The sequence below is a fragment of the Melospiza melodia genome, chromosome 9 (assembly GCF_035770615.1).
Source record: "Melospiza melodia melodia isolate bMelMel2 chromosome 9, bMelMel2.pri, whole genome shotgun sequence".
In the NCBI taxonomy this organism is placed as follows: Eukaryota; Metazoa; Chordata; class Aves; order Passeriformes; family Passerellidae; genus Melospiza; species Melospiza melodia.
Window position 1 is genome coordinate 32,648,910 of NC_086202.1, and position 117,090 is coordinate 32,765,999.

The 117,090-nt window shown below is 50.6% G+C and overlaps 3 protein-coding genes and 2 long non-coding RNA genes across 7 annotated transcripts; 3 read left to right on the forward strand and 2 right to left on the reverse strand.

Moving 5' to 3' along the window:
• The first annotated feature begins 5,844 nt into the window (after nt 1-5,844).
• LOC134422192 (uncharacterized) lies at nt 5,845-9,162 on the forward strand. 2 transcript variants are annotated; one of them, XR_010028745.1, is made up of 4 exons: nt 5,845-5,925; nt 6,754-6,871; nt 7,956-8,356; nt 9,090-9,162. It is a non-coding gene; the product is annotated as an uncharacterized LOC134422192 (long non-coding RNA). The 2 variants fall into 2 exon arrangements; XR_010028744.1 differs by lacking the exon at nt 5,845-5,925 and having other exon boundaries at nt 6,599-6,871; nt 8,231-8,356.
• A 1,257-nt stretch (nt 9,163-10,419) lies between these two features.
• LOC134422276 (C-type lectin domain family 2 member B-like) lies at nt 10,420-12,434 on the reverse strand. Its single transcript, XM_063164266.1, has 5 exons — nt 12,329-12,434; nt 11,210-11,311; nt 10,926-11,107; nt 10,625-10,725; nt 10,420-10,534 (listed from the first exon to the last, which is right to left on the reverse strand). The coding sequence occupies exons 1-5, from the start codon at nt 12,432-12,434 to the stop codon at nt 10,420-10,422; spliced, it is 606 nt and encodes a 201-aa protein (XP_063020336.1).
• A 2,969-nt stretch (nt 12,435-15,403) lies between these two features.
• Nucleotides 15,404-35,944, forward strand: LOC134422190 (protein ecdysoneless homolog). 2 transcript variants are annotated; one of them, XM_063164129.1, is made up of 5 exons: nt 15,404-16,190; nt 17,274-17,402; nt 17,549-17,674; nt 18,408-18,493; nt 35,813-35,944. In XM_063164129.1, exons 2-5 carry the CDS (start codon nt 17,394-17,396, stop codon nt 35,850-35,852), a joined length of 261 nt encoding a protein of 86 aa, XP_063020199.1. In that variant the 5' UTR covers nt 15,404-16,190; nt 17,274-17,393; the 3' UTR covers nt 35,853-35,944. The 2 variants fall into 2 exon arrangements, 1 of the variants encoding a protein (XP_063020199.1); XR_010028741.1 differs by lacking the exons at nt 17,274-17,402; nt 35,813-35,944 and having other exon boundaries at nt 18,408-18,543.
• LOC134422183 (uncharacterized) lies at nt 29,116-30,457 on the forward strand. Its single transcript, XR_010028737.1, has 2 exons — nt 29,116-29,199; nt 29,731-30,457. It is a non-coding gene; the product is annotated as an uncharacterized LOC134422183 (long non-coding RNA).
• Nucleotides 35,945-35,971: 27 nt separating the features above from the next.
• Nucleotides 35,972-85,146, reverse strand: LOC134422277 (killer cell lectin-like receptor subfamily F member 1). Its single transcript, XM_063164267.1, has 4 exons — nt 84,809-85,146; nt 36,460-36,860; nt 36,177-36,277; nt 35,972-36,086 (listed from the first exon to the last, which is right to left on the reverse strand). Exons 1-4 carry the CDS (start codon nt 85,128-85,130, stop codon nt 35,972-35,974), a joined length of 939 nt encoding a protein of 312 aa, XP_063020337.1. The 5' UTR covers nt 85,131-85,146.
• Nucleotides 85,147-117,090: the final 31,944 nt, after the last annotated feature.

Below are 117,090 nucleotides of genomic sequence, written 5' to 3' on the forward strand. Positions count from 1 at the left end.
AGAATTCACTGTTCTCCTGCTCACAGCCAGCATCTCTCTGGCCAGAACAAACAGCACCTTGCTGCGGAGACATCAGGAGTGCTGCTGGAAGATCCTTTGGGACCTCAGCCTCGGGAACAGCTTTGCAGCCACGCTGATGGCACCCTGAAAGGGACACGATGCGAGGTCGCTGCTGGTGCCGGTTCTGCGGGACACCGCGGTTCAGGCACGGACTCCTCTCGCCCGAGCAGCGGCCCCCAGCCCGGTGCCGCACGGGCAGGAAGGGTCCCAGCTACGGAGCAGCCCCCTCCGTCCTAGCGAGAGCAGCCAGGATGAGCCATCGCTGCCGGCTCCATCCCGGCCATCCGAGCAAGGAGTAGAGCGCGGGCAGCCGCTCCCTCGGCTGCGATCCCAGCGCAGGGGGCACACGGGGGAAGCCGGCACCAGGAACTCGCCAGAACCCCCCGGCCCTCACCGCGGCCCCCTCCGCCCGCAGCGAGCCCCGAGCTGGGGCAGCACCGACCGCGGTCCCACCTGGGCTGGAGCCGCCACCTCGCTGGGCCCCGTTGCCGCCGTCGCTCCGGTCCCGGCCCGGTCGCACCCACCGGCCCGGCACGGCCCGAGTCAGGTTCCGCTGTGGATGTCGGAGCGGGTTTTGCCCGTTTTGCCCAACCAGCGTTGAAAGCAGCGAGGGTCCTGCCTTCACCCGCGGAGCGCTGATGGGCGTGCCGAACCGAGCCCCGGCCGGTGGCGATGGCCGGGCCGTGCAGCGCAGGGGGAGAGCGGAGGGGCGCGGCCCGCGGCGGGGGAGAGCGCCAGGAGCCGCTTCCCCGGGGGCTGAGGTTCTTCTGCAGGTCCTCCGGCGTGGGTGCCTTTTTCCTTAGCGTGGGGTTTTCGCACAGGATTCCCAGCGACCGTCCCCTCCCACCGCGCCTTTGCAGCTCAGGCAGATAAAAGTGTATTCCAGTTCTCGACGATATCCACCTGTTTTGGATTTGCCCGGGAGGTATTTAGAAAAGCGATGCCAAAGTTTTAGCTACTGAAAGCTGTACAGCTTCTGAGACAGTAAAGAAGAAATTAAATCCCAAAGGAGAGAGACAGAGAAATGCCTTAATGTTAAAGCTAAAATCCTCTGATAAAACTATGGAAAAAAGACTTTGTACTCTATAACGCTTTAAAGTATAGAGAGAGATAGAATTCTACTGAAGACCAAACAAAAGACTGCACAGTAAAGCAAACAAATAGCAAAGTCACTGTAATCCCATAAAAAACTGAAACAGAGAGAAGAGTAATAAAATTATGTGCAGCCAAGAAAATAAAATCTCTCTTCAGAGTGGGCATAACGGGAGGCCGAGCGGCCCCAAGCCGCCCTCGCTCCGCGTCCCCCGCGCCGGGCGTGACCCCGCTCCCCCTAATGCCGTTGCCCACAGCCTCCTCCCCGCCGCCCCTGCCCCGGACGGTCGCACTCCAGGCCTCTCCGGCCGCTGCCCTCGCTCCTGAGAGCAACATTACCGGCCCGGCTCGTGGCGGCCTCGCCCCTGGACAGGAAGCTGCCGGCTGCTGCTGGCCCGGGACAGCTGCGGCTCGGAGTCCGCCTGCCGAGGGGCGAGAAGCAGCAGCCCCGGGCTGCTCACCATTGTCCCCCGCATGATTCCCTGCCCCAGCGCCTCGCAGCCCGGGCACACCGAGCGCCAGCACGGCCGCTGCGGCTCCCGGCACATGGAACTCGCCAGAACCCCGAGCCCCGAGCTGGGGCAAAACCGACCGCGGGTCCCACCTGGGCTGAAGTCGCTTCAAAGTTCTGTTATCGCCTAACCGCGGGTCTGGGCGTAACCGCCGCGGCGCCTCCGGTCTATTGGGTGCAGCTCATGCCCGCCTTACTTCTATCGGACAGTGTGGGCGGGATTTCGGCCGATCTGACCAATCAGCGGCGGGAGCGCAGCCAATCGCGGCTCGGAGGCGGGGCCGTTTTGCTCCCCCGCCCCGCCCCGGCCGCTCTCCCCGGGGTTCCCGCCGCCTTCTCGGGATCGGTTCCTTCACCGTTCCGCCGCCCTCCGTCGTTGCCGGCCCGGATTGCGGGACGTGAACCCGAGTCCCTTGGGCCCGGCTGAGCGCAGTGCAAACCCCCTGCGGTGGCGGCAGGCGCGGGGCTGCCCCGCCTCAGCCCGAGCCCCGGGCGGGTCCCAGCTCGGCTCTCCCCGCTCGGCTTTGCCCTCGCTGCCGCCGGCGCTTTCCCCGCTCCCGGGGCTCGGCTTTGCCCGGCGGCTCCGCTTGGCCCCGGCCGAACTCACTCCCCCCGTGGCTCCCCAGCCCTGCGGCGGGGCGAACCCCCGGCATTTGCCGAAGGGCTCTGACTGCCCCTGGTACTGAAGCCTCACGGAACGTGTGCTAGAATGCCGTAAACGTGTGCTGAAATGCTTATTTGAAGTTAATCTTGTTTTTTTCGTGAACTCTGCTTTCTCCGAGAATTGTTACTGGAGATATTCAAAGCTGTAAATGCAGTGCCTCATAATTATTATCATGTGCTGCATAACACAATCTAATTTCTTTAGCAGAAATGCTGATAACATTTACCACATGGTATTACACTAAATACAATCGAGAGAAGCTCCTGATCTCTTGGACACTTTGCCAAAATCTACTTTGTTGTTTCTTTCGGCAAAATTGTGCTTTAAAAGCTTTAAGTAAATTGCTGATTTCTTAAAATCTGCAGCTACCATGAGGTTTTTTCCATGTTGAATTACATAGGGTCAAAGTATTTGTCACATTTCTCTAATCCCTCCAGTAAATCCATCAGGCCATTATTTCAGCCACGCTTGGTTCACAATTTCAGTGCCTTTTGCTATTAATAGCATCAGACTAAGTAACATTTTGTAGAACCCCGAACGTTTAAGGATATTGATTGTTAGTTCAGTTGTGTTTTATTTGAATATGATTTTAGTGTTGTTAAGATTAAGCAAAGTCAGATCGGAGTAATGTTACCTTTATTGCTCTATTGAGGTAATTTTTTTAAGAGTTATTTATGTCGAGGTGGATTTCTGTCAGGTTTGAGTGTTGCTGAGTTTGGATGAGGTCACGTTTCATTCTCCTTCACTTTAAGCCATTGCATGTTCTATTCAAGTTTTGTTAAGATCAATTTTTTTTCAGTATTAAAGATGTTACCTTTAAGTTCTCTTAAGTGTACCTCTATTGATGTGACATTGAATTACTCTGCAATTGATTTTAAGTCCCAAGTTAATTTTGCTTAAATACGTTTGTTTGCATTGCAAGATGTGGTTCTTTCCTTCTAGAGATAAGACAGATCCCACTGAAACAGCTGTGATGAAACACTGATAAACACCTGCTTTTGGATAGAAGAAGATACAGTTTGTGGGGCCCTTGATCCTCTCACAGATTACACAGGTGTCAGTGCTGCACTGCCTGACAGGATCATTGATTGTGATCTCTTCTGGTTTATCTCCCACAGATAACACAGGAGAGTGGGTGGTTGTTCTACATTATGGCTGTTATCCACTGTAAGCTGTTCAGTGTTTCATTGTATGGATACAGGAATGCTGGAAGAATATTGTCTCCAATTCCTGAGACAATCACTGCTGATAGATTGGTTCCATCATGTGAATTCACTCATTTTTATAACAGGCATTATTCATAAGACACCATTGCCTTATTTATAACTGGCTTTTCATGAACTTTGACATATCTCTGTGTGACTATCCACAAGACATGGTGTCACTTTGGGATCTCTCTTTTTTGTTCTGCAGCTGCAGGTGCATCTCTTTGAACAGGTGTTACAGGGCTTGCAAGAGTTGCAGGGTGAAGAGAGACAAGGATGTTGAATCCATGTTCAGAAGGCTTGATTTATTATTTTATGAGATATATTACATTATTTCTACACTAAAAGGAATAGAGAGATAAGTTCTCTGAAGCTAGCTAAGCTAAGAATAGAAAAGGAATGAATAACAAAGTTCAGTGTGCAGGCAGAAAGCAAGAACAGCTCTGCCTGAGTGATCAGTAAATCCAAACATCCACAGGAGACCAATCACGAATCCACCTGTTACATTCCACAGCAGCAAATAACCATTGTTTACATTTGTTGCTGAGGCCACAGCTTCTCAGAAGGGAGAAAAATCCTAAAGAAAGGATTTTTCACAAAAGATGTCTATGAGAAACAGGCTGTCTGCAGCCATTCCTGGCATTGCCTGCTCAGCCTTTAGTCCTGAAGCCCTAAAGCAGATAGCCTTCCAGAAGTAATGGGTTAAAACATGGAATGTGAGGCATGTAAAGCAGGGCCTAGCACTAGAACACACGGAGAAAGCACAGCACTAGGAAAACAGATAAGAGGTAGAGCATCATGACAGGGGAAGAGATAAGTATAGGAGAAACTAATGGGCTAAGCAGGTGTAGAGCCAGCAGTGTCGAAACGACCCTAAGGGTTTTGCCAAGCCACGGGATCTAAGCCAAGTACACCGGGAATTGACCAGATTAGGAAAGGAGTTCAAAAGTTTAAAGAGGAAGACTCATCGGAAAGACCCCGTCTATGATGAAGGCAACAGGAACGACCACCTGAAAATCCCCCAAAAGAGATGTCTCCACCTACGCTCCGCCCACGCTCCGCCTATACCACGCCCCATATGAATATGCATGATTATGTATCTGATCTGATGTAATCCTATACCCAAAAATGTATATAAGGCTTGCTTTTGCTATGTGAACTCAGAAATCCATTTTGTGATTTCTCCGACGCGTCGCTAATAAAAATACCTCCTGCTTAATTGACTTAAGCTGAGTCTGATTAGGCAGTCACTCTGCCTGTTTGGGGCAAAATTCGGCATCAGTCCCTTCTCTTGTTCCAGCAGGGTTGCTGTGCCTTCACCCAGGGCTGTCTCATGGTTTTCCTGTGTTTTCAGAGTTCCAGGATGAGATCTCTGGGCTCTGTCAAAAGCCTCATCTGAGCTGAGGGTCCTGTGGTCTTTCCCGACCCTTTTGTGACACATCCTCATGGGACAGGGCTGTGACCTGCTGAGGGCAAGGCTGCTCCTGCTCTGTGGGAATCAGACACAGCCCCAGGTGTTCTCACAAGAGCACTCCAGCAGTTTGCTGTGCTTGGGGCATCTCACAGCTGCTATTATTGAGAGATTTGTTTTTAAGGTGTGTGAGGGAGACCCTCCCAATGAGGGTCTGGGCTCTGGCCAGGCCCTGGCTCTACCTGGTAGGAAAAATTGCCAACAAAACCAAATGTTTACTGACTCAAAACTCTATTCAAGTATCTTGGCCTTGGCAATTTGACCATATACCAACAGGACAGCTGGATCAAAATCAGCTAAACTTAAACCTAAGATGCTGCGAATTGAGGTACACCTCCCTAAAAGCAGAGATGACGCCATTATCCCTGTAGATTAATTACATTGAATGAAATTAAATAGAACAAGAGTAAACGAGCCGAGTAAGTCAGAACTGACCCAACGCTTGGGTCAGGGGATAAGAGCCAGTTACAGGGATTTAATCCCGTTCTGTCCCGCCGCTGTCCGTCCGGGACCGGTGCTCAGGAATGCCGGGAACCATCTCCCGTCGGGGACAGGGGTGACCGGGCCGTCCCGGGGCCCTGCTCGGTGCTGGGGGCAGCGCGGGCGGCAGGCCCGGGAGCGGGGCCGGGGGGATCGCGACCGGGACCGCGCTGGGGCTCGGGGCCGCGCCGGGCACCGGGGCAGCGGCGGCCACTCAGGGCTGCACCGGTTTCCGCGCGTATCGCGATATCACCCTCAGCGCCGCCGCCCCGCCGCCGCCATGGCGCCGCTCCTCCCCGGGGGCGGAGCGCTTTGGGGCCCGGCGCGATGGAGGCGCTGCTGCGGCGCTGCGCTGAGCTGGCCCTGGTGCGCTTGGCCCCGCTCCTGGCCGCCTGCGTGTGGCAGCGGCAGCCGTTCCGCCTGCGCTACGTGCCGGGCCGCGGTGAGCCGGGAGCGGGGCGGAGGCGCGGCGGGAAGAGCGCCCGGAGCGGGGAGACTGGGAGGGGGATCCGGCGGCAAGGAAGCGGGAGCGTGTGAGGGAGATCCGGGAGCGTGTGAGGGGAAAGCGGGGGTGTGTGAGGGGGATCTGGAGATCTGGAGGTCGTAGTCGAGGAGCATCTGAAGGGGAACCCGTGAGCATGTGAGGGGGACCCGGTGGCCGGGAACCAAGGGCATGTGAGGAAGAACCGGAATCGTTTGAAGGAACCGGCGGCCGGGAGGGAACCGGGAGCTTGTGAGGGCGAATCGGGAGAGTATGAGGGACACCTGGCGGCCGGAACTGGGATCTTTTGAGGGTAATCCGGCGTCCGGGAACCGGCAGTGTGCGAGGGGGAGCTGGGCGGTATGAGGAAGACCCGTGGCCGGGAGCCCGGAGCCTGTGAGGGGGACCCGGCGGGCTGGAACCGGGAACGAGTGAGGGAGAACCGAGGCCATGTGAGTGGCACACGGCGCCCATAATCGGGATCTTTGGAGGAGAGACCGGCGGCCGGGAACCGAGGGCGTGTGAGGGGGGCCCGGCGGGCTCGAAGCGGGAGCGTGTGAGGGGGACCCGGCGGCTTCCCCGACTCTCGGTGTCACAGCACGGGTTAACCCAGTGAGGCATCTGGTGTCGCCTCCCTGCTGCAGCCGGGCCGTCCCCGAGCACAGGACACAAGATTCTGTCAGCAGGGTCTGGGATATCCGCGGTGAGGGAGACTCCGCAGCCCGTGTGGACAATCTGTTGCTGGGCACGGCGTTGCTGAGTCTCCTCTCCTCTCTGTGCCCCGTGCAGGCGAGATCCCGGCGCACTTGGGCGGCCCCGCGGTGTTCGGGGATAACGTGGAGGATGAGTGGTTCATTGTGTAGCTGCTGCGGGAGATGAGCAGGGAGTTGCCGGGGCTGGCAGCCAGGTAAGGCGGGTGCTGCTGAGCTGCTTTAGTGGGAGGGCTGCCAAGGGGCAGTGCCTGTGCTCTGAAGGTCCTGTCTTACCACTGCCCATCCTTGGAGGTGTTTCCCCATCCCAGACACGTTGGAAGTGTCCAAGGGCAGGTTGGATGGGGCTTGGAGCAGCCTGGGGTAGTGGAAGGTGTGCCTGGCTGTGGCAAGGGTGTTGGAACCAGGTGTTGATCCATAAGGTCCCATCTAACCTAAGCCTTTCTATGGGTTTATGAATATTAAAAAACCCCAGCAGACATGGATTCAGAAGTGTCCCTGAGGGTAGGGAATGCTCAGGGCTGGAGTGTTGCTGGCTCTGTAAGGACACACGCTTTGTCTAGTACACGTGAAATAATGAGCAGACACCTTCACCCGAATATGGATGGCTGCTAATGGCAATTAATTAAAATGGAAATAATTTATTTGGTCATTAGCAAAAAATTGTTTAATTATTTTCCCCTACTCCAAGATTCTTAAAAGGGCTGAAACACAACGCTAAAATGGATTGCAAGTGTGTACTTGGAGCGTCAGCCTCATACTTCGTTATTGTTTGAGGGAAAAGAGTGAGGGAGTTGAGAACGTTGCATTCAGGGCTTGTCTTAGGATCAGGAACCAGCAGAGGTCGCATGTGACACCTGAAATGCTGCTTTTTAATGCCTGGGATGTTCTGAGGCACTTAGGATATCTTGATTCTCCTGAAGCACTTCTGTAGTTGAAGAGAAACGTGGTGTTATTGTTGTTAAGGAAACAAGATATATTTGATGAAACTTGTTGCAGTTCAGATGGGGATTTCTCAAACTATCAAGGATTTTTCCTAATGTATTTAGAATGACCAAAGTTTATATTTGCTTAGGGATTTCAATTTGGAACAAGCGTTGTATAGCCTGAAAAGCAATTTATCAGAAAAATCTTTCTAAGATGTATTTTGAATGCAGTCTCAGGCAGTGCCTGTAATATGGGTGCCTCCAAACCCACTCTGGTGAGCTGGAGGGAGTTTGCTGGCTGTCCCCAGCGCAGTCCCGCTGCAGGGAGTGTTTGTTTCTGCTCTGGCTGTTGCAGGTGACTTTCACTCGGTGTTTGTATGCACAGCTGGTGCAGCAGCAGTTTGTTCCAGACAGACGCAGTGGATACACCCTGCCCGCCCCAGCTCATCCTCAGTACAGAGCCTGCGAGCTGGGCATGAAGCTGGGAATGATTCCTGGGGCATTCTGGCCTTGGCTCATGCATGTGCAGGGAATGGGTCCTTGTCTGGAGGTTGCCTGCTTGTCCAGAGAAATGTGAGCAAAGTCTGTCACACCTTGAGAACCTCTTGTTGTTGCATCTTTTGTCTGCAGGCTCATGGCTTTGAAATGTTGTGCTCCAAGAGCAGTAAAGTGGCTCCTGATGCCAAGAGAAACGTGTTAAGGGGTCCCCTGTGGGAGAGATTCCTCAGGAGCTTGAAGGAGAAGGATTATTTCAAGGTCTGTGAGTATTTCAGTGTCTGTGGCTTTTAAACATTCCAGGGAAAATACATTTTAACCCTTGAACTTGCGTGAGGAGTTGCAGTGGGACCAGAGCTTGAATCCTTATCTGGTGTGAAATGAATTAATGTGTTTAAATGTGCAGTTTGTTCCCCTTTGAAAGGAATTTATTTTGGAAATTAAAAAGGAAAAAGCAAGATGTGGGGATTGATTCATTCATCTAAAGCAAGGGAAGAAATACACTTGAGTAAAGAAAACCCCCATATGTGATTGTGTGAGGTGTAACTGATTTCACTGGTTTACATTTCATTTCCACCCCTCTAGAATTTAATATTCTTCAAGATCCATACATAACACCATAGACCCATCTGGGCCCATGCAAGTGTAATTTTCATGTGTGTGGTTTTTGTGGGTTCTAGGGGTTCTGGTGAGGTTCTGTGGGTTTTTATTTTAGAAGATGCCTTTGACTACTTCTTTGAAGTTAATAAATTGGACATAAATTGACTACCTACTTGAAGGTTATAATATTGGACAACTTTTATTGAGATTCTTAGGTTAATATCCTTTAATATGCTTCAAATACAGGAGTGCCCCTTGGCTGTATTGAGTTCCAAATGTACATGGCCAAGAGGTTTTAGTTGTTCTGGTTCTCTCAGCATTTCTGTGTGACCAACAGTCACCCTTAGGAAGCCTGGAATTGTTTGGGTTCATGGCTGTGACTTGCATTCAATAGGGAGAAATGGAAGGATCAGCCAAGTACCTGGAGCTGTTGCACATGGCAGAAGATCACTTCCAGGAATCTGTTGCAGTGCCAGAAAGGTGAGAGCTGCTTGAAATTCATGAGTGTCATATACCCTACAAATCCTGTAAGTGACCTTTGAAATCCTTGTCACAAACACCTGAACCCTTTTCTCCACTGCACATTTAACATGGGAGCTGTGGCCAGGACATACAAGTACTAATTCCTCTGGAATGCTCCACTGGGAGAAGTTCTGGCTTGAGTAACTCTTTTATCTTGGTTTTGTGAAATGTTGAGCTCTTCCAAGTGGATTCCAAGTGGTGACTGCGATGCAATTTTTGCTTGGTTGACTGTAGAAAGTGTAGAAAAGTTTCATTGAAAAGCAGTGCCAGTGAATAATGAATACAGGGTAATCTGTCTTCTTTGCTCAAGGGGCTGGCTGTGGATTTCTCTGGAAGATAAAATCCAAAAACTAAATCACTACAGAAATATCTGAGGCTTTGCCATTCCATAATATCTTGACTGTTACTTTTTGAGTTTCCAGTCTGTGGTGTTTGGGATCTGGTAATCTTAATATTTACCAAGGCAAATGAAATGTAAAGGAAAAGAGCTACCACCAATGGGTTTGGAGCCATCAGCTGGGAACTGCAGGGACTGCCTGTGTCCTGTTTTGGCCAATGCTCTGGGTAGTGCTCTGGTACTTGCCCCAGATTCATTTCCCTTTTTGATGGAGCTTGTTTATCCCCAATTCCCTCTCCTCCCTCCTCCCCACACAGCGGCACAGAGGCATGGGGGTTACAGTCACGTCATGTCACTGCTTCTCCCTCGGAGAGGCAAATCCTTGTCCTGCTCCACCCTGGGATTCCTCCCACAGAAGGACAGTCAGATCCTTCCCAGCAGACAGACAGACAGACAGACAACAGACTATTCTCCACAGTCAGGCGCCTGATGCTGAAAGTTGGATTCCTGCTTAGCACGTGTCAGCAGTTCTTCCTCCTCTTCCAAAAACAGTCCAAAACTGTCCCATTCTGGCCAGTTGGTGATGATTTCCAAGACCCCAGGCCGATTTGGATTCCCCACTGGAGCTTGTTGTATCGTGAGGGCACTGCACTCACTGCAGGCAGCATCGGTGGCAGGATGGATTGCAGAGACTTTTCCTTTGCAGCCCCAGCCCAGCGCTGGCACTGGGGATGAAGAGGCACTGAGGTGACCCTGAGAGCAAGTGCAAGGCACAGGGCGCAGCTGAGGAAGGACAGCGCTGTGCTGGGCTCAGAGGTGAAGCTGGCACTGCCCAGCGTGGAGAAGGTCCTTTGTGCAGCCCCTGTTACAGGGGAGCTTGGGCCTTGCTGCAGACATACGGCCGCTCATTGGAGCAGAACTCACTCCTGAATTTATCGTCAGCCAGGTACACACACTCGGAAGTGCCAAGGACAGGAACCCTGCAGGGAGGAGCAGAGGCAGCGCTGGCTGCCAGGGGAAGCCCTTGTGCCCCTGTGCCCCCAGGCCCTGCCCGGCTCCCCGGCACTCACCGGGAGCTGTAGCTGCTGCCGTCCCCCCAGTGCAGGCGCTCGCCCCGTCTGCGCAGCCCGAGCCAGAAATCGCCGTTCCCGCGGAGGCGGAAGAGCAAATCCTGCCCGGGAGAGAGGAGTGGGAGCTGCCCCGGCCCCTCGGGGGGACACGTGCCCGGGGCTGCCCCCGCACGCCGGGGCTCCTTCCCTGCAAGGCCCCGGCCCAGGGCTGCAGCCCCGGCCCTGCGAGCACCGAGCCCGGCCCAGGAGCGCCCCCAGGCTGCCCTCAGCCACCCCACAGCGCCCGCAGCCCCTCACTCACCATGGCCTCCTCATCCTGGGCAATGGCCAGGGAGGCATTGAGCTCGGAGCACCGTTCCTGACCCTGCTCCCACGTGCTGTAATCCCTTGAGAAGTAGTAGCAGACCCCATTGTAGCCCACCCAGCCACGGGGACAGCCCAGAACCAACAGCGGTGTCGCAGGTGTGACTGGAACCTGTGGTGCTGCAGGGGGAAGAGGAGAAGCTCTGAGGATTCCCCTGTGCAGGGAGCAGGGAGCCCGCTCTGCCCCGAGGGGCTGGGCCCAGGCTGCTGCCCCTCCCTTACCTGCCAGCACAGCCAAGGCCGCCCCCAAAGCCAGCGCCAGGAGCACCAGGAGCAGCAGAATCAGCACCGCCGTGCCCACGGGATGGCACCTGAACCGTTCACCTGGAGCAGGGAAGAGCTGCTGGCTGCCAGAAGCAGAGCCAGCCCCGCAATCTGCTCAGCCCACGGCCAGGGAGCAGAGCAGGGAGCCCTGAGGCAGTGTGGGCCTCCCTCAGCTGGCAGCCAGAGAGCCAAGAGCCTGGCCACAGGCAGGGACACAGCTGTGGGCACAGGCAGGGACACAGCTGTGGGCACAGGCAGGGACACAGCTGTGGGCACAGGCTGCAGCAGGAGAACTGCACAGCCTTCGGGACAGCTGGGGCTCTTGCTTCCAGCCACGGATGGGGCCCAGCAGAGCACGAGGCCTCTACCAGACATCGGGAAAGAGCCACACACCTGCCAGCCCTGGCCTTGGGAGGGGACACGAGCCCCTGCCTAGAGGGCACCGGGGTGGCCCTGTACTCACTCAGGAGTCTTCTGAGGTTCCTTCTGCGTTCATTGCCCGGTGCTGCTGTGCCTTGGGGAGCCAGGGGCTCCCTCACACTCCCATCCCTGGTGCAGAATCCATTCTCCACATCTGCACTCACTGCACGCTCACAAGTGGCATCCCCCTGCTTATGCCAAGAGGCTTCTTGGGCCCCAGGCAAGTGTGGAAGCGCGGCTGCTGGTCCCTCCTGGGGCTGCTGGGGCTCATTCGCAACTCTAGTCATGGAGTAGAACTCTCTCTTCTCCGGCTCACAGGCGCCATCTCTCTGCCCGGAACAAGCAGCACCTTGCTGCGGAGGCATCAGGAGTGCTGCTGGCAGATCCTTTGGGAGCTCCGCCTCAGAAACAGCTTTGCAGCCGCGCTGATGGCACCCTGAAAGGGACACGAAGAGAGGTCGCTGCTGGTGCCGGCCGTGCTGGGGCTCAGGAGGGCGGTGGCAGCTGTGGCTGCGCTGTCGCCGCTGCCCAGAGGTGCGGCAGCAGGTGCGGAGACAAGCGCAGCCTCCGGGAGCTCTGCGGCGGCCGCAGCCGCGGCCCCTGTGGCTCTGCAGCCGCTGCAGCCCAGCTCCGTGCCGGGCCGGGCGCTGAGAGCGCCTGCGAGCTGCCGGCTGCTGCTGGCCCGGGGCAGCTGCGGCTCGGAGTCCGCCTGCCGAGGGGCAAGAAGCAGCAGCCCCGGGCTGCTCACCGTTGTGCCCGGCATGATTCCCTGCCCCGGCGCCTCGGAGCCCGGGCACACCGAGCGCCGGCACGGTCGCCGCGGCTCCCTGCCTGGGCACACGGAGCGGCTCCCGACACAGAGGTGTTATAATTATATATTATATTGTTCTTTTTTTGCAAATATCAATAATATATTGTTAAAATAACCTTGCTTTTATTTCTGGTCTTAACAAAAGCTTAAACATTTTAGTAGTGGTAGCTGATATAATTATGAGTCAAATGTGTGTTTGGTCGGGATAAAATCCCGTGAACATGCAATGCGGACTCTGGTATCTTACCAGCATCTGACGTCTGAAGTAAGCCAAGGCACAAAATGAAAGTGAAATAGACCAAAACCATATTCAAGAAATATCAAAGTCTTATAAAAGCAGACCCCAAGGAGAGGCTATATAAAATAGTTCCTGGATTATGCAGAGAACTTTATCAGAAAATATGAATATGTGTAAGATCTATGAATATGCAACAGGTTGATGTACCGGCAAAAGGTATTTAAAGGGGTATCTCCAAAGCCAAAAGTGTGCTCTTAGCTGAGTGCCAAGAACTCGGCCTTTTTCAACCCTTTATTTCTGTCTCCTAGAGTCTTTTCATTAAACCTTCTAAGTTTTAGCAGGAAAGTGAATCTCGTTTTTCAGAGAGGGCAGCGCTGAGAAGCCTCGGCCCCGGAGCAGGCTGCATGCGCCGCTTTGTGCCCGCACCCGGCGCCTGCAGCGCTTTGGGCTCTGAGGCACTGGGTTCAAGTTCATGCCGTGCCAGCCCCGAGCCGGGCACGGACACCTCCCGCCCGAGCAGCGGCCCCGAGCCCGGCGCCGCACGGCCGGGAACGGTGCCGGGCACGGAGCAGCCGCCTCCGTCCTAGCGAGAGCAGCCGCGATGAGCCATCGCTGCCGCGGCACCGGCTCCATGCCGGCCATCCGGGCAAGGAGGAGAGCGCGGGCAGCCGCTCCCTCGGCTGCGATCCCAGCGCAGGGGGCACACGGGGGAAGCCGGCACCAGGAGCTCAGCAGAACCCCCCGGCCCTCACCGCGGCCCCCTCCGCCCGCAGCGAGCCCCGAGCTGGGGCAGCACCGACCGCGGGTCCCACCTGGGCTGGAGCCGCCTCCGAGCTCCGCCGCTGCCTCGCCGCCCCCCGGGTGCCGCCGCCGCCTCGGAATGTCCCGAACAGCCACTTCCCGTATAGGACGTCCTGAACGCTCCCTGTCCCGTCACAGCGCATTTATAGTCTGTTCTTTCGGCGGTGTGTGAGTTCCGGCTTTGGCCAATCAGCGCACGGAAAGCAGCCATTTTGGCCAATCAGCGCAGGGCCTGGGTCGCGGACTGTGGGAGTCTTGTGGGAGTACAAGCCGAGCGAGAAGGTTTCGACAGCGAGCCCGAGAACCGAAACAATTTGTCTCTCGTCGGGCAACTGAACACAGGATGGTGTTAGCATGCTGGGTAGCCTGTCGGGATCCCGGGCCTGTTGCCAGAGCGCACGAGTCACAGCTTGTGAAATACAAAGCTGTATTTCGTGTCAGGTACAAACAGGCGACGTGAGTATTTGTGAGTGAGAAATGTGGGCCCCGACAATGGGAGACCTGTGAATTCTAATAATAACTGAGGAAAATAAAGCATGGAAAAAGGCCTTTGAACCTCTCTTTTGTTTCCAATTGACCCTGCTTGATTTAGGAGCATTGGATTTAAAGTGTTAAGGATGTTGCTTTTTGCTTGCATTTAATTCATTAAGAGCTCTGCAATAATAACCTTTAGAATTATAATTTTAGAATATTACTTGTATCCTCTAAACTATAGTTTTGGAATATATATAAAGGAAAATATGCTTATCTCACGCCTTATTGAAGCAGAGAAAAACAGCTTGAGAAAGTAAGATGAACATCACCTCAAGGATTTATGGTTTCGACCAAAGGGAAGCTGGACATCACTGTTATGAGATTTAGAGTCTCTGCAATTAAAAGGTGGATCCACATCTGGAGAGCTGGACTCCACCAGATGGGATTCGTCTTTCTTCTTTTGGAAACCGGACCGTCACCATCTGGGGATACTCCTTTGAGATACATCCTGAGAAATTATAATCACAATAGTGTACAGAATTGTGATGTAATAATTTGAAATAAAAACTGCTGATGAGAAAAAACCTGGAAATAGAAACTGCTGAAAAAAAACCTGATAAGTACCCCTACAAGTACCTGTAACCATCAATTATCGGTGTGCAGTTGGAGGGAAAACTTTTCCCACTGTACCCAGCGGTGTACCCCTACTTTACCATATTAAATAATAAATTGATTGCTGCTTGAATATTGGTCTAGTCAAGCTTCTTATTCATAACATCAGGAATACCCGGAATGCCGGGAACCATCTCCCGGCGGGGTCAGGGGTGACCGGGCCGTCCCGGGGCCCTGCTCGGTGCTGGGGGCAGCGCGGGCGGCAGGCCCGGGAGCGGGGCCGGGGGATCGCGACCGGGACCGCGCTGGGGCTCGGGGCCGCGCCGGGCACCGGGGCAGCGGCGGCCACTCACGGCTGCACCGGTTTCCGCGCGTATCGCGATATCACCCTCAGCGCCGCCGCCATCGCGCCGCTCCTCCCCGGGGGCGGAGCGCTTTGGGCCCCGGCGCGATGGAGGCGCTGCGGTGGCCGGCGCTGCCCGAGGTCGCGGTGCGCTCCCGCCTGTTCGCGGCGGCGGCGGCGGGCCCGGGCGGCGAGGCGCTGCTGCGGCGCTGCGCTGAGCTGGCCCTGGTGCGCTTGGCCCCGCTCCTGGCCGCCTGCGTGTGGCAGCGGCAGCCGTTCCGCCTGCGGTACGTGCCGGGCCGCGGTGAGCCGGGAGCGGGCCGGGAGGCGCGGCGGGAGGAGCGCCCGGAGTGGGGGGAATGGGAGGGGGATCCGGCGGCAAGGAAGCGGGAGCGTGTGAGGGAGATCCGGGAGCGTGTGAGGGGAAAGCGGGGGTGTGTGAGGGGTATCTGGAGGTCGTAATCGAGGAGCATCTGAAGGGGAACCCGGGAGCGTGTGAGGGGGACCCGGCGGCCGGGAACCGAGGGCATGTGAGGGAGAATCGCAATCGTTTGAAGGAACCGGCGGCCGGGAACCGGGAGCTTGTGAGGGAGAATCGGGAGAGTGTGAGGGACACCTGGCGGCCGGAACCGGAATCTTTTGAGGGTAATCCGGCGTCCGGGAACGGGCAGTGTGTGAGGGGGAGCTGTGCGGTGTGAGGAAGACCCGGTGGCCGGGAACCCGGAGCCTGTGAGGGGGACCCGGCGGGCTGGAACCGGGAACGAGTGAGGGAGAACCGAGGCCATATGATGGGCTCACGGCGCCGAGAATCGGGATCTTTGGAGGAGAGACCGGCGGCCGGGAACCGAGGGCGTGTGAGGGGGACCCGGCGGGCTCGAAGCGGGAGCGTGTGAGGGGGACCCGGCGGCTTCCCCGACTCTCGGTGTCACAGCACGGGTTAACCCAGTGAGGCATCTGGTGCCGCCTCCCTGCTGCAGCCGGGCCGTCCCCGAGCACAGGACACAAGATTCTGTCAGCAGGGTCTGGGATATCCGCAGTGAGGGAGACTCCGCAGCCCGTGTGGACAATCTGTTTCTGGGCACGGCGTTGCTGAGCCGCCTCTCCTCTCTGTGCCCCGTGCAGGCGAGATCCCGGCGCACTTGGGCGGCCCCGCGGTGTTCGGGGATAACGTGGAGGATGAGTGGTTCATTGTGTAGCTGCTGCGGGAGATCAGCCGGGAGTTGCCGGGGCTGGCAGCCAGGTAAGGCGGGTGCTGCTGAGCTGCTTTAGTGGGAGGGCTGCCAAGGGGCAGTGCCTGTGCTCTGAAGGTCCTGTCTTACCATGGCCCATCCTTGGAGGTGTTTCCCCATCCCAGACACGTTGGAAGTGTCCAAGGGCAGGTTGGATGGGGCTTGGAGCAGCCTGGGGTAGTGGAAGGTGTGCCTGGCTGTGGCAAGGGTGTTGGAACCAGGTGTTGATCCATAAGGTCCCATCTAACCTAAGCCTTTCTATGGGTTTATGAATATTAAAAAACCCCAGCAGACATGGATTCAGAAGTGTCCCTGAGGGTAGGGAATGCTCAGGGCTGGAGTGTTGCTGGCTCTGTAAGGACACAGGCTTTGTCTAGTACACGTGAAATAATGAGCAGACACCTTCACCCGAATATGGATGGCTGCTAATGGCAATTAATTAAAATGGAAATAATTTATTTGGTCATTAGCAAAAAATTGTTTAATTATTTTCCCCTACTCCAAGATTCTTAAAAGGGCTGAAACACAACGCTAAAATGGATTGCAAGTGTGTACTTGGAGCGTCAGCCTCATACTTCGTTATTGTTTGAGGGAAAAGAGTGAGGGAGTTGAGACGTTGCATTCAGGGCTTGTCTTAGGATCAGGAACCAGCAGAGGTCGCATGTGACACCTGAAATGCTGCTTTTTAATGCCTGGGATGTTCTGAGGCACTTAGGATATCTTGATTCTCCTGAAGCACTTCTCTAGTTGAAGAGAAACGTGGTGTTATTGTTGTTAAGGAAACAAGATATATTTGATGAAACTTGTTGCAGTTCAGATGGGGATTTCTCAAACTATCAAGGATTTTTCCTAATGTATTTAGAATGACCAAAGTTTATATTTGCTTAGGGATTTCAATTTGGAACAAGCGTTGTATAGCCTGAAAAGCAATTTATCAGAAAAATCTTTCTAAGATGTATTTTGAATGTGGTCTCAGGCACTGCCTGTAACATGGGTGCCTTCAAAGGCACTCTGGTGAGCTGGAGGGAGTTTGCTGGCTGTCCCCAGCGCAGTCCCGCTGCAGGGAGTGTTTGTTTCTGCTCTGGCTGTTGCAGGTGACTTTCACTCGGTGTTTGTATGCACAGCTGGTGCAGCAGCAGTTTGTTCCAGACAGACGCAGTGGATACACCCTGCCCGCCCCAGCTCATCCTCAGTACAGAGCCTACGAGCTGGGCATGAAGCTGGTAATGATTCCTGGGGCATTCTGGCCTTGGCTCATGCATGTGCAGGGAATGGGTCCTTGTCTGGAGGTTGCCTGCTTGTCCAGAGAAATGTGAGCAAAGTCTGTCCCACCTTGAGAACCTCTTGTTGTTGCATCTTTTGTCTGCAGGCTCATGGCTTTGAAATGTTGTGCTCCAAGAGCAGTAAAGTGGCTCCTGATGCCAAGAGAATTCTGTTAAGGGGTCCTCTGTGGGAGAGATTCCTCAGGAGCTTGAAGGAGAAGGATTATTTCAAGGTCTGTGAGTATTTCAGTGTCTGTGGCTTTTAAACACTGCAGGGAAAATACATTTTAACCCTTGAACTTGCGTGAGGAGTTGCAGTGGGGCCAGAGCTTGAATCCTTATCTGGTGTGAAATGAATTAATGTGTTTAAATGTGCAGTTTGTTCCCCTTTGAAAGGAATTTATTTTGGAAATTAAAAAGGAAAAAGCAAGATGTGGGGATTGATTCATTCATCTAAAGCAAGGGGAGAAATACACTTGAGTAAAGAAAACCCCCACATGTGATTGTGTGAGGTGTAACTGATTTCACTGGTTTACATTTCATTTCCACCCCTCTAGAATTTAATATTCTTCAAGATCCATACATAACACCATAGACCCATCTGGGCCCATGCAAGTGTAATTTTCATGTGTGTGGTTTTTGTGGGTTCTAGGGGTTCTGGTGAGGTTCTGTGGGGTTTTATTTTAAAAGATCCCTTTGACTACTTCTTTGAAGTTAATAAATTGGACATAAATTGACTACCTACTTGAAGGTTATAATATTGGACAACTTTTATTGAGATTCTTAGGTTAATATCCTTTAATATACTTCAAATACAGGAGTGCCCCTTGGCTGTATTGAGTTCCAAGTGTACATGGCCAAGAGGTTTTAGCTGTTCTGGTTCTCTCAGCATTTCTGTGTGACCAACAGTCACCCTTAGGAAGCCTGGAATTGTTTGGGTTCATGGCTGTGACTTGCATTCAATAGGGAGAAATGGAAGGATCAGCCAAGTACCTGGAGCTGTTGCACATGGCAGAAGATCACTTCCAGCAATCTGTTGCAGTGCCAGAAAGGTGAGAGCTGCTTGAAATTCATGAGTGTCATATACCCTACAAATCCTGTAAGTGACCTTTGAAATGCTTGTCACAAACACCTGAACCCTTTTCTCCACTGCACATTGAACATGGGAGCTGTGGCCAGGACATACAAGTACTAATTCCTCTGGAATGCTCCACTGGGAGAAGTTCTGGCTTGAGTAACTCTTTTATCTTGGTTTTGTGAAATGTTGAGCTCTTCCAAGTGGATTCCAAGTGGTGACTGCGATGCAATTTTTGCTTGGTTGACTGTAGAAAGTGTAGAAAAGTTTCATTGAAAAGCAGTGCCAGTGAATAATGAATACAGGGTAATCTGTCTCCTTTGCTCAAGGAGCTGGCTGTGGATTTCTCTGGAAGATCAAATCCAAAAACTAAATCACTACAGAAATATCAGAGGCTTTGCCAGCCCATAATATCTTGACTGTTACTTTTTGAGTTTCCAGTCTGTGGTGTTTGGGATCTGGTAATCTTAATATTTACCAAGGCAAATGAAATGTAAAGGAAAAGAGCCATGACCAATGGGTTTGGAGCCATCAGCTGGGAACTGCAGGGACTGCCTGTGTCCTGTTTTGGCCAATGCTCTGGGTAGTGCTCTGGTACTTCCCCCAGATTCATTTCCCTTTTTGATGGAGCTTGTTTATCCCCAATTCCCTCTCCTCCCTCCTCCCCACACAGCGGCACAGAGGCATGGGGGTTACAGTCACGTCATGTCACTGCTTCTCCCTCGGAGAGGCAAATCCTTGTCCTGCTCCACGCTGGGATTCCTCCCACAGAAGGACAGTCAGATCCTTCCCAGCAGACAGACAGACAGACAGACAGACAACAGACTATTCTCCACAGTCAGGCGCCTGATGCTGAAAGTTGGATTCCTGCTTAGCATGTGTCAGCAGTTCTTCCTCCTCTTCCAAAACCAGTCCAAAACTGTCCCATTCTGGCCAGTTGGTGATGATTTCCAAGACCCCAGGCCGATTTGGATTCCCCACTGGAGCTTGTTGTATCGTGAGGGCAATGCCCTCACTGCAGGCAGCATCGGTGGCAGGATGCATTGCAGAGACTTTTCCTTTGCAGCCCCAGCCCAGCGCTGGCACTGGGGATGAAGAGGCACTGAGGTGACCCTGAGAGCAAGTGCAAGGCACAGGGCGCAGCTGAGGAAGGACAGCGCTGTGCTGGGCTCAGAGGTGAAGCTGGCACAGCCCAGTGTGGAGAAGGTCCTTTGTGCAGCCCCTGTTACAGGGGAGCTTGGGCCTTGCTGCAGACATACGGCCGCTCATGGGAGCAGTTCTCACTCTGCAATCTCCTGTCAGCCAGGTACACGCACGGGGAACTGCCGAGGACAGGAACCCTGCAGGGAGGAGCAGAGGCAGCGCTGGCTGCCAGGGGAAGCCCTTGTGCCCCTGTGCCCCCAGGCCCTGCCCGGCTCCCCGGCACTCACCGGGAGCTGTAGCTGCTGCCGTCCCCCCAGTGCAGGCGCTCGCCCCGTCTGCGCAGCCCGAGCCAGTAACCGAAATTCCCACAGAGGCGGGAGAGCAAATCCTGCCCAGGAGAGAGGAGTGGGAGCTGCCCCAGCCCCTCGGGGGGACACGTGCCCGGGGCTGCCCCCGCACGCCGGGGCTCCTTCCCTGCAAGGCCCCGGCCCAGGGCTGCAGCCCCGGCCCTGCGAGCACCGAGCCCGGCCCAGGAGCGCCCCCAGGCTGCCCTCAGCCACCCCACAGCGCCCGCAGCCCCTCACTCACCATGGCCTCCTCATCCTGGGCAATGGCCAGGGAGGCATTGAGCTCGGAGCACCGTTCCTGACCCTGCTCCCACGTGCTGTAATCCTTTGAGAAGTAGTAGCAGACCCCCTTGTAGCCAACCCAGCCATGGGGACAGCCCAGAAGAGACAGCGGAGTGGCAGGGGTGACTGGAACCTGTGGTGCTGCAGGGGGAAGAGGAGAAGCTCTGAGGATTCCCCTGTGCAGGGAGCAGGGAGCCCGCTCTGCCCCGAGGGGCTGGGCCCAGGCTGCTGCCCCTCCCTTACCTGCCAGCACAGCCAAGGCCGCCCCCAAAGCCAGCGCCAGGAGCACCAGGAGCAGCACAATCAGCACCGCCGTGCCCACGGGATGGCACCTGAACCGTTCACCTGGAGCAGGAAAGAGCTGCTGGCTGCCAGAAGCAGAGCCGGCCCTGCAATCTGCTCAGCCCCTGGCCAGGGAGCAGAGCAGGGAGCCCTGAGGCAGTGTGGGCCTCCCTCAGGTGGCAGCCAGAGAGCCAAGAGCCTGGCCACAGGCAGGGACACAGCTGTGGGCACAGGCAGGGACACAGCTGTGGGCACAGGCTGCAGCAGGGGAACTGCACAGCCTTGGGGGCAGCTGGGGCTCTTGCATCCAGCCACAGATGGGGCCCAGCAGAGCACGAGGCCTCTTCCAGACATCAGGAAACAGCCACACACCTGCCAGCCCTGGCCTTGGGAGGGGACACTGTCCCCAGCCTTTAGGCCACAGGGGTGGCTCTGCACTCACCCAGGAATCTTCTGAGGTTCCTTTTGCATTCATCGTTGGTTGCTGCTGCTGTGCCCTGGGGAGCCAGGGGCTCCCTCACACTCCCATCTCTGGTGCAGAATCCATTCTCCACATCTGCACTCAAGGCACGCTCACAAGTGGCATCCCCCTGCTGATGCCAAGAGGCTTCTTGGGCCCCAGGCAAGTGTGGAACCGCAGCTGCTGGTCCCTCCTGGGGATGCAGGAGCTTCATCATGAGTGCTGGCAGATCCTTTGGGAGCTCGGCCTCGGGAACAGCTTTCCAGTCGCGCTGATGGCACCCTGAAAGGGACACGGTGAGAGGTCGCTGCTGGTGACGGCCGTGCGGGGCTCAGGAGGGCGGTGGCAGCTGTGGCTGCGCTGTCGCCGCTGCCCAGAGGTGCGGCAGCAGGTGCGGAGACAAGCGCAGCCTCCGGGAGCTCTGCGGTGGCCGCAGCCGCGGCCCCTGTGGCTCTGCAGCCGCTGCAGCCCAGCTCCGTGCCGGGCCGGGCGCTGAGAGCGCCTGCGAGCTGCCGGCTGCTGCTGGCCCGGGGCAGCTGCGGCTCGGAGTCCGCCTGCCGAGGGGCGAGAAGCAGCAGCCCCGGGCTGCTCACCATTGTGCCCCGCATGATTCCCTGCCCCGGCGCCTCGGAGCCCGGGCACACCGAGCGCCGGCACGGCCGCTCTGGGTCTCTGCCTGTGAACGGGGGAAGCCGGCACAAGGAAGTCACCAGAAACCCCCGGCCCTCACCGCGGCCCCCTCCGCCCGCAGCGAGCCCCGAGCTGGGGCAGCCCTGACCGCGGGTCCCTCCTGGGCTGGAGCCGCCTCCGGGCTCCGCCGCTGCCTCTGCTCCCCGGGCACTCGAGATGGTGCCACTGGGTGCCGAGGGAGGTGTTTGAACACCGTTTAGCCGATTTCACAGATCAGCATGCGGAAAAGCAGCGAGGGACGGTGACGACCGCCCGAACGGGAACAGGGAGCGAGAGGGTAGAACGGCAGAGCAGGGCCGGGCAGGATGAGTCACGGAAATTACCCGACAGTTCTTTTATTTCCTGAGACTCCGCGGGCACTGCGGCTGGTGCCGCTCTGCGATCAGGCGCCGGGGGCACTCGGGCTGGTGCCTCAGCACAGAGCCGATGTGGGAGCTGCTTTTGGCCGTTTTGACCGATGTGCGTGCAGGAAAGCAGCGAGGGGCAGCGACGAGTGGGGGAGAGGAGCAGCGAGCTGGGGGGGAAGAGCAGAGCAGGGTGTCTCATGGAAATCACCGCAGTGATTTGTTTTCTTTCACCAAAGTGACTCCTGGCGCCACATTGGGAGTCAGAGTCAGGGGCATATTCAGAATCAGGAGCCACACGAGGGGAGCAGTCAGGTCACTCCTGTCCTGCAAACACCTTGCTAAGGAAAAGGGCCCCATGCTGTTGCCGCTGGTCGAGAACGGGAGCGCCAGGAAATCCGCTTCTGGGGCTCTCAAAAGTGAATTACGGCAGGAATTTTTGCAGTGAGCCTGGCCAGGTGTCCGGTGCCAGCCTCGAGCCGGGCTCCGGGTGTCGCCACCGCTGTGGAGTGACCCGAACGCGGCGCCGGCCGCCCTTCCCCGGACTCCGCGGGCACTCGGGCTGGTGTCGCTGTGAGCTCATACTCCGTGGGCACTCGGGCTGGTGCAAAAACCTTGCTAAGGAAAAGGGCCCCACTCTGTTGCAGCCGGTCGAGAACAGAGCCCCTTCTGGCGCTCTCAAGAGTGAATTACGGCAGGCATTTTCGGAGTGAGCCTGGCCAGGTGCCCGGTACCAGCAATTCCCGCGATTTCCTTGTGCCGGCTTCCCCCATGTGTCCCCCGCCCCTCTCCGCGGCCTCCCCCACAGCGAGCCCCGAGCTGGGGCAGCACCGACCGCGGGTCCCACCTGGTCTGGAGCCGCCCCCGAGCTCCGCCGCCGCCTCGCCGGGCTCCGGGTGCCGCCACCGCTGGGGAATGAAACCGGCGCTCCTCCGCCGCCCTTCCCACTCCGGCCAGACTCTGCGGGCACTCGGGCTGGTGCCGCCCTGCGCTCACACCCCGCGGGCACTCGGGCTGGTGCAAAAACCTTGCTAAGGAAAAGGGCCCCACTCTGTTGAAGCTGGTCGAGAACCGTAGCTCCTTGGAAGCCCCTTCTGGGGTTCTTAACAGTGAATTACGGCAGGCATTTTCGGAGTGAGCCTGGCCAGGTGTCCGGTGCCAGCCCCGAGCCGGGCTCCGGGTGTCGGCACCGCTGTGGAATGACCCGAACGCGGCGCCGGCCGCCCTTCCCATCCGGGCCGGACCCCGCGGGCACTCGGGCTGGTGCCGCTCTGCGCTCACACTCCGCGGGCACTCGGGCTGGTGCAAAAACCTTGCTAAGGAAGAGGGCCCCACTCTGTTGAGGCTGGTCTAGAACCGTAGCCCCTTGGAAGCCCCTTCTGGGGTTCTTAACAGTGAATTGCGGCAGGCATTTTCAGAGTGAGCCTGGCCAGGTGCCCGGTACCAGCAATTCCCACGAGTTCCTTGTGCCGGCTTCCCCCATGTCCCCCCCCATCCCTCTCCGCGGCCCCCCCTCCGCGAGCCCCGAGCTGGGACAGCACCGACCGCGGGTCCCACCTGGTGTGGAGCCGCCTCCGAGCTCCGCCGCCGCCGCCGCGAGCCGGGCTCCGGGTGCCGCCACCGCTGTGGAATGAAACGAGCGCTCCGCCCGCCGCTCCTCCCATCCCGGCCAGACTCCGCGGGCACTCGGGCTAGTGCCGCTCTACGCTCACACCCCGCGGGCACTCGGGCTGGTGCCGCTCTGCGCTCACACTCGCAGGCACTCGGGCTGGTGCCGCTCTGCGCTCACACTCTGCGGGCACTCGGGCTGGTGCCGCTCTGCGCTCACACTCCGCGGACACTCGGGCTGGTGCCGCTCCGCGCTCACACCCCGCGGGCACTCGGGCTGGTGCCGCTCTGCGCTCACACTCCGCGGGCACTCGGGCTGGTGCCGCCGCAGCTCGGGGCTCTCGCCGTGGGAGGGTTTTGGCTCCTCAGACCGCAGCAGCGATGCCGAGCAGTAGGGGAGCAGCGAGCGGGGCGGCCAAGCGAGTAGCGCGCCGCGGGGACACCGACGTTCCTGTCCCGAAAAAGGCGTGCTAAGAAAAAGGGCCCCACTCTGATGGATCTGGGGAAGAAGAGCAGCCTCGGGGAAGCCGCTTCTGGGGCTCTCAACAGTGAATTCTCGCAGGGATTCTTGGGCTGGGCCAGGTCAGGTGCCCAGGGCCAGCTCTGAGCCTCTGCTCCTGCCCCTGGGCAGGCAACAGAACACAGCAGGAAAGGCTCGGGGCTCTCAAGAACGGCAGCCAGAGATTTCTCACCCATTATAAGTGTAACAAGCCTGGAATTGGGACATTAATTTTACTTGAATTTATTATCAAATAAATTGGAGGAAGGGAATGAGAAATGCATCAAATCCTATAAATGCACCTTCTCCCTGTTAAGAATAAGAAGCTTGAGTAGGCCAATATTCAAGCAGCAATCAATTTATTATTTAATATGGTAAAGTATGAGCAATACAGCACTGGGTACAGTGGGGGAAGTTTTGCCTCCAACTGCACACCAATAATTGAGGGTTACAGGTATTTTTAGGGGTACTCATCAGCTTTCTCAGCAGTTCCTATTTCCAATTTTTTTACTCATCAGCAATTTTTATTCGAAATTATTACATCATAATACTATACACTATTGTGATCTCAGTTTCTCAGGATGTATCTCAAAAGGAGTATGCCCAGATGGTGACAGTCCAGTTTCCGAAAGAAGAAAGACAAATCCCATCTGGAGGGGTCCAGCTCCCCAGATGTGTGTCCACCTTTTAATTGCAGAGACCATAAATCCCATAACAGTGATGTCCAGCTTCCCTTTGGTCGAAACCCTAAATCCTTGGGGTGATGTTCATCTTCCTTTCTCAAGGAAGTTTTTCTCTGCTTCAATAAGGCGTGAGATAAGCATATTTCCTTTATATATATTCCAAAGCTATAGTTTCAAGGATACAAGTAATATTCTAAAATTATACTTCAAAAGGTTATTATTGCAGAACTCTTTATGGATTAAATACAGGCAAAAAGCAACATCTTTAACACTTTAATTCCAATGCTCCTATATCAACCAGGGTTAATTTGCAAACAACAGATAGGTTCAAAGACCTTTTTCCATGCTTTATTCTCCTCAGTTATTATTAGAATTCACAGCTCTCCCATTGTCGGGGTCCACACATTTCGCATTCACAACTACACACATTGCCTGTTTGTACGTGACACGAAACACAACTTTGTATTTCACAAAACCCAGATGTTTTCTGCCTCAAAACTATATTCAAGTCTCTTGGACTTGACAACTTGACCCTATACCAATAGGACAGCTGGATCAAAATCAGTTAAACTTAAACCTAAGATGCTGTGAATTGAGGTAGAGCTCCCTAAAAGCAGAGATGACGCCATTATCCCTGTAGATTAATTACATTGAATTAAATTATATACAACAAGAGTAAACGAGCCGAATACGTCAGAACTGACCCAACTCTTGGGTCAGGGGATAAGAGCCGGTTACAGGCTCTTATTTAATCGCGTTCGGTCCCACCGGTGTCGGGCCGGGACCGGTGCTCAGGAATGCCGGGAATGCCGGGAACCATCTCCCGTCGGGGACAGGGGGTGACCGGGCCGTCCCGGGGCCCTGCTCGGTGCTGGGGCAGCGCGGGCGGCAGGCCCGGGAGCGGGGCCGGGGGATCGCGACCGGGACCGCGCTGGGGCTCGGGGCCGCGCCGGGCACCGGGGCAGCGGCGGCCACTCACGGCTGCACCGGTTTCCGCGCGTATCGCGATATCACCCTCAGCGCCGCCGCCATCGCGCCGCTCCTCCCCGGGGGCGGAGCGCTTTGGGCCCTGGCGCGATGGAGGCGCTGCGGCGGCCGGCGCTGCCCGAGGACGCGGTGCGCTCCCGCCTGTTGGCGGCGGCGGCGGCGGGCCCGGGCGGCGAGGCGCTGCTGCGGCGCTGCGCTGAGCTGGCCCTGGTGCGCTTGGCCCCGCTCCTGGCCGCCTGCGTGTGGCAGCGGCAGCCGTTCCGCCTGCGCTACGTGCCGGGCCGCGGTGAGCCGGGAGCGGGCCGGGAGCCGGGAGCCGGGAACCGTGAGAGAGTGAGGGGGATCCGGCGGCGGGGAACCGGGAGCGTGTGAGGGAGATCCGGGAGCGTGTGAGGGGAAAGCGGGGGTGTGTGAGAAGGACCTGGAGGCCGTAATCGAGGAGCATCTGAAGGGGAACCCGGGAGCGTGTGAGGGGGACCCGGCGGCCGGGAACCGAGGGTATGTGAGGGAGAACCGGAATCGTTTGAAGGAACCGGCGGCCGGGAACCGGGAGCTTGTGAGGGGGAATCGGGAGAGTGTGAGGGACACCTGGCGGCCGGAACTGGGATCTTTTGAGGGTAATCCGGCCTCCGGGAACCGGCAGTGTGTGAGGGGGAGCTGTGCGGTGTGAGGAAGACCCGGTGGCCGGGAACCCGGAGCCTGTGAGGGGGACCTGGCGGGCTGAAACCGGGAACGAGTGAGGGAGAACCGAGGCCATGTGAGTGGCACACGGCGCCGAGAATCGGGATCTTTGGAGGAGAGACCGGCGGCCGGGAACTGACGGCGTGTGAGGGGGACCCGGCGGGCTCGAACCCGGAGCGTGTGAGGGGGGACCCGGCGGCTTCCCCGACTCTCGGTGTCACAGCACGGGTTAACCCAATGTGGCATCTGGTGCCGCCTCCCTGCTGCAGCCGGGCCGTCCCCGAGCACAGGACACAAGATTCTGTCAGCAGGGTCTGGGATATCCGCAGTGAGGGAGACTCCGCAGCCCGTGTGGACAATCTGTTCCCGGGCACGGCGTTGCTGAGCCGCCTCTCGTCTCTGTGCCCCGTGCAGGCGAGATCCCGGCGCACTTGGGCGGCCCCGCGGAGTTCGGGGATAACGTGGAGGATGAGTGGTTCATTGTGTAGCTGCTGCGGGAGATCAGCAGGGGTTGCCGGGGCTGGCAGCCAGGTAAGGCGGGTGCTGCTGAGCTGCTTTAGTGGGAGGGCTGCCAAGGGGCAGTGCCTGTGCTCTGAAGGTCCTGTCTTACCATTGCCCATCCTTGGAGGTGTTTCCCTATCCCAGACACGGTGGAAGTGTCCAAGGGCAGGTTGGATGGGGCTTGGAGCAGCCTGGGCTAGTGGAAGGTGTGCCTGCCTGTGGCAAGGGTGTTGGAGATGGGTGTTGACCTTTAAGGTCCCTTCTAACCTTAGACTTTCTCTGAGTTTATGAATACTTAAAAAACCCCAGCAGACATGGATTGAGAAGTGTCCCTCAAGGTAGGGAATGCTCAGGGCTGGAGTGTTGCTGTCTCTGTAAGGACACAGGCTTTGTCTAGTACACGTGAAATAATGAGCAGACACCTTCACCTGGATATGGATGGCTGCTAATGGCAATGAATTAAAATGGAAATAATTTATTTGGTCATTAGCAAAAAATTCTTGAATTATTTTTCCCCTACTCCAAGATTCTTACAAGACCAAAATGGATTGCAAGTGTGTACTTGGAGTGTCAGGCTCATACTTTGTTTTTGTTTCAGGGAACAGAAAGAGTGAGGGAGTTGAGAACATTCAGGGCTTTTCTTGTCATCAGGAACCAGGAGAGGTTGCATGTGACACCTGAAATGCTGCTTTTTAATGCCTGGGATGTTCTGAAGCATTTAGGATATCTTGCTTCCCCTGAAGCACTTCTCTAGTTGAAGAGAAACGTGGTGTTATTGTTGTTAAGGAAACAAGATATATTTGATGAAACGTGTGGCAGTTCAAATAGGGATTTTCCAGAATATTAAGGATTTTTCCTAATGTATTTAGAATGACTAAAGTTTATATTTGCTTGGAGATTTCAATTTGGAACAAACTTTGTAAGGCCTTAAAAGCAATTTATGAGAAAAATCTATCTAGGATATGTTTTGCATGCAGGCTCAGACACTGCCTGTAATATGGGTGCCTCCAAACCCACTCTGGTGACCTGGAGGGAGTTTGCTGGCTGTCCCCAGCCCAGTCCCGCTGCAGGGAGTGTTTGTTTCTGCTCTGGCTGTTGCAGGTGACTGTCACTCGGTGTTTGTATGCACAGCTGGTGCAGCAGCAGTTTGTTCCAGACAGACGCAGTGGATACACCCTGCCCGCCCCAGCTCATCCTCAGTACAGAGCCTGCGAGCTGGGCATGAAGCTGGTAATGATTCCTGGGGCATTCTGGCCTTGGCTCATGCATGTGCAGGGAATGGGTCCTTGTCTGGAGGTTGCCTGCTTGTCCAGAGAAATGTGAGCAAAGTCTGTCACACCTTGAGAACCTCTTGTTGTTGCATCTTTTATCTGCAGGCTCATGGCTTTGAAATGTTGTGCTCCAAGAGCAGTAAAGTGGCTCCTGATGCCAAGGGAAACGTGTTAAGGGGTCCTCTGTGGGAGAGATTCCTCAGGAGCTTGAAGGAGAAGGATTATTTCAAGGTCTGTGAGTATTTCAGTGTCTGTGGCTTTTAAACATTCCAGGGAAAATACATTTTAACCCTTGAACTTGTGTGAGGAGTTGCAGTGGGGCCAGAGCTTGAATATTTACCTCTCTGTGAAATGAATTAATGTGTTTAAAGGGGACATGTGCAGTTTGTTCCCCTTTGGAAGGAATTTATTTTGGAAATTAAAAAGAATAAAGCAAGATGTGGGAATTGATTCACTCATCTAAAGCAAGGGGAGAAATACACTTGAGTGAAGAAAACCCCCATATGTGATTGTGTGAGGTGTAACTGATTTCACTGGTTTACATTTCATTTCCACCCCTCTAGAATTCAATATTCTTCAAGATCCATACATAACACCATAGACCTATCTGGGCCCATGCAAGTGTAATTTTCATGTGTGTGGTTTTTGTGGTTTCTGGGGGTTTTGGTGAGGTTCTGTGAGTTTTTTTTTAAAAGATGCTTTTGACTACTTCTTTGAAGTTAATAAATTGGACATAAATTGAGTAGTTATTTGAAGGTTATAAAATTGGACAAGTTTATTGAGATTCTTAGGTTAATATCGTTTAATATACTTCCAATACAGGACTGGCCCTTTGCTGTATTGAGTTCCAAGTGCAGATGGCAAAGACCAACGCTGGGAAAAGTTTCAGCAGCCACAAGAGAGGGGTGAGTGTGCCTTGAGCTCTGATTTGCAGCAGTAATTTCCAAGCAGGAAATGTGCTGCAAGTGGCCATTCTGAGAAATGGGATTGGAACCTTCCCACATGCAAGCAAAGTGTGCTGGACCTGCACCATCATACATTTTTTATAAACTGAAACTTACCTAAGCTTGGAATTTGCCCATCTTTTCAGAGGCTTAGTTTTAGTTTGCCCATCTTTTCCCTGTTTTTAGTAGTAGGGCAAGCAGCTGCAGCTTCACTTGTGAGTTCCTGTAGTAGTTTTCTCCCATAGGAAGCTGAGCCAGGACTCAGCAACACTTTGTGTCCTTCTCTTGCAACCTAATCTGGGTAATGGACAGTGGTGATTTTCAGCTGGCATGAGCATTTGGTGTCTGAATTCCTGTCTGTCAGGACTCAGGAATGTACTGGACTTTGTTGGCCGCACAATTGTTGTTTCTTTTCTCCAGTGATTTACCCTTTTTTTCCCCTTAAATCTGCTCCTGCAATTTGATAAAGCTTTCTCTTTGTACTGTCTGCAGGCAAGTTCTGTTGGAGCAGCCCCATGTGAGAGTGCTGGCCCTGACTGTGGAGCTGAGGCTGCTGAGCTGGCAGCCCTGGATGTGGACATGAACCTGGTGGCAAACCTGCTCGAGTCCTACAGTGCCCAGGCTGGCCTGGCAGGACCCACCTCGAGCATTTTACAGAGCCTGGGGGTGAATTTACCTGAGAGCTCAGAGCTCACTGGCAGCTGAGCAAGGCAGGGAGAGCCTTGGCACCAGACATGGCTGCTGGGGAGATGGAGCACAGACACACGAGCAGGATGGGGGAGAAGAGGCCAAAGGTTTGAGTTTGGAGCATTCTGTTCATTATGTGTCACTTCAGCAGAGTGAATTCACCTGCAAAAGCTTCTGTTTGCACACTGTCTTGGGTGGAAATGAGATTTTCCCTGTGCTGACACAATTTCAGAAAACTGAAAAATTATGTCAAATGAATGACCGAAATCTCTGCCCATTTTCTTTTATTACAACACCTCTCTCCCATTTTTCCTTTCAGTGATCCAATTTGCCACATTTCTAAAATGTCCTTTTACCCATTGCTGAGTGGGTTCAATATCTGGGGAGCAGTTCTTGTTCTGAAAATGCTGCTGCCTTCAGGGGCAGGTGGGGAAATACCACATTGCAGGAAGAGTAATTGGATCAATTGTGCAAATATTGGCCAGAAGTATTTTTTAATTTTATGTCAATAAAAACAAAAATTACAACTTGACTACTGGATTTTTTTTTTTCAGGTATAACTTCCTCAGTGCAGTATCAGTTCTTGGAATGAAAGTATTTTTGTAATTGTTCATTTTCTGAACGAATTCCATTACTGCTGAATGTTGATATACAGCTACTGCTGGCATGATGGGAGCCCAGGCTGAGCAGTTTGGGGTTTTTTCAGTGCAAATGTGGCTGGAAGGCATGCAGCACGTTGCTTGCATCTGGAATGAAAAATCTATTTTAAATATGACTACTTTAGTTTCAACAAGTTAAATTTGCAATAAAATAGATAGAAATTTTTGATACACAAACACCAACAGTGCAGTCCTGCTGGATCTAAATCAGCTTCTTAATTTCTCTTTATTTCATTTTCATTCAGCAATGAATGAGTTGTCCTGCACTGATGTTGTGGAATTCACTTTGTCAGCAGTTCAGGGAGAGCACTGGCAGGTTGGACAGGGATTAGAGATGGACAGCAAGAGCTGGGAAGTGTGAAGAAGGTTCTGCTAAATTTCAAGGAATTTGAACTGCTGAGAGGTGAGAGACTCAGACAAATCTGTGGTGGCAAAATGGGGTTAACAGAGGCTTTTTTAATTGAGACAAGGCTAATGAGGAGTTAGTGGTGGAAAGCAGAGGTACTTGAACCTTGGGAAGGGTTGGTGTTTGACCAGGAAAGGTAATTTACTCTGAAAATACATAAAATTCTCTACTGATGAGTAGCTAGATCAAGTTTAGATACTTTAAAACATAATTGAGTTGAAGAACATGATCGCATTGAACTGCTGTGTGGCCTGTGCTATAGAAAAGGTCCAAATAGATGGAGGAGCTCCCTTAGTGCATGAGGAGAACTCCTAAGCTGGGTTCAGAACAAAGCTGCTCTTTTGCAAACACTCCAGCTGCTGTTGCTGCTTGGATAATCTGACTTTTCCATCAGTGGGGCTGGGATTTCTCTGGGGCTCTGCTCATGCCAACTCTTTCCATTTGTTCAGCAGCTTCCCAGGGGAACCCTGCAAGGCTCTGGGAGTGCTCCCAGGAGAGTTTGCCATGGCAGAAGAAGCATTTCCATGCTGCCTCTTCCTCTGCTTTGAGGTAACACACCAGGCATCTCCACTTTTAATTCTGACAGTGTTTTTAGTGAAGGAAGCCTGATGGAATTATTTAGGGCAGACAAGTGGTGTGTGGTTCCCTTTCAATGGATTTCTGTCCAAGTGTATTCTGGAGTTGTTTAACTGGTTAATTTTCCCTTATTGTCTGTGTTTCACCTGGGGGAATCCCCATTCACCTGCAATGCTGAGGGTATCAATGGAAAGAAACCCTGCCTTGGCCATTATTTCAGGGGTATCAATGGATGGGGAATCCCCATTTTCCTTCTGAAATAGAACAGGGAACACCCTTTGTGATGGGATTTTATAGGTTTGAAATGAGATAAAACCTTCCATTTTCATCATCTTTAAATTGACAAGGAATCTCTGTTGTGCCTTATTTTTAGGGTTGAAATTGGTAGAAAGCCCCACTGATTCCATTGAGGGATTTATATCAAAGGGTCACAAAGCCTGGAAAAAACGAGGCACAAAAGGGCAGCAAAAAAAAGGTGGAAAAAAAGTTGGTAGAAAAGGGGTGCAAAAGAAAGTCTCAAAAACAGGTGGCAAAAAAAAAAGAGCAGAAGAAAAAAATAGAGGGGAAAAAAGGGGCAAAAATTGGGAAAAAAAGGCAGCCAAAAACGGGTGGAAAGGGCAGGAAAAACCAGGAAAAAAAGCAGCAAAAATGGGGAGAAAAGAGTAGCACAAATAGGGGGAAGAAGGGAAAAATAGAAATGGCATAATGTTGAAAAAGTGGTGTTTTGGAAGCAGGAAAGCTCTGGAAAGGTGAGGAGAAAAGGGTGCAAAGCATGAGAGGAAAAAGGATGGGAAATACGAGGGGAAAAGAGCAGGAGCCCCAGAGACACCCCCAGAGCTCAGACCCCCTCCCCAATGCCACAGACACCCCCAGGTACCCCCAAGAGAGCCCCTGCAAACCCCACAGACCCCTGGGCCTGGATTCCTGCAGGAACACTGGGGAACAACTGGGCTCCTTGCAGCAGGATGGAAACAACGGCCAGGGCTGGGAATGTGTGCCCACTGTGCTGCCAGGCTGGCAATCAGCTGGGTGGGGCCGTGCCATGGCAAAGGCTCCTGAACAACTGCCAGGTTTGTGGGCTGCAGCTGGAGCTGAGAAGCAAAGGGATTAGTCCAGGCAGGAGAACATCCCATCGTGGGGCACTGCTGCAAAGTGGGCATGTTTGGAACAGAGCCTCTCCTTCAGCAGGCCAACGCTGCCAGATGGAAATTGCCAAGGGCACGAGGCTGGCAAGTGAAGAGCAGAGCTGCTGTGAAGGGAAAGCTCAGTTCATTCAGAGAGATCACACAGGTCACTTGAGCACTGTTACAGGTAGGAAGCAGAAAATGAGAGATTTCCAGGAAAACCTTTGTAGTTTGGTGGGGAAAAGGAGTCGTGATACCCAATGGCTGCAGGGATGGTGATCTAAATTAGTTCTGAGCCGGCTTCCTTTATTTTTTAATTGGTGAGGGTTATTAACCTTACCTGCAGTTGTAAGGCCAAATAGTTTTGGAATCTATTCTAGTTTAATCTAGCTGTCCTCCAGGCTGCATACTCACAGCAGCCATATTGAACTGTCATATGATGTGTGAATTTGCTTGTGTCCCGATCCCAAATGTCATCCTTCCTGGGTTTTCAGCTTCTTTTTAACATGCTAGTAAATCTTCTGTGACCCTCTGCAGTATTTCCATGGGGAAACCCACTGAAGAGCACAAGCTAAAGGATGCTACCTCCAGCTGAGCACAGGGAGCAGTGGGAAAGGATGTTCTATCAGCATTTTCTGTCCCTGTGCTGATACTGTTCTCCCTGGGAGGGAGCTGGGAAATCCCTATTTCTGCTGCTGTACTCTTCCTGATATTTGTCACAGCTGATGCCAACCCCAGTTTTCCCCCTGTAACGATGATTCTGGACATCTCTGAGTGTACCTGCTGGCCTTGGAAATGCCACTGATGGTTATTGAGGAGAAGGCAAGTCCCAGCATTTCTGTGTGGGAACAGAAATGTGTGGCCGTCCCTCAGTGCAGCTCTTTTAGTGACAGCAGTGAGTGGCCATTCCTGGTGCAGTTCTGTTATCATTTTTTCTTATGCCATTCTATTTTATTCCCTTCACACTTCCCACCCTTTTATGTGCTTTACTTTTTACTTTTTAACCAGCACTGCCCCAATGGTCCCTGGGTGCAGCTCCTTTAGAGAACAGGGCCCGTCCCAACAGGCGGCTGCTGCAGCCAGGGCAGGGGCAGGGCAAGGCACATCACAGCACTGGTGGTGCTCAGAGAGTGTTGGCTTTTGCAGTGCAGGCAGATCAAATGAATCCCAATTGTCACAGATGTCCACCACCTTCTACTTGGCCCCTCTTTTCCTGCAGGGATTTGACAGCTCTTTTGTTTCCTCCCAGAGAGCTGCAAAGCAAAATGCCCACCTGCCCCATGGCCATCTCCACCACCTTGTCTTTCTCTCCCCGTTACTTGGCACCACTTTCTCCCTCCTCCTCCTGTCCCTGCCAGCTCCAGCAAAGCCATTTCCCCCACTGGCACCAGCTGCCTCCTGTCCCTCACTCCCATTTTGCCCACTCTGAACTCCTGGAGCCGCCTGCCCACGGAGCCGCAGCCGCCGTGGGGCCGGGCAATGGTGCAGGGAATGCTGGCAGGGATTCTGGGGCTGGGCTGGGCCAGGCCAGGTGCCCGGGGCCAGCTCTGAGCCTCTGCTCCTGCCCCTGGGCAGGCAACAGAACACAGCAGGAAAGGCTCGGGGCTCTCAAGAAAGGCAGCCAGAGATCTCTCAGCCAACATGGGCATAAGAAGCTTGGAGTGGGGCCATTAATTTCCATTGAATGTATTATGAAAGAAATCCCAGCAAGGGAGTGAGTAGGCTGTCAAATCCTAAAAATGCACCTTCTCCACACTGTTCTCTCCTTCCTGGGCTTCACTTTATCCACAATTCCCTCCCTCCCTCCTTCCTGCACAGTGACACAGGGGGGCAGGGGCTACAGACACATCATGTCACTGCTTCCCCCTCAGGGAGACAAATCTGCTGTACTTTGTTATCATCTTATGACAGGGATTCCACACTGTTGTCTCCGTATGGCAGATGTTTCACACTTTCTTGGTGTTTTCTCCTGGGCAGCTCCTCAGAGCACTTACTCTTCATTGTTGACAAAGCAGCCAACTGACTCCAGTTCCCTTCTCAACCTGCCAGCCCACTCTTTTATAGCACTCTTCTTCTCATTGGTTACAGCTGTGGCCTGTTAAAATCAGGCCTGTTCCTAATCTTTGCTAATTGGCCCAGCTGCAACTCCTTAGGGGCAAGATTACTTTCTACACCATCTTTATTTTCTTATGTTCTATCCCCCTACACTGCTCCAGCCTGGGATTCCTCCCACAGGAGGACAGTCAGATCCTTTGTGACAGTGTCCTGGTTCAGGGCAAATTTGGGCTGCACTAGGAAAGCAGATTATTTGGCCCCTCCCTGCAACCATTCTGGGAGAAATTACCTCCTTGGAGAAAAGCGGAAAAAAACTATTTATTAAACAATAAAACCCCTTGCTGCTCCAAAAGAGATGACAAACTGAGAAAGTCCTCCTCCAGGCTGCAGTTCAGCTCACTGAGTCTCCCATCAGTCCCTCTGGTGCTGGAAATGTTGTGCCCCAGGCCCAGCCCGGCAGGCCGCAGGTGTGAGCTGCTGCTGCCCTTCTGGGTGTTCAGTCCAGAGCAGGTTCAAACAGGTCCGAAAAAAGAGAAAAAGGCAAAAACCAGAGTCCAGGGAACTTCCTTGCCTCAGCTGGCTAAACTAACTAAAAGCCAAGGAGAGCTCAATCCCGTTGTCTGTCCATCTGCAGAAAACACAGTCCAGGAGCAGGAATGTGGAGGAGTGAGAGCAGTATCTGAAAACAAAATGTGCGCTTCTTCTCTCCCGTCTTCACTCTCTGGAAAACGTCTTAAACACGCAAAACTTATTATTCAGCATAAACAGAACAAGATGATTGGGGCTAAAAGCATCATATAGTCAACCTGGACAGACAGACAGACAATTCCCCACAGTCAGGTGCCTGATGCCAATAGTGGGATTCCTGTTCCGTACGTGTCAGCAATTCTTCCTCCTCTTCCGAAGACAGTCCAAAAGTGTCCCATTCTGGCCACTAGTTTACGATGAATTCCAAGACCAAAGGGGGATTTGAATTTCCCACTGGAGCTCGTTGTGTCATGAGGGCAATGCCCTCAATGCAGGCAGCATTGGTGGCAGGATGGATTGCAGAGACTTTTCCTTTGCAGCCCCAGCCCAGCGCTGGCACCGGGGATGAAGAGGCACTGAGGTGACCCTGAGAGGAAGTGCAAGGCACAGGGCGCAGCTGAGGAAGGACAGCGCTGTGCTGGGCTCAGAGGTGAAGCTGGCACTGCCCAGCGTGGAGAAGGTCCTTTGTGCAGGCCCTGTTACAGGGGAGCTTGGGCCTTGCTGCAGACATACGGCCGCTCGTTGGAGCAGTTCCCACTCCGCAATCTCCTGTCGGCCAGGTACACGCACTCGGAATCGCTGAGGACAGGAACCCTGCAGGGAGGAGCAGAGGCAGCGCTGGCTGCCAGGGGAAGCCCTTGTGCCCCTGTGCCCCCAGGCCCTGCCCGGCTCCCCGGCACTCACCGGGAGCTGTAGCTGCTGCCGTCCCCCCAGTGCAGGCGCTCGCCCCGTCTGCGCAGCCCGAGCCAGAAATTGCCCTTCCCGCGGAGGCGGAAGAGCAAATCCTGCCCAGGAGAGAGGAGTGGGAGCTGCCCCGGCCCCTCGGGGGGACACGTGCCCGGGGCTGCCCCCGCACGCTGGGGCTCCTTCCCTGCAAGGCCCCGGCCCAGGGCTGCAGCCCCGGCCCTGCGAGCACCGAGCCCGGCCCAGGAGCGCCCCCAGGCTGCCCTCAGCCACCCCACAGCGCCCGCAGCCCCTCACTCACCATGGCCTCCTCATCCTGGGCAATGGCCAGGGTGGCATTGAGCTCGGAGCACCGTTCCTGACCCTGCTCCCACGTGCTGTAATCCCGTGAGAAGTAGTAGCAGACACCCTTGTACCCAACCCAGCGATAGGGACAGCCCAGAACCGACAGCTGAGTCGCAGGTGTGACTGGAACCTGTGGTGCTGCAGGGGGAAGAGGAGAAGATCTGAGGATTCCCCTGTGCAGGGAGCAGGGAGCCCACTCTGCCCCGAGGGGCTGGGCCCAGGCTGCTGCCCCTCCCTTACCTGCCAGCACAGCCAAAGCTGCCCCCAAAGCCAGCACCAGCACCAGGAGCAGCAGAATCAGCACCGCCGTGCCCACGGGATGGCACCTGAACCGTTCACCTGGAGCAGGAAAGAGCTGCTGGCTGCCAGAAGCAGAGCCGGCCCTGCAATCTGCTCAGCCCACGGCCAGGGAGCAGAGCAGGGAGCCCTGAGGCAGTGTGGGCCTCCCTCAGCTGGCAGCCAGAGAGCCAAGAGCCTGGCCACAGGCAGGGACACAGCTGTGGGCACAGGCAGGGACACAGCTGTGGGCACAGGCTGCAGCAGGGGAACTGCACAGCCTTGGGGGCAGCTGGGGCTCTTGCTTCCAGCCACGGATGGGGCCCAGCAGAGCACGAGGCCTCTTCCAGACATTGGGAAACAGCCACACACCTGCCAGCCCTGGCCTCGGGAGGGGACACGGGCCCCTGCCTAGAGAGCCCAGGCGTGGCCCTGTACTCACCCAGGAATCTTCTGAGGTTCCCTCTCTGTTCATTGCCTGTTGCTGCTGTGCCCTGGGGAGGCAGGGGCTCCCTCACACTCCCATCCCTGGTGCAGAATCCATTCTCCACATCTGCACTCACTGCACACTCACAAGTGGCATCCCCCTGCTTATGCCAAGAGGCTTCTTGGGCACCAGGCAAGTGTGGAAGCGCGGCTGCTGGTCCCTCCTGAAGATGCTGGGGCTCATTCACAGCTCTAGTCATGGAGTAGAATTCACTCTTCTTCTGCTCACAGCCGGTGTCTCTCTGCCCGGTACAAACACCACCTTGCTCTCGAGATATCAGGAGTGCTGCTGGAAGATCCTTTGGGAGCTCGGCCTCGGGAACAGCTTTGCCGCCGCGCTGATGGCACCCTGAAAGGGACACGGTGAGAGGTCGCTGCTGGTGCCGACCGTGCGGGGGCTCAGGAGGGCGGTGGCAGCTGTGGCTGCGCTGTCGCCGCTGCCCAGAGGTGCGGCAGCAGGTGCGGAGACAAGCGCAGCCTCCGGGAGCTGTGCGGTGGCCGCAGCCGCGGCCCCTGTGGCTCTGCAGCCGCTGCAGCCCAGCTCCGTGCCGGGCCGGGCGCTGAGAGCGCCTGCGAGCTGCCGGCTGCTGCTGGCCCGGGGCAGCTGCGGCTCGGAGTCCGCCTGCCGAGGGGCGAGAAGCAGCAGCCCCGGGCTGCTCACCATTGTGCCCCGCATGATTCCCTGCCCCGGCGCCTCGGAGCCCGGGCACACCGAGCGCCGGCACGGCCGCCGCGGCTCCTGCCTGGGCACACGGAGCGGCTCCCGGCACAGAGCGCAGCGCCGAGAAGCCTCGGCCCCGGAGCAGGCAGGATGCGCCGCTTTGTGCCCGCACCCGGCGCCTGCAGCGCTTTGGGCTCTGAGGCACTGGGTTCAAGTTCATGCCGTGCCAGCCCCGAGCCGGGCACGGACACCTCCCGCCCGAGCAGCGGCCCCCAGCCCGGTGCCGCACGGGCGGGAACGGTGCCGGGCACGGAGCAGCCGCCTCCGTCCTAGAGAGAGCAGCCGCGATGAGCCATCGCTGCCGCGGCACCGGCTCCATGCAGGCCATCCGGGCAAGGAGGAGAGCGCGGGCAGCCGCTCCCTCGGCTGCGATCCCAGCGCAGGGGGCACACGGGGGAAGCCGGCACCAGGAACTCGCCAGAACCGCCCGGCCCTCACCGCGGCCCCTCCGCCCGCAGCGAGCCCCGAGTTGGGGCAGCACCGACCGCGGTCCCACCTGGGCTGGAGCTGCCTCCGGGTGCCGCCGCCACCGCTCCAGGCACCGCAGCCCCTCAAAATGAAACGAGCGTTCTGCTGGCGCAGCAAGGAAAGCCGCTCTGGGTGAGCCGCGCAGTGAAGCAGCGCACGGAAACCCCCGCACGGAAAGCAGCCAATCGCGGCACGGAGCTGGAGCCGATGTAAGCGGTCCCGGCCTGTCGGCGTGGAGCCGTGCTGCCGGAAAGCTACAGGCCGGTGGCAGTTCTGTAGTTTTTTTCGAAATCTGAGACTGGGCGAGGGTGTTCGCAAAACTGAACTTCTGTCGTTTTGGTTTGTCGACTGCAGACTGCACAGCGGATGTGGTTACCATGCAGGATAGGCTGGGAGGGAGCCTTGTCGAGCTCCCTGGCGTTTTGCCCGAGCCCATGAGTCACAGGGGGTCTGTGAGGCTGCCAGGGTACAGACTTTCTTAGAATTGTTGCAGTGGAGATGGGCTGGGGGAAGATGTGCTTGTTGGAGGCCTCCTGGGGCCTGGTGATTATGACATTGTAGCGTTCTTGATATTTGGTGATATCAGGAGGAGCATCAATAAAGTTTTTACATTAAAGTTCCTGAGGGCAGCCTTTGGCCTATTCAGGAGGCTTATTCTGAGAGTTCCTTGGGAAGCAGCCCCTAAAATCAAAGGACTCCAGGTAAGGTGGGCTTCAAAGCAGAAATGCCGAGGGCACAGGAACAGACTGTCCCTGTGTGCCCAAAGAGGAGTCGACAAGGCAAACGTCCAGCCTGGATGTTCAGCAATGTTTTCAAGGAACTTAGGAATTAACAGAGGACGTATCAGCTTTGGAAGGAGGGCCAGGTTTCTCAGGAAGTGTTTAAGGGGATTGCCAGGGTATGTAGGGAAAAAATGACGGAGGCCAAAGCTCAGTTTGAACTTAATGTGGCAACTTCTGTAAAGGATAATAAAAAAATGTTTTTACATATATATTAGTGGTAAAAGGAAGGGTAAGACCAGCTTTTGTTCTCTTTTGGATGCGGGAGGGAACTGCAGATGAGGAGAAGGCAGAGGTGCTCAATGCCTTCTTTGCCTCAGCCTTCAGTGGGAACACAGCTTGTCCTCAGGACAAGTGTCCTCCTGGGCTGGTGGATGGTGCCAGGGAGCAGAATGGGCCCCCTGTTATCCAGGAGGAGGCAGTCAGAGAACTGCTGAGCTGCTTGGATGTTCATAAATCTGTGGGCCCAGATTGGATCCACCCCAGGGGGATGAGGGAGCTGGCAGATGAGCTTGGGAAGCTGCTCTCCATCATTTACCACCAGCCCTGGCTCACTGGGGAGGTTCCAGATGGCTGGAAGCTGGCCAGTGTGACACCCATCCACAACAAGGGTGGGAAGGAGGATCCTGGCAATTCCAGGCCAGTCAGCCTGGCCTCAGTGCCCAGTAAGGTCACGGAGCAGTTCATATTGATTCCAGCAGGCAGCACTTCTAGGATGGCCAGGGTGTCAGAGCAGCCAGCAGGGGTTTAGGAGGGCTGGGGCATGTGTGACCACCCTGGTCTCCTTCCAAGAGCAGGTGACCCTGCTGGTGGGTGCAGGAAAGGCTGTGGATGTGTCTGTCTGGGCTCCAGCAAGGCCTTTGGCAGTGTCTGCCACAGCTCCCTCCTGGAAAAGCTGCAGCCCAAGGCTGGGACAGGAGCACTCTGTGCTGGGCTCAGCCCTGGCTGGATGGGCCAGAGAGTGGTGCTGAGGGTGCTGCATCCAGCTGGGGCCAGGCACCAGGGGTGTCCCTCAGGGCTCTGTGCTGGGGCCAGCTCTGTTCAGTGTTTGCACTGACCCCGTGGATGAGGGCATTGAGGCTTTCATTAGTGAATCTGCAGAGGCCTCTGAGCTGGGAGCTGTGTCCATCTGTGGGAAGGTAGGAGGGCTCTGCAGAGAGACCTGGAACTGTTGGATGGATGGGCAGAGTCCAGGGAGATGAAGTTTAATAAATCCAAGTGCTGAGTGCTGCATTTTGGCCACAATAACTCCTGCCATGCTCTGGGCTGGGGACGGTGTGGCTGGGCAGTGCCCAGGCACAAAGGGACCTGGGGGTGCTGGTGACAGCTGGCTGAACAGGAGCCAGCAGTGTGTCCTGGTGGCCAGGAAGGCCAAGGGCTCCTGGCCTGGATCAGGGATGGTGTGGCCAGCAGGAGCAGGGAGGTCACTGTGCCCCTGTGCCTGGCCCTGGTGAGGCCACACCTGCAGTGCTGTGTCCAGCTCTGGCCCCTCAGCTTGGGAAGGACGTTGGGACGCTGGAGCGCGTCCAGAGGAGGCAACGAGGCTGGAGAGGGGCTGGGAACACAAACCCTGTGAGGAACCCCTGCGGGAGCTGGGGGTGCTCAGCCTGGAGAAAAGGAGACTCAGGGGTGCCCTCATCACTCTGTACAGCTCCTGAAAGGTGCCTGTGCTCAGCTGGGGTTGGGCTCTTTCTCCAGGCAGCACTGACAGAACCAGAGGGCAGTCTCAAGCTGCACCATGGGAAATATAGGTCGGATATTAGGAAGAAGTTTTTTTATTTTACATAAAGAGTGATAAAGAACTGAAACGGCCTGCCTGGGGAGGTGATGGAGTCACCATCCCTGGATGTGTTTAAAAACAGACTGGATGTCATGCGGGGTGCCAGGGTTTAGCTGAGGTGTTGGGGCTGGGTTGGACTCGATGATCTTGGCGGTCTCTTGCAACCCAGCCCAGAGATTCTGTGATTGTGTGAGCGCGGGCAGCCGCTCCCTGGGCGATCCCAGCGCAGGGGGCACACGGGGGAAGCCGGCACCAGGAACTCGGCAGAACCCCCCGGCCCTCACCGCGGCCCCCTCCGCCCGCAGCGAGCCCCGAGCTGGGGCAGCACCGACCGCGGGTCCCACCTGGGCTGCAGCCGCCTCCGAGCTCCGGGTGCCGCCGCAGTTTTGAGGCGATGTGATCAATGAAATGCGGGAACGCAGTCAGTCCTGGGGCGGCCGTTTTGCACCCCGACCCCGCCCCGGCACTCCCCGCTGCCTTCTCGGGATCGGTTCCTTCACCGTTCCGGAGCCTCCCGTCGCTGCCGGCCCGGATTGCGGGATGCGAACCCGAGTCCCTTGGGCCCGGCTGAGCGCAGTGCAAACCCCCTGCGGTGGCGGCAGGCGCGGGGCTGCCCCGCCTCACCCCGAGCCCCGGGCGGGTCCCAGCTCGGCTCTCCCCGCTCGGCTTTGCCCTCGCTGCCGCCGGCGCTTTCCCCGCTCCCGGGGCTCGGCTTTGCCCGGCGGCTCCGCTTGGCCCCGGCCGAACTCACTCCCCCCGTGGCTCCCCAGCCCTGCGGCGGGGCGAACCGCCGGCATTTGCCGAAGGGCTCTGACTGCCCCTGGGCACTGAAGCCTCACGGAACGTGTCCTAGAATGCCGTAAACGTGTGCTGAAATGCTTATTTGAAGTTAATCTTGTGTTTTTCGTGAGCTCTGATTTCTCTGAGAATTGTTACTGGAGAGATTCAAAGCGGTACATGCAGTGCCTCATTATTATCACGTGCAGCAAACCACAATCTAATTTCTTCAGCAGAAATGCTGATAACATTTACCACATGGTATTACACTAAATACAATCTCGAGAAGCTCCCGATCTCTTGGACACTGCCAAATTCTACTTTGTTGTTTCTTTCGGTATAATTGCGCTTTAAGAGGTTTTAGGAAATTTCTGATTCCTTAAAATTTGCGGCCACCATGAGTTTTTCTCAATGTCATAGGGTCAACTTATTTGTAACATTTTTCCAATCCCTCCAGTAAATCCATCAGGCCGTTATTTCAACCATGCTTGGTTCACATTTTCAGTGCCTTTTGGTATTAATACCATCAGAATAAGTTACATTTTGTACTACCCAGAACTTTTAAGGATATTGATTGTTAGTTCAGTTCTATTTGAATATCATTTTAGTGTTGGTAATATTAAAGAAAGTTGGATGTGAGAAATGTCACCTTTATTACTCTATTGAGTTAATTTTTTTAATAATCTTTTATGTCAATGAGGATTTCTGTCAGGTTTGTGTTGCTGAATTTGGACAAGATCAAGTTTCAGTCTTCTTCGGTTTAAGCCGTTTCATGTCATATTCCAGTTTTATTATGATCAATTTTTATTCAGTATTAAAGATGTAACTGTAATGCATCAGCAGGGTAACTATAAACCTCTCATTCTACTGGTGGTGGTGGAGATGATACTGAACTACTCTACAAATAATTTTAGGCCCTAAGATAATTTTGTTTAAATATGTTTGTCTACAGTGCAAGATGTGGTTATTTTCTTCTAGAGACAAGACAGATCCCACTGAAACACTGATAAACACCTCCTTTTGGATGGAAGAAGATACAGTTTGTTGGGCCCTTGATCCTCTCACAGATTGCACAGGTGTCAGTGCTGCACTGCCTGACAGGATCATTGATTGTGATCTCTTCTGGTTTATCTCCCACAGATAACACAGGAGAGTGGGTGGTTGTTCTACATTATGGCTGTTATCCATTGTAAGCTGTTCAGTGTTTCATTGCTGTGGATACAGGAATGCTGGAAGAATCTCTTTGAACAGGCTGTCTGCAGCCGTTCCTTGCACTGCCTGCTCAGGCTTTAGTCCCTTCTCTTGTTCCAGCAGGGTTGCTGTGCCTTCACCCAGGGCTGTCTCATGGTTTTCCTGTGTTTTCAGAGTTCCAGGATGAGATCTCTGGGCTCTGTCAAAAGCCCCATCTGAGCTGAGGTCCTGTGGTCTTTCCCGACCCTTTTGTGCCACATCCTCATGGGACAGGGCTGTGACCTGCTGAGGGCAAGGCTGCTCCTGCTCTGTGGCAATCAGACACAGCCCCAGGTATTCTCACAGGAGCACTCCAGCAGTTTGCTGTGTTTGGGGCATCTCATAGCTGCTATTATTGAGAGATTTGTTTTTGAGGTATGTGAGGGAGACCCTCCCAATGAGGGTCTGGGCTCTGGCCAGGCCCTGGCTCTACCTGGTCGGAAAATTGCCAACAAACCCAGATGTTTTCTGCCTCAAAACAATATTCAAGTCACTTGGCCTTGGCAGTTTGACCCTATACCAGTAGGACAGCTGGATCTATTTTTAAAGTGAGCTTGGATTTGACCCTATACCAGTAGGACAGCTGGATCTATTTTTAAAGTGAGCTTGGACACCTTTTGGGGAATGGCTCTGCAGGTCCTCACTGAAATGAGATTTGTCAGCTGCTGCAGGCTCTGGGTGATGGTGCAGTATTTAAGACATTGAAAATCATCCAATTTCACAAGTGTTATTAATTACATGAATGATCTGATTTATTCTTGATTACTGTCAGTTGCTTGTTTCACTGCATGCATTGTTTTGTTTTGATGTTCCCTTCAGGTTCACAGCAAGAGACATGCATGTTATTTTGAAAACAAAAAGAAAGGGGAATTGGCTCCTAAAGAATCTCTGAATAATGCAATATTTATACTAAAAGTATTTTTAAGGCTTTTCTGTAGGTGTCACAGTGAGGGTGGCTGTGACAAACCTCTCTGGTTCCCTGACTTCAGGCCAGGGTGGTGAAAATGAAAAGGAGCGGGTTCGATGGAGCTGCCCAGAAAGAACTTTAATAAAGGGTGAGAAACAACAAACGTGGGGAAGCCATGCACAATAAGAGGGGCAGGATCCAGAGACTCCAAACAAAAGGGAAGCAACAATAGATACATTCAGGGGTGGAACATTCTAGAGCTGTAGCCACATGGGGGAAACAAGTAAGCACGAGAGGAGCAGAACTTGGGCAACTTAACATAAAAACACCAAAGGCTCACGGGGGAACTCTCAGGCTGGCCCTGAATTAAACAAATGATTCCCAGGGCTGAAACCAATGCCTGGCTCTTTTGGGGTGAAATCCAGCTGAGTCTGAGTCCCAGCTGGGCCAAGTCCCACACATGAGGATCTCCAGGTGAGTGTGCAATGGCAAGGCCTGGCTGATGGATGGACTGAGGCAGAAGGGGTGCTTGTGTTTTATCATCAGCAGCTTTAAAGGGGTCACCTGCTCACCTGCTCAGGCATCGATGGCCTCCGAGCAAGCGAGGCCCAGGGAGAAGAGAGGTGACCTTGTCCCCACTCAGCCTTGGTGGCCAGGACAGGGACAGAGGCAGGACTGCCAGCCCATGGCTGTGCCTGGAGACTCGGAGAGGAAACTGAACAGAGGCCTTCTGTCCTACAGTATTTACCACCCTGATGTTGTGTTCTACCAACCCTCTTCAGCTATTCCTGCTCCAGGCTTCCAGAAAGACATTCAGTGATGCCAAGGCAAACATTCCCAGCTGCTGGGCTTCCTCCTGCCAGGGCAGCACAAACCCTGAGCTCCAGCCATAGGGACTTTAGAGCTATGGTCATTTATTTCCATTCCCTGAGAGACATTGGACATGATCTTTGTGTTCTCCCATGCTGCAGGACCCTTTGTCAGTGACATGATTGGACTTGAGAATACAAAATTTGGGTATTGATTGACTGTAACCTGTCTTTCATGTGCCTTATCCTGTACCTAAGATATAACCAGCAATAACCTTAAAAAGATAGTAATCTCACAGGAGCAAACTGATTTAACATCAAAATACGTAAGTTTTTCTTTTTAACGAAAAGAAAAGGGAATTGTTGCATATTGGTAGAAATCCTGTGAAAGAAAAGCCTTATAATATCATGGTTTAGGGCTGCTGATTGGGCTGGGTGCAGCTCACAGCTTGTCTGTTAATTCCCATGAGAGAGAATCAGAGGAATGAGAATCAGTCTGCAGAACAATCTATTGTAGTAAAGAAAAACAGGTTCACACTCAAAACCAAGAAATCTGTCCCATGTGAATCAGTGAAGAATATGTGTAAACTAACTAAAAATAGAGAGGTATAGTGCAAATGCAAAATGCCATTTACTGACCAATGAACTGAGTGTCAGTGTTGTGAGCCAATTAGATCTAATATGGTGCCAGCTGATAATCCTCTAAAATATGAGCTGTGCAACAAAGATGAGCCTTTTCTGGGTGAAGAAACAGAGTCCTGGCTGACTGTACTGTGACAAATCAAGGGGGATTTTTCCTCAATTTACTCTTCTAAAATGAAGAGGAAATTCAGTTTCCTTCCTCAATTTCCCTCTACAAACACAATTCTGGGGGCTTTTGCACATCTTTTCATCTGTGAAGGTCCCTTCAAGTGCAGGGACCCCTCGATGGAACCCTTACGTGGCACATCCAGAGGTTCCTCTCAAGGGAAGCCCTTTCAGACCAGGGACAGCCGTGTTTGCTCTCAGTTTGAGCCTGAAGATGATGAAAATGGGGCTCTTTCCTTCGATTCAAACAGCACCATAAATTGTTTCTCCTTCCATTTCAACATGAAAATCAAGGAAAATGGTAATTGCCTGCCTAGTGAGACACCCAAAATGATGAAAAAGGTGTGTTTTCCTTCAGTTGAGACCCTTCAAATCACAGGTGAATGGGGATCCTCCCCAGTTCAAACACAATTACAGAAAAGCTTTCACCCCTCCATTTCAATCCCATTATTGGGGCTCTGGGGAGGGACTGGGGGCACTTCCCCCTCCTCACTGCTCACCCCTGGGGCTGCTGCCCCTCGCACAGTGCTGAGCAGTTCCCTCCCAGTTCCCTGCCAGTTTCCCTCTTCCTGGCGAGCCCCGGCAGGGATGGGGAGAGCACCGGGCAGGAGCTGGGAGCGCTGTTCCTTCCCAGGGCTCCTGATATCCCTGCCAGTGCTCCTTCCTGCTCACTCCCGCTGCTCCCACTCTCCCTCCCAGTTCCCTCCTGGCATTCCCTGTGCTCCCAGTTCCCTCCCAGTGTTCCCAGGATCTCTCCCAGTGCTGCCAGCGGCAAAGCCCTGGGGGCACAGCGTGCTCTGCTCTTGAAGAGGCGAGACTGGAGCTGTCAGGAGAGCAAACCCGGCTGGGAAAGCGTTCCCTGCACAGGAAGGTGTCTCCCCTCTCTGACCACAGAGGGAGCTCAGCCTCCGCTCTTGACTCCAAACCCTTGAAGCTCCGAGCCCCACTGCCCGAAATTGGCTCGGCCCCACTGCCCAGCGCACTGCTCAGAGCTCAAACGGCTGAGGGGACAGCGCAGATTAAATAATGAACGCTGCTGGGCACGGCTTTAGCTCTGAACTACACACTGTCACACAGGAACAAAACCCTCATCGAGGATGGGTTCCTTTTGCTGGCACAAGGAGAGAAGCAAAAATCTGACAGGAATATTCTTCATCATTCTACCCAGGCTTTGTCAAACCCTCCAGCTCCTGCACATCAGGAAATAACAAGTGGCTTCTAAGCAGTGATTTTGATTTCAGTGAGCAGGTTATTATGGATTAATCTGGCACAGGAAAGCAGCCTTCACACCCTACTGCTCTTGGCATCACCCAAAGAGTTTGGAGGCTGCTGCCCAGGGAGCTCCTGAGTTGTATCTTCCTTGTCAATCTTATCTGTGCCTTTTTTAATAGTAAAAACATAAATAAAATGCAGGAATCATTGGCCCAGGGACTTAGGACTTGCATATCTCTTCCAAGAAAAGGGGAAAAAATGTTATCATATTTCTAGAGTCCCATACCTTCTGGGTGGTTTTCTCACACACAGCTCCTCACAGCAGTGTTGTTCCTGCTTCTTCATCAGGGCTCCTCCAAGGCTCTCCCTGACCAGCCAACCCAGCCCCTTTTATCCCAGTTATCTTCATTGGCCACAGCTGCCACCCAATTAAGGATATCACAGCTGCAGCCCACTTAGAACAATTAGGATCAGGGCAAGGCCACTTATACAATACATAGATTTTACTAGGACTGCTACTGTATTTACCCCTTTTCGTTTACTTACAGATATTCAAATACAAAATAGATATTTAAATAAAATACATACATTTCCCCATGACTCAAAGGCCATGTACAACACACACAGCTCCTTGCTCAAAGGCCATATTCTCACAGCTCTTCGACTCAAAGGCCATGTTTCCTCTACATCTCTCAGCTGTCCTGGCTTCTATTATGTCTTGTTGATGTTATATTTCTAGAGTCCCAGCTCTCAGGCTATCACAGATCTCAGCTGTCCTATCTTCTATCACGTCGGGGTCACCACTGGTTGTTATCATATTTCTAGAGTCCCATACCTTCTGAGTGGTTTTCTCACACACAGCTCTTCACAGCAGCGTTGCTCCTGCATCTTCATCAGGGCTCCTCCAAGGGTGTCCCTGACCTACCAACCCACCCCATTGTATCTCGGTTTTCTTCATTGGCCACAGCTGCCACCCAATTAAGGACATCACAGCCGCAGCCCATTTAGAACAACTAGGACTGGGACAAGGCCACTTATACAATACATATATTTCACTAGGACTCCTATTATAAAAGAAGAGTGTTTCACCCAAACCACAGAGTTTTAAAGTTCATGTTATGTACATATATTTTGAAAAGGAAAAGAGGAAGAATAAAATATCAATTAATGTACCAACGGTGCTCCAGCCTATTTGTGTTCTCTTCGTTCAATTCCAGCATCTCTAAGGATACTTAATAAAAGCCCAAAACTAAAAGAACATTGAATTAAAGCTGAAGAAGAAGCAATCTGGCTGCAGGCTTGTGGCACTCCACTGCCTGTGTTCCAGTAAGGGAGCTCATCCCCTCTGCAGTTCCAAGCCAGATCCCAAAGTCCTGAGTGAGCATCAGCTTTCAGGTTTTTGAACACTGAACTGTAAGCAAAGCTGCTGGGGAGGGCCATGCTCCAGGCACATCTGTGCCATTTCATCTCTCCAGCTCTCTCAGCTCAGCTCGGCTCTTTTCCTCTCCTTGCTGCCTTTGGCTCATGCATTTCTTGAGGGGCTGCCCTGCACTGAGCAGAGCATGAACTGACCATCACACAAACAGCTTCTGGCACTGTGGCTCTATCCTAAATGGACCATTGCCCAAAGGAATTCCAGGGCCTTAATTTCACTTAAAATGGCTTTTAAAGGAACCTGGTTTGATGCCCTCCATTTCTAAACAAGGAGAGCACAGCGCTCCTGCACTCCCTGCCAGGGTCATTCTTTGAGCCTTGCAGAAAGGCTTTAAGGCAGCACAGAGCTTGTTAGGCACCAACAACTTCATCCAAAATTCGAATCAATAGCATGGGCAGAGCCTGACTTTAAAACCTATTTTAAAACTGAATTAAAGAGCAGTTGCATTGCCAATTGACAAGATGAGAAAGGTTTCCTTAGCAGTTGTTGATATGGCAAAGTAAGGGTGAGGATGGAGCATGGAGTGGGGGAGAGAAGGGGAAAACCTTCATTTGCAGAGTGGGGTTTTAACCATCATGGTCACAGCTCAAGGAATTGCAGAAACCATTCTAATCTCAAGAAAGGGAAAGCTTCCAGGATGTTTTTCATTTCAGCAAGAGCCTAGGGAAGTGTTCAGCAGCAGGAGATTAGAGTAATTTCAAGGAATCAGACATTTTATTGTGAATGACAAGCACTGGGGAAGTCTAAGGGCCATTTCTGGGTTTGATGTGATTCTTTGGTAATTGTTCATTTATTATTTTTTTTGTGGTATTTAGTTTTTCCCTGCTGGAGGCTCATGACTCCCTTAGACAGGGTTGTTAGTTTTTGATGATAACTTTGGAGTGCTCGGTGCTGCTGTGGCTCTCATTAAAAACTCCCTTCTGTTTCTGTTCTGCACTGGGCCAGCGAGTCTCCCTTCTCTGCTGGGATGGGTTTGTGCCCCACGAGGGCCCGGGTGATCCTTGGCTCACCCTCAGCACTGGTGGCAGTCCCCATGAGCTCACTGTGCACACTCAGTGTGACTGTTTTGGCTCTTGGGAGAGCCCCCATGGGCGCTGCCAGATTGCAATGGCTGGGCTGAAGCACAGCAGGAATTGCAGTGCCCTCTGTGCCAGTGCCCAGCACAGCTGTGACATTCACTGTTCCACTGCCCTGGCTCAAGCTGCAAGGGGGCTGTGGCTGCTCACTGGGGACACCTCCCACCCAAAGGCCATCAGCTGTGGGCTACAGCTCTCGGTGCTGTTCCTTGGTGCACAGTTGGCTTAGTTAAAGGCACAGGCTCTCCATGGATGTCTTGCTCAGTTACAGTCCCTGGCAATGCAGCCGTGATAGCTCTGAGTGGTTTGGGTTGAATTACTGCTGGAGTGCTGTAAGCAAGAGCTAAAGCTATCAGCTCTTGGTTACAGTGTACTGAAATAATAGTTGGGAACACTGAAAATCTAAGAATAATGTTTTTGTTTCTGCTTAGAAATAAAAACTCCTGTGTCTGTGGTGAAGTCCTAGTAACCCCTGTGGGCAGAAATTGATGAGAAAAGTTTGTTTAGAGGTATGTTAATGTAGAAGTTGTTAGTTTGCATCGTGCCCCTGGGGGTAATAAGTCGGGGTTGCTGGGGAGATTTCTGGTGATTTTACAAATTGCATCTGCTCTAAGTTTGTTTGCGATGGAGCCGCCGTTCTTTGTTTTGTGACACGGTGGCGCTGTGAGCTGTTGTTGAAGCTCCCGACAGAGGCTTTTCTGTTATGTTAAATTTGGAGCGACAGGCATCGGTATAATGTCTCCTTTTTTTGTACTGAGGATAAGAATCAGGTGATTTTGTATTTTTCTCTGCTTCAGAACTGTCTTTTTTTAAAATGACTTAGGTTTTCTTACAGGTAAAACATGGCTCTTTAATGGACTCTAAATCAGTGAGGGTTTGCTCAGTAGTTTTGGTTTGAGCCTCCACAGCTCTTTGGAATTAATTTCCCAGCAGATCTCGGGACTTTGTAAGTTGTTCTCCCAGAGCAGGAGCTTGTATGGTCACGATGTGCTGTGGAGTGCTGAGCTCACCACAAGCTGAGAGCATTCGTGGCACTGTTGGTGGCTGGGCTGGTAAAAGAACCCTTTCACATTTATTGTTTTTATCAGTAAAGGCAAGGCTTTAATTCCATGAGGGTGTGCTGTTTCCTTAGGACAGTGCTTTTGAACTGCTTGTGCCAAGCGATCTAAAAAGGCAAGAGAAGTTTTAGTTGTGGCTTGTTGAATCAGAGAATCGGCATTTTCATGGGTTCTTGCAGTTGTACAGTTAAAAGAGTCTTTCTGGCTGCATTTCTAATATCTCTTATTCCTGCTCTAGAAAGGGATTCGACTTGGTCTTCAGCTTTATGGTTTGGAGGATCTCTAGCTAATTGACTGATTGTTAGTTGGGCTTTAGGACTTCTAGCAGAGCCCTCCATTGATCTGTGAAGATGCTTTTGCTGTTCCAAGTCCCACAGAATATATTGTGAGTTTGTTAAAATTACAGATGAAATGTTACAGCAGTCTGAAGGTGTGAGGTGATAAGAATCATATCTACTTCCCACCACGTTATTAAAATACTGGGAGTTTAAGCTGTTGTCTTTAAAAGCTTTCCTTAACTTCTCAATAACCTGATGTGCTGTAGGCTCCCACCGAGGATTATCATTATTTTCCTTATATCGATCTGGCACAGCAAGGAGTTTTCTGTATGATGAATTAAAATCTTTATCTTGCGCGAGTTTATGTCTAATCTCAGCCCAATCAGTCAGTTCCCATTGTGTGTTCACGGGGCTGGGATGGAACGGGTTAAACTCTTCCTCTGATCCAGAGTCCGTGCCCTGCTTCGTTTCCCTGTGGAGGAGTTTGCCAATCGCGGGTTTTTCTCTCGTTCCTCTCTTTCCCGCAGTCAGAGCTCGGGTTTTTGCAGCGCTGGCAGAGCAGCCTCGCTCCTTTAGCTGGGCAGAGCTGCCCTCGCTGCCGGCCGGGCAGGGCTGGAAGATGCCGGGCGGGCCGGGGATGGCAGCGGGGGCTGAGCCGGGAGAGCGGCGGGGGCTGCGGGGCAGCGCCGGGGGCAGCGCGGCTCCGCTCGGGCTTGCGGGGCCTCTGGGCAGGGCTGGAGGGAGGGAGGGCTCGGAGACACGGCTGGGGACGCGCAGGGGCTGCACACAAGAGTGGGGAAGTGGAAAACTTTGTAGGTTGTTCAAACGAGTACATTAAAGTGTTATCTGTAGTTTATAATTTTGTGTTTGTGTGGTTTTGGTTTATGGTAAAAGTATTGTACAGTTTGAGTTAACTGTGTCTCTCAGAGGAAAGGTGAATGCATAAGTATCATTTATAGTTGGAAAGTGCTTTTGGACTTAAGATTGTAAATTTTTAAGTTTTTTTTAATGCTATAAGAATTGAGTTTGATTCGAGCTTTAAGGTTTTTATAAACCTCCTTGGGTTCCTTTGATATTGTGTGCATGATTAGGTTTTTTTAAACCTGCTTGGTGTTTTGTAATAGGAGATAATATTGGTTTCTGTTCGACTTGAGCTAGTGATGAAGGGAGAAGCCTAGACTTCTAGAAGTCTAGTGTTGTTTTGGGTTTTTTTTTTGTTTTTTTTTTTTTTTTTTTTTTTTGGTTTTTTTTGGGTTTTTTTTTTCTGTAGAAGAACTAATTCTTTAGGATTTTGTTTCTTTGTAGTAGCACTGAACCAAAAATATTTTGTGTATTTTTAACCGCCTGAAAGACAGTTGCGTTATTGCAGTTTTTTATAATGGAAGTACTGTTTTGTTGGGGATTTTCGTTTCTATTAAGATGGAGTAACTGAGCAGTTTTAAAATATTTGATTTTATTATCATTCTCAATAAAAATGAAACATGAGAAATACAAAACTCAACATTATTCTATTAAAAGCAAACTTATTTCCTAATTGCAATGCCTTGTAAATGTTTTTCAAGCTATTGGCTTTTAGCACACAACACTACTATTACTTCTAACACCAATCACCTCTATTCGTACCTCACATAGTCCTATTACTATGCATCTATCAGAGTTCTAATTCTCTAAACTATCTACTCTTTTTGTAAAGCATCTTTTACATATATATATGTATATACTCTAATATACTCTTTTTATATTTTAAAACTTATTTCTAATTCAATCTCTCAACAATATCATCTCTAGTCCATAGCTTTCCTAAGTCAACACACCTGATCTCAATATTTGCATACAGATATACAAGACCGTGTGAACTTTCTATCAATTTTTAAAGATTCTGCACAAATCCGTTCCTCGCGTCTCCGGAGCAGCCAAAGCTCGGAGCAGCGCCCGAGGGGCAGCGGGGGCGCGGCAGCGGCAGCCGGGTGTGAGCAGGGCAGGGAGAGGCGAGCTCAGGATCCCGGGCACCCGAGCAGGGGGGACAGGGCCCTGCGGCACTGAGGGGTGACACTGAGGGGCCCGTGCAGGGGCTGCTCTCACCAGCACAGGCTCAGCCCACAGCCCCACAGCAGGAGAAGCAGCTCTGGGCTGGGTTGTGGCGGTGGCAGCGAATTCCCTTCCCTAAGCAGCAGCTCCGACCGTCTTCCCCTGAAGCAGAGAGAGAGAGGCAGTAGCTGACAGACCCTTCTTCACAGCCAGGTGCCAGATACGAAAAGTGGGATTCGTCCTCAGCACGTGTCAGCAGATCTTCCTCCTTTCCAAGGACAGTGCAACAGTGTCACCTTCAGGCCAGTTCGTGAGGATTTCCAAGAGCCCAGGGAGATTAGGATTTCCCACTGGAGCTTGTTGTGTCATCAGAGCAAAGCATTCACTGCAGGCAGCATCGGTGGCAGGATGGATTGCAGAGACTTTTCCTTTGCAGCCCCAGCCCAGCGCTGGCACTGGGGATGAAGAGGCACTGAGGTGACCCTGAGAGGAAGCGCAAGGCACAGGGTGCAGCGGAGGAAGGACAGCGCTGTGCTGGGCTCAGAGGTGAAGCTGGCACTGCCCAGCGTGGAGAAGGTCCTTTCTCGCCAGAACCCCCCGTCCCTCACCGCGGCCCCCTCCGCCCGCAGCGAGCCCCGAGCTGGGGCAGCACCGACCGCGGTTCCCACCCGGGCTGGAGCCGCCTCCGAGCTCCGCCACCGCCTCGCCGGGCTCCCGTGCCGCCGCCGCTCCGCTCCCGGGCAGACACAGCGGGCACGGCCGGTGCTGTCACCGCATTTATGCACGGCAGGGAAATGGGAGACGCCGCTTTGGCCCATTCAGCGTGCGGGGAAAGCGGCGAGGAGCGCTCTGGCCGCCGCCAGGAGAGGAGATCGCGTGGATGTGCAATTAATATCAGGAAAGATGGTCTCAGATGTTCATGAGAACGTAGGAAATAGGATGGAGTATTGAGATAAGCAATATCCTAAAACAGAATCAGTCTCGAGATGAGCAAAATTGGGACGATTCCAAATATGGAATCTGTAATAGTAGTCCTATCTATAAAATAATACAGCTTAGTTCGAACATAATGCTTACTTACATAACACAAAGGTTAATGCACATGCCCAACCTGCCAGGTTATTCAGAGGACAGCGAGCAAGACAGTGAGCCTTCCTCTGAAGAGACCCCCGAAAAGCCAAAAGACCCCTCAGCAACAGGCAGAGCATGTGCAGTGCAGTGACATAGATTTCAGGAATCAAAAATAGGAGGAGATTTAAAGGAAGTACTGATGAATATGTGTTAGCATACAGTATATAAGTTGTGTTTGGATCCTTTTGTCCTTTGTACGTGAGGCAGGGTGAGAAAAACCCAGGGTGAGAAATACCCCGATTGATTTTGCTTATGCTTTATCCAAACCACTGCCAATTTTTTTCTTTGCATCTGCTTGATTATTTTTAATTGTATTATTTTATATAAAATTGCTGCTCAAAATTGGTGCTAAAATCTAATTTTGTAGTTTATTAAATTAGACATATATTTCATTCATAACAATTTAGTGCCACAACCCGAGAACTCCAGCCCTGGGTAGGATGGCTAGCCTTGGGAAGGAGCTCCACACCAGTGTTTAGGTGGTTCTGAGGTCAGACCAGACTCCCTTGGAGAAGGAGTTCCAATTTTGATAAATCATAAGCAAAAGAAGCTAGTGGTAGGAAGCCTCAAAGGGGCTGCCTTAAGAGTGCCAGCTAAAGGTGAGAGCACCCATAAAACTTCTGTGTGCACAAAAATCCTTGTGAGAAAAGGAGCCTGTGAGTGTCCCGAGGTGGGGTGAAGGCAGGTGTGCGCTTGCATTTGTGTTTGTGTGTATGTGTGGGGTGCTTGTGATGTGACCTCACACTATGAGGGCCACGGTAGTCACAGTCCTGCAGGGGGCTTGGCTGGCTAAGGAGAGATGTGTGTGTGTTTGTGTGAGAGTTTGAGATGTGACCTCATCACAGAGTGAGTGGGCACCGCCGAGGGTCGCGGTTCTGCAGTCCTGGCTAAGGAAGGAAGCGACAGTTTTGTTGTGTTAAAGGTTTTGACCAGGCTTTGTAATTCCTGTGAGAAGGGGGTGAGCAGATGAGCTGACCCAGCTGTGCTGTGCATGTATAAAGAGTGAGTGAGTGTGGTTTAATTTTAGAAAAAGTAATAAAGGGCTTAGTGAGTGAGAAAGGAGGATTGTGGGGACTGAAGGCAGAAAGAGTGAGAGGCAGGACCTTATCAGGGTGAGTGGAATCAGGCAGGAGCAAGTGGCTGACAAGAGATGAGCAAGTATTAGAGGGGATTAAACCACGAGTGAAAAGAGTGAGTGAGGATTTCCCACGTGCCTGGAACTCCTGGTTATTTACCTGCCAGAAACGAGGGCAAGAGAGGTGGCATCTTGTACCTGGGAGCGAGTGCTCAGGAGGGAGGCTGGCAGGGTTACCCAGAAACAAGGGGATTTCTGAACAGGATGGGGAGCAATTCTCGGGGACAGTCCCCTGGGGATGGTAGTGAAGTTTTAACTGTTCCAACATTTTTAAGAGGTTTGCATTAGCTTTTAGAAATGAACCCCAGTACTAGATCTTGGGGAGACATGATGAGCATATTAGATGGCTTGGAAAATTTAGAGGAAGAGCTTCAGAAAGTGTAGAAAAAGTGCAGGAACTGTTTGTGTGCAAAGATTCAATGTGTATGAGTGCAAGGTGTGGAGGTTCAGGGACATCACACCATAACCAATATGATCCAGGGAAGCCAAATTCATTATCCCTAAAAAGACTCTATTTATAATATCCACGTCTCTCTAGCTAATACATGATTGGTTTTTCCTAGCTGTTCACACATCTAAAATAGAATGCTGATTGGATCACCTAATTTTTCACGTGTCTTGCCGTGGTCCTCTGGCCCACCCATGGCTCACTTTCCCAAGCTTGCTGACAAACTTGCTGAGTCCTGATGACTCTTCTTGTTGTATCTTTTTCAAGGATATATCGACCCCATTTCTGAATATGTCCATTATTCATTGTTTGTGAACGTGACCATTGTCCATTAGTACAAGCAGGCTGGATTGTGCATGGGCTGAATATGGCCAGTGCCTAGCAAGAACTCCTCAATCTGCAAAAAACTCTCAACCGTTCCTCGGTTTTGTTCCTGCACAAGCCAGACTGTTTCAAAAGCACGGTCAATTATTTTCTCTACACAGTGTAGTAAGCATGGCACTATAAGCAGAATTGAAAAAAGAATACAAAGTATCATAATACCAAACCTTACTAAGTCCTTGAGCCAGCCTGTTATTGCCCTGGATTTTACCCACTCATTAAAAGAATTCTCTACTGTGAGCCTTTTCATATTCTCCTTAAGCAATGACAGCTTCTTGTGAATAGATTCAGAGTGGTCAGAGAGATTCGTGCAACACATCCCTTCAAAATCTTCACACCCATCTCCTTGTGCTAGCAACAAAAACTCTATAGCAGCCCTATCCTGTAACACTGGGTGGCGTATGCTACCTGCATCAGTGGTGAGCTCATTCTGTATTGCAGATGTCATGTTAATTTGTTTTCCTGTCCAACAAGCCAATTGTTTGAATTTTGTAAGGGCCTGTGATGAAGCTACTCCTGATGTAAAAAGTGATGCCAGTATAACCAAAGGCCTGTTCCCCAAATCTATATTATCCTTACAGTCAGAGCCTAATAGATGCACAATGCGTTCTGGACGTTGGAATTTGTGCCTGATGTCAAGCCTCTGTTGAATGCTAGGGGCAAACAGTGTCAATTTCCCAAAAAAAAAAAAAAAAAAAAAAAATAGCATGGTCCTCCTCATGCTTTCTGAGGAATCGCAGGCTAAGCTCTATCTCCACAAATGAGAAAAACTCCAGGAGATGACATGCTTGCTGATTTTTGTTTTAGGCACACAGACCATGTCCAATTGGCAAAGTATGCCGTGGTATTGTAATATCAAGAAGAAATAGGAGATATCCAAGTGCTATCATCTCCAGGTTTTCCTGACTTCTCCCTAATCAGCTCTTTACCCTTGTAGTACTCAAAGAACAAACAATAATTTCCTGGCATTAATCCCAAAATATCCAGTTCCTGTGGTTCCTGACTTGTAGAATTTAAACCTTGAGTGATTGTAAGTGCCTGAGCTCCTCAAGGATTTCTAGGGATTGGTTTGTTTTTCACACCAATTTTCTGTGATCATCCCATTTTGATTAGAACACCAATTTGACCAGGCCTTACTTAAGTTGCCATAAATTTGATCTCTGGTCCAATTTCCGAATCCTTCCATTGAGTCTAAGGGAATTCCAATTAAACAGGTGTGAAATGGATCAGAAGGTGTAGCTGGTGATAAGCAGAAAGATTCTTGCCTTGTTTTGTTAGCTCATGTAAACCACGTGTTATCTCATTGCTCTGTGTTGTATACTCCCTGCATTTGCTTTATCACTGCACTGAGTAACATTGTCAATATTTGCCAGACTGCTGCCATTGTTGACATTGTCATCAATCACCCCTGCACATTGCCAAAACTGCTTTGCCGTTCCCACTCAAAATCTTTAAAGTGGTGTCTTTCCTACTTCACATTCAGTAGCTATTATCTTGCTCTCTAGTACAATTTGGTTTACTATAGCAATTAAAGCAAGATTAAACTGCACCCACAGTAACAAAAAAAAAAAAATAAAAAAAAAATCTTTGCTCATATACTTCTATCAAAGATACATCCTGGAGAAAACTCTGAGTTTTCAAACATCCTCCTGAGTTATGCCCTAAAACTTTAGCTAATGCTGCTCTTGGGGTAATGGTGTTAAGTGTGTAAGAGCAGTTACTGTATATTAGATTAATAGGCCTAAATTTTTGCTTTTTCCCTCAAACCACTGCTAAATTATGTTCTTGACGAACTTATGGCCAGGTTTTTAGGTTACACTTTATACAATGAACCTGAAGCCACAGCTTACATGCACAACCATGCAGATAACAAGTATTTTCTATCTGATTTGCAACTTGTGATGAAAGTGAAGGTAAAAGAAGTCTGTGTATATCTAGCCCGTGTGTATTAAGCCTATGTGGAGTTGATCATGCTGCCTCAGCATAGTCCAGCAAATTTGGTAAATATTCCGACCATTGTTCAGCTGTCAGGTGTTGAAGAATTGGATTCAGGGCTGTCTGGAATTGGTGCTTTTGCCAATTCTTAACCTCTGGACAGAGCATGGGTTGATGATGATGGTTTCAGATAGGGCTTCCCCCACTTAGCTGGAATCCAACGAATGCCTTTATCTCTAAGTAAGCACATAGAACTTCTTCCTGTTAATTTTACTGCAGGTGGTCCTTCCCACACCCCTGTTTCTGGAGTTTTGAACATGACTGGAATACCATTAGCCAATTTCTCACTTGGATTACGTGTGACAGTGTGATGCACAAGAATAGGTGGATCATCTCTATCTCCTGTTGTTCCAAGGTAATTAAGCACAAAAATGGCTTTAGTTGTTTTTTCCTCAGGGAATAACCCTGTAGTTCCTCCTTTTTGTTTTTGCAGCATGCCCTTGAACGTCTGATGGGCACGCTCAATAATTGCCTGACTTGTAGGATTGTGAAAAATACCAGTGTTATGTTGAATACTTCATAAATTACAGAAATGTTTGAATCTTAAGGAACAGTAAGCAGGGCTGTTGTCACTGTTGCTAAGTGGATACCTAATATGGCAAAGCAATTGTACAAATGTTTCTCTACATGACGTGCTGTCTCACCTGTGGAGGGACTAGCCCATATAACACAATAATAGGTGTCAATGCAAACATGTACAAACTTTTTCTGACCAAGTTCTGCTACATGAATTACATCCATTTGCTATTATTGCAAGGGTTGAGTACCCCTAGGGTTAACACCATACCTAAACCAATGCCATCTCGTTGACAATCAGGACAGGATCGCACAATACCAGAAGCATCAGTAAGGGGAATACCAACTTGTTTAATCAACATTTTTGCAGATTGATGAAGAAATGCATGGGAAGTTTCAGCTTGCTAAAATTTATCAGAGTTTGGCATTGGCCAAACAGTGGCTACCAACTGATCAGCTCGAGCGTTACCTTCAGACAGACCAGGGATAGCTTGATGACTGCGAACATGAGTAATAAAGTATTCCTGCCCTCGATGATTTAGGTTTCTAAAGATTCGGCTTAACAGGGAATATAAATGCTCATTACTCACCTCCTTAAGTAGTGCTCTTTCAAGGCCTTGGACACAGCCAACTTCATAAAGTGAATCAGAAACAATGTTAATGGCTTCATTATTCCAGCTTTCAAAAGCCCAAATCACAGCTTTCAATTCGAATGTCTGCAACATATCTTTTACCTCTCCAAAAATGACATGCTTTTTCCACACTTTGTTTTGCTGCCAAGTGTAGGCAGCCATTTTTGATGTTTTACCTGCATCTGTAAATACTGTCTGCCTAGACATTGGACAGTCTGATCTCCAGGGTGTGTCCTCCCGACGCTGATGCTCCAACAAAGATAATACCTGGTGCCGTGGATAAGCATTGTGAACTTTACCATCCAAATTTACCTGCCAAAGCTGCCTGTAAAGGAATAGAATGCCTAATTCCCCATTCAAGATACCAGTTATCCAATGGTACTACACTTGCATATGGTTCATGTCCCCAGATTTCCAATATTCCCCCTCTGCCCTTCATAATCAGATGAGCAAAAAGTTCCAGTTTAGTGATAATAGTTTTAGATTGTTTTACAGGTAAAAATACCCATTCCAAAACATTTAAAGGATTAGGCCGGGTTTTAACCCATTGACAAATCAAGGCAAAAGGATGCTTGGCATAATTGTCACCCTGCTTGCTCTGATTGATGATCATCAATTGAACTGGAACATCCTGGATCAGAGGATGTGCATGCCATGTAGCAATCTTTGTGGCAATGTGATCCTAAAAAGGCTGTGTGACAATGGTAGCTTTGAACTGGCCTAACAGATCCCTACCAAGCAAACCTAGTAAAGTACCGGGCATTTGCATGACATAAGGCCTTGTAGACACATTCACTCCATCTGGGAAAGTAAAAGTAATTACTTCCCTGCTCATCTGAGTTGCCTGAATCCCTCCAATACCTGCAATGCCTAAAGCAGGATCTACCAATGCCCAATTTTCTGGCCATATTGTGTTTGAAATGATGGTTACATCTGCTCCAGTGTCAATTATGAGTTTCTTTGTAATAGAATCACCATTAGGACGTGTCAGGGTTACCTATTTGTCTGATTTACCTCTTGTGATGTCCGTGGCCCAATATACTTCTGGTCTACCTGTGGAACCAAAGCTTCCTGCTCCCTGTTCCTTGTAGCCTGTACAGGGGACACAAGACTTAAAAGGAACAAGCTGAGCAATTCGTCAATCACTGGGAATAGATACAAGAGGGAAAATGTTCTAACCATAATTTTGACAACCCCTTGATAGTCTGCATCAATAACCCCAGGAATTACATCCAATCCCTTTTTACTGGCAGATGATCTCCCTCACAGAGAAGCACTAAGCCCATCCCCCAAGGGTCCTTCTATGTCACAGACAGATTTTCATAAAAATCCTTTCTTTAGGAGTTTTCTCCCCTCTGAGGAGATGTGGCCTCAGCAACAAAATTTAAACAATGGTTATCTGCTGCTGTGGAATGCAACAGGTGGATCCATTATTGGTCTCCTGTGGATGTTTGGATTTACTGACCACTCATGGGTCTTGCTCTCTGCTGGGACACAGACCTTCGTTAATAATTCTTTTCTATTCTTAGCTTAGCTAGCCTTCTGAGAACTTTTCTCTCTATTTCTTTTTAGTATAGTAATAATGTAATATATATCATAAAATAATAAATCAAGCCTTCTGAACATGAGGTCAACATTCTAGCCTCTCTCACACTGTGAAAACCCTTGTGACTGCTGTCACACTTCTACATTGGTATCTATCAGGTGCACAGCAGAGTCCGTGATGGTCACATCTACTGCGGTTTCCACATCCACTCCAGCGCTTCCAGTAGTTGATGATCTGAGTGAGTAAAGTCCATCTCCTCCTCCATGGGAGGCTGAGCTCTCCAGGCAGCTCTCTGTACTTGTTTCATGACACCTGGAGAGAAGGTGTTCCGAGACCCATTTCCCTGAAACCGACATTCTTTAGTATTGTGATTATCTTTCTTGCAGATGGAACAAATTTTTTTCACATTTGCATAGTGACACTGACTCCCAACATGTCCTGTTTTACCACATCCAAAGCACTTAATGTTCTTTCCTTCAGCTCTTTTACAGTTTAGAAAGCAATGGTTTTACTGCATCCTGTACTGAAGCAGCTACATAGGCTGCTTTTTCTCTCTCTGTAGTTCTAGCCATAAGTTCCAGCATTTCTGAAACATCAGCTCCCTTCTTTAATGTTCCCCAAATCTGCCGAGTTTTATCATTGGCATTGTCAAAAACAAACATATTAAACAATTGTACCTTTGTGCCTGAATCCAAATCAGGATGATCATAGATAGCTTCATGCAATCTGTCCACAAATTTATCAAAATCCTCTTTCATTCCTTGGCAAATCTGTGTAAAAGACTTAGTGTGTAACCCATCTGCAAGTGCAAGGATAGCATTATAGGCCAGTTGTTGGCTCATCTGTAAGACTTGAGCAATGCTCCCAGCCTGGGCAGTGGCAGTAGCCCAGGGCCCTTTGCCAAGTAACTGTTGTGCTGTTAAACCACACAGAGGATCACCCTGCACTCTAGGTCTTGCTGCTTCCTGAGCACACTTTTCCTCACTGCTTTTAAGAAACATCACCTGCTGATGGGGTAGCATTATAAGTCTTATTAGGGTATACACATCAGTGGGAATTAATGTGTTAGATGTAAAAATATACTGCAGAAGGGACTGTGCAAGTTGGGATTTTAAACCAAATTGTGAAATTGCAGTACTTAACCTTTCTAAAATCTTCCAATGGAAAGGTTCCCAAACTCTATCTGCAGCATTAGTTACTGCAGGAAAAGCTTCTACATCATTTGAGAGAAAAGTCCCTTCTACAGTAGCTTCTGTAATAACTCCCTCCCAATTTCCTTTCTGAGCTGCTTTTATTTCAGGGTCACATTCCAACTCTAATTTCACTTTTTTTACAGCATGACAGGGAGGATTTTGTTTAACTGGCTCAAATGCTGACTCGGAGACAAACTGAGAGAGTGGTAACTGGTTTCCTGGTTGTCTGTCTGAATCTACTATCATTGGCAAGTCCATTTTCTCAAAAGAATAGTCTCTTTTGGGGACAACTGAATCCTTTTGTTGAATTACCAATTTTTGCAAATTGTCCACTAAAGATTTTAAATCCTCTTTGATAGAAATAATATTCATAATAACACCTCCTTCTTTATCCTTTTCACTTACAGCATATTTTGTTTCAAAATTATGTTATCAACAGTTTCTTCACTCTGAGTACAACTGTCCTTTGTTCTGCAGACTAATCCACCCAAAGAAGTTTTTTCATTCTGCTTACGACTGTCCTTAGGTCTGCAGGCTAACCCCACTGAAGAGGCAGCAGCTTCCTAATTCCCGCTCTGAGCTGGAGGAGCAATCGTTGTCATGCTCAATTCTGAGCTGAGGCTTGTGGGCTGTGTGAGAGAATATCTGAGGTGGTAGGAAACAGTTGCTGAACTGAAGTTGCCAGAAATGCCTGAGGCTGTTCTGCCTCAGAGGCAAGGGCTGCACAAGCTGCAGCAGCAGCTTTCCTCTCTGTCTTTAAAGTTTGTAACACCTCAATGATAATTTTCCCCAGAGTAGCAGATTTAGAAGCCTGTTTTGCCTCACTCCCGCCAGATGCAACACTGTCCCACAACATCCACCCCACAGCTTCCCATGTCGAAATCTCAAAAGCAACCTGTGCTCCTGCTATCAGATTATGGTCCCAAGCCCAGTGCAATAGTCCCTTCAAATTGGAAGCATCATACTTTAGTTCTCTCTTCAAGAGCATATTTTGGAGGAGTTTCTGAACACCTTTCCTTTCATGTTCAGACCCCATCTCCTCCCCAGCTGCTCACCTTGATCAGGGTGAGATTCAAGTCATCTACGACTGGAGCTCCAGTAACCCTTTCCTCTCCCCAGGGCAGTGAGGATACTTTTGACGGCTTCTCCGCTCCTCGAGGGTTGGCTCTGATCCTCTGCGCAGCAGCCAAACTGCCGACCTCGAGTCCCTTTAGTGCTACAGCATTGGGCCTGCCCGCGTTCTCCACCAGAAATGCAGGGTGCAGAGGTTCAGGGACATCACACCATGACCAATATGATCCACTGAAGCCAAATTCATTATCTCTAAAAAGACTATATTTATAATAAATCTCTACTGTCCACGTGTGTCTAGCTAATACATGATTGGTTAATCCTGGCTGTTCTTGCACATAAATTAGAATGCTGATTGAATCATCTAAGTTTGAACGCATCTTGCTGTGGTCATCTGGCCCACCTATGGTTCACTTTTTTCCTACTTTGCCAAACTTGCTGACAAACTTGCTGAGCCCTGATGACTCTTCTTGTTGTATCTTTTTCAAGAATATACCGACCCCATTTCTGAATGTGTCCATTATTCATTGTTTGTGAATGTGTCCATTATCCATTAGCACAAGCAGGCTGGATTCTGCATTAGCTGAATATGGCCACAGTCTAGCAAGAACTCCTCAATCTGCAAAAAACTCTCAACATATGAGGGTCAAGCATAGGGGAAGGGAAAGGAGTAGAGCGAGAAAACGTTTTAAAACAATGAGGAAAATGCAGAAGGGTTCACAAAAGCATTGAGACATCAGGGTAATCTAAATTCTACCCCTAATGACTCGAGACCCACCTGTTTTTATTGCCAGGAGAAGGGACACCTGTGGAAATTATGCAGGAAAAGGAAGCGTGATAAAAAGGGGTTTCAGGAGGAGTAGGGGTGTCATGGGCTCTATTTAATGAGGACTGAAACACCACAAGAGCCCTGGATAAAATGAAGAATTGGTCTTCACAAGGACAAGCATTTTGTGATCATTTTTTTTTTAATTTTATGGGTATATGGGTATATTTGAAATCAGAAAACAAATACTCAGGGGCATCTCACATGTTAAAAAGTGAACAAAAAGGTGTGGAGGACTCATCCCTCGGGGGGCTGCTGTATAGTATACAGGGCATTCAAAAGGATCCAGATTGATTTTACCAATTACCCAGAGTGGGCAGGTGGAAATATCTATTAGTTGTTAATTGCCTTAGTGGGTAAAAGCATTCCCTGCAGCTTGGGCTCCAGCTCAAACAGTAGCCAAAATTTTTGGAAACCTATTATTCCAAGATTTGGATTAGAATTTGAAATGATAAAACCAAATAATTTGGGGTAAAAGTTTTTATAGTAATGAATGTGTGTTTTATGTATTTTGGCCAAACTAAGTGTGTGAGTGTTTGATATGAGGGATTTGTTTGTTTGTCAAGGAAATTATGTGTTATAGCAAAGAGAAAATGTGCAATGTGTACCAAAAGTTATGGTTTATGTCAACCAGAATTTTTTTTTTATACAAGCTACTGATTGTAAGCTTGCAACTACTTCCTTACACTTGTTACTTGAATGTGACTATTGCAAGGAGATGTTGTATAAACATTGCCACAGGGGTTATCCACCATCAGGGTTGTGTCTGGAGCATAAACACACTGATAAGTCATACAGTAGTGAGCTCAGTTGGAACATACAAACAGCTTAACAACAGATTAAAAACTTGGTAATTTTGTAAATGAAATTTTAACCTTTGCTCAAACACCAGCTTGCCATCAATTCTGGAATCATTGGGTTGAGTAACCCCACTGTGTTTGGAGACCAAACAACATCATGAAGAATAAATTCAGCGACTCCTGAGACACTGGGATCAGGTACTAATGCCAGCAGAGGTCCAGAAAGAAACAGAGCACTGGACGTGTGCTGGGCATGGCCTAGGCTGTGCCCTATGGGCTTGTATTGTCTGTACAGTTTAATTCGTGGGGGAAGGTAACCAGAATAGAAGAAGGGCAAAATCAACTTTGTTTAACCTGCTTAAATCGCTTACGTGACCAGCTTACAATAGCATGCCTTTTCAGGGATTTTATAGGAACACCTTTAAGTAATAGAGATAGAACCTTTCATGCAGCTGTTCAATGAATAGAAGACAGAGACCAACGAGTTTTAGCTGTAACAGCCTATGAGCAGGCAAGAGAGCAAGTGTGCCATTCTGTGATAGATAGTTGTGTTATCACTGACAGTTGTTGGGGGAAGGAAATCTATGAGTCACACCATAGATTTGTTTCTGCTACAGATAGATGGGCATTGCAGGTGTGTTTACAGGTGGCAAAGATGGTTTAGTAATTATACCAAACGTCAAAGGAAATATCAACCAGTAAGATAGATCTTATAACAATATTTTAAATTGCTTAACAAAATCATTTTAGTATTTGTTTTATAGAAAAGAGTGCTAAAACATTCCCTGTGGTTGGCACATCTCCGAAGCCCCTTATATTTAATAAAAAAAGAGCTGTCAATTAACCCAGGGAAAGCGATAGGACTGCGCCTCCAGACTGTAAGGATCCTGTACCATCATCCTTGCACCCAGGTGGGCTACACAGAAATAGTATCCTGTGCTGTAATCATTGTATCTGAGGGGTGCACACAGAAATAGTATCCTGTGCTATAATCACTGTATTGAGGGGTGCACACAGAAATAGTATCCTGTGCTATAATCACTGTATTGAGGGGTGCACACAGAAATAGTATCCTGTGCTATAATCATTGTATCTGAGGGGTGCACACAGAAATAGTATCCTGTGCTATAATCATTGTATCAGAGGAGTGCACACAGAAATAGTATCCTGTGCTATGATCATTGTATCTGAGGGGTAAGAGTGGAGATTGGCTCAGCAGAAATGGTATCAGCAATGAGGTTCCAGGACACAAACTCTGCTCCCGAGAAGACAATCTCAGCCCTTGGCTGCAGCCCAAGGGGCCGTGAGAGAGGTGGAGAGTCCAGACTCCTGAGGTACCTGCTCCTGAGATGGATCCTGGTACCCTGTGCATCTGCAACCCCTGCAATAAATGCTACCAACTCCTGTGGGACAGCCACAATTCAATGACTGTTTTTGCAGTACATCACTCTGTGGATGCTGAATGTTGCAACCAGACAAATTTACAAACTTGCCACAGAAATGGCTGAGCCTATTGGGGGGGAGTTAATCTAGGATTGGGCCAATGGATGCCTTCATGCCCAGACTGCCCCACAGAGGGAGAATTTCTTTTTTTCCCAAAAAGAGAAGAGTGGGGAAATTCAGAACAAAACCAGCAAGGTAAGAATAAAGGGAAAAATCCCAGATTGTTGTATAACCAATGAAGACAGCAAAATAGCGACTGGGATTTGCCAACCTCAGGTAGAAATCTTTTTGTAGACTTAATGCAAAAAATCACAACCAAGCTGGATTTATCAAGGGTGGATTTATGGGGCAACTCAAATGGCTGAAAGATGGTCATCGAGGGGTGAAAGTCTTGCTTCAGAACACTTTTACAAAGGGAAATACACCCAAATTTCTGAGAAAATAAAATGGCCTGGAGGGTGGACTTTAAGTCACCAGGTAATTGGAGCAGTTTGTATAACTGGAGAAGGAAAGAACTATACCAAGAACTATACCAAAGCGGTGGGACATACCACCTGTGAATCTACCTTAATTATAAATTCAGATAATAGAACTATGACCTGGTGGCCAAACAAAACCCATGGGTATTGGAGAGCAACAAAGAGAAACTATTGCAAATGGGACAATCAAATTAATCTGTGCTGGTATAATAGTTCTGTAGCTGGCCCTTACCATTCCATAGAAAATACAGATACCAACTTGAATCAACCAGACAATATAAGTAGAACATGGAGGGCCCCTGATGGGCTATATTGGATTTGTGGACAGTGAGTGTACAGTCAGTTACCCCAGAGATGGAAAGGGACCTGTAGGTTAGGAGTTATCCAACCCTCCTCCTGCACCCTGCCCTGGTCCAAGGGAAATCCACTAGAGAAACCCCCACTTGATGAAGCCATGGGCAATAACAAGGCAAACCTAAACCTTTTGATTAGGGGCAGCTATAAATGGAGTGAAAATGAATGGCACTCAGAACGGATTATAAACTTTTACGATCTGGCTATTTGGGCTCAAAACAGATCTGGGGAATATAGAACCCCAAACTATACATTAAATCATTTGATAAGACTGCAAAAGGTAATTGAGATCAGTTGGAACAACACAGTTCCAACAGTTGGTACCCAACAAAGCATGCATAGTCTAGTACCAGTGTATCAGAGCAGACTGGCCTTGCACTATTACTGAGATTCAGTCTTTTAATAGAAAGCATGAATCAATATTATCAAAAGAGAAAATGGGAGAAATTGTGCTAAATGAATATGATTCATGCTAAGAATTGTAACTATATTTATATTTTAGAAAATATTTGTTAAATGTAATAGAGGAAAAGGATATGTAATTAGTGTCATGAAACAGATGTTCTCAGATGTTCATGGAAAAATAGGATAGAGGATGGAGTACTGAGATAAGCAATATCCTATAACAGAATCAACCTTGGAACAAACAAAGCTGGGACGATTCCCAAAGCAGAATTGGTCTTGGGAAGGATAAAATTGGGATGATTCAAGGTACGTATGAAATAATAAACCTCATTTTTGGAATATAAAGCTGGCTTCTATAACACAAGACTTGGGGCACATGTGCAACCTGTGGGATTGTTCAAAGGATAGTGAAGATGAGGAGAAGCCTTCATCAGAAACAATCCCTGAAAGGCCAAAAGACCCCTCAGCAACAGGCGGAGCATGCACTGGGCAGTGCAGTGACACAGATTTCAATAATCGAAAACAGGAGGGGATTTACATTTGCAGGAAAAGATTGATGAGTATGTATTAGCCTACAGTATATAAGTTGTGTTTGGATCCTTTTGCCTTTTGTACGTGAAGCAGGGTGAGAAAAACCCTCCCTGTACCCCAGTCTATCAGTTTTGCTTATGCTTTATCCAAATCACTGCCAAATTATTTTATATCTGCTTGATTATATTTGATTGTATAATTTTATATAAAATTGCGGCTCAATTAAAATTGGTGCTAAGTTCTAATTTTGTGGTTTATTAAATTAGAGATATAGCAACCTCATTCATAACAGTGTAGTCACTTTTGTTTTATTCTCTGTGAGAGGACACAAAGTTGCAAAGCTTTGCTAAGCTTTGCTCCTCCCTCCTCTCCCTGAAAAAGCCGAGCCTTACAGTGCACTGTGCAGTGGTTTTGGTGCTGATCAATCACTAGTGCACTCATTTCCTGCTGATCTATCACTAGTTCATTCATTTCCTGCTGCTGTGAGATAGGATTAGGAAAAAGTGAAAGCAGGCTTAAAACTTCAAAAAGGTATAAAGAAAATTTTAGTTGATAGTAACTAAAAGGAAAAAATTAGCAAGAATTAAAGCAAACCCTTTAGAAAACTTCTAAAACCTCTACTCCTCCCACAACTTTTTTTTTCTCCACTGACAAAGTAAAGAAACAAAACCAAAAATTTCCAGTTAGTTTACTACCTCTAAAAAAATCTTTCTTCAGTTCATTTAGAGAGACAAGCCCCTCTTGTTAGTGTTATGGACACTTCTCCCCAAGAGGAAAGAGTTTTCTCCTGGTTCCTAATTTGGTCACAAATAGCAGTCACACGGGTGAAATTTATCATGAAGCTTCTGTCATTTTCTACATCCTTCCTACAGGTTGTTTATGGGTGATGATGACTTATGGGGTATTGTTTTAAATATGAGCTGGTTAAAGGCAAAAGTGATTATTATTTATTTCCAAAATAATTTTCATCCCTGGGAACAGAGATTTTCTCCTGGCAGTATGGAATTACTCTTCTCTCTTTCTCTGTTCAAACTTCTCATGGGATTACAGCTACTTTAACATCTGCTTACTTTAGTGTGGAGGCCTTTGTTAGATATCAATTTGAATCCTTCATCTCCCCATAGTTTTATGCATTATAGGAAAAAAGTGTCTTATCTCCATAGCTTATAAGCGGATTTCAGCTTTAAAATCAAGGCATCACCTCGTTCCTCCAATTTCGGACTTAACTTCCCCCTCACTGACCTTGATGTTTTCATGTTGTTCTTTTTCGTGTTTGTATCTTGTTCTTTTCTCTCACTCGAGTTAGTACTGAAGCACTGAAAGGGTTTGTGTGCTGCTTGGAGCCTGCAGCTGTTTGCCCTGACCCCGTTCCAGACCCGGAGCTGCGGCTGGGGAGCAGCTCCGATCTGATCAGCCCGGCCGGAGCTCAGCACCAGCACCAGCACCAGCACCAGCAGCACCAGCAGCAGCAGCACCAGCAGCAGCACCAGCAGCACCAGCACCAGCAGCAGCAGCAGCAGCAGCACCAGCAGCAGCAGCAGCACCAGCACCAGCAGCAGCAGCACCAGCAGCAGCACCAGCAGCACCAGCACCAGCAGCAGCAGCAGCAGCAGCACCAGCACCAGCACCAGCAGCAGCAGCAGCACCAGCAGCACCAGCACCAGCACCAGCAGCAGCAGCAGCACCAGCAGCACCAGCACCACCAGCAGCAGCAGCAGCAGCAGCAGCAGCACCAGCAGCAGCAGCAGCACCAGCACCAGCACCAGCAGCACCAGCAGCAGCAGCACCAGCAGCAGCACCAGCACCAGCAGCAGCAGCAGCAGCAGCAGCAGCACCAGCAGCAGCAGCAGCACCAGCACCAGCAGCAGCAGCGCTCGGGGCTGGGCTGGCTGGGACAGGGGCGGCTTCTCCTTGCCCTGCCCGATGGCTGCGGCCGCTTCTCTGCGGTAAAATCCCGATGCTGGCCTGGGGCTGCTCCCGGGGCTCGGCTGGGCCGGGCTGGGGCTGTAACAAGCAGTGAGATGAGAGCAAGGCCGGCTCCATCCGGCCCGCAGCATCCCCCTCTCCCTGCCCGGCAGCGGGGCTGGGATGGGGAAGGGACCCTGCCCGGCCCCTGGCAGCGCCCGCCCGGTTGTGATACCTCACTGCCGGCCAGACGGGGAAGAGGAAATTCCCGGGTTCCTTTGATCTTATCAGTGTCTTTAACAGAGGTGTGATAGTGTGATAGCTTCTTAGTGGTTCAACAGTGCACTACGTTCCTGTAGTTAGAAAAAGAGCTTTTGTATCACTTCCCTAAATTCTTCCCATGTCAAACTGTGACTCATTACAATGCTCTGTTACTGCCTCAGACAGTTTCGATTTCAAGATGCCCCCGTCATCCTAAAACTGTGACTGAGAAAATACCAGAAATACAGTGGAAAATACACTGTTCCCTCTCATGGTCAAATGTAGAAGTTTAATAAAGGAGTGTAATAGGAAACAAAGACAACAAAGCAGAGGTTACAGCCAGATGCGTCTTGCCCCTCAGCCAAGAGCACAGCTGCTAGTTTGGAAACACCCTTTATACAGCATTTCTATTGCATCTGCCTGGTGCATATTTAATCTTTTCCCCAATACCTGCTAGTTTGGAAACACACTTATACAGCATTTTTACTACATCAGCCTAGTGCATATTTAAATTTTTTCCAAAACTAGTTTACATGCCCCAAGAACTGTTTAGCATGGCTCCTCCTCAGGTCCTGTTTTTTAGAGCATGCACATTTTTTGGTTGTGGTTTTAGTCCATTTTATCATCACCTTCAGTTCTTGGGCCTGGGTCCACACTGCCTTCAGAAGATGAGTGTTGATAGTTGGCATCATATATTCCTTGGATATTATCTCAACCAAGCAAGCATTTTAACACAAGCATATCTAGATCAGCTACTTCCAAGTTTTAGTTAGCAACAGAAATATAAAATATATCCTTATAGCAAAGTTACTTTAACACCGCACATACAGAATCCATTTTAATATTTGAAAAAAGGCAATACTATAATATGTATCTATAACAGTGTTAATTTCTTTAACACTTTACTTGACGTTGTTTTCCAGTTGATTTTGATGCTGAAACCATTCATTGTAGCTACTCTCCATGCAAAGAAACCGTTAGACATGTTTACTCTTACTGCCAGTAGAAGAGAATTTTCAGTAATTTCTGCAGTTTGTAATAGCAGTCTTAGTATTTCTGTGCATCAAAGAGTTTATCCAGCCACACCTCAGAATTGCTGAAAAACAAATGTTTCAAGTTGGAACTAAAGTGTTTCTCTATTTTATGTTCTTTTGTGTGTCAGGGAAGATTTGGGCTTAAAAGATGAAAATCTGCCTCTGTTGAAAAAAAAGAGAAATTTTACTTTTATGGAACCCTCATGTTTCCTCAGATGTCTGTGATTAGTTATCGGTTTTGCCCCCTGAATGTGAAAGCAATTTTCAGTACCAGCTGGGCTTTGTTGGAAATGGTATTGGGAACCCACAAGAAAAGTTCCTCATTTTAGTGGCTGAGACCATGGTGAGGTTTTTAGCATTTCCTTCTCTCAGGTGGGATCTGATGCCCTGAGGTGGCCTTGTCTCCTCAGGGATTTCATGCCCTGAGGAAGCAAAGGCTGATGGAATGTGCTTGATCCTCTCCTGTCTAATGGGGAGGAACAGCACCCAGCAGAGCTGGAATCACCTTCTCCATTCCTGATTTCTGCTGCCAACAGATCACTGGGCTCTCTCGGGGTCCAGAAGTCACTTTTCCTTTTGGATGGATGGCCTGAAGGCACCCAGGTGCTGCAGTTTAGGACAGCTTCAGAAATCCATTTGGCTTGGAAGGATCCTTCTACCTAAGAGCTGAATGGGCTGTGCCAAGTGCAGAGCGAGAGGGACTCACGACAACAGAATTAAAGGCTGGTGAGAGAACCCAAAGAATAGACTGTAACATGCAGAGCAGGTGAGAGAAAACCAAAGCCTGAAGATGTCCGAAAAGCGGAGTCAAGCTTCCACAAGCTTGAAGGTTGTTTAACTAACATTTTGGGTGGGGAGTTTGAACTTTATCATTTATTGATGTAATTGTCCTGTTTTAATAGATGGGAATCACAAGTATCTGTTGAGGGGAAGTACACAGGGAACCATCAGAGGTATTGGGGCAGTTTCCTTAAGGACCAACAAGTAGAGTGAAACAAGAAATAGAAGGCAAGACCAGGTTGGCCCCTGTGTTCACCACCGAGAAGATTCCATAGCCTGGCTGTGGGCAACAAGCCCATAGGCATGGCAAGATGGGGGCAAGAAAGGCACCTCAGACCTCTGTCATTGCTCAGCTGTCTTTTAATACAACAGGGACAAAAAGGCAAGACTGAGTTGGGCTCTGTACTCACCACTAAAATCCACCTGCTATGAGTATCAACCCCACGGGCACAGTAGATGGGGGTAAGAAAGTCATACCACACATCAGTGATCCCATTTTGTCCATTCCAAATATGTCTGTCCCAACAAAACCTGAGATTTTTTCCTTCTGTTCCCACTGTCCTCACCCACACCAACAGATGCTTGTATGACTTGATTCTATCAGCTGCAACCTGTAAGGCTCATTGACAGAAGATGTGGTTAACATAGGTTCGCCTAAGTCATAGCAAAGGTTATTTTGTTTCACTTTCAACAGTGGACCAGCAGACGTGTGTTGCAGCTTGAATTGCTGCTGGTAAAGACCAGGGTAAAGAAGCAAAAAAGGCTTTTCCATAATATCCATAGATGTTTTATTCAGCCATGCAGTGAGATGTTCTCCTCTCCCCCCACACTCCCCCCCAAGGTCCCGCTCTCTCCCCAGGGGCCTCCCAGCTGACCTTGGTCTCCAGGCAGTATGAAGGTGAGGCCCAGTCAGGGAAAAGGGAGGGAGAGCCTCAGGAGCACCTATGTTCAGGTATAGGAACAGGGGAAGGAACCAATGGGGTGTAACTTAGGAGAAGCCCCTCTAGGGCCTCCACAGATGTGGTCTTTGAAGCATCTGCTTCTGTAGTAAACCCCTCAGCTTTAGCCAGGGCCCCTTGGAGAATCTGAATGCTGACACAGCAGCAAAGAAGTTTCCTGTCTCCAGGGACATCTGCCTTGTACCTTATCCCTATAGCCATGTAAAACAATATCTTGTTAACCCTACTATTGGTCACTCTAACACTTTTGCCATTGGTCAGGATTGGATCCCGGCCAAGGGTATAAAAGTAGCATACTGTACTATTGGAATATGAATCCCAGTATTACCAGTTAGATTGTGCCTGGGCCAATCCGACCCTTGCTGCTGGGCCAAAGGCAGCAACTGCGGTGTATCACCCCAGAGATACCTTGGCTTGCTGGAGATTGCAGCTGGGCACTGAACAAGTCCAGGCTTGTTAGGAACTCCGTTTACCTCAGGAGAAATGGCTTCAGGCGATGGTGAAGAGAAAAAGGAGAGATATTCTGCTGGAGGGTTATATGTCCAGAGGTTTATTCCATGGTTACAGACGTTTGAACGTGAGCAACTGCTCAAACAGAATTCCCGGCCGCATGATCTGATTCTCCTTTTAAGCTCAGGGACAGGGGGAGGGGAGGTACAGGTGAGCCACCAACCAGGTGAGAGGGGCAGGGTCTCAGGGGAAGATGACACCCAGACAGGCCAATGACCCCCAGGCCTGAGGGGCATCCTTTGAACTTGACCAACCACACGACGCCTTGCTGGAGTTTTAAGCCTGATTGACAGGACTCACTCAGCATGAGGGCAAGGGGGAAGGGAGAGAGGTATAGGCACACCTGGGGAAGGAAGTTTACAACACACTGAAACATGTCCCCCTAGTTTTGTTTAAAAAGAAGAGGGCTGTGTTTGTGGTGCAGAATGATTGCCAAACCATGGTTGGTAAATCAGTTTTTCCTCTACAGGAGGGTCAGTGTTTTCCACTGAGGCTTCCAGGTCATCCATTGGAGCACTGAGGGCTTCCAAATGGTAGACCTCAGGAGGGGGAGATGAGCTCTTGAAATTAACTTGAGAACCATGCGTTTGATTAGTCCAAAAACAATGCTAACAACTACAAAACTATAGAAAAATAAACAGCACTAAAACACAGTTTTCAGAATAGATCCCAACCAGCCCGAGAGTCCCCAGCCTTTGAACAGTCCATTCAGCCAGTTGTCAGTTTCTCTGTTGATGTCTGAGAGCCTTTGCCAAGGTAGTCCATATGTGGTTTGGGCTGAGGGACTATGCAGGAGATCACAGGTGGGATGATCACGAGTAGGACGAGAAGCAGGCTCGGTCTCATGGCGTCTCGAGACTACACACGAACAGTGGGATCTAAATTGGTACAAAAACTTGAAACAAACATATATTACAAACTATTCCAGATAGGAGGCTTAAATGGAATTTCCTCCAGAGAACGCGTGCGACGTTTCCTTCTCCAGGCAGCATGAGCAACCTGGGGTGCATCTGTAGATTTCTCTGAGACCTTGGGAATATAGGGCTTTATCCATTTGGAAGGAACCCACCTTAAACCAGAGGGGATGGACGCACAGGCATATCCATGTCCCCAAGTAACTAATTTGTAGGGTCCCACCATTTTCCAAGTCTCAGTGTCCTTTACTAAAACTGGAGGTTTTTCTTTCATTAACCTATGATTGCTCCCCCCAAAGTGGCGTAAGATGGGTGGGTTCAGGCTGTCAAAAGAACAATTCAGAAAATTGATTGTGAATAGCGCCCTGGATAACCGGATGTGGGGAGGTTCCACCTTCAGAACCTGTTGTTGCTGGTCCAGGACCCTTTTAATATCACGGTGAGTTCTTTCTACAATGGCTTGACCTGTAGGGGAGTAGGGGAGTAGGGGATGCCAGTTTTGTGCTCTACTCCCCATTGCTGCAGGAAGCTCCCGAATTCCTTGGATTTATAAGCAGGCCCATTATCAGTTTTCAGCTCCTTGGGGATGCCCATGAAAGAAAAGCCTGTAAGAGGTGCTTAATAGCATCGATAGATGATTCTCCTGTGTGGACAGAAGCATAGACCGCTCCAGAAAAGGTATCTACACTAACATGAACATATTTCTGCCGCACAAAAGACTGTATGTGTGTTATGTCTGTTTGCCACAGTTCACAACTGTTCAGTCCCCTTGGGTTTGCTCCCGTACTCACTGTAGGGAGTGCGTGTTGTTGGCAATTTGGGCATGTGGCCACAATCGCTTTGGCCTGTTCTTGAGTGATGTTAAACTGACGAACCAGGCCAGGTGCATTTTGGTGGAAAAGCTGGTGGCTGATTTTTGCCTGTTCAAAAACATTTGGGAGAGTGGCCATCACTGCAAGTGCAGCAAGAGCATCTGCCCTTCTGTTGCCTTCAGCGATAAACCCTGGCAAGTCAGTGTGTGACCTGACATGCATCACATAAAATGGTTGCTCTGGGTGAGTGACTAACTTTACCAGTTTTGAGAGCAATTCGAAAAGTGCGATGTTAGACATTTCTTGCAGTATTGCTTGATCTGCTCTGGATACTACTCCTGCCACATATGCAGAGTCTGTAATCAGATTAAATGGTTCTGAGAACCTTTCAAAAGCCCTAACAACCACAGCCAATTCAGCAACCTGAGGTGAACCTTCCACCTCAGCAATGTCTGTCTCCCACTGCTGGGTTTGAGGATCCTTCCAAGTCATAACGGACTTGTGGGACCTCCCGGATGCATCCGTGAAGACAGTTAGAGCCCTTTTTAAAGGTCTCCTACTTAGAGCACTTCTAAATTTTAAGGTAAATTGAACATCTTGTTCGAACAATTTGTGAGCGGGCCGCGCCACCGAAATTTGTCCTGAGTAGGAATGCAGGGCAAACTGCAACACTTCATTTTCTTGAAACAATTGTTCCAGTATTTTCATAGTATTTTGACCTGATTTTAACTCAACTGGAATGTGAATGCACTTAAAATCACATCCTGCTAACTCCCTGATCCAGGTCATTTCTTTCTGGATCAGTTCCGCTACCAGCTCCTGAGGCTTTGTCAGTCTCTTGGACCTTTTGTGACTGAGGAAAACCCATTCTATGATCAAGAGAGGGTCCCTCTGGTCCTGGTCCTTTTTTGGTGTGTCCTTTGCCTTAGGTGTTTGTTTTTCCTCCCACTGGAAAATAATTCCATGGAGGTGTGGCAACTTACCTAGGATGATAAATTTGAATGGCAGGTCAGGCCGGCATCGGTTGGCCTGTCTTGTGGACATTGCAATCTGAACCTTTTCTAGAGCTTTCCGTGCCTCTGGGGTAACAGACCTAGGAGCACCTGGGTCCTCTCCCCCTTTCAATAAATTGAAAAGAGGGGCAAGGTCTTCATTAGTCAGACCGAGCCATGGTCTTACCCAATTCAAGGACCCACACAACTTGTGGACATCCGCAAGGGTCTTGATCCTTGGATTGATTTCTAGTTTTTGAGGAACAATGGTCCTATTTCCAATTTCTAAGCCCAAATACTTCCAAGGTGGCATCTTTTGAATTTTCTTTTCCTGGAGCTCGAACCCTGCAACAATCAATGCATCGATCGTTAGGTCAAGCGCATGTGTGAGTAAATCATCATTGGAGGCACACACAAGGATATCATCCATATAATGATAGATGATGGCCTTCTCTGTGGCTGCACGTACTGGGGAAAGCAGGGAAGAGACACACCGCTGGCAGATAGCTGGAGATACCTTTAATCCCTGAGGAAGAACGGTCCAATGGTACCTTTTCATAGGGGCTTCTAAATTAATGGAAGGGACAGAGAATGCAAAACGCGGTGCATCGTCAGGGTGCAAGGGGATTTGGAAAAAACAATCTTTAATATCAATAACAGCTAATTTCCAATCTTGGGGAAGCATTGTTGGGGATGGCATACCAGACTGGGGAGAACCCATATCTTCAATTACATTATTAATTTGTCGGAGGTCGTGAAGAAGTCGCCATCTCTTTTTGTCAGCTTTTTGGATGACAAACACTGGAGAGTTCCATGGGGACATGGTCTCCACAATGTGGCCCTTTTTTAGTTGCTCTTCCACTAGTTCCTCAAGCACCTTTATTTTTTGTTTACTGAGCAGCCACTGTTTTACATCAACTGGTTTGTCTGTTTTCCACTTCAGTTTTTGGGTGGGGCGCTGTTGTTCAATGACTGCTGCACAAATATGCTGTGGAGAGTCTGGAATATCAATTGTGACACACCACTGGGCCATTAAATCTCTCCCTAACAAAGGTTCAGAATAATCCAACACAAATGGACGGATATTAGCCAATTGTCCGTTTGGTCCCTCAAATTGAATAATGCTTTTGGATTGTCTTGCCAATTGCAGACCTCTTACACCTCGAAGATGACCTGCAACATTTTGCAAAGGCCAATGTGCTGGCCAGTCTTGTACTGGAATCACTGTGCAGTCTGCACCTGTGTCTACAAGCATCTCAATGCGTTTTGACTCCCCACCCCCACTGACATTACACCATAATTTGGGTTTGTCTTTCCCAATAACTTGGACCCGGGCGACTGTGGGCCCTTGTTTTTTTATATTTTCAGGTAAAGATGGCACAGGGATAGCTTGTGCAACAATTTGTCCCTTGGGAAGAAACAGGGGTGGGTGGAAACAGTGTAGGCCGAGAACGAATTGCTCAGGATCTGATGTTGTCATTCCCGGAACAATTTCGATCTCTTGTGGTGTGTGTTTGGTGTCCCCAATGACGATATACAAATTCGGTTCCAAGTACCCTTCTGTTCAGGATTTACAGAGACAAAATGCAAGTCAGTGTCCTTCAGGTGGAGTGACTCTGTCAGCTGCAACCTGTAAGGCTCATTGACAGAAGACATGATTAACACAGGATCACCTAAATCATACACAGTCTTTGAAGCACCTGCTTCACTTACACAAACATTAATATTATCGCGCGCTTGATTTGTTTTGCTACCCTTATTTCCTTGGCCTGCTCTTTTTGTGTCTGCGCGCATGGCAGGCCGGCGCTCCCTTTTCAGTTTTTTTGTTGTTGTTGACCCCCAGGGAGGGCTTGTAGTTCTCCTCCCCTGCTATTTCTAAATTCATCAAATTCCCTTTTCAGGGGGCACTGGTTACTCCAGTGCCCTAGGTTGTTACAAAGCAGGCATGGTTTTGTGGACTCAGCCAGTGCTGGTCTCCGCTGCTGCCCAGGGTACTGCTGTGCTGAGGGAAAAGGCACAGGGCTGGCAACGGCGACACGCTGAGGTGGTCTTGGCAGCAGCCTTGGTCTGGTGTCTTCAGCCACACTCATCAGAGGCACTTTCCTGTTACACACTAGAAGCATATCTTTTAGAATTGGGGGAGGTTCTATAGGAAGGCTCAGGATTGCCACTTGACACTGTTCATTTGCATTTGTAAATGCCATTTCCTCTAAAATCGCTTCCCTAGCATTCTCTTTTTTAACTTGTATTTCAATGGCTCTAGTTAACCTTTCTACAAATTTCAAAAAAGGCTCTGATGGTAGCTGTTTAATTTTACTATAGGGCTCAAAAGGCCCCTCAGGTTGTAGGGAAAAGAATGCTTTTTCAGCTGCTTCTTTTACTTTCTCGAGTGTTTCTGCAGGAATTGCAGTAGCTTGGATTGAGGGAGAAGACCATTGGCCCTCACCACAGAGGTGCTCAATGGTGATAGGGTTACCACTGTTGTCTTTGGCTGTGTTTGGATCAGCATGCAAGCCTGGGAGAGCATAATTTAGCATTTGTTTCCATGCTATTTCCCAAAATTTAAATTCCGTGGAGGTCATGAGACAGGAAAAAAGCTGTTTTAAATCTTGTGGAATCACTACAGTCCTACTCAGTTCAGAATTTAAAAGGCCATGGAAATATGGACTGTGTGGACCATATTCTTTATGAGATTTACAGATCTCTTTAATCAATTGTCATCTAAAAGAACTCCAATTAGCAGTTGGGTTTGCTCCTCCCTGAGCTACAGGCTGAAAGGTAACAGGAGCCAGTGACAACATGGGATTATTCATTTGGTCTGCTGTTCCCTGCTCTGTATCACTTGAATTGGAAGCATTGGGATGACAGATACGGGTTTGGGGACAGGCAGTGGGTGTGTCCCCCCGTGGGAACCTGGGGTGGGGGCAGGGACGCAACGGGTACTGGGGGTGGGGACAGGGGGCTGGCAAGGGGCGGGGAAACTGTGGAAACAGGGGGTGGGGTCAGGGGGAGAGCAGGGTGTCGGGAGTTTAGTTCAAGCATGGCTTAAAGAAAAAGGCCATGAACATGGCTTAAAGAAAAAGGCCATGAAGCCATACAATTGAGAGAAAAGTAACAGGTAGCTGTGAAGCAGTTCCCAGCCTGACTTCTATAAACAATTAGACTCTTTCAGGCATCATTGTATAAACAATAAAGTTCTCAGGCAGTCTTCTCATAACAAGTGTAACACTCTCTCTGGGAAAAGATGGCACCCTGAGAACAGATGTGGAAGTTTTGGGAACCGTTCGCATCACAGTGAGAACACTGGTTTTGTTTTGTGTAAACAATCAACGGTGTAGTAAAACAAAAGGTGTGGTTAGAGTTTTCTCTGTTAGCCTATCATAAACCTGTATTACAGAATATGCATGAAGTTCGTTAACACTATTATTTAAGCTGACTGATCGATCAATAAATCGAGTTCGATGCATCACAGGATGGTCGTTCTCCCCTCACTTCAACAGCAGGGGGCGTGGACACCATGGGAACAAGGCGCGGGGTCAAGGGGCTGGCAGGGGGCGGGGACACCTGATGACATCATGTCAGCAGACGCCCCCTGGGAGGAGTAGAGGGGCGGAGCTGAGGGTATAGCAGGAAAGGGAGGGGGAGGGGGGAAGGTGTCACAAGGAACAGGAGGAGAGGGGGATGGGGCTGGAGTTTCGGGATGCTTAAGAGGATTTTGGGAAGAAGAAGACCAGGTTTGGGAAGATGCCACGTGGCATGAAACATCTTGTGGACCCCCTAGGGACTGGGGGCCATTTTGGGCATCACTGCTCTCTGGAAAGCTGACACGTGCTCTGGGTTTCAGAGGAGGGGACACAGGGGATTGGGAAAGGTTCCACGCAGCCTGGCCAGGGCCTTGTGGACAGGGCAACTCAGGCATTTTAGCAAACTCTGGGAGTTGACTTCCCAATGAGTGTGCTCTCTTTAAAATACCAAGTTTTGGGGAAAGAGGTTTAGGGGTTTTAGAGCTAGGAGAGGGAGAAACAGGGAGAGCAGTGGTACATGGCTTTACATTTGGCTTTTTCTCCATTTCCTTTTGTTTGAGCAATGCTGTTCGAATTTGTAAACTCCAAAACACAAATTTAGCTGAAGGTGCATTGCCAGATTGTCCTAAGGTTATCAATTCATTCCCAACTTTATCCCAGAATTGAATATTGTGGATTTCTTCAGGGGAGATTTTTGGGAAGTGGAGGAAAAGCCATCTTATAAACTGTTTCAATTTTCCCTTTGAGAACTTAACATTACCACTGTCTAAAATGCTAACAATATTATAATATATCCCTTTTTGTACAATGCTGAGTTTCAAACCCATGTTAAATGTAAAAAGCAAAGTACTAGATCCTGCCTGATCAAAAACAAAGCTAAAATCAGCTACCGATTTAAAAAAAAAAAAAAAAACCACAGATAGGAAAGCGATAAAAAGCCGACAAAAGCTTCTCAATGCAGCTGTATATACTGCTTTTAAAATTCCCGGGCAGCAGCAGACGGGTACGCCCTGCCGAGGCGAGGTGGAAACAAAGCCTCCCCCGCCGTGGAACGCAGCCGCCCCGCGGAGCAGAGAGAGCAGCCACGCCACGTGGCAAGCCAAAACTGGGGCCCCCCCGCGCCGCGTGTGCAGAGAACCCCCCCCTCCCCCACAGAGAGCTGAGAAAGAGAGTCGCCCGCAGCAAGAGAGCCGAGAGCCCCCCCTCCCCTGCACAGAGAGAGAGAGAGAGAGAGAGAGATAGAACCCCCGACCACGTGGAGAGAGCCGAGCACGCTGCGCAGCAGAGCCGGGGGGAAGGGCAGAGAGCACTCCCACTCCGGCGTGAATTCCAAAAGAGAGTAACACATGCGACAGAAAGCTAAAAGCTAGAATGCAATGAATTCCCGTCTGTGGGGCTGCGCAGCCAAAAATGCAAAGGCAAAAAGGAACTGAACTCACGACAGAGTCTGTTTTTGAGCTCCTGCTCTACCGAGAGCAGAGATACTCACCCGAAATGGAAGCTGTAGCTGGCTGGGTACAGGCAGGTCTCTTCACGGGAACAGGACCTCTCTTGGGCGAGAGAGGCTACCCTGTCGTCCCTCTGGAAAATCTGCTCACCAGAAAGGAACTGGGCTTTCCAGAGGCGCCGAACAGTCCACGAAACTTCTTCTGGGAATATTCCCTAAGTCTCTAGCTGAGGGCAATGAAACCAAAGCCCTTTTCAGCTGGATGCACGGCTGCCAGAAGGTTCTCCGAGGTGCTGTGGTCCGTCTTGGGCTGCAGAGTCGCTTTGCCCACCTCAGGGACGCCAAATATTGGAAAAAAATGGCTCCCAATATTACCAGTTAGATTGTGCCTGGGCCGGTCTGACCCTCGCTGCTGGGCCAAAGGCAGCAACTGCGGTGTATCACCCCAGACATACCTTGGCTTGCTGGTGGTTGCAGCTGGGCACTGAACAAGTCCAGGCTTGTAAGGGACCCCGTTACCTCAGGAGGGATAGCTTCAGGCGATGGTGAAGAGAAAAAGGAGAGGATTCTGCTGGAGGGTTTAATGTCCAGAGATTTATTCCATGGTTACAGAGGTCTGAACGTGAGCAACTGCTCCAACATAATCCCAACCGCATGGTCTGATCCACCTTTTAAGCTCAGGGACAGGGGGAGGGGAGGTACAGGTGAGCCACCAACCAGGTGAGAGGGGCAGGGTCTCAGGGGAAGGTGACACCCAGACAGGCCAATGACCTCTGGGCTTAGGGGCATCTTTTGAACTTGACCAACCACACGACACCTTGCTGGAATGTTAAGTCTGAGTGACAGGAGTCACTCAGCATGGGGGTAAGGGGGAAGGGAGAGAGACATAGGCACACCTGGGAAAGTGACCTGGAAGGCCAAATTGGGACAATACAGCACACCACAACAGTGTCCCTATCCCAAATGTCATCCTTCCTGGGTTTTCAGCTTCTTTTTAACATGCTAGTAAATCTTCTGTGACCCTCTGCAGTATTTCTATGGGGAAAACCACTGAAGAGCACAAGCTAAAGGATGCTACCTCCAGCTGAGCACAGGGACCAGTGGGAAAGGATGTTATATCAGCATTTTCTGTCCCTGTGCTGATACTGTTCTCCCTGGGAGGGAGCTGGGAAATCCCTATTTCTGCTGCTGTGCTCTTCCTGGTGTTTGTCACAGCTGATGCCAACCCCATATTCCCAGTGTAATGATGATTCTGGACATCTCTGAGTGTACCTGCTGGCCTTGGAAGTAACATTGATGGTTATTGAGGAGAAGGCAAGTCCCAGCATTTCTGTCTGGGAACAGAAACGTGTGGCCGTCCCTCAGTGTAGCTCTTTTGGTGACAGCGGTCGGCGGCCATGCCTGGTGCTGTTCTGTTATCATTTTTCCTTATAGCATTCTATTTTATTCCCTTCACACTTCCCACCCTTTCCAATTCCTCACTTCTTACTCAGCACTGCCCCAATGGTCCCTGGGTGCAGCTCTTTTAGAGAACAGGGCCCGTCCCAACAGGCGGCTGCTGCAGCCAGGGCAGGGGCAGGGCAAGGCACATCACAGCACTGGGGGTGCTCAGAGAGTGTTGGTTTGTGCAGTTCAGGCAGATCTAATGAATCCCAATTGTCAGAGATTTCCAGCATCTGCTACTTGGCCCCTCCTTTCCTGCATGGATTTGACAGCTCTTTTGTTTCCTCCCATAGAGCTGGAAAGCAAAATGCCCACCTGCCCCATGGCCATCCCCACCACCTTGTCTCTCTTTCTCTCCCCTTTATTTTGCAGCACTTTCTCCCTCCTCCTCCTCTCCCTGCCAGCTCCAGCAAAGCCATTTCCCCCACTGGCACCAGCTGCCTCCTGTCCCTCGCTCCCATTTTGCCCACTCTGAACTCCTGGAGCCGCCTGCCCGCGGAGCCGCAGCCGCCGTGGGGCCGGGCAATGGTGCAGGGAATGCTGGCAGGGATTCTGGGGCTGGGCTGGGCCAGGCCAGGTGCCCGGGGCCAGCAAAAGCACTCTGAGCCTCTGCTCCTGCCCCTGGGCAGGCAACAGAACACAGCAGGAAAGGCTCGGGGCTCTCAATAAAAGCAGCCAGAGATCTCTCACCCAACATGGGCAGAAGAGGCCCGGAGTGGGGAAATTAAATTTCATCGAATTGATTATCAAACAAATCAGAACAAAGGTATGATATGTTCCCCAAATCCTAGAAATGCACCTTCTCCACACTGTTCTCTCCTTCCTGGGCTTCGCTTTGTCCCCAGTTGACTGCTCCCTCCTCCCCACACAGTGGCACAGAAGGATGGAGGTTACAGTCACGTCATGTCACTGCTTCTCTCTCCAAGAGACAAATCCTTGTCCTGCTCCAGCCTGGGATTCCTCCCACAGAAGGACAGTCAGATCCTTCCCAGCAGGCAGACAGACAGACAGACTATTCTCCACAGTCAGGCGCCTGATGCTGAAAGTTGGATTCCTGCTTAGCACGTGTCAGCAGTTCTTCCTCCTCTTCCAAAAACAGTCCAAAAGTGCCACATTCTGGCCACTTGGTGATGATCTCCAGGAGCCTAGGCACAATTGGATTTCCCACTGGAGCTCGTTGTGTCGTGAGGGCAATGCCCTCACTGCAGGCAGCATGGGTGGCAGGATGGATTGCAGAGACTTCTCCTTTGCAGCCCCAGCCCAGCGCTGGCACCGGGGATGAAGAGGCACTGAGGTGACCCTGAGAGGAAGTGCAAGGCACAGGGCGCAGCTGAGGAAGGACAGCGCTGTGCTGGGCTCAGAGGTGAAGCTGGCACTGCCCAGCGTGGAGAAGGTCCTTTGTGCAGCCCCTGTTACAGGGCAGCTTGGGCCTTGCTGCAGACATACGGCCGCTCATGGGAGCAGTTCCCACTCCTGAATTTATCGTCAGCCAGGTACACACACTCGGAATCGCCGAGGACAGGAACCCTGCAGGGAGGAGCAGAGGCAGCGCTGGCTGCCAGGGGAATCCCTTGTGCCCCTGTGCCCCCAGGCCCCGCCCGGCTCCCCGGCACTCACCGGGAGCTGTAGCTGCTGCCGTCCCCCCAGTGCAGGCGCTCGCCCCGTCTGCGCAGCCCGAGCCAGTAACCGAAATCCCCGCAGAGGCGGGAGAGCAAATCCTGCCCAGGAGAGAGGAGTGGGAGCTGCCCCGGCCCCTCGGGGGGACACGTGCCCGGGGCTGCCCCTGCACGCCGGGGCTCCTTCCCTGCAAGGCCCTGGCCCAGGGCTGCAGCCCCGGCCCTGCGAGCACCGAGCCCGGCCCAGGAGCGCCCCCAGGCTGCCCTCAGCCACCCCACAGCGCCCGCAGCCCCTCACTCACTCACCATGGCCGCCTCATCCTGGGCAATGGCCAGGGAGGCATTGAGCTCAGAGCACCGTTCCTGACCCTGCTCCCACGTGCTGTAATCCCGTGAGAAGTAGTAGCAGACCCCATTGTAGCCAATCCAGTCGTGGGGACAGCACTGCAGGGTCCCAGGTGTGACTGGAACCTGTGGTGCTGCAGGGGGAAGAGGAGAAGCTCTGAGGATTCCCCTGTGCAGGGAGCAGGGAGCCTGCTCTGCCCCGAGGGGCTGGGCCCAGGCTGCTGCCCCTCCCTTACCTGCCAGCACAGCCAAGGCCGCCCCCAAAGCCAGCACCAGCACCAGCAGAATCAGCACCGCCTTGCCCACGGGATGGGACTCGAACCGTTCACCTGGAGCAGGAAAGAGCTGCTGCCTGCCAGAAGGAGAGCCGGCCCTGCAAACTGCTCAGCCCACGGCCAGGGAGCAGAGCAGGGAGCCCTAAGGCAGTGTGGGCCTCCCTCAGCTGGCAGCCAGAGAGCCAAGGGCCTGGCCACAGGCAGGGACACAGCTGTGGGCACAGGCAGGGACACAGCTGTGGGCACAGGCAGGGACACAGCTGTGGGCACAGGCTGCAGCAGGAGAACTGCACAGCCTTGGGGGCAGCTGGGGCTCTTGCTTCCAGCCACGGATGGGGCCCAGCAGAGCACGAGGCCTCTTCCAGACATCGGGAAACAGCCACACACCTGCCAGCCCTGGCCTTGGGAGGGGACACAGGCCCCTGTCTAGTGGCCAAAGGGGTGGCGCTGTACTCACCCAGGAATCTTCTGAGGTTCCCTCTCTGTTCATTGCCCATTGCTGCTGTGCCCTGGGGAGCCAGGGGCTCCCTCACACTCCCGTCCCTGGTGCAGAATCCATTCTCCACATCTGCACTCACTGCACGCTCACAAGTGGCATCCCCCTGCTTATGCCAAGAGGCTTCTTGGGCCCCAGGCAAGTGTGGAAGCGTGGCTGCTGGTTCCTCCTGGGGATGCTGGGGCTCATTTGCAACTCTAGTCATGGAGTAGAATTCACTGTTCTCCTGCTCACAGCCAGCATCTCTCTGCCTGGAACAAACAGCACCTTGCTGCGGAGACATCGGGAGTGCTGCTGGAAGATCCTTTGGGAGCTCAGCCTCGGGAACAGCTTTGCAGCCGCGCTGATGGCACCCTGAAAGGGACACGGTGAGAGGTCACTGCTGGTGCCTGTCCTGCGGGACACCGAGGCTCAGGCACGGACACCTCCCGCCCGAGCAGCGGCCCCCAGCCCGGTGCCGCACGGGCGGGAACGGTGCCGGGCACGGAGCAGCCGCCTCCGTCCTAGCGAGAGCAGCCGCGATGAGCCATCGCTGCCGCGGCACCGGCTCCATGCCGGCCATCCAGGCAAGGAGGAGAGCGCGGGCAGCCGCTCCCTCGGCTGCGATCCCAGCGCAGGGGGCACACGGGGGAAGCCGGCACCAGGAGCTCGCCAGAGCCCCCCGGCCCTCACCGCGGCCCCCTCCGCCCGCAGCGAGCCCCGAGCTGGGGCAGCACCGACCGCGGTCCCACCTGGGCTGGAGCCGCCGCCTCGCTGGGACCCGCTCCCGCCGCCGCTCCGGTCCCGGCCCGGTCACACCCACCGGCCCGGCACGGCCCGAGTCAGGTTCCGCTGTGGATGTGGGAGCGGGTTTTGCCCGTTTTGCCCAACCAGCGTTGAAAGCAGCGAGGGTCCTGCCTTCAACCGCGGTGCGCTGATGGGCGTGCCGAGCCGAGCCCCGGCCGGTGGCGATGGCCGGGCCGTGCAGCGCAGGGGGAGAGCGGAGGGGCGCGGCCCGCCGCGGGGGAGAGCGCCAGGAGCCGCTTCCCCGGGGGCTGAGGTTCTTCTGCGGGTCCTCCGACGTGGGTCCCTTTTTCCTTAGCGCGGGGTTTTCGCACAGGATTCCCAGCGACCGTCCCCTCCCACCGCACCTTTGCAGCCCAGGCAGACAAAAGTGTATTCCAGTTCTCGACGATATCCACCTGTTTTGGATTTGCACGGGAGGTATTTAGAAAAGCGATGCCAAAGTTTTAGCTACTAAAAGCTGTACAGATTCTGAGACACTAAAGAAGAAATTAAATCCCAAACAAGAGAGGTAAAAAAATGACTCAATCTTAAAACTAAAACCCACTGATAATACTATCGCAAAAAAACTTCTTTCTGTAAGACTTAGAAGTATGGAGGGATACAGTTCTAATTAATATCAAACAAAAGACTCCACAGCAAAGCAAGCAAATTTTAAAGTCACTATAATCGTAAGAAAAGCTGAAACAGAGAGAAGAGTAATAAAATTATGTGCCTCTAGGAAAAAAAAAAAATGTCTGGTCAGAACGGGTAAATGGGAGGCGGGGCCGGCGCCGCCGCCCGGCTCCGCCCCCCCGCACCGCCGACGGGCCGGCTCCGCCCACCTCTGCACGGGGCGCGCCCCAGGCCCCTCGGCACCTTTCGGCGTGGCCCCGCTCCCCGCAATGCCGCTGCCCACAGCCTCCTCCCCGCCGCCCCTGCCCTCGGACGGTCGCACTCCAAGCCTCTCCGGCCGCTGCCCGCGCTCCTGAGAGCGACACTGCCGGCCCGGCTCGGCTCGTGGCGGCCTCGCCCCAGGACAGGGAGCTGCCGGCTGCTGCTGGCCCGGGGCAGCTGCGGCTCGGAGTCCGCCTGCCGAGGGGCAAGAAGCAGCAGCCCCGGGCTGCTCACCGTTGTGCCCCGCATGATTCCCTGCCCCGGCGCCTCGGAGCCCGGGCACACCGAGCGCCGGCACGGCCGCCGCGGCTCCTGCCTGGGCACACGGAGCGGCTCCCGGCACAGAGCGCAGCGCCGAGAAGCCTCGGCCCCGGAGCAGGCAGGATGCGCCGCTTTGTGCCCGCACTCGGCGCCTGCAGCGCTTTGGGCTCTGAGGCACTGGGTTCAAGTTCATGCCGTGCCAGCCCCGAGCCGGGCACGGACACCTCCCGCCCGAGCAGCGGCCCCGAGCCCGCCCTCAGCACCGAGCGGGGCACACCCGATGGCGGGTCTCACCTGGGCTGGAGCCGCCCCCGAGCTCCGGGCGCCGCCGCCGCTCCGGTCCCGGTCAGAGCCGCCGCTCCCGGCCGCTGCCGCCGCAGAGCGAAGCCGATCTGGCTGCGGGAGGGATTTTGGCCGTGTTGAGCAAACAGCGCCGGGGGAGGAGCGAGGGGCGGGCAGGAGAGGAGGCGAGCGAGGGGGCCTGGCCTGGGGTCACAGCAAGGACAACTATTTGGCAGGGAGCCCGAGCAGCTGGAACGCACACTGGGTCATGATAAATACAGAGATGTTGTGTAGGGAGCCCGAACAGACAAGAAGGAACCTGGTCGGCGTCCAAAGCCAGCACCAGGAACTCGCCAGACACCCCCGGCCCTCACCGCGGCCCCCTCCGCCCGCAGCGAGCCCCGAGCTGGGGCAGCACCGACCGCGGGTCCCACCTGGGCTGGAGCCGCCTCCGAGCTTCGCCGCCGCCGCAGATTTGAGGTGATTTGATCAATCAAATGCGAGAACACAGCCAGTCCTGGGGCGGCCGTTTTGCTCCCCGACCCCGCCCCAGCGCTCCCCGCTCCGGGGTCGGTTCCTTCACCGTTCTCGCGCTGCCCGTAGCTACCCACCCGGATTTGAGGACCTGAACCCTTTAGCCCGGCTGAGCGCAATGGAAAATCGCGGGGCTGCCCCGCCTCACCCCGAGCCCTGGGCGGGTCCCAGCTCGGCTCTCCCCGCTCGGCTTTGCCCTCGCTGCCGCCGGCGCTTTCCCCGCTCCCGGGGCTCGGCTTTGCCCGGCGGCTCCGCTTGGCCCCGGGCGAACTCACTCCCCCCGTGGCTCCCCAGCCCTGCGGCGGGGCGAACCCCCGGCATTTGCCGAAGGGCTCTGACTGCCCCTGGGCACTGAAGCCTCACGGAGCGTGTGCTAGAATGCCGGAAACATGTGCTGAAATGCTTATTTGAAGTTAATCTTGTGTTTTTCGTGAACTCTGATTTCTCCGAGAATTGTTACTGGGGAGACTCAAAGCGGTAAATCCTGTGCTTCATTATTATTCTTGGTATGTGCAGCGTAACAAGAAGACACAACCTAATTTCTTTAACAGAAATGCTAATAACATTTAATATATTAGGCATATTAAACTAAATACAATCTCGAGAAGCTCCCGATTTGTTGGGCAGTTTGCCAAGTCATACACTGTTATTTGTTTTGGTACAGTTGCACCTTAAAAGGTCTTAGTAAATTTATGGTTACATAAAATTAGCGGCTACCATGACTTTTGCTCAGTGTTAAATTACATAGGGAATTGTATTTGTCACACTTCTCTAATGCCTCCAGTAAATCCATCAGGCCATTATTTCAGCCGTGCTTGGTTCATATTTTCAGTGCCTTTTGGTATTGATAGCAGCAGTCTAAGTTGCATTTACTCAGAAGTTTTAAGGATATTGATTCTTAGTTTGGTTATGTTTTATTTGAATATGATTTTAGTGTTGGCAAGATCAAGGAAAGTCAGATCTGGGTAATGTTATGTTTTATTATTCTCCTGAGTTAATTTTTTGAGTCATTCATGTCGAAATGGATTTCTGTCAGGGTTGGGTGTTGCTGAGGTTGGGAAGTTCCAGTCTTCTTCATTTTAATCCATTTCATGTTCTGTTCCAGTTTTATAAGATCAATTTTTACTCAGTATTAAAGATGTTAACTTTTAGTTCTCTTAAGTGTACCTCTAATTCTGCTGAGATGACACTGAATTACACTGCAATTAATTTTAAGCCTTACAATAATTTTCTTTAAATAGGTTTGTTTACATGGCAAGAAGGAGTTATTTCCTTCTATAGATAAGACAGATCCCACTGAAACAGCTGTGATGAAACACTGATAAACACCTGCTTTTGGACAGAAGAAGATACAGTTTGTTTGGCCCTTGATCCTCTCACAGATTGCACAGGTGTCAATGCTGCACTGCCTGACAGGATCATTGATTGTGATCTCTTCTGCTTTATCTCCCACAGATAACACAGGAGAGTGGGTGGTTGTTCCACATTATGGCTGTTATCCATGGTAAGCTGTTCAGTGTTTCATTGTATGGATACAGGAATGCTGGAAGAATATTGTCTCCAGTTCTTGAGACAGTCACTGCTGATAGATTGGTTCCATCATGTGAATTCACTCATTTTTATAACAGGCATTATTCATAAGACAACATTACCTTATTTATAGCTGGCTTTTCATGAACATTGACATATCTTTGTGTGACTATCCACAAGACATGGTGTCACTTTGGGCTCTCTCTGTTTTGCTCTCCAGCTGCAGGTGCATCTCTTTGAACAGGCTGTCGGCAGCCGTTCCCTGCACTGCCTGCCCAGCCTTGAGTCCCTTCTCTTGTTCCAGCAGGGTTGCTGTGCCTTCACCCAGGGCTGTCTCATGATTTTCCTGTGTTTTCAGAGTTCCAGGATGAGATCTCTGGGCTCTGTCAAAAGCCCCATCTGAGCTGAGGTCCTGTGGTCTTTCCCGACCCTTTTGTGCCACATCCTCATGGGACAGGGCTGTGACCTGCTGAGGGCAAGGCTGCTCCTGCTCTGTGGCAATCAGACACAGCCCCAGGTATTCTCACAGGAGCACTCCAGCAGTTTGCTGTGTTTGGGGCATCTCACAGCTGCTATTATTGAGAGATTTGTTTTTTAAGGTGTATGAGGGAGACCCTCCCAATGAGGGTCTGGGCTCTGGCCCGGCCCTGGCTCTACCTGGTTAGAAAATTGCCAACAAACCCAGATGTTTTCTGCCTCAAAACAATATTCAACTCTCTTGGCCTTGGCAATTTGACCCTATACCAATAGGACAGCTGTATCTATTTTTAAAGTGAGCTTGGACATCTTTCCTGGGAATGGCTCTCCAGGTCCTCACTGAAATGAGGTTTGTCAGCTGCTGCGGGCTCTGGCTGATGGTGCAGTATTTAAGACATTGATAATTATGCAATTTCACAAGTGTTATTAATTACATGAATTATCTGACTTATTCTTGATTACTGTCAGTTTCTTGTTTCACTGCATGTATTGTTTTGTTTTGATGTTCCCTTCAGGTTCACAGCAAGGGACATGCTTGTTACCTTTAAAACAGAAAGGGGAACTGGCTCCTAAAGAATGTCTGGATAATTATATTATACTAAGATATTATACTAATAATATACTAATATATTATACTAATATATTATACTAAGATATTTTTAAAGGCTTTTCTGTGTCACAGAGAGGGTGGCTGTGACAAAACTCTCTGGTTCCCTGACTTCAGGCCAGGGTGGTGAAAATGAAAAGGGGCGGGTTCGATGGAGCTGCCCAGAAAGAACTTTAATAAAGGGTGAGAAACAACAAACCTGGAGAAGCCATGCACAGTAAGAGGGGCGGGATCCAAAGACCCCAAACAAAGGGGAAGCAACAATAGATACACTCAGGGCTGGAACATTCTGGAATTGTAACCATAAGGGGGAAACAAGTAAGCACCAGGGGAGCAGAATTTGGGCAACTTAACATAAAAACACCAAAGGCTCACAGGGGAACTCTCAGGCTGGCCCTGAATTAAACAAATGATTCCCAGGGCTGGAAACCAGTGCCTGGCTCTTTTGGGGTAAAATCCAGGTGAGTCTGAGTCAAAGCTGGGCCAAGTCCCACACATGAGGATCTCCAGGTGAGTGTGCAATGGCAAGGCCTGGCTGATGGATGGACTGAGGCAGAAGGGGTGCATGTGTTTTATCATCAGCAGCTTCAAAGGGGTCACCTGCTCACCTGATCAGGCATCGATGGCCTCCGAGCAAGCGAGGCCCAGGGAGAAGAGAGGTGACCTTGTCCCCACTCAGCCTTGGTGGCCAGGACAGGGACAGAGGCAGGACTGCCAGCCAATGGCTGTGCCTGGAGACTTGGAGAGGAAACTGAACAGAGGCCTTCTGTCCTACAGTATTTACCACCCTGATGTTGTGTTCTACCAACCCTCTTCAGCTATTCCTGCTCCAGGCTCCCAGAAAGACATTCAGTGATGCCAAGGCCAACATTCCCAGCTGCTGGGCTTCCTCCTGCCAGGGCAGCACAGCCCCTGAGTTCCAGCCATAGGGGCTTTAGAACTATGGTCATTTATTTCCATTCCCTAAGAGACATTGGACGTGATTTTTGTGTTCTCCCATGCTGCAAGACCCTTTGTCAGTGACATGATTGGACTTGAGAATACAAAATTGGAGTATTGATTGATTGTAACCTGTCTTTCATGTACCTTATCCTGTACCTAATAGATAACCAGTAATAACCTTAAAAAGATTGTAATCTCAGAGGAACAAACTGCTTTAAACATCAGAATATATAAGCTTTTTTTTTTAACAAAAAGAAGGAGAATTGTTGCATATAGATAGAAATCCTATAAAAGAAATGCCTTACAATATCATGGTTTAGGCCTGCTGATTGGGCTGGCTGCAGCTCACAGCTTGTCTGTGGATTCCCAAGAGAGAGAATCAGAGGAATGAGAATCAGTCTGCAGAACAATCTATTGTTGTAAAGAAAAACAGGTTCACACTCTCAAAACCAAGAAATCTGTCTCATGCAAATCAGTGAAATATATATATATAAACAAACCAAAAATGGAGAGGTTTAGTGGAAATGCAAAATGCCATTTACTGTCCAATGAACTGTCAGAGTATTGTGACCCAATTAGATCTAACATGGTACCAGCTGATAATCCTATAAAATGTGAGCTGTGCAGTAAAGATGAGCCTTTTCTGGATAAAGAAACGGGTCACAGTTGTTTGTATTGTGACAAATCAAGGGGGACTTGTCCTCAATTTAGCTTCCTAAAATAAGTGGAAATGCAGTTTCGTTCTCAATTTCCCTCACTGAAGCCCATTCTAGGGGCTTTTCCACATCTTTTTCATCTGTGAAGGTCCCTTCAAATGGAGGCTACCCCTCGATGGAACTCTTACAGTGGCACCCTCGGCGTTCCCAGCGCAGGGGGCACACGGGGGAAGCCGCCACCTGGAACTCGGCAGAATCCCCCCGGCCCTCACCGCGGCCCCCTCCGCCCGCAGCGAGCCCCGAGCTGGGGCAGCACCGACCGCGGCCCCACCTGGGCTGGAGCCGCCTCCGAGCTCCGCCGCCGCCTCGCCGGGCTCCGGGTGTCGCCGCCGCTCCGCTCCCGTCCCGGCCGGACACAGCGGGCACGGCGCAACAGGATAAAGAAAATGTCTGGAGCGGGAGGGATTTTGGCCGTCTTGAGAAAGCAGTGTGCGGGGAGGGCAGCGGGGAGCGAGGAAGAGAGGGGAGGAGGGGAGAAGTCAGATCCCTCCTTTTTCCGAAAAAAATCCGTTGTAAGAAAAAGGGCCCCAGGCCGTTGGAGCTGGTGAAGAAGCGCAGCCCCGGGGAAGCCGCTCCTGGGGCTCTCAACAAGGAATTATCGTGGGGATTCTTGGGTTGGGCTGGGCCAGGCCAGGTGCCCGGTACCAACAAAAGCGCTCTGAGCCTCTGCTCCTGCCCCTGGGCAGGCAACAGAACACAGCAGGAAAGGCTCGAGGACCGGCAAAAGCCAGGCAGAGATCACTCACCGGAGACCGGAAGAAGGGACACGACTGGGGGGAATTCTTTGTATTTATTATGGCACAAATCATGGCAAGAGAAGGAGCGGTGAAGCAGCAGGGTTCAGCCTCGGAAGCAGGACTGTGCCCTCGGCCCCCGGCAGCCGCAGCAGGGGGATAAAGGATCCCCGGGCCGAGCAGCGGCTCTGCCCCAGCACGGGGATGTGTCCGGAGCCCCCGCTCCGGGCCGGGCTCGCAGGGCCGAGCGCGGAGCAGGCGCTGAGCTGCTCCTGGAGCTTCCAGCGCTGCTGGATCCGGCGGGCGCGGCACAGGCTCGGTCAAACACTTCAGCTCCTGAACTTCGGGAAATAACAAGTGGTTTCTAAGAAGTGACTTTGATGTCACTGAGCCGGTGATTATGGATTAATCTGGCACTGGAAAGCAGTCTTCACACCCTACTGCTCTTTGCATCACCCAAACAGTTTGGAGGTTGCTGCCTGGCAGCTCCTGAGTTGTATCTTCCTTGTCAATCCTATCAGCCCCTTGTTTAATTGTAAAAACATAAATAAAATGCAGAGACCATTGGCCGGGGTCTCAGGATTAGCATATCTTTTCCAAAGATAGGAAAAAACGATTGTTTCTGCTAAACCATAGAGTTAATAAGTTCATGTTACGCACATATATTTTTAAAAGGAAAAGAGAAAAATAACAATTACTGTGCCAGTGGTGCTCCAGCCAATTTATGGTCTGTTCTTTCTCTTCTTGTAGCATCTCTAAGGTTACTTAAAAAAACCCGGAAAAAAGCAAACAAACAGACAAAAATAGAAACAAACTAAAACTACCCATTGAATTTAAGCTGAAGGAGAAGCAATCTGGCTGCAGGCTTGTGGCACTGCCCTGCCTGAGTTCCAGTGAGGGAGCTCATCCCCTCTGCATTTCCAAGCCAGATCCCAAAGTCCTGAGTGAGCATCAGCTTTCAGCTTTTTGAACACTGAACTGTAAGCAAAGCTGCTGGGGAGGGCCATGCTCCAGGCACATCTGTGCCATTTCATCTCTCCAGCTCTCTCAGCTCAGCTCAGCTCTTCTCCTCTCCTTGCTGGCTTTGGCTCATGCATTTCTTGAGGGGCTGCCCTGCACTGACCAGAGCATGAACTGACCATCAGACAAACAGCTTCTGGCACTGTGGCTCTATCCTAAATGGACCATTGCCCAAAGGAACTCCAGGGCCTCCATTTCACTTAAAATGCCTTTTAAAGGAACCTGGTTTGATGCCCTCCATTTCTAAACAAGGAGTGCACAACACTCCTGCACTCCCTGCCAGGGTCATTCTTTGAGCCTTGCAGAAAGGCTTTAAAGCAGCACAAAGCTTGGTTTGCACCAACAACTTCATTCAAAATTCAAATCAATAGCATGGGCAGAGCCTGACTTTAAGACCTACTCTAAAACTGAATTAAAGAGCAGTTGCATTGCCAATTGACAAGATGAGAAAGGTTTCCTTAGCAGTTGTTGAGATGGCAAAGTAAAGGAGAGGATGGAGCATGGAGTGGGGGGAAGAAGGGGAAAAGCTTCATTTGCACAGTGGGGTTTTAACCATCATGGTCACATCTCAAGGACTTGTAGAAACCATTCTAATCTCAAGAAAGGAAAATGTTCCAGCATGTTTCTCATTTCAGCAGGAGCCTAAGGAAGCCCTCAGCAGCAGGAGATTGGGATAACTGCAAGTCTGGTTTCTGGAGCAGGGAGAGCAGGGTGTGCTCCTCAAAGCCAGACCTTCACCCACAGCAGCCAGAAGGCAGAAAAAACAAGGACCCAACAAAGCCTTAAGTGGGGAACGGGTTATCAAGGGGTTTATATGGAAAGAACAGGGTCTGGGAAATAGGAACTGGAAGGTGAGAGAGGAAGGAAAAAGGGAGGCAGTTGAGGCCTCTTGACATTCGAACAGAAAAGAGGAAAAAGGCAGGAGAATAGAGGAGGCAAAAAAGGGCTGGGACTAAATTCTGACACAACCGGCACGGCCGCGGCGGCTCCCTGCCTGGGCACACGGAGCGGCTCCCGGCACAGAGCGCAGCGCCGAGAAGCCTCGGCCCCGGAGCGGGCAGGATGCGCCGCTTTGTGCCCGCACCCGGCGCCTGCAGCGCTTTGGGCTCTGAGGCACTGGGTTCAAGTTCATGCCGTGCCAGCCCCGAGCCGGGCACGGACACCTCCCGCCCGAGCAGCGGCCCCGAGCCCGCCCTCAGCACCGAGCGGGGCACACCCGATCCCGGGTCCCACCTGGGCTGGAGCCGCCCCCGAGCTCCGGGCGCCGCCGCCGCTCCGGTCCCGGTCAGAGCCGCCGCTCCCGGCCGCTGCCGCCGCAGGGCGAAGCCCATCTGGGTGTGGGAGGGGTTTTGGCCGTGTTGAGCAAACAGCGCCAGGGGAAGCAGCGAGGGGCGGGCAGGAGAGGAGGCGAGCGAGGGAGCCTGGCCTGGGGTCACAGCCAAGAGAACGCGTTTGGCAGGGAGCCCGAGCAGCTGGAACGCACACTGAGTCATGATAAATACAGAGATGTTGTGTAGGGAGCCCGAGCCGACAAGAAGGAACCTGGTCGGCGTCCAAACCACTCATGGAGTCTTTCCAGGGCACAGCAATCATAGCTTGTGAGTCAGACATCCAGGGATGGAACTTTGTTAATTATTGTTTGTAAATGGAGATGTGCTGTTTGGAGATGTGCTGTTTGGAGATGTGCTGGTTGGAGGCCTCCCGGGGCACAGTGATCATGAAATTACAGTGTTCTCAATATTTGGTGATATCAGGAGGAACATCAACAAAATTTTTACATTAGACTTCCTGAGGGCAGACTTGGGCCTGTTTAGGAGACTTATTCAAGTTCCTTGGGAAGCAGCCCTTAAAAACGAAGGAGTTCAGGAAGGGTGGGCATGCTTCAAAACAGAGATCTTGAGGATACAGGAACAGACTGTCCCTGTGTGCCCAAAGAGGAGTAAAGAGGCAAACATCCAGCCTGGATGGACAATGAGGTTTTGAAGGAACTAGGAATAAAAGGAGGATGTATCATCTTTGGAATGAGGGTCAGGTTTCTCAGGAAGTATTTAAGGGGGTTGCTAGGGTACGTAGGGAAAGATTAGGGAGGTCAAAGCTCAGCTTGAACCTAATCTGGTAACTTTTGTAAAGGATAATAAAAATGTTTTTACAAATATTCTAATGGTAAAAGGAAGGGTAAGACCAGCTTTTGTTCTCTTTTGGATGCAGGAGGGAACTTAGTAACTTCAGATGAGGAGAAGGCAGAGGTGCTCAACGCCTTCTTTTCCTCTGCCTTTAGTGGGAACACAGCTTGTCCTCAGGACAAGTGTCCTCCTGGGCTGGTGGATGGTGCCAGGGAGCAGAATGGGCCCCCTGTTATCCAGGAGGAGGCAGTCAGAGAACAGCTGAGCTGCTTGGATGTTCATAAATCTGTGGGCCCAGATGGGATCCGCCCCAGGGGATGAGGGAGCTGGCAGATGACCTTGGGAACCTGCTCTCCATCATTTACCAACAGATCTCTCAACCTTCATAGGCAAAAGAAGGCCAGAGTGGGGACATTATTTTTAATTTAATTTATTAGCAAACAAATCAGAGCAAGGGAATGAGAATGTAATATATGGTAGGGATAATTCATGCTATTGATGTATATAATATTGTGAAATCCAAACCATGTCTTTTGACGACCTCAGCCAGGAGCACCTGTCTTATTCAGATTCAACAGGTTCCTGGACACACATCTGGATAACTGTCGAAGCCTTAACATAAGAATAGAGGCTCCCAGGATGATGATCGTTAGTTTCCCGAATGGTCGGGAGCCACCCAAGAGCGATTATCTCCTTGCCGATTGAATCTATCAAGTCAGCGTTGCCCAACTGATACATCTGAATACATGACTTCCCGGATATTGACACTGACTATACACCTGGACCCGGCTTTTGTCCAGCTCTGCACGTGGAAAGAAACAGCGATGCATGTGAAGAGATACAAAGGAAATTTGGTCATCTTTGCCTTGGGCAATATAAACTGTATAAAACCTCACTGCAAGAGGCAGCATGTGTGAACCGAGGAGGAGACTCTGACACTCTGGAGGTCAGTTCCAGGTTCACCCAGTGTTGACCCCGGGCTCGACACCGTACTGTGGTGGTTTCAAATACCGGACTTCAGTCTCGCAGACAAATTAATAAATCTTTGATAAAGTTTTGATAATTTTGGCTCATGATTTGATCTTTTCTAACAATCTGATGCCCCTGACATGATTTGCACTTGTGATTCGGGACCCCTTCCCACCTGGAGGGCGCCTCGCTGATTTCAGCAGTCTGAGCGGGATTGGAGTCCGCGAGGCCAAATCAAAAATCACCAAACTGAAACTGGAGCCATAGCCAAAGAGGGATAAAAACGGGCCCAGTTCTTGGAAACTCAGAAAGATCCAGGCGATCTCCGAGCCCTAGGTGCTTTTTCCACTCGGAAAATCGATGTGCACAAAGAATCCATGCGGGAAAAGAACCGTGAGTATCGCGTGGTTGATTGGGGTGTGACCGAATGTGTGTGTGAGATGTGACTCTGTCACGAAGCGAGTGCGGACCCCACGATCGCAGTTCCACCTTCCCATGAGGGACTTGGTCTGTCAAGGGGGAAGCGGAAAGTTTTGCTTGACACATGCGGGACCCGAGGCTTGGGGGGATTTCGAAGAGGAAAACTGGTCACGGTTGGGTCAGGAGGGGGAAGAGACGGTCCTAGAAAACTCTAGGAGTTCATCTGCCTTCTGATCTGGGGAAAACAGGTAAGAAAACTGGAGATCAGTTGAAAAGTCAGCGGTACAGTTCTCCACTTGACTAAGACTGGCGGCGTTTCACAAGCTCAGGAAATTGACATCGGACAAGGATTCGGGACTTGTGACCAACATCCCAGCCAGAGGAGACAAGGTGAGAAAAATCGTAGGAGGGATTTTTGGAAAAATGGGGTTGGGAAAGAGCAGGTTTCAGGGAAAACCCCAGGAAAAATCTCCCCAGGGTCCCGGGAAAGTTCTGCCAGAAGTCCCAAGAGATAGTCCGTTGGGGTGGATGCTAGAACATTGGGATGAGAGCCCAGGAAGAGCAGGCAGATCCAAAGAGAAAATGATCCATTTTTGTATGGAAAAATGGGGAGGGAAGGAGATTGGAAAATACATGGTGTGGCCGGTGTTTGGCACATTTGAGGCTTGGACTTTCAAGTCCTTGTATGATCACCAGCCACAGGATTTTGAGGAAATTGAGTATGCCAAGATGTGGAGGTACGCTTGTATGAATTTATACCTGGTACAAGCCCTCCAGTGTGTGGCAAATAGGGGAAAGGAATGGGAACATTTGGAAAATCTTCCACTTCCTAACCTTGTTCCTCCGCCCCAGCCTGGACCAGCTCAGGCACAGCCGGCACCCATGTTGCCTCTCGAGGCGGCGATTCCGCTGGGTCAGCTCTCGGCACCGTTGCTCCCACCAGAGCAGGCTGCAGAGCCTTCCCTTCCACGTGAACAAGCAGCGGCAGCAACTCCGCTCCCATGTGAGCAGCCGCTGCTGCCGACCCTTCCCAAAACCAAAGAAAAACAGGTAACCATCCCCAGAGACAGCTCTCCCCCGGCCCATCGGACAAGGCAGCGGACAAGGAGGGCAACCACGGGAGACAGCGGGGATGAGGAAGAGAAGCCCAGCTTCTTCCCTTTACAGGAGGTGCCGATGGCTGTGGGAATGATTGGCTTTGTACATGCACCAATCGACACCAATGATGTGAAGGCGTTCAAGAAAGAGATGGGAAAATTGATGGATGATCCTTTGGGGGTGGTGGAAAGGCTGGATGAATTTCTAGAGACCAGCATACACACCTATGAGGATCTCCAAGTGATCCTAAGATCACTGTTTAACAATGAAGAAAGAGACATGATCAGGCAAGCCGCTATCAAAGACTGGGAAAAGAGAAACCCCAATGAGGGGAGCGGGTACGAGACGTAGCCAAACCAGAAACTGTCCTGGAATGCCCAGATGGAGGAGGGGAGGCAGAAAATTATAAATTTGAGAAATATGATAATTCAGGGTATCAGGGAAGCGGTACCCAAGGGACAGAACATAAGCAAGATACTCAGGGAGTGCCAGGAGAAGGATGAGACTCCCACGGAGTGGTTGGAGAGACTCCACAAGGGTTTGAGAGTGTATTCGGGGATGGATCCCGATTCTCCAGTCGGGATGGTTTTGCTAAAAGCTCAGTTTGTGGCAAAATCCTGTGAGGACATTCAGAAAAACTTAGAACAGAGAGATAGTTGGTAGGAACAAAGGTATTGGCAGCTGCGGTAAGGGAAGCACAAAAACAGGAACAGGGTAGAGACATGGCAAAAAAGGTGCCAGCAAAGAAACAGAGTTCTTCACAGGGAAAAGGATTGAACAATCAGAGGAGAGATTTTGAGTGCTATTACTGCAAGCAAAAGGGACACATACAAACGAATTGTCCCAACAAAGCCAAAGACCAGACGATGTTTCAAGATTAGGGATGTCAGGGACTTTTCAGTTTGAGGTCCAGAACACTGAGGGAGCCTTTGATAAAATTAGAAGTAGGACCCCACAGGCAGGAAATGTGGTTTATGGTAGACTCGGGGGCGGAACGGACAGCTGTACAACAGGTGCCGAAGGGGTGCTCTCTGAGTGACAATTCCATGATGGTAATAGGGGCAAAGGGGGAATCTTTCAAGGTTCTGATCATAAAAGATGTACAAACGGAAAATAAAAAGCATACAGGAAGGGATTGAAACCAGTGATTGATGAGTTCATAAAGAAAGGAATGTTGGAGCCATGTATCTTGGCACAACATCCCAGTTCTGGCTGTGAAAAAGACAGACAGCAGCTTTATGCTGGTGCAAGATTTACAAGCTGTGAATCAGAGAACTAAGACTTTGGTCCCTACGGTCTCTAATCCTTACACTTTGTTAAACAACATTTCTCTTGAGGATACGTGGTACAGCGTGATTGACTTGAAGGATGCTTTCTGGACTTGTCCTCTACTGGAGGACAGCAGAGATTATTTTGCATTTCAGTGGGAAGATCCAGAGATGAACAGAAAGCAGCAGCTTAGGGGGATGTGATTGGAATTTTTCACAAGCCTATTAGCTGAAAACTTTTGCCACACAATGCTAATCTGAAAATGCCAATTATATGATTCGCTCTTCTCATTATTAAAATGAATTCTATATGTGAAAAACATCAACCACTTGTTTTTAAAATTTTTAAAAGTTTAGTAAATATAAAATGGTTATTAAAATAGCAATATAATTATAGAGTATTAAATAATTTAGACAATTTGGATTAGGACAATATGAGACAATAAAAACAAAGAGTTACAGACAGTCTGGGTACCTTTTTCTAGGCAGCATAGGCCCGAAGAAGGACCCACATTAACAGAGGATTAACTCATAAAAGCAACAGCTGGTTGCACATTCATACACCTCATACATGATGCATAAATTCCATTCAAAAACAGGATTCTGTCTGGTCAGTGTCAGCTTCTTCCTCTGAATCCTGATGGTGTCTTCAGGACTGAGCGAGGCAGGAAGAACTCAATAATGGAGCAATAATTTTTTTTCTCTGAAAGATTTGGGTGTCCTGTGGCGATCTCAATGTGAGTCCTTTCTTTAGAAGAAAAGTATCTTACATAGCATAGTTTCTATTTTAACATTATGTCATAACCTAAAACTATTTAGCACACTATTGAAGAAAGTTAATACAACACAACTTTTTAACACAACACATATAATATTCATTTGAATATTTGTAAAAAGCCAATCATAAAATATGCATTTTTCACACTATACGAGTTACGTTGGAAGTTATGGTGCATTAGTCTCTTTTAAGTAGTGCTATATTATTCTCTTTTAGTCAGTGCTGTATTAATCTCTTTTAAGTAATGTGGTAAATATAGTTTTTAGGCTACAGTATAATATTAAAATACAAACTATGTGATGTAAGATACTTTTTGTAACTAGCTTGAGAAATGGATAAGGTAATCAAGAAATTCTTCACATAGAGATAACAGCAAGAACACACCAAGATCCCAAGAGAAGAATTCTTGCCTCCTTGTCAGGAAAGTGTCCTGGGGTGACTTTATGACACTCATATATATTCCCATTTGTCTGTTTAGCCCAGAAATTAGTTTTGCCCCTTTAGTAGCATTGTGTGCTTTATATGGGTTTATTGTAAAGTTGGTTATTATTTATAAGTTAAAATTTTGGTTTGGCCCTCAGTTCTCCCCACGTTCTCCCTCCTAATGGTTTGTTCCTCCCACCTGTTACCTGTCAATCATTGTAACCGTCCCCTCTCATGTCGAGAATCTTCTGTGTCAATCATCCCTCACCTAACATATGATTTGTCCCTGAGCCATTTCCCTCCCCTGGACCCTTCCTATTGGTTCTGTGTGTCCCTCACTCCATCCCTAGGCTTTGTTCACTGGTCCCTCATGTCCCCGTCTGTTACACCCTTCCCCTTTATAAGTGCCTCCCTAATGGTTTCTACCTGACACCGTCACTGGCCCCGCCCGGGCTAATAAAGTGCCTTGGCATCCAAACGCATGTCCACTCCTTCCTTCCTTTGCCTCAGTACTTCTCAGTCCTGCTCTCGCCTGCATCACCACGCAGCAGACGAAGCCACTACTCAGGGGTTCTCGCCAAGAACCTGGGAGTGGCAGGATTCTCAGTCTCCACCGGTCACTCCGAGAGCGGGTAGCCGGACCATCAGCTCCAGTGGCCGCAGGACGAGACTGCACCTTTAAGGCAGGTTCTGAGAGCAAAGGGGCAGAGAAGAAGGCACAGATTGTTATCACAAACTGCACTTACTCTGCACAAGGCTGCTCATGGAGATGGAGCTGTCTGCAGAACAGACGGCAAGGCAGAGCTCTCCTTCCTTTTGGTTAATTTTTACCTTGCTGAGGTAGAGAAGTTCCCTGTACTGTGGGTTTTCCTTTTTCTTTGTTCCTGTTTAAACCTGCCCTGGACTGAACACCAGAAGAGCACCTATAACCCACCAGGTGGGGCCTGGCACCAGAGGGGCTGATAAGAGACTGATAAGAGACTGATAAGGGACTGAGTGAACTAAGCTACATCCCACAGAGGGGACTTTCTGAGTTTGTCATCTCTTAACACAGTGAGAGGTTCCATTGTTTGATATTGATCATTTTTTGTGCTGCTGAACGCTTTGCCTGTCAAATGAACAGTTTTTCCACTTTTATCCAAGGAAAGCTTTTTCCCAAAGCAGTTGGAGGTGGGGCAGCTTGAATTTGCTTTCTAGAGGAACAGCCTTTAGAGGATTTTCTCCCCAAATTGCCCTAAACCAGAACACTTTGCACCACTTTCTCTATCCTCCCCTCCTGCCAGCTCCAGCAAAGCCATTTCCCCCACTGGCACCAGCTGCCTTCTGTCCCTCGCTCCCAGTTTGCCCACTCTGAACTCCTGGAGCCGCCTGCCCGCGGAGCCGCAGCCGCCGTGGGGCCGGGCAATGGTGCAGGGAATGCTGGCAGGGATTCTGGGGCTGGGCTGGGCCAGGCCAGGTGCCCAGGGCCGGCAAAAGCACTCTGAGCCTCTGCTCCTGCCCCTGGGCAGGCAACAGAACACAGCAGGAAAGGCTCGGGGCTCTCAAGAAAGGCAGCCAGAGATCTCTCACCCATCATGGGCATAACAGGACTGGGGAAATTAATAGAATTTCAAAAAAAAAAACCCTCAGAACAATGGAATGAGAAGTAGCCAAATCTTAAAAATGCACATTCCCCACAGCGCTTTCTCCTTCCTGGGCTCCAGTTTATCCCCGATTCCCTCCCTCCCTCCTCCCCACACAGTGGCACAGAGAGATGGGGGTGTTTTGGTTTGAAAGACAGGTGTCTGCTAAGGAAGGCAGGAGCCTCCATGGCAATGGAAAATGTAAGCACCCTCCCTCCGAATTATTATAATTCTGAAATTAAGGGGCTCTCAGGCAAAGATATGAGAATAGAAATAACAAATATGTATAACTAGTTCATATATATATATATATATATATGTGGAAGGACAGAATGTAAGAAAATAGTGCAGAAGGCAGTCTCACACCTGAGGAGTTGCAGCTGTATTAATCACCAAAGATTAGGGACAGGCCTGCCCTTAAACGGCCATAGCTGTGTCCAACAAGAAGATGAGTGCTACAAAAGAGTTAGCTGGTTCAGAAGAAAGCTGGAGTTTATTGGTTGTGCTGTGAGGAGGAAGGAGTCATTGCTGCGAGGAGCTGCCCATGAGAAAGCACTAAGGGTGTATGGAACTTTTGCAATACGATGTCAACCATTGGTGACCACAACATGATTTTGACATGATCCTGCGATGATTTCGGAAAAAGGACTTAAATATTAAGTGACATGATTCCAAGGTGATTCAGGAAGATGAACACAGACCTAAGAGCAGTAAGACAGTGGAACCAGGTGGACCAGGACCCTAGGAAAAATTTTCCAGAGCACTCTGCAGGGACACACTGTTTGCAACGCTCCAGTCAAAATCCTCCCATTGCACCAGGAGTATGATCTTTGCAAGACCCGCACCCATCAATTGCACACACTGTTGCCGTCATTTGATAATTGTTATAAATAATCAAATCAGGAGCCAAATTTGTAGGAAAATTTAGCAATGATTTATTAGATTGTCAGTGAAACAGAATTTCAATCAGAAAACAAACTGCCACAGCCAAGGCAGTGTCAACCCTGGGATCGACACTGGGTGAACCTGGATCTGACCACCAAAAATGTCACAGTCTCTCCCCCTTCACGCAGTGAGCTTATATACAGCTTATTCTGCCTGAGGCAGAGATGACCGAATGTTCCTTTGTGTCCCTTCACATGCAGAACTGGGGCTATACATGTGCAGGGTTAGACAAAAGTCTGGTTCCAGGTATCTGGATGTTGTCAGAGCACTCCACAGAAGTCGACATTCATATGTAAGAGGGTGACACTGGTGATCAGTGTAGTAGATGCAATCTTCGAGGTGCGAGATCACTCCTACATTCCAGGGAAGTCAGTGATCATCCCTCAGGAAGGTTCCATTCATACATTAACAGACTTGATATTATCTTAACATCGTCCAGGAACTAGTTGAATAAAAATAAGGCTCTGCTCCTGGCTGGGGTGGTCAAAAGACATAGCTTGGATTTTACAATATTTTATACATAAATAGCATTCATTATCTTTACCATATACTACAATTATCAAGTGAGCAACCAGCTCCAACAATGCAGTTGCCGTCTTCTGCTGATGAGGCAGGAAAACCCATTCCAAAATGTGCAAGGAATGAGACCATTTGTCACTCCATTGGCCAATGATGCCCGTGGGATGCGAATCTGGAGTGGTGATGAACACAATGACATCGACGGAGGGATCAATGCGATAAACTTGGCAAGCCGAAACAGCTTGCTGAACTACCTCCAACGCCTTACGCGCCTCAGGGGTCAGTGTGCGAGGCGACTTTAGATCAGAGTCTCCTTTCAACAAATCATACAGAGGAGACAGCTGTGCATTGGTTAGTCCAAGTACAGACGTAACCAAGTGACGACACCTACCAATTTCTGAGCATCGTTCAGTGTCTTCACAGAATGCACAAATTGCATCTCCTGGTGACAGATCATCCGTTCCAGAATTTTGATCCCCAAGTACTTCCAAGGTGGTTGTTGTGGAACCTTTTCTGGAGCCACCTGCAGTCCATAAGCATGCAAAGCATCAAGCAACCGAGGGTGAATCCTCAGCAGCTCAAACTGGGCAGCAACCAAAATGTCATCCTTATAATGATACAGACATGCATCAGGAAACTGCTTGCGAACTCCAGACAAGGCACGGGCCACATACCACTGGCATATGGCAGGAGAATTGCGCATGCCCTGAGGCAATGTCCTCCGTTGATATCTCTGTGCAGGCTCAGCCTCATTAATCACTGGCACTGAGAAGGCAAACTTTGGTCTGTCATCGGGATGCAAAGGAATCAAAAAGAAACAATCCTTCAGATCCACAATGAGGACCGGCCAGCCTGCAGGAAGCATGGTAGGTGATGGCAATGTTCCCATGCTTTCCATTACCGCATTAACCTTTCGGAGGTCTTGCAACAACCTCCATTTCCCAGATTTCTTTTTGATGCAGAAGACAGGAGTGTTCCAGGGACTGGTAGAAGGCTCCAGATGACCTTGATCCAACTGCTCCTGCACCAGATTCTGATGGGCGACCAATTTATCTTGAGGGAGGGCCACTGCTTCTCCCAAACAGGTTTGTCCACCAGCCACCATATAGGAGGCGTAGGACACTCTGCGCCCTTCACTGCAGTAGCCTCCATCAAAAATCCGTCCCGATGCGCACCCCCCAGACAGACAGAACATCCCTCCCCCAGAGGTTGGCAGGAGTAGAAGTAACATGAGGCCTAACCCAGGCCGTCTGTTCCTCCGGGTTCGTGACCAGCACGGGCCACTGGCTCACGTAGCATTGCGCCATCTCTCCCAGGCCCACAACAGACATCCCCACTGGATCCAAGGGCCACTCTGGGGGCCAGGCGGCAAGGGAGAGAACCGTGACATCAGCACCACTGTCAAGAAACCTGAGGAGGTGGATTTCCGACAGCATCGCATCATGAACGGACAGGGTACACAGCATCTCAGGACGATCCTTGGTCAGGACAGCAGTCCAGTGAACTTGAGGTGGCCCAGTGGATCCAAAGCCACCAGCTCCACACAACCAGCTGTCCTGTGAACAGAGGACTTAAAAGGCACAAGTTGAACAAGTTGCGTCCCTTTCGGGATCGTGATGGGGCGGGGGGGGGGGGGGGTGTGGAGGCCATGGCACAAATCTGTCCTGTGAAATCTGCATCAATGAGCCGCAGGTGCACAATGATGCCCTGAAGGGTGGCACAAGACCTCCCCATAAGCAGAGCACTCATGCCCTCACCCAAGGGACCAAAGGCATCCAGGAGAACCTCGTGTATTTCAGAAGATTCTCAGACAACTGTTGCTGCGGTGCAGACATCCGCACCTGCTGATCCACGGTGCTGGCTGCAAGCCGGCTAAGCAAACCTCCATCGGCTCTGGGGTCTGGAGAGAAGCTTGTGTCTGGGTGCGTCCCTCCTGCGCGCTCCGCTTCGCGTTTCCCAAGCCCGGTAAAACTTGGCCATTAACATGAACAGCTGCCTTGCAAATATTGGACATGTGATTCGGCCTACCACACCGACTGCACAAGAACATGGGGAATTTGACCTTCTGTGCTTTCTTCCCCCGCTTCTTGCCAGCCTGTGCAGTCCCCTGCTGTGGCCGCCCACCCTGCAGTGCTGCCCAAACTGGCTGCACAGTGGCAGCCACGGCAACCAACTTCTGACCCGAGGGGACAATGTCTCTGCCATCTGGGAGACAATAGGAAAACCAGGCAGAGCCACTATGACCCTCCTACAAGCAGCATTGCAATTACACCTCACAAGATTTGCAATCACAACCCTCTTTGCCACAGGATCAGGCACCTGCTTCTCCACAGACGCAGTCAGCCTTGCTGCAAATGCCATGAAAGGCTCATCATCCCCCTGGACAATGGTCGCAAATGGCTGCTTCGGAGCAGCCATTTCCAGGGTCTGAACAATCGCTGCCATGCCCAGCGTGTGGCACTGGTCAAGCACAAGGGGATCAAATCCAACCTGCCCCTTAACATTTTCATAAAGTCCTGTGCCCAACAGCATGTCAGCAACAACCCCACACCTGGGGTCCTGCGGTGCCAGTGCAGCATTCTGCACCACTGCGTGGGCCGCCAAACAAGCCCACTTGGTCTCAAAAACATCAAACTTCACAGGGTCAAAAAGAGACCATGCCACACGACGGAGGTTGTGAGGCGTCAGCACGTCCCTAGCAACCCTGTGGAGAGTCTGCATAACCTCAGCAGACCCCAAACCATGCTGAGCAACCGCTTCATGGACTTCCCTCTCCAGCTTATATGAAAGGGGTTCATGGGTGTTATGAGTAACACCCCTGAGCACAGAGAAAGCCTGGGAACCCCCTGACAGAGCCACTGCACCTGCTGTGTCCCGGTCCCTGGGCGCCACAGGGACAAGAGGGGACGACTGACTGGGAGTCAGGTCAACACCACTCGCCCCTGCGCCCCCTGCAGCACTGGCAGAGCCAGAGGAGCCTGCTCCGCGACCCTGCAGATGCCGTGAGGAGACAGGCTCAGTCATCTCGTCGGTCTTAGTTTTGGCTTCTCGCCAGAAACGCACGGGGTTCCTCGGACGCGTGGTCACCTGGCACGAGGGAAGCGTCCACAAATTCGACGAGGAAGTGCCATGGTCCCGGGCACCCACCGGCCTCCCGCCGGCCGTGTCAGCATTTGCGCTAAAGGTAAACACCTCAGCGCCCTGTTGCGCCGCAGCCCTGGCAGGGGGCGCCTCGGCAGATGCAGGTGCCGGCATGGCCCACAAACCCAGAGCGGGCCGGGACGAGACCAGCGTAGGGCCCCCGGCCCCCAACACAGCGGAGGAGCGGGACACCAAGAGAGGTACAGCCTGCAGAGCCGCGTCACTGCGGGGGGGCACAAGGGAGCCCGGCACAGCCCCTATGAGCGTCCATCCTGAGCTGCAAGACTCCACAGCGGGCACCGCCCCAGCCGAGCGGAGAGGAGCGGGGCGCCCGCCCACCGGAGCGGGGCCGGACGGGACACCGACCCACTCCCCGTCCCCGGCTGCTTCCACCGACTGCGTATGCCCAGCAGGCTGCTCAGGCCCGGAGAAGGGCAAAGTCGCCCACCCTGCTGAGGAGCCCGACTCAGAGGCGGGCGAGCCCACTCCTGCCGCGATCTGGGGGAACGTCGTGGAAACACCGCAGTTCAGAAAAAAAGTCATCACCAAATCAGACTCAGTCCGAGGCAGAGGCTGACCCTCAAAGGCCAGGAAGGCACAAAGAGAGGGAAGCACGTCCCCTGCCCCGCCGCCCGCGTGGGGCGGGGCAGGTCGAGGACAGCCCGCCGACTCCACAGAGCCCCCAGAAGCCCACGGGGCTCTGCCCCCTGGACTCGGGACCAGCTGGCCAGGAGCCCAATCCAGCCCGGGGGAACCATCACCATCCCCCCAGTCGGATCCGTCCCCCAGCACACCGTCCTGGGATTGGTGGGGGGAGGGCTTCACATGGCACAGAAACTCAAGCTCCCCCTCGTCCACATCCGGGACAGAAGGGCTCCCCTGGGAACTCCGAGGGGCACATGAACCAGACCCCTGCCAAAGCTCCTCACACTTTTTCCACTGCACCAGCAGCGATCCCACGTCTACGGTGCAATCATCAAAGAGGGCCTCCATGAGGCGGACCCCCATGAGTGACCACGCCTCCCTGGAGAACGCCTTCGCAGGGTCCGGAAAGAACCCCCGCTCCCTGGCCCACTGGAACAACCTCTCAAAATCGCTCCAGGAACCAGAAAGCTGTTTCCACTCCAGGACCCCCCCCTCTAGAGGTCCAAAATGAGGGAATCCTCCTCGAAACGCACAGAGGTTGCCATCACCACAAGAACAGCAGGCAAAGCACCAGAGAGCGGGGGACTCGCCGGTAAGCGGGACTCTGTGTCTCAGCCTAGGCTGCAGTACACCTCGGTATCACCAGATGTCGCTATAGGACACGAAAAAATACAAGCACACACCGCTGTTCTCAGGGTGAAGAAAAGGGGAAGTTCATTTTCTGACTCCAACATCTATAGTTTTCCAAAACTGACAGTGGTTTGGAGGGTGACAGTGCCACCTCTCCAATGACACTGGTCAAACCAACAGTCCATCAACTTTCTCCTCCTCCATAAAGGAATGCAAAACAATGAGTTAATTACAGAAACTGTTTGAGAAAGTTCACTACAAGAATGTCAACATCAGAAGTCTTAGGAAATCTTAAAAATCCAGAGTGACATCCAGGTGTATTTGTATCACGTCTCCAATTCCTGAGACAGTCACTGCTGATAGATTGGTTCCATCATGTGAATTCACTCATTTTTATAACAGGAATTATTCATAAGACACCATTACCTTATTTATATCTGGCTTTTCATGAACTTTGACATATCTTTGTGTGACTATCCACAAGACATGGTGTCACTTTGGGATCTCTCTGTTTTGCTCTCCAGCTGCAGATGCATCTCTTTGAACAGGCTGTCTGCAGCCGTTCCCTGCACTGCCTGCTCAGCCTTTAGTCCCTTCTCTTGTTCCAGCAGGGTTGCTGTGCCTTCACCCAGGGCTGTCTCATGATTTTCCTGTGTTTTCAGAGTTCCAGGATGAGATCTCTGGGCTGTGTCAGAAGCCTCATCTGAGCTGAGGTCCTGTGGTCTTTCCTGGCCCTTTTGTGACACATCCTTGTTGGAAAAGAAATGAATTTTAGCAAAATATTTAATTATAGTGAGTTGTGTGTGAACTGGTTTGTTAAAAAGTAGTTTTGTAGCCGTTGAAAGTGTGTTGGGTTTTGTGTGTAACCTAGCAGGTAGTCTTAGGGATTTAATAAATAATTAAACTAGTGCAGGAAAGTAAGAATGCTAAACTGTCTGGAGGCAGCATACAATACTCTTAGAATAAGATAAGCAGAGGATTAATGATCATGTTTGTGAACCAAGGAACGTATCACAAGGGGTCTGTGACCAGGCAAGGGGAACGGGGAACTGTTCCTTGGAGGCTAGGCAAGGGGAACGGGAAACTGTTTCTTGGAGACTTTGTTGTGAATCGCATGTATAAGAGGGAAGCACCCATACGTGAATCTGGGGGCTCGGACTTTGGGACGTGAGTCCCCCAGTTCCCCGGGCCCTTAATAAAGCACCCACAAAACTTATCCGAGTTTTGTGTCATTTATCAATCGGGCAACACCCTCATGGGACAGGGCTGTGACCTGCTGAGGACAAGGCAGCTCCTGCTCTGTGGGAATCAGACACAGCCCCAGGTATTCTCACAGAAGGAGATTTTCTCCCAATTTAGCCTCATAAAACAAGGGGAAATGCAGCTTCCCTCTTCAGTTTCCCTCAGAAAGACCATCCTGGGGGCTTTAGGACATCATTTTCATCTGTCAAGGTCCCTTCAAATGGAGGGTCCCCCTTGATGGAACTCTTACAATGGCACATCAAGAGGGTCCTCTCAAGGGAAGCCCTTTCAGACCAAGGACAGCCGTGTTTGCTCTCAGTTTGAACCTGAAGATGATGAAAATGGGGCTCTTTCCCTCAATTCCAACAGCACCACAAATTGTTTCTCCTTCCATTTCAACATGAAAATCATGGAAAATGGAGGTGCCACCAAGGGAGGCACCAAAATGATGAAAAAGATGTGTTCTCTTTCAATTGAGACCCTTCAAATCACAGGTGAATGGGGATCCTCCCCAGTTCAAACACAATTACAGAAAAGCTTTCCCCCCTCCATTTCAATCCCATTTTTGGGGGCTCTGGGGAGGGACTGGGGGCACTTCCCCCTCCTCACTGCTCACCCCTGGGGCTGCTGCCCCTCGCACAGTGCTGAGCAGTTCCCTCCCAGTTCCCTGCCAGTTTCCCTCTTCCTGGCGAGCCCCGGCAGGGATGGGGAGAGCACTGGGCAGGAGCTGGGAGCGCTGTTCCTTCCCAGGGCTCCTGATATCCCGGCCAGTGCTCCTTCCTGCTCACTCCCGCCGCTCCCACTCTCCCTCCCAGTTCCCTCCTGGCATTCCCTGTGCTCCCAGTTCCCTCCCAGTGTTCCCAGGATCTCTCCCAGTGCTGCCAGCGGCAAAGCCCTGGGGGCACAGCGTGCTCTGCTCTTGAAGAGGCGAGACTGGAGCTGCCAGGAGAGCAAACCCGGCTGGGAAAGCGTTCCCTGCACAGGAAGGTGTCTCCCCTCTCTGACCACAGAGGGAGCTCAGCCTCCGCTCCTGACTCCAAACCCTTGAAGCTCCGAGCCCGACTGCCCGAAATTGGCTCGGCCCCACTGCCCAGCGCACTGCTCAGAGCTCACACGGCTGAGGGGGCAGTGCAGATTGAATAATGAACGCTGCTGGGCACGGCTTTAGCTCTGAACTACACACTGTCACACAGGAACAAAACCCTTAACGAGGATGGGTTCCTCTTGCTGGCACAAGGAGAGAAGCAGAAATCTGACAGGAATATTCTTCATCATTCTGCGCAGGCTTTGTCAAACCCTCCCACTCCTGCACCCCGGGAAATAACAAGTGGCTTCTAAGCAGTGCCTTTGATGTCACTGAGCAGGTCATTATGGATTAATCTGGCACTGGAAAGCAGCCTTCACACCCTACTGCTCTTGGCATCGCCCAAAGAGTTTGGAGGCTGCTGCCCAGTGAGCTCCTGATGTATCTTCCTTGTCAATCTTATCAGTCCCTTGTTTAACTGTAAAAACATAAATAAAATGCAGGAATCATTGGCCCAGGGACTTAGGACTTGCATATCTCTTCCAAAAAAAGGGGAAAAAATGTTATCATATTTCTAGAGTCCCATACCTTCTGGGTGATTTCCTCACACAGAGCTCTTCACAGCAGTGTTGTTCCCACTTCTTTGTCAGTGCTCCTCCAAGGCTCTCCCTGACCAGCCAACCCGGTGGTTTTATCCCAGTTATCTTCATTAGCCACAGCTGACACCCAATTAAGGATACCACAGCTGCAGCCCACTTACAACAATTAGGATCGGGGCAAGGGCACTTATAAAATACATAGATTTTGCTAAGACTCCTACTATCTTTCCCCCTTTTCTTTTATTTACAGATATTCAAATACAATATAGATATTCAAGATATGCAATACATACATTTCCCCATGACTCAAAGGCCATGTGCAACACACACAGCTCCTTGCTCAAAGGCCACATTCTCACAGCTCCTGGCTGTCACAGCTCCTCGACTCAAAGACCATGTTCTTCTACAGCTCTCGGCTGTCCTATCTTCTATCACGTCAGGGTCAACACTAGTTCTCATCATATTTCTAGAGTGCCATACCTTCTGAGTGGTTTTCTCACACACAGCTCTTCACAGCAGCATTGCTGCTGCATCTCCACCAAGATTCCTCCAAGGCTCTCCCATGGCACCCAACCCGTCCCCTTTTATCCCAGTTATCTTCATTGGCCACAGCTGCCACCCAATTAAGGACATCACAACTGCAGCCAATTTAGAAAAACTAGCATTGGGGAAAGGTCATTTATACAATACATATATTTCACTAGGACTCCTATTATAAAAGAAGAGTGTTTCACCCAAACCACAGAGTTTAAAAGTTCATGTTATGTACATATATTTTAAAGAGGAAAATAGGAAGAGTAAAATATCAATTACTGTGCCAACGGTGCTCCAGCCTATTTCTGTTCTCTTCTTTCAATTCTAGCATCTCTAAGGACACTAAATAAAAGCCCAAAACTAAAAGAACATTGAATTTAAGCTGAAGGAGAAGCAATCTGGCTGCAGGCTTGTGGCACTCCACTGCCTGGGCTCCAGTAAGGGAGCTCATCCCCTCTGCAGTTCCAAGCCAGATCCCAAAGTCCTGAGCATCAGCGTTCAGCTTTTTGAACACTGAACTGTAAGCAAAGCTGCTGGGCAGGGCCGTGCTCCAGGCACATCTGTGCCATTTCATCTCTCCAGCTCTCTCAGCTCAGCTCGGCTCTTTTCCTCTCCTTGCTGGCTTTGGCTCATGCATTTCTTGAGGGGCTGCCCTGCACTGAGCAGAGCATGAACTGACCATCAGACAAACAGCTTCTGGCACTGTGGCTCTATCCTAAATGGACCATTGCCCAAAGGAATTCCAGGGCCTCCATTTCACTTAAAATGGCTTTTAAAGGAACCAGGTTTGATGCACTCCATTTCTAAACAAGGAGTGCACAACACTCCTGCACTCCCTGCCAGGAGCATTCTTTGAGCCTTGCAGAAAGGCTTTAAGGCAGCACGGAGCTTCTTAAGCACCAACAACTTCATCCAAAATTCAAATTAATGGCATGGGCAGAGCCTGACTTTAAAACCTGTTTTAAAACTGAATTAAAGAGCAGTTGCATTGCCAATTGACAAGATGAGAAAGGTTTCCTTAGCAGTTGTTGAGATGACAAAATAAGGCAGAGGACAGAGCATGGAGTGGGGGGAAGAAGGGGAAAACCTTCATTTGCTCATTGGGGTTTCAACCATCATGGTTAAACACCCACTGTGCAAACCCACACCTCAAGGACTCGCAGAAACCATTCTAATCTCAAGAAAGGGAAAGCTTCCTGGGTATTTTTCATTTCAGCAAGTGCCTAGGGAAGCATTCAACAGCAGGAGATTTGAGTAATTTCCCGGAATCAGACATTTTCTTGTCTATGACAAACACTGGAGAAGTCTAAGGGCCATTTCTGGGTTGGATGTGATTCTTTGGTAATTGTTCATTTATTAATTTTTTTGTGGTATTTCATTTTTTTTCCCTGGCGGCTGGTGGCTCCTGACTCCCTTAGACAGGGTTGTTAGTTTTTGATGATAACTTTGGAGTGGTCAGTGCTGCTGTGGCTCTCATTAAAAACTCCCTTCTGTTTCTGTTCTGCACTGGGCCAGCGAGTCTCCCTTCTCTGCTGGGATGGGTTTGTGCCCCACGAGGGCCCGGGTGATCCTTGGCTCACCCTCAGCACTGGTGGCAGTCCCCATGGGCTCACTGTGCACACTCAGTGTGACTGTTCTGGCTCTTGGGAGAGCCCCCATGGGCGCTGCCAGATTGTAATGGCTGGGCTGAAGCACAGCAGGAATTGCAGTGCCCTCTGTGCCAGTGCCCAGCACAGCTGTGACATTCACTGTTCCACTGCCCTGGCTCAGGCTGCAAGGGGGCTGTGGCTGCTCACTGGGGACACCTCCCACCCAAAGGCCATCAGCTGTGGGCTACAGCTCTCGGGGCTGTTCCTTGGTGCACAGTTGGCTTAGTTAAAAGCACAGGCTCTCCATGGATGTCTTGCTCAGTTACAGTCCCTGGCAATGCAGCAGTGATAGCTCTCAGTGGTTTGGGTTGAATTACTGCTGGAGTGCTGTAAGCAAGAGCTAAAACTATCAGCTCTTGTTTACAGTGTACTGAAATAATAGTTGGGAACACTGAAAATCTAAGAATTATGTTTTTGTTTCTGCTTAGAATTAAAAAGTCCTGTCTCTGTTGTGAAGTACTAGTAAACCCTGTGGGCAGAAATTGATGAGAAAAGTTTGTTTAGAGGTATGTTAATGTAGAAGTTGTTAGTTTGCATCGTGCCCCTGGGGGTAATAAGTCGGGGTTGCTCACGAGATTTCTGGTGATTTTACAAATTGCATCTGCTCTAAGTTTGTTTGGGATGGAGCCGCCATTCTTCGTTTTGTGTCACGGTGGCGCTGTGAGCTCTTGTTGAAGTTCCCGACAGAGGCTTTTCTGTTATGTTAAGTTTGGAGCTTCCGTCATCGGTATAATGTCTGTCTTTTTTTGTACTGAAGATATGTATCAGGTGATTTTGTATTTTTCTCTGCTTCAGAACTGTCTCTTTTTTAAAGTGACTTAGGTTTTCTTACAGTGAAAACATGGCTCTTTAATGGACTCTAAAGCAGTGAGGGTTTCTTCAATAGTTTTGCCTTGAGCCTCAACAGCTCTTTGGAATTAATTTCCCAGCAGATCTTTGGACTTTGTAAGTTTTTCCCCCAGTGCAGCAGCTTGTATGGTCGCGATGTGCTGTGGAGTGTTGAGCTCACCACAAGCTGAGAGCATTCATGGCACTGTTGGTGGCTGGGCTGGTAAAAGAACCCTTTTACATTTATTGTTTGTATCAATAAAGGCAAGGCTTTAATTCCATGAAGATGTGCTGTTTCCTTAGGACACTGCTGTTGAACTGCTTGTGCCAAGCGATCTAAAAAGGCAAGAGAAGGTTTAGTTGTGGCTTGTTGAATCAGAGAATCGGCATTTTCAGGGGTTCTTGCAGTTGTACAGTTAAAAGAGTCTTTCTGGCTGCATTTCTAATCTCTTATTCCTGCTCTAGAAAGGGATTCAGCTTGGTCTTCAGCTTTATGGTTTCGAGCATCTCTAGCTATTTGACTGATTGTTAGTTGGGCTTTAGGACTTCTAGCAGAGCTCTCCACTGATCTGTGAAGATGCTTTCAGTGTTCCAAGTCCCACAGAATATATTGTGAGTTTGTTAAAATTAGAGATGAAATGTTACAGCAGTCTGAATGTGTGAGGTGATAATAATCGTATCTACTTCTCACCACGTTATTAAAATACTGGGAGTTTAAGCTGTTGTCTTTAAAAGCTTTCCTTAACTTCTCAATATCCCAATAAGCTATAGGCTCCCACCGAGGATTAGCATTATTTTCCTTATATCGAACTGGCGCAGCAAGGAGTTTTCTGTATGGTGAATGAAAATCTTTCTCTTGCACGAGTTTAGATCTAATCTCAGCCCAATCAGTCAGTTCCCGTTGTGTGTTCACGGGGCTGGGATGGAACGGGTTAAACTCTTCCTCTGATCCAGAGTCCATGCCCTGCTTCATTTCCCTGTGGAGGAGTTTGCCAATCGCGGGTTTTTCTCTCGTTGCTCTCTTTCCCGCAGTCAGAGCTCGGGTTTTTGCAGCGCTGGCAGAGCAGCCTCGCTCCTTTAGCTGGGCAGAGCTGCCCTCGCTGCCGGCCGGGCAGGGCTGGAAGATGCCAGGCGGGCCGGGGATGGCAGCGGGGGCTGAGCCGGGAGAGCGGCGGGGGCTGCGGGGCAGCGCCGGGGGCAGCGCGGCTCCGCTCGGGCTTGCGGGGCCTCTGGGCAGGGCTGGAGGGAGGGAGGGCTCGGAGACACGGCTGAGGACGCGCAGGGGCTGCACACAAGAGTGGGGAAGTGGAAAGCCTCGCAGGTTGTTTAAATAAATTCATTAAAGTGTTATCTGGAATTTATAATTTTGTGTTAGTTTGGTTTTGGTTTATGGTAAAAGTATTGTACAGTTTGAGTTTACCTGGGTCTCTCAGAGGGAAGGTGAATGCAGAAGTGTTATTAATAGTTGGAAACTGCTTTTGGACTTAAGATAGTAATTTTTTTAGGTTTTTTCTAATGTTATAAGAATTGATTTTGATTCGAGCTTTAAGGTTTTTATAAGCCTCCTTGGGTTCCTTTGATATTTTATGCATGATTATGTTTTTTAAAACCTGCTTGATGTTTTGTAATAGGAGATAATATTGGTTTCTGTTCCAGTTGAGCTAGTGACGAAGGGAGAAGTCTTGAGTGTGTTGGTGTTGTTTTGGTTTTTTTTTGGTGTTTTTGGTGGTTTTTTTTGGTTTTTTTTGGTTTTTTTTGTTTTTTTGTTTTTTTTTTTTTTTGTAGAAGAGCTAATTCTTTAGGGTCTTGTTTCTTTGTAGTAGCACTGAACCAAAAATATTTTGTGGATTTATAACAGCCTGAAAGATAGTTGAGTTATTGCGGTTTTTTATAATGATAGTACTGTTTTGGTTCGGGATTTTTGTTTCTATTAAGATGGAGTAACTGAGCAATTTTAAAATATTTGATTTTATTATCATTCTCAATAAAAATGAAACATGAGAAATACAAAACTCAACGTTATTCTATTAAAAGGTAACTTATTTCCTAATTGCAATACCTTATAAATGTTTTTCAAGCTATTGGGTTTTAGCACACAACACTACTATTACTTCTAACACCAAACACCTCCTATTCGTACCTCACATAGGCCTATTACTATGCATCTATCAGAGTTCTAATTCTGTAAAATATACATTTTGTACAACATATTTCACAAAAATATATATACATTATATATATTATATACTCTTTTTATATTTTAAAACTTATTTCTAATGCAAACTCTCAACAATAAAATAGCTATTCCATAGCTTTACTAAGTCAACAGACCTGATCTCAATATTTGCATAGAGATATACAAGACCATGGGAACTTTCTATCAGTGTTTAAAGATTCTGCACAAATCCGTTCCTCGCAGCTCCGGAGCAGCCAAAGCTCGGAGCAGCGCCTGAGGGGCAGCGGGGGCGCGGCAGCGGCAGCCGGGTGTGAGCAGGGCAGGGAGAGGCGAGCTCAGGATCCCGGGCACCCGAGCAGGGGGGACAGGGCCCTGCGGCACTGAGGGGTGACACTGAGGGGCCCGTGCAGGGGCTGCTCTCACCAGCACAGGCTCAGCCCACAGCCCCACAGCAGGAGAAGCAGCTCTGGGCTGGGCTGTGGCGGTGGCACCGAATTCCCTTTCCCTAAGCAGCAGTCTGACCATTCTCCTACGAAGGCGCGAGAGAGAGAGAGAGACAGAGAGAGAGAGAGACACAGAGAGAGAGAGAGAGCGACACAGAGAGAGAGAGAGAGAGAGCCAGCAGCTGAGAGACCCTTGTTCACAGTCAGGTGCCTGATGCCTCAAGAGGGATTCCTGCTCGGCACGTGTCAGCGATTCTTCCTCCTCTTCCACGGACAGTCCAATAGTGTCACCACATTCCGACCAGTTTGTGGATTCCAAACCCCAGGAAGATTTGGATTTCCCATTGGAGCTCGTTGTGTCATCAGAGCAATGCACTCACTGCAGGCAGCATCGGTGGCAGGATG

Coding starts and splice junctions, on each gene's coding strand:
- LOC134422277 (XM_063164267.1), bottom strand. CDS start 85,130: ATGTCTCCGCAGCAAGGTGCTGTTTGTTCCAGGCAGAGAGATGCTGGC. Junction 36,861..84,808: donor GAACCTCAGAAGATTCCTGG/GTGAGTACAGCG, acceptor TTCCTGCTCCAG/GTGAACGGTTCAGGTGCCAT. Junction 36,087..36,176: donor GGCAGCAGCTACAGCTCCCG/GTGAGTGCCGGG, acceptor TCCTCCCTGCAG/GGTTCCTGTCCTCAGCGATT.
- LOC134422276 (XM_063164266.1), bottom strand. CDS start 12,434: ATGCCGGGCACAACGGTGAGCAGCCCGGGGCTGCTGCTTCTTGCCCCT. Junction 10,726..10,925: donor CCCAGGATGAGGAGGCCATG/GTGAGTGAGGGG, acceptor TCTCCCGGGCAG/GATTTGCTCTTCCGCCTCCG. Junction 10,535..10,624: donor GGCAGCAGCTACAGCTCCCG/GTGAGTGCCGGG, acceptor TCCTCCCTGCAG/GGTTCCTGTCCTTGGCACTT.
- LOC134422190 (XM_063164129.1), top strand. Junction 17,675..18,407: donor AGGAGAAGGATTATTTCAAG/GTCTGTGAGTAT, acceptor TGCATTCAATAG/GGAGAAATGGAAGGATCAGC. Junction 18,494..35,812: donor TCTGTTGCAGTGCCAGAAAG/GTGAGAGCTGCT, acceptor TTTCCTTTGCAG/CCCCAGCCCAGCGCTGGCAC.